The 109,488-nt window shown below is 44.0% G+C and overlaps 1 protein-coding gene across 2 annotated transcripts; it reads left to right on the top strand.

Annotated features, from left to right (window-relative positions):
* Positions 1 to 27,030: 27,030 nt before the first annotated feature.
* On the top strand, positions 27,031 to 84,103 carry HUNK (hormonally up-regulated Neu-associated kinase). Of its 2 annotated transcripts, none has more exons than XM_062622192.1 (10): positions 27,031 to 27,300; positions 45,674 to 45,966; positions 55,439 to 55,494; positions 60,946 to 61,081; positions 62,913 to 63,040; positions 68,183 to 68,318; positions 72,191 to 72,359; positions 73,419 to 73,502; positions 78,478 to 78,658; positions 80,979 to 84,103. In XM_062622192.1, exons 1-10 carry the CDS (start codon positions 27,037 to 27,039, stop codon positions 81,623 to 81,625), a joined length of 2,094 nt encoding a protein of 697 aa, XP_062478176.1. In that variant the 5' UTR covers positions 27,031 to 27,036; the 3' UTR covers positions 81,626 to 84,103. The 2 variants fall into 2 exon arrangements, with proteins under 2 accessions (XP_062478176.1, XP_062478177.1); XM_062622193.1 differs by having other exon boundaries at positions 78,595 to 78,658.
* The last annotated feature ends 25,385 nt before the right edge of the window (positions 84,104 to 109,488 follow it).

A 109,488-nucleotide genomic window follows, 5' to 3' on the forward strand; every position in this document is an offset into this window, starting at 1 on the left:
AGGCTTAAACTTGTATGCCTGGCACTGGGATTCTGTACTTGAGACTTAAACTGATGCTTCTGGATGCTGATTTTTGCTCTTGGTGTTTGCAAACTCAATTATTGCTGACAGGGAGACTGTAGTGGAACTGTGCTTTAAAAGCCTATTGGAAACTTTATGAGGCTAAGTGGTTTTGCCCGCCTGCTTAAGTAATCAGTGTGCAGAAGCTTTGGACAGAGCTAACTTTGATTTTAACTTCCACTATAAGTATGCAAGTATAGTTTAAGGTCTTGGATTCTAACCTAGAAGGCCTTGTATAGTTTAACAGCTGGTCACCATGGTGGTTGTCTCTCTTCCTTTCCACTGTTGGGTGCAAAGTGACATTTGGATATAAGTGACCAAAGTAAAACAAGATGATTCTGCAGGCAGCTTTCTGATGCAGACAGCTGGATTTGCTGTTTGCACATAGGATAGTCTAGCTGTGGATGTTTCTCTTGTGTTGTTAATGAATACCAAGATTTGAGCCTGGTATAAAATACTTCTTTCTGGCCATGGGGGTTACTTTTGAACTACTTACTAAGGGAAGTTGGAGGAATTGGAAGTAGGGAGGAATTTGTGAATTTTTGTTGTGAGCATTTCGATTTTTATGCTTTGCCATAATATTACTAAACTGCTGTTGATGAGCAGGCGGTGTGCGCTTGCAGCCCAGAAAGCCAACCGTATCCTGGGCCGCATCAAAAAGAGCGTGACCAGCAGGTCGAAGGAGGTGATCCTGCCCCTCTACTCTGCCCTCGTGAGACCTCACCTGGAGTATTGTGTGCAGTTCTGGTGTCCTCAACATAAAAAGGACATGGAACTGTTGGAACAAGTCCAGAGGAGGGCCACGAGGATGATCAGGGGACTGGAGCACCTCCCGTATGAAGACAGGCTGAGGAAGTTGGGGCTGTTCAGCCTGGAGAAGAGAAGGCTGCGTGGAGACCTCATAGCAGCCTTCCAGTATCTGAAGGGGGCCTATAGGGATGCTGGGGAGGGACTCTTCATTAGGGACTGTAGTGACAGCACAAGGGGTAACGGGTTGAAACTTAAACAGGGGAAGTTTAGATTGGATATAAGGAGGAAATTCTTTCCTGTGAGGGTGGTGAGGCACTGGAATGGGTTGCCCAGGGAGGTTGTGAATGCTCCATCCCTGGCAGTGTTCAAGGCCAAGTTGGACGAAGCCTTGGGTGAGATGGTTTAGTGTGAGGTGTCCCTGCCCATGGCAGGGGGGTTGAACTAGATGATCTTAAGGTCCTTTCCAACCCTAACTATTCTATGATTCTATGCGGTTGCATCTCTGCCATGGTATTTAAAATTAGCTGTCACTTTTAATGTGCCTGGTTTCCTTGAGTCAACACACTGGGCTCTTGCCAGAGGAGGGAACATGATCCCCTCCTCCTGCCTGTGAGGCTTTATTGTCTGAGTTACGTGTCCTCTCCAATTGGAGAACTGGTGTAGAAGGCATTCCTCTCCTTAAGATGTGTTCAGGTGAACGCTCTAGGAAAGCCTGGATATTGCCCCTGGGTACCTGAAATTTGCAAAGTATTCTCCTGTGCTAGATTTACAGAGTAATTCCCCTATTTCTTTCCCCATGAGAAGCAAGGAAAATCTGCATGAAATGTTCACTGGCATGTAGAAACATCTGTTTGGAGAAGTCCTTGTGGTTGTTGTGGTGAAGTGAGTGGCATGCTACCTGCAAGTGGTCGTCTGCCTCAGGTTTATTTGAAAGGCATGAGCATAAGATGAAACAGAGAGGAACCTTTAAAAAAAGGCTTGGAGTTGATCACAGCTATTTTTCTTTCTTTCCCCTATCCTTTCTTGTGGAAGTACTCTGGTTTGGTTGGTTTACTTGTCTTATTTTATTAAGTTTTATATCTTCATCTGTAATAGGGGCATTCTTCATTACTCCGTTTGCCTTACAAAGGCAAAATACCATGGATGTCACTGACTTCCCATAATTATAGCCGATGGCTTTATTATCCAGATTTTTCGAAAGCATGCTGGGAGAAGCATCACTGCTTCTAGCCTGAGTTATTGATACTCCAGCACATTCATTGTCAGAAATATTTTATGTCTGGGTGGGGGAAGAATTCTTGTGATAAAGACATGGCCAACTGCTAGAAGTCATGAAGACGTGTAGCAACCTAAATGATATTTCATATTATACTTAATACTTCATTTGTACAGTTTGGGGTAGGGTTTGTGTGTGTGTGTGTGTGTGTGAGTGATCTGTGGGATGTTTTTCTTGGGTAAGAACATGTATATCCAACATTAGGAAAGTGCAGCCATGTTCCTAAGTGATGAATGTTCACATATAAAGTGAACAGTGTTCTGAAGTACATTTCAGAAAGAGGGTCAGTCATCCTGTAGAAGGAGACCACTTTCATTTTACCCTTTGTCTCATGAAACTGGTCCAGGCTCTGATCCGCGCGTTGGCTCTGTGGGGTCAAGCAGGGTGGCACAGTGGAGAAATCACTAACGTGGCACTCAGAAAACCTGTGTGGCTGTTTCTCTCAGCTTTGTTAGTGGTCTTCTGGATGTCGTTTCAATCCCTCAGACCCATGTTTCACGTCAAGCATGTGGGAGTACCAGTGCTGGCCACCTCTATAAGGAGTCTGTATGCTTCATCCCCAGAGAAATTTGATTCTGGTTTCCCTCGTACACTATAGCAGAGGACAGATGATGACTCATCATACAGAATCATAGAATAGTTAGGGTTGGAAAGTACTTAAGATCATCCAGTCCCAGCCCCCCCTGCCATGGGCAGGGACACCTCACACTAAACCATGTCACCCAAGGCTGTGTCCAGCCTGGCCTTGAACACTGCCAGGGATGGAGCATTCACAACTTCCCTGGGGAACCCATTCCAGTTCCTCACCACCGTCGCAGTAAAGAACTTCTTCCTTATACCCAATCTAAACTTCCCCTGTTTAAGTTTGAACCTGTTACCCCTTGTCGTATTACTACAGGAGGAAATTCTTTCCTGTTAGGGTGGTGAGGCACTGGAATGGGTTGCCCAGGGAGGTTGTGAATGCTCCATCCCTGGCAGTGTTCAAGGCCAAGTTAGACGAGGCCTTGGGTGATATGGTTTAGTGTGAGGTGTCCCTGCCCATGGCAGGGGGGTTGGAACTTGATGATCTTAAGGTCCTTTCCAACCCTAAATATTCTACGATTCTACTTGTGGCTTGTCTATCTCTGATGCTTAGTTTAACCATTTATTTTAATTTTTTTCAGACAGGAGGAAGCCTCTGCCTTTAAAAAAAATATCTTGGATAACAGTATAGATACAGGATGTCCACCTGCCTCCGCTGGATCTTGACCATTACCCCAGAGATTCCAAATCATACAGCAGGGCAGTAGTAAGGAGCTCACTTTGCAAGATCTCGCACAACTCCTTAAGTAGTGGTGGCTTTGTGCTTGAAAGCTTATGGGATAGAATATTAACTTAGTAGAAGACAAAACACCATTTAGGTTTTCTATATAATCTAGACTTGCTTTTGCTGGTAGACACATGAGAACAGACTTCCTGCTTTGCTCCTCCATAGTTGTCTCACCAACCTCTTCTGGTCTGGTGTGGAAGCTGGCAAGATTATGAGACTAGACAAGATTTTGTAGTAGGTGTAAGGTTGAAGAGCAGCGTATGTCAGAAATTACTTCCTTCTCTGGCAATACTGTGGTGCTGCTGTTTCAGCTGTCCATTAGAGGCACAGAGACTGCTGACAGCTAACAGCCATTGAATAAAGGCTAATTCTTTTGAAAAATTCCATGTTTAACTATGGCTTGAGATGATGCGAACATAAGGAATTTAGGATACAGAACAAGGGAACAGATACAGAAATACATATTATATGTGATGGTTCATAGTCTGTCTAGCACATTATGGGGTTTATAACAACTAATGCGTGTGCTCGCATTGTCACATTGAAATTAATTATTCAGTGCTTTAGAAAACCTGCACAAGGAAACAGGTTTTTGATTGGTTTGGGTTTTTTGTTTGTTTGTTTGTTTTTGGTTTTGTTTTTTTTTTTAAGTTAGGAATCACAAATGCCATTTTAGTGAATCATTTATCTGAAAAAAGAAAAAAAGCTGCAATTCTAAGGCAGCCACCATTCTGAGTCAATTCCTAAGCATGTGTGTAAGCCAATAGCAACAGTTCACCACTGTCTCTGATGACTTTGTGGTCATAGTTGTTTACCCCCTTTCTTGTTAGGTATTTCAAAACAAAGTGTTTAATTTTTGGATTTGATGAAATTTTATTTCAACAGGGTTTTTTTCCCCACCCCCTCCATAAGTGAGGTGAGAAGCAGCAAAAAACTGTTCATGTTAACTGGATAGGAATTATGTTGCCTGTTTTCTGTGTTTGCTTATTTATTTAGGAGAAAATAACTCAGATTAGACAGCAAACAGAAACAGAAAATGCTGTCCTCAGCTTACTGTTTCTTGTGAGTAAAGCCTGGGAATATTCACCTCTTCCAACACTGATATCTATTTTGCAAAATAGTTCTAAGTAGAGTCAAACCCTGATGTCCTTAAATATTTAAGTTCTCTGCTTCTGAATTTCACTGAGATAAAGGCCCCACAGGCTTCCGTGGGGTTTGGCAAGCCTCTGTTCCTTTGCTCTGTACTTTGTACTCAGTTCCTTTAGTCTGTACTTAACCTCCTACTGGCATCAGTAGGTCAGAAGCATAGGGGCCTTTGTCCTTCGTGATTATCACAAAGCCCATCAAGCTCACTTTGAGTCTCAACATCTTTCAGAGAAAGAATAAACAGCTCCCTATTGTTCCTTTTAGTCTCTCTGTTTCCCTCCCAAATTATCTAGGACAAAAGGGCTTCTGAATTTTAAAGTAATTTCTGTTTGTGTATAATCACTTTGTAGTATGTTGTATAGTCCGTGTTTACAGTAACCAGTGCTCAAATGCTTTTTCTCATATTTTCCATGTCAGGCATTCAAAAAACTTGTTCAGCCCTTTTTTCCTCCCCTGTAGTGAGTGGGACTAAAAAATCACCAAAAACAGTGATCTGTAATTATTTGCTTTCCAGCTTCTGAAAGTTGGCTTTTTTTGTTGTTTCTTCCTCACGCTGACCAGAAAGTTAGATTTATATATATATATATAAAAAACTTAATATGAGATACATATATATGTATCAAGATGTTCATGTAGTCATGATGCAGTCACTACTTAAGAAGATGGGATTTTAAGTCATCTAAGTGTCATGAGGTGCCATAAAATTCTGGGTACTAGCAGCGATACTTGATTTACTTTCGGATGTAACCACAAAGTATTTAAGAAGGCGTATGTAACTTTTAAGCCTTTTTAGTTTTGCAATATACTGGTAAAAATGTCTAGTCAGATTATATTTGAGGGAGGAGAAAGATATTTTATGCAAGCGATAACAGTTCTTAGATACTGGTTTATAAAACGTGGCAATAGGTGTCTCAGTCTTCATGGGAGATGTGTGGACAGATTGCTGCGATTCACTTTATTCACGTACACATTTTCAATAGGGTTCTGTGTTGCTGTTGTAGCCCAACAACAAAGTACAGAGATGACAATTGTCAAATTCTCTGAAATTCAACTCAAGTGTCCTATGAGGTATTTGAACACTTTTCCTTAGTATTAATGAGAAGTACCAGTGGGACAATCCTTGTTTGTGGCATCTATTCAGCTTTTCAGGTTTCAGCATGTTGATCTTGGAACACAGGATAAGTAGGACTTTCCGGGACACTGTCTGCAGCTGCTCCCAACTGAGGTGAATGACATTATTTAATGAAGATACAACTAAAAGTAGAGCTTTGTGTCTGTCGTTTCCCACTCTACCAGCATTAGAAGGATGTTCACAAATGTGACATCTCTGAACTTTAGGAAGAAGCTTTCACCTTCCAGATGATTTTTTTTCATATTAAATGTGTGGGCTACTCCTGTCTCTAGAGTAAGTAATTATTCACTGGCTTTACTCCTTCATTTTAAAAGCTTTTTTTTTTTTTTTCCCCCCAATTTCCTTACAGTCCCTGTTGTGGCCAGAAGATGGCATTTATGTACATACTAAGAAGGGGTAAATGAGGCTACTATAATTTACCTCACTTTGATCTCATAGCACATGAGGGACACGGATTCAAGTACAAAGTCCAGGAACTTGTTACTCCACGGAAAAAAAAAACTCTGTTTCCTTATTCAGTAGTAAGGATCTGATATGGTCCTGAATTCAGAAGGTAACCATCAAACAAAAATCCTGTGTGTTTGTTGGTTTTGGGTTTGGTTTTTTTTTGAGAATAATCTAAAAGCACTTTTTTTCTGTTCCAGGTAATTCTGTGCTACACGTAAAGGCCTTGTTTAAAGATGATTTTCCACTGAAATAGATTTTGCTTTTTGTACTTGTCCTTCCTCCCCCATTATGGTATTTATGTCCTTCATGGAGACAGTTCTCCAGCATAATTAACTGCCTAATGTCGTAAGCCATCCCATCATGAATGTTTTTATCCTAGTATAACTGTCAAATATCAGGGACATTGCTCTAAACTAGTCTTGTTAAAACAATACATTTCTCCTGTGTAGCCATGTTCAAAGGGATGAAGCTCTGAAGCTGCATATAAGAAATTGCAGGTGGAGGATATAAAGGGGCTGCAATTTGTCTAGGCAGTTTCCCAAGGCTGTTAGCATGGTTTTTTTTTTGCAGATCATGGGGCCCATCTAAATTGGAGCAAAAACTAAATGGGTTTGGCTGGCCTGCTGTGCATGGGGTAGTGCTTTCTAAAATCCCTGGACCCATGGCTGTGGCACTCTCATGGGGTCAGGATCAAACCTCCCTGTAGCTCTGCTTTTCAAATGAACCTTTTACGTTGACATGTCAGTTCATTGCACCAAGAGCCACAGTCAGTGATCCCTTACGACTTTCTGTCCCTTTCACTTGCCATTGCTCCCAGCCTTCTTCCCACTACCATTTTTTACCACCAATTTATTTTTCAGGATTCACTTCCAAACCTTTTGCTTTGCTCTTTATGAAAGCAGTAAGCATTGTAGTGGAGAGTGCTAGCTTGCATTCAAACTTCCTCATCCTGTGAGTCCTGTTTCAGTCAGTAAACTTGAAAACCTGTTTCATTTGTGTTTTCATCCAGTGCCTCATGGTGATAAGATCGTTAGAGATATATATATGTGTGTATATATATATATACACACACATACCCACAGGCATGCATGTTGCACCATGGCCGCTAACGACCAGATGATTTTCTACATTGCATGCAAAGGGATTCTTACAGAGGATGGTTCATCCCCTGCCTCTGGTGGTTGTTTTTGTGATTTAGGACCAAATTAAGCCATATCAAACCCCAGCTCAGTCTTTGAAGATCTGCATCCAAGTGCTAAACCCTTAAACAATCCAAAGGGCTGCTGGGGCTTATGAAGTCTCAAGACTGCAATTAACAGTCTTGGAAGGGAAAGCAGCTAGAAAATACCTCTGTTGTCGATTGTATGCAAATGTCAAATACTTGACCACTGGCAGGAGATAGAAGCCTATGAGCTGTGAAAGAAGGAAGGAAGGAAGGACTGCAAGGAGCACTAGGGGTGTGCTGGCTGACTGGCTGCATTGGAATTGACCATGGGGAGGCTGCAGTAGTCTGGAGTCCTGGCTCACTGATGGTCCAGAACAGGGTTTTAGCTGGAACGAGGCACAATTGTTATCCAGACTGCGTGCTTTCATTTATTTATTTATTTATTTGTGTGTGTGTGTAAACCAGGTCTCAGTAGTTCTTTGACTGGATGGCTGTAGGTTCTTGGCAGAGAGATGTAAGCCTTCTGCTGGTATTTTGCACTGTCTGACTGCACAGGTCATAAGCTTCGAGCAGTTCTTGGCAATGGGAGTGTACCTGCTACTAAATGCATATGTAATACTGTGCCTTCTTTGACCATGAACTGTTAGCACAGTTAAAACTCTTCATTTACAAACCAGGGATTGTTTGGGTTTTTGTTTTTGTTGCATTTTGTTTGTTTGGGGTTTTGGTTTTGTTGGATTTGTTTTGGTGGTTTGTGGGGTTTTTCGTAAAGTAGAACTACAGTAATTTCAAATATAAATAATTAGCAAATTGGACCCTGCCAAAATAAATGTTACCCGGCATTTGTGAATTTGCCACTATTTCAAGAGAGAAAACAAGATGTATGATGGGTACATTGTTTCATGTGCTTCTCCAAAATATACTCAAGTACTACAAAGAGAGAGGTTTTTTAAGTCCCTGTGTTGCATATAACATCTGGGCATAAGGTACTGTGGGAGACCTGGCTTCTTTCTGTAGCTGCCCTTACAGCATCCTTTTGGTGCTGCTTGGCCACAGCACCCCTTCTGTAAGATGTGGGTGATGGTGCCTCTCGGAAGTCACTACGCACTTTGAGTGAGTGGTGGATTGGTGTTTACGAGGCAAATTAAAGACTTGAAGTAGTCCAGTGCGAAACAAGAGGATATGGAACATCAGTGCATATCAGTTTGTATTTGACTTTGCTTAATATCTCATGAGTTATGTTTACATTTCATTGGGTAGAGAAAACCAGCTTCTGAACCCATTAACTGAAATGACGTCTATCAAAATAGCAATATACTGTTAAGGTGAAATTTTCAGCTAATTGCATAGCCTCCTACAAAACATATGTAGGTTGTTTTAACTTAAGCACACACACAAAAAAATCTCACTGTGTGCATGTGAAGTTAGTGCTCATTCATACAGGGTGCTCATCGGTGAAGTCTACAATTGGAAGCCTTGTGGTTTCTTGCAGAAAATCAGACCATTTGGTATCCGCATAAATTCCTTCTAGTGTCATGTAGCACACCTAGGTGTCCTGTCACTGTGGCTGAGGGGGGGAATTCAGCTAGTGTACTTTGCTGAGACAACCAGAAGGTTCTGGTTAGGAGGGAAGTTTGTTGGTTGCTGAAGCTCCCAAAATAGTTGAAAAGCAGTCTTGAAATTCTGTGAATGTAGAGTGTTTCTTAGGTACTTTGTGGAGGTACGATAGGCAGCCATCCCAGGCCTGAGTGGTAGTAGCACATTAAGGTCTCAAGCATGATAATGCCTGCAGGGTGCCAGAAGCTCTGGAGCCTGTCCTTCAGCTGTTCACAGGGATGGTGAGCTTCAATTTCAAGGGCACTCTCAAAGCTTTTGTCAAAAAGCAGTAGAAACTTATGCAAAAGCATTTCCCAAAGCCACAGTAGAACCCAGAAGATTGCGTCCCACAGAAGACCACAGGAATTAGATAACAACATGATGTCCAGTATCTGTGTCTAGGTCTGTGTATGGGGAGGCAAGATGGGCATCCAGGGGAGGGACCTTGTCAGATGTTCCAGTGCCACCCACCTGCTAATATCAGCCACAGCTTAATGTGCAAGTGAGAGAGTAGCTGCAGAGTCCTTCCATCGCCCTCTTAGAATCATAGAATCCTTTAGATTGGAAAAGGCCTTTAAGATCATCTGGTCCTACTGAAAACCTAGCACTGCCAAGTCCGTCACTAAGCCATGTCCCCAAGCACCTCATCTGCCTCCAGGGATGGTGGCTCAACTACTTCCCTGAGCAGCCTGTTCCAGTGCTTGACAATCCTTTCAGTGAAGAAATTTTTCCTAATACCCAGTCTAAACTTTCCCTGGCACAACTTCAGGCCGTTTCCTCTTGTCCTATTGTTTGTTACCTGGGAGAAGAGACGGACCCCCAACTCTCTCCACCCTCCTTTCAAGAAGTTGTAGAGAGTGATAAGGTCTCCCCTGAGCCTTCTCTTCTCCAGACTAAACAATCCCAGTTCCCTCAGCTGCTCCTCATCAGTCTTTGTGCTCCAGACCCTTCACCAGCTTTGTTTCCCTTTTCTGGACCCACTTCAACACCTCAGTGTCTCTCTTGCAGTGAGGGGCCCAGAACTGCACACAGGATTTGAGGTGCGGCCTCACCAGTGTGCAGTACAGAGGGACAATCACTGCCCTAGTTCTGCTGGCCACGCTATTTCTCATACAGGCCAGGATGCCTTTGGCCACCTTGGCTGCCTGGGCACAAGCTGCTCATGTTCCGCTCCATCAGTCAGCACCCTCAGGTCCTTTTCCACTGAGCAGCTTTCCAGCCACTCTTCCCCAAGCCTGGAGCATTGCATGGGGTTGTTGTGGCCCAAGTGCAGGACCTGTCATTTTGCCCTGTTGAGCCTCATACCATTGACCCTGGCCCATTGATCCAGCCTGTCCAGATCCCTCTGCAGAGCCTTCTTATCCTTTGACAGATTGTCCTGGGTTCAGCAGTAGCAGTCATGTTTTTCCTTTGTGTTAGCTGGTGCAGTGCTGTGTTTTGACTTCCAGCCTGGGAACAGTGTTGGTGAAGCCGATGTTTTCGGTTGTTGCTAAGTGATGTTTACCCTGACCAAGGACTTTGTGAGGCTCATGCTCTGCCAGGGAGGAGGGGAAGCTGTGAGGAAGCAGAGACGGGGCGCCTGACCCGGGCTAGCCAGGGAGGTATTCCATACCACAGCACGTCATGCCCGGGGTGGGGGGTGACTGGGAGTTACTCGGAAGGACAGGGGCTTCCGGGTGGAACTCGTTTTCTTGGCCGGTGGTATCGTATTCTCTTCCCTTGTTATTTTCCCTTATCATTGTTGTAGTTGATAGTAGCGGTGGTGATTTGTGTTGTACATTGGTTGCTGGACTGTTCTTGTCTCAACCCGTGGGAGTCGCACTTTTTCGATGCTCCTCCCCGTTCCTCCGGGAGTGGGGAAGGGGAGAACCCCGGTGGGGGGGGGACACGGACCTCGATTGTTGTCAGCTCGGCACCACTCACTGGGAGTGAGTGAACAAGTTACCTGACTGGGTTTAAACCACAACACAGATCAACACTCCCACCCAGATTGGTGTTGTCTGCAAACTTACTGAGGGTACATTTGATCCCCATATCCAGATTGAAAAAGATATTAAGCAGAACTGGCCTCAGTACTAAGCCCTGGGAAACACAACTTGTGACTGGCCACAAGTCTCCATTTGTGACTCCTGACTGGGTGCAGCATGACTTGTCCCATGGTTGTGGGTGTACATAGTGTTTAGACCCAAAACTTCCCACATCCTAGGGAAGCTGATAAGTCATTTTGTCTTTTCAGGATTTTAGGTTTTAATTTCCTGCTAAAAAGAGCAGTGTTTCTCTGTGTTATCCTGTTCCTCTGCAGACTCACTATGCATTTGTACTCTCTTGCCTTCTGAGAGCTTGCGGTGGCTCTCTACTCTGGCAATATTTGGATTTCTGCGCTTGCTCTGCTGTTGCTATGCGACCAACTACCGACAGTAGTTGCTTGACCCTTTCTTTGGATGATATTAATATGCAGGAGAAATCAGTGCCAGCTGTAGTTTATGTGACCCCTCGTAACCAACCTTCTCCTTGCTTACGTCTTGCCTCTGATACTGCTTGAAGTGAGTTACTGAATGTTGCTTGGCATTGGGTATCATGTAAAGTGACCATTGACAGAAACAGAATGTAAGTACCATGAGGTCATCTTCACTTGCTGAAACTATAAAAACTCTTAAGGACAGAAAATAAGAGCATGAACAGAGATTCGTGTGATGAGCCCTCATACACAACCAAAAGTTAGAAGGTCACATAAAAAAAAAGTATCTTTGGGACAGTAGACGGGCAGTTCAAACACTTGTGAAATCTAAGTGTGTTTTTATAAGGAAACCTTTCTGGGTAAATGTCTCTCTGGCCATCCTTTTAGTGGTAGCACAGTCCTTGGGGTGGCTTTTCAGAAGTAGTACTTCTGCTTCTGAAGGTAGTTGATTTCTGTTGACAGTCAATGGCAATTTAGTACCTGATGGCTGTACCTACCTTTGAGAAGTTTCTTTCATAGCACAGGCCTGAGTTTTTTGTTTCTTTGTTGTTTCTTTGTGTTTGTTTTTTTTTTTAATTCCAAACCAGAACAGCTGGAAAGCGCTGGTTGGCATTGTAGTGACAAGCACTGATGAGTGTCCCATGAGACAGCTGCCTTCCCTTTCCAGCACTTGCCACACATGTCCTTAAGCAAAGCATTTTGTCTGGCATTTCCAAACTGGCTGTGGCTTGTGGCATCTTTTTTTCAGGCCGTATTCAATATCCTTTATACTTCTAGAGGTGCCATTTGTACTCTGGAGTATGACAAGAGCATTTCTATAAAGAACATTCTTAATGTATTAGGTGAAGTGAATTATTTATTTGGGATCAGTGCATTGTTTTCTGTTGACCTACCACATAAGTGGGTATATAAATAGAAGCACAATATGTAAAACATGTCATCCTAAAGTTAAACCAGAATAAATTCATAACTTTGCCTTTTAATTTTAATATATTTGCAAATTCTTTAGTGATAAGTTAGCTGCAGCCACAGTGCCTTCATTAGCATTATCCTTGTCCTCCACACATGTATGTGTGTGTTTAATTTTCCTAATGTTTATAAGCCTGGGGATTTTTGTGTGATGAGAAACATACATTGCAAAGATGTTTTCAAATATATTCGTTACTGTGTTTTCTCTGTTTTTCAATACTTAAGCTACATCCACGATTATGAGATGTGTTAGAAAAATATAGGTAAATTTGTAGTGGATTCTAGGAAAAATATCTTGTCATAAGTACACAGGTATAGTTGGAAACATTCACGTTGAATACATGTACTTCTAAGTAAGATTTTTATTTAGATTTTTTATTCCAATGTAGTGGTTGAGATGTACTTCAGAATTAATTATTTCTGACATTTTGGAAAGATTTTTCAAACTGCTCTATGTATTTTATATTGTACTATTTGGAAATCAACCAACTGGAAATGGGATACATTTGGCGTGGACTGTGAAGATATGTGTATTATGCTTTGAATGACCCTGAAGTTTGTTAGCATTTTATTTAAAATACCAAGAAAATGAAGCTCATGCAATTACGAGGGTTTTTTACATATTTTTGCGGTTTGGGGAAACTAGACTTTTATCTGGTCAAAGGATTACCTATTTATGTATGTCATTATTGATTAATAGATTCGATTAAACCTTGGCTATTGAGAGTCCAAACCATTACCCTCCTCAAGTAGCAATTCTTATATATAAAAATCACCCTGTTATATCACTGGGGTTTCTTTTTAAACTGTTGTAAGAATGAACTAATTCTTAATATTTTGCTTTAAGTATATTTATGTATGCCTTTGCTCCACTAAAAAGTACTTATTCTATTTGTTTCAAGATAAAGATCTCTTTTTTTCATCTGTCTTATCTCTTATCCTATATTGTTGTATTTTAGGGGACAGACTAAAGGAGTACTTCTAACTGTAAGTGATTCAGAATGCTGCAGTGCACTTAATAACAAAGTATTTCATTATAATCTTCTTGCTACATAACCTTTCCTGTCTGTCAGTCAGTTGATTGGTTTTCATAACCCACTTTGACTGTCTGGCACAGTAAAACACTTTGCTATTTATGTGAGTGGCTTGCAGGGTTATTGGTGTCAGAAGCAAGCTGAAGATGAGAACTGTGACCAGACACTCATCACACTTGCTTTTCCTGCTCCATCTCTGGTCCTTCAGGGGTCAGCAAAGCAGCTGGAAGAGCCCTGGGTCCTGCAATTGAACATTCCTGAAAAATCAGGCTTGTTAGCAGTTGCTTGTACCAGAGCAGCAGTTTAAAGCTGTGGTAGTCTCTGTTCTGAAGGGGTTAGGAATTTCATGCAATATAATGTGGGTATGGGAAAGGTCTGCCTCAGAAGAATAGTATGTGCCTCATGTTTTATGGGAGCCATCCATAGTTTTCTCTTTGTGAATCATTTATCTCTTTGATGCCCACTCAGCTAACACTTTCCATGCTCTGATGGTTTGTTTTACAGGAGTCAGTGCATCTAAGGATTTGTGAAATTTCAATTACTTGACTGAGAGGGTGAGCAGCTGATTTGCCAAGCCCCTCCCAATGCCATACAAAATAGATGTAAGTAAAAAGAAGAAGGCATAAGATCATCAGAGGTTAGTTCTCTTATTTTCCATAAATGAGGTAGATCTCCCTAATTGAAAGGCAGATTAAGCTATTGAGCCATTGCCACTTTTCTAATGCTTTATACCAAGTTCCACACACACTCAGGAGCTCAGCACCTTTGTAATGAGTAAACCAAGAATTTCTGCACTTTGACTGTGTGTGTAATCACTAGGTTTTTAAATATATCCCTGGATTCATCATGTAAACATAACATTGTCCCATTTGTCCTTCACCTTTCCATGTTTTGGAGCTTCATCTCATCTTCATTCTAAGTCTGCTTCTCTCTCCCTTTGCATTTCTAATAACAAGCTTGTGACTAGTCCTTCAATCATCTTCCATGATAAGTGAAGCTGGGTTGTCAGGAGATAAAATATTTTATTAGATGAATGCATATAGCTGGAAAAAAAAACTCTAGGCAAGCTAGTGAAAGCTGAGCAAACTGTATCAGTGATTGAATAAAAAATAATGTCTTTCCCTATGAACGATACTTTGCTTCACCTTTCCACTCTCCCTGTCCAACACTGTAACCTCCAATGCCAGTGACAAAACTGTGTCTCAGTTCTCCAGGGTATGGGGTTCATTACAAAAGAATAATTTTAGTTTATGGTTTGTAATGCCAGGTGAGCTACCACAATGCTCTACTCCACCTTCCTGTTTGACACACAGCATCAGGCTTCTTCCCGTTTGAAGTACAGTGTCTTTTAGAAAAACATCTGATTTTGATTTACAGAATTCCAAAGAAGGAGACTTTGCTATAATGCCTTGCTGGGTTGCTGGGTTAATTACCCTCACTGTTAAAAATATGTGTCTTATTTTATAGCTTGAATTTGTCTAGATTCAGCTCCCAACCACTGGATCTCATTATAACTTTGTCTGTGACCCTGTGTTCATACTCAGACATGCAGACTATGAGCAATCGGCCCCTCCCTTTGCTAGGCTTAAAAGGACCAAATTCTTCCACTGTTAAGTGAATTATTTCAGTCTTTCTTCACTCTTATAGCTCTTTCCTGAACTTTCTTCAGTTTACCAACTTATTCCTCAAATTATGGAGAACAGAACCACATGCAGTTTCCCAGATGGGGTTACAGGAGTGCAGGTGATCATTTAGCAGGTTTTTAATTTACTCCTTGTTTTTCCTTTGTGTATGCATTATGTGCCACATTTTAAATGGACTAAGATCATATTTTTGATAGGCAGAAATACCCATCCAATGCCTGAGTCACATTATCTCTTTTGGACATTTAAGAGCAGTCAGGGAGTAGCAGGGTCTGAAAATGATACCAAAGCCAAAGTTTTCATGAGTAATTCCTCTTCCCTGCCAGATACTTCAAGATACTTAATGTTCATCAGCCAGATGGATAAATCAATGCTGATTCAAGGGAGAAAGTATGTGTTTGCAATACAAACAGGTGCAGAAATGAATAACCTAGTGGGTTTTGTAATAATCAACCTGTTATCCTGACATATTCAAACACAGCTTTCAGTGATTCTACAATCATGTAAATACACAAACCCAGAACTATTTTTGTTTCCTGTGTGGGTTGTTGTTTTTTTTTCTTTTTTGGTTGGTTTGGGTTTGTTTTTTTTTTGTTTTGTTTCTCTAGAAAGTTTACCAGTAAGAAAAAATGTAAAAGTTTAATTTGGACCCAGCAGGAACCAGCTTCCAGTTTTCCACTGAAGGTTTTACAAGGATGTGTTGACTGGAATCTCTCTGCAGAAAATTTATAAGCAGCACTTTTTACACCCAAAATAGATTTGGTCATTCCCTACATATTTAGGGCTTACCTTGTAAAACTTTCTCAGCAGGACTAGTCTGATTTTGTTAAACAGGAGTGTTCATTTGGGCATGGATTACCTATGTAAAGAAATGTTTTAGAAATCACATATGCTCAGAGATAGACTAAATGATCTGCACAACACTAACCTAAAAAACACCCAAAACATGAACCAGAAGGGAAACACAAAAACAGCTAAGACTTATTTTCAAGCCAACTTAATGATGTTTGGAGGTGGGATTAATGACTTTTAGATGCATAAACTAGCATTACCTGAGGGCCTCCTTAGCGCTCTGCAGGCAGGCTGTCTGAGGAGTTGGATGGGAGTGCAAAAGTCAATCTTCCTGGCAGTGCTGAGAGGTGGTGCTTCAGGATCTTCATGTGGAGACAAAGCTGGAGCCAAAAAAAAAGCCCTCTCCAAAACTGTTAACTTTAGTACACTTGATGCTCAGGAGTTTTGTCTCAGTACACCTGAGGTCCGGAAGTTCAGGATTGCAGCAGGGGTGCCCACCCTCTGTCTGGTGGTGGAGCCAGCTGCCTGTTGTTGAAGGTTTGAAAGGATGCATCTGGTGGTGATGCCAGATCCAGGGCATTTGGGGCACTTTATCTAGACCCTGTAGCTGCAGCAGGGAAGCATTGTGCAGTGCTGGCTGCTGAGCACTGTGTCCTGCTGAACTGGCTGCAGTTAGGGCTGCCAGGCAGGCCACTTGTGAAGAAATTGCTCATTTCTGCTGAGCTTGGTAGCTTGTCAGCCACTTTAACAGCCTGTGCAACTTTCCTTTTGCTAACACCACCCAACTCCTATCCTCTCTCTCCTTAAGTGAAGCAAATCCTCCCCAGCATCCCTGGGACCAGAGTCTAGTGGCCACAGCAGTAGCCAAAGTGGCATCTGGGGGCAATAAACCCATCTCTGTATGAGGACACTGGCAAGGCAATGGGGAAACAAAATCTTGTGGAAAAGATTATTTCACCAGCATATCTTTTTGTTTAGGAGGGGGAAGTTGGAGACATGGGCAAATGGTCTAAACAATCAGTAGTCCCAGAGCTCCTACTGTTTTGTGTTCTTTGTCTAAACCAACATCGTAGCGGACTTGAGCTTGTTGATAATGCTTCCAAGACTGAAAAATAAGCAAGAAATAAAAAATAACCTGGAGAAAACCAGAAAATAAATGGGAGCAAACATCCCTTTGAGTATGCAGTGAGCGCTGTTCAGATAAGCTGCTTTTGGCCAAGGTGCCTGGGAGGGAGCTGGGGGCAGCTTCTGGAGGAGGTGCTGCTTGCTGCCACAGCATGGCCGTCTCAGATGCCCAAGCCAGAAGCCAGGATTTTGAGGGTGATGTGTAGCTGTGCAGAAAGGGAACCGTGCAACACTGAGAGATTCAGTTGTGGACTAAAGCACAGGTGGAATGGAAACAAGCTTTGGAAGGAAGGCCTTGCACAGTGCATCCCCAAGGTTGGGCATGTTGGAAGGAGAAACCAAACCAAGTATGGTTCGCCACAAAAAAAAAAAAACAAACAAAAAAATCCTACTGCAGGAAACTTTCAGGTAATTTATGAAATAATTACACAAGTATATGGTGTATGAGCTACGCTATTGACAGAGAGGTTCCCTGCAAAATACACACTCCTTTTTTTCCAGGCATTGGTTCCTGCATGGATTCTGATGCTGTGAATCCGAGGCCACTGGTTTGGACTAATGAAACAGCGTAGCCTGGACTGAGGCTGCCTGAGGAATTTCTTCTCTAAGCGTTATCTTGACAGCTGAGACCAGCCAGAGAGCTTTTGCTGACACACCCTGTATCTGAACATCTGGAGAGTGTAAGCTCTGCTTTCTTTGTGAAACATCCTCAGCTCAGGAATTTGCTTCTCCCAGTGGCCTAGCAGAGCCGATGTCCACTGACCTTCAGGGCACAATGTAAGGCCCATCTGCTTTCTCAGATCTTCGCCTGAGGGTCTGGCAGGAAGGCTCATGGTTAACTTGTCCTGAGGGAGTCTGTGCGAGATGAACATTGGCCAGCCTGGTATGTGGCTTTTTAAACAATGTATATGTGTCCAGTCTTGTACAGGGAAATGAAACAAATCATTTTACCTTACAGGCATTTTACAATAAATAAACTTACTGAAATAAATAAACCCCTCAGATTTTGGTAACTGTGCTATGAGGGTTCTTCATGCTGGAGTGAGAAAGTGATCTCTCCCAGGCCAGCCGTTCTTAATCCCGCAAAGAAAGCGTGTCACAACCACCTCCATGACAACAGATTGGTACCTGTTACATGCTCGGGATTAAGCTAAGACTGAATCATTAAAATAGAAGCCCATGTGACAGAAACCCCTTATTAACACTAAAAGAATTTCAAGGTAACAAAGAGCCACATTTTTTCTCTTTAAGTACAGTCCAGTTAGTCCTTCTTTTAGGCACCCAAAACAAAAAAGCACAAGCCTGGCATCAAGCTGATACACCTGTTGATTGAAATACCTGTGGACTAAATGGAAAGTGGGAAACATACTAATTAACTCAGAGGCTTTTGATGTAGATACAAAGTATGGTGGGAACAGGGAAATGACAAAAACTTGTTAGAGAGTACCCTAGATCACAAAGGGATCATACTATGTTCCAACTGAAAAACTCTGACTCTGCATAATCATCTGTTTCCACTTGAAATGAGATGCGTTCCTCCAAGTCATCCCTCCATTCACCTATGCTCAGCATGGCTGCCTGTTTCCTCTGCGGCAGCATCACATCCTTCCTGATGTTGTTTCTGCTTCCACCACGCATCCTCCACACCTGCTTCAGCCTTTCAATGTTTGCAAAGCTCTGGAATCAAGGATCAAAAGCCAGATCTTTAACTTTTTACTGGCATGATCTGTCCTATTAAAACATGAATCTCATAAAGAAAGAAACTGGCAATTGGTCCCATACTTACTTTCATGGTGGCAGGAGACTGAGCACGCCTTTCTTTTTGTGAATATAGTCCCATCTAGATTTTTACGCTAACTGTGAATTGTTAGAGATTTCAGATACTGAGTCCCAATTAGGTAAGTTTACACAAACAGGATTCGTATCTTAGAATTAAAGTATATATCACTTTAGAAATGTTTCATGACTATGCCAGGAACTGAATGTATGCCAAAGTATTCACTTGTAAAAAACTGTGCACTTCATAATTGGATTTCCCAACTGTGAATTTTTGATGTGGTTTCAATAGTTAGGAAAGTTGCCTACAGAGACATGACTGCAGCAAGTTAACCATGATTTGCAAATGAGATTTGCAATAAACATGCAGCAAGTCTAACCATATAAAAAGGAAGACAATTGCAAAATTAATGTTGTCAGTTGCAAAGCACCAAGATGAATTTTCATACCTTAGTACAGGACTGCATTTATTTCAATATTTTTAATCTGATTAAATGAATAAGGCTTCCCAAATTCTAATTAACATTAAATATACTAACAAGATTTGTATTTGTAGCAGTTTTATGATGGGATTTGTGTGCAACAGTCATAATGATGGCTGGCTGAACTTTTTTATTGGTTTTCCTTGCCACGCTATGCAATCAGGAAGATGTAGCATTCCTTTTATAATGTGAAGTGTTCCGCACATTAATATATTATATTATGAGCCTATGTATATTATGAGCCTATGGGAACCTGTTTATTGACAGTATGGAGAGGAGTTGTGTCTGCATCTATTGAGAACTCAGGAAGCCTGGTCCAGAGCTGGGATGTACTGTACATAACATCTTGGTAACTTAAGCTAAAGCTAGTCTAAGCTAAACCAAAAGTGGGTGTTCAACACCTGGATGCTCTGACTGCTCCCCATGTTCCTGCTGTATAGCTCTGTGCAGCAGTCTTTACATACCTTAAAGGAAGGAGCACGAGTTGTCACCTAGGAGCTGGAAGGAACACAACTGACTTAGACTCCATGTACATCTGGCTGATAATGGTAGACACCTGCACAGAGGAAAAGCCTGCAGCAGGGCTAAAGCAGAGCTGGCAAAGACAGTGAGTGGTTTGACCTGAGCACTTCAGATCCTGTCCCTAAGTAGTCACCCTCCCATAGCCCCTATATATAGAGTATACATCTGCAATAGTTTTGTGAGAATGTGTACTTTTACCACTGTAAAACTCCACTTTCCAACAATTCATTCAGTCATCAAAAATTCTTTCAGGCTTAAACAAAACATAGAATTCTTAGTTCAGGAGTGAATCACTGGTTTGTTCACATTGTGGCACAGGTGTAAACAAGGTGCTTGGAACATTTCTTGCAAGAAAGCATTTAAATATCTGAGTTTCTTCAATTTAGAGATTGCAAGCACATAGCAGACACAGGCTGATGGTACTCGGCCTGCAGCAGCAGTGGGAAGACCACAGTTCTGTATTATATTCTGTAGGACTGGGGTATTTTCTGACTTGCTGCCAAGAAAAAGGAGAAGAGTAAGGAGGAACAATCTTACATCTCAAGAGCATCTTGATTCTGAATTTCCACTGTGGCAGTTTACTTGCTTGAAAGTAGTCTGGCATGACATTGGCAGGCTTGTTTGGACTAGCATCAGCCCCTACTCAAATATAAAGCATCTTCATTCTCACTATGTATTTAAGTCACTCTTAGAGCACAAAAACAGTGTGCCAGAGTGACACCATGGAGTGACTCAAGAAGTTCACTGAAGGGGCTTTGTCAGCACTCGTAATACCTCACACCTTCTTCTGCACAATACACTAATTCCAGAGATTCACAAAAATCTGATTTCATTTTTATTTACATATCATACATCACTGATATCTAAAAGCTTTTGAAAATACAAGGTATTTCACATATACATACTTATACAATATCTTGTGTTATCTCTTATCTAAACGAAACTTGAGGTCCTAAATTTTATGATACCATGCTCTCCAAGAAGGGTTTCACAGTTGCTTAATTTAAATTCAGAAACTGAGCTGCTAATTAATGAAATGTGAAAAAGAATAACAACATCACTACAGCCACAGCAACCCCCTGCTATTCACTTTGATATTAAATTCAATTTAGTTTGTGATACCACCAAGTCACTGCACGCTCTCAATTTATATATTGGCTGCAGGGAACTGTGTTACAGAAGCTGCAGGGCAGAAAGCAAACTGGAGATTTTGATGGGAGCACAGGAATAGCAAAGCTTTCAGTGCTTGGAGGCACAGTGACAGAAAATGCCATTGCCAACATATTTCTGTAAAAGTCATCAAATAGTTTCAATGCTTATGTAGGTATTTTTTCATATCTGTATCTATATATTCTGAATATTTTTGAGGACAAAATTTGTTCAGTATTTTTCAAATGCAAGTTTTAATCTTAACTGTAGACATCCTCTTACAACCGGTGAAAGGTAAAGTACATACTTTCTCTGTGATTACAAGGCTACTGTCAGCTGAATAGTATCTGCAGTACCCACATGTAGGCATGTGATAACATTATCAGTTGACACTGAATATCACTGTCACACTGAAGAGTTGTCTCCTTCCACTTTTATCCATGTGGCAGTATGGGGGAGAAAGGGCACCCTTGCTGTACAGGGTACATCATCTGTTATTGTGGAAGTGCCAGACAACTTAGGTTCTTGGCAGTGTGAACTCAGACAGGGATTTAAACTCTATAAAAACCCCATGTCTTATAAATTCTTTAAGAACAAATATATTTTCATTAAAAAAAAAAAACAAACAAAAAAACCCCAACCAACCAGCCAACAAACAAAAAAACAACTGCTTTAAATTAATACCCCTGTAATATCTGAAACCCCACCATTACAAAACTAGACAGTTGTCTAAAAAACCCAAATAATTACCTCTTTACCTGCTTTTTCATTTACCATCATTGAATCGTAGAATAGTTTGGGTTGGAGAGGACCTTCAGAGGTCATCTACTTCCAGGCCCCTGCCATGAGCAGGGACATCTTCAACTAGACCGGGTTGCCCAGAACCACATCCAGCCTGGCCTTGAATGTCTCCAAGGATGGTGCATCCACCACCTCTCTGGGCAACCTGTTCCAGCATACTGTTGAAAAGGGATGAGAATTAATTGTTCCTTCACTCAAGGAGCTCAGATCTGTTCAGGATGAGTGAGAGCAATTAAAATTAATCGCATATGCAGGTGAGACATAAGGAGAACTCGAGCATTCCATGCAACAGCTTCCGCAAGAAGTGCTTGGAAAGCTGCCATCACCAGCTGTGCCAGAAGAGGCAGCAGCACAGTAAGGCAAAACATTTCTCTAGCGGGCTCTCAGGCTCACAAATGTTTCCTTTGTAGTGCCATGCTCTGCTGCTGGACCAGTGTTTTCCAGTTCTGTCCCAAGCCACATCCTCCATGAATGTGGTACTGTAGCCTGGGAACTCAGCTGTAGTGTTTGACCCCTTGTAAGAGTCAGACCAAGTAGACCTTGGCACTGGGGATTGGACCCAGTGGCCTCAGTCTTCCTTGTGGTTGCAAAACTCACACTCTGCAAGCCGATAATACATTTGAGTACAATATTTTAAAACGTTGAAGATGGTGAAAGACAATACTGGCAGGGTAACTCTGAATTTCTTTGCTTTCATGGGTTTAAGTCAACCTCTACATTATTTTTCGTAGCTTATTACAGCTTTTGCAACCTGAAGACAGACTACTGCCTTTAATTCTTTAGTCATTTCAACAGTTAATCAGAAAATGTCATTACCTAGAAAGACTGCAGCTCAAAATAAAGCACACTGGAGTTAAATTTGCAGAAATGAATGCAGCCTTTGATCCCTCTTCGATCCAGACTGCACCCTGATGGGCACAGCTGGATAGGATAGAAATCGTGAGAGGGCAGCAGTCTTTCCTGTTTAAAAGGATACTGTCAACTCATTAAGTCCTCAAGTTGAGTCAATTAAAAAAAATATGCACTGGGTTCTCTCAGAGCTCTCCTAATGTTTGCTGCAGTGGCCATTTCTTGCCAGTTTTGTTTTTGAAAGAGGTTGATTTTCAGGTGTTTGAAAAACATACCATTAAACATCTGTTTAATCATCACAGTGGCCACAACCATGTTTCTGATAGCTGAGTGGGAGCCATGAGCCTAAGCAAAGGCACATACGTCTCTCTGTCTGCCTGTCTGAAAGCATATTCCTTTGGGCAAGGGAAGGGTCCTTTTTGTTTTGCAGTGTGTGAGGTTCCCCCCTTCCCCAGATGGCACCAGCAGGGAAGCAGATGATGAAGGCCTGATGAAGGCCTATGGTCTCAGCTCACCTCTCCTATGCCACGAAGGATTTACTGACATTAATGTGCATCCCTTTTTGGGCACCTGTACTTAGAGACACCAAGGCTGGCACGGGGTGGCTGAGGCAAGCTCTATGGGCAGGGAGCGGAGGATGCAGGCCTGTGCATGCTGAGCATCTCTTGCTGCATGGCACATATTGCCATTTAAATGATGAGCTGGTCTCCTGCTGCTAACAAATGCATTCTTTACCTTACAGCTCTTCCTGCCCGAGGGCACACTGTCGCTGTTGAAACAGGGCTATGCCTTTGCTCTCTGTGCTCCATCGCTGTGTGTATGGATTAGCCAGAAGCTGCAGCCAGGCGTGTCTTCCAGGATTTTCTTGGGCAGCCATGTTTCCTACTTCCTTGTTCCAGTTACCTGCATAGGAGACACTTGGGAATTCTCACATTATCTGTCTGAAGTATGTATTTGGTCTATTACAAGAACACCTATATAGCAAATATAGTTGCAACCCTCTTAGCATAGTCATGTCTTTAAAAAATATAGGAATATAGCCTCTCTGTAACTGGAAAGCAATACATACAAACATTTTATTCTTCTAATGTAATTGCAGTACATATTTTTATCTTTTTCCCCATACAACAATATTGTTAAAAACCTCACACGTATCAACCAGACTAGGGAAGTCTGAGACATGGACCCAAGCGCACCACTAAACTATCTCACCTTGCCCATTGTCAGTGTTCTGACCGATGCAAGGATTGGGTTGCTTTCCCTGCAAATGCAGGGATGCTCCTGGCAGCTTCACACTTCCAGCTTTGGTTTAGGAAGCTTCAATAAAGTTCTCTCCTGGACCACTCACATTTGCTGGGAGTCAGATTTACCAACCCCAGTTGATTCAGGAGGGTGAAAAAGGTCTGATAAAAAAAGGTAATTTGTCTAGGGATGACACTGGCACGGCACAGTGTGATAGAAGGTTACCTGCACTGCCTCACTGTGCACTTCCACTTCAATTTCTCTGGTGGCCAGGACAGTAGAGGAGTTGCCTTAAACTTCCTGGTGCTTTTAAACAGACTGAATCCCTTCACCAACCCTGTTTACTGCACAGCAGCACAAACACACTACCACAGCATTGCATCATGGGGGAGAGCAGGGATGGAACCAGTTTTGCTACTAGAGTTTGTCATGTCAAAGTGCCCCCCAGCTACAAGGAGCAGAATTTCAGCACAGCAGCCATCAGTTCAGGCAGTGTGTCATGGTCCTGTGTCCCTGCACCTTCTCACAGGGGACCAAAATGCTACCAGGCTAGTGGCAGGTCGGAGAATGTGCAGACTTTTGGTTTAGGTGGCTGTGTACTGTGATACTGTAAATGTACCCAGAGCATGGGATGAGTGTCTATTTTTAAACCAAAATATTATCTATTGCCTTTGGAGCATTCCTTTCTCCAATTTCTGCCTATTGGGCCCACACTGGATTTCTGTTTTGTTTGAAATTTCAGCTGAAAACATATATTTCATTGAGTGTGGTGATGCAGTCAGTTCCAGGGTTCTTAGCAATGGAACCACACTGTGTTTAGCCATTGGGAATAGATTTTTGAGGGGTCATTAAAAGTGTCAGGGAACCTGAAGTCAGTTAGTGGAAGGTGGCCAGCTGAGTTCCAGAAATCCACAGAGTGAGTCTGCTTCCCCAGTTCTCCTTCCTCATATTCTGCCTTGCAGTATGGGCCTTTGTCCCACACAGCTACCAGCCACCTCTATGCATCCCACTCCCTCCATTTCCTCTTCTCTTCCCAGCAGACTAAACGCTTTCATACCCTTGCAAAGAAAGAGAAGGGGTCTGGATAAGGACTGCTCCTAAGAAGGTGTCTGGATAAGGACTGCTTCTAAGTGTGGGAGGAGACTGGCATGCCTCCTGGCATGGCTGGGCCAAGAGAGCTGACAAAGAGCATTTGGCTTGTGTAGACAGGGCTTGTTGCCCAACCGCACTCTGACCAGCCCCAGCCTCAGGAGGTGGCAGGGCTCGCCACCTCCAACAGCAATGCTTCATCCCACACAGGTCGCCTGAAGCTCTTCACTGCCAGCCTTCCTGGGTAGCTGTCCACCTTTTGCCTAAAGCCAGACCTGGGTACGTTGTAACCTGCTTAACTATGGCTTGGGAAGTCTGGACTGACACTAGGGAGACAAGTTGTTATGCATTACAACAGGCATGGTAAAATCATGAAAACATTGCTCAGCTCTGGCTTACATTAGGAAGTTTTACTAAAGCAGGGATGTCTAGGAAGAGTGGTGCGGAAGGAGCACATGGCTCATCAACCCCTGTGCCAGCCAAAATATGACTGGTGATGCAGTTAAGACGATTCAAGCAGAAGGACCAGCGGGATATAGCTCTCCTACAGCGAAGTGACAGAAGTGGCACCAAGACAGAAGCGAAGGCTAATGGGCAGCAGCGTGGTGTAAAATTAGTCTGACGTTTTTAAAAAGAGTTTAAAGCGAGGTGGCAGCGTGAGCACGGCGAGAGCTGTGCTCGCCAGCCCTCTAGTGGGAAAACCAGCTTCACATGGGGCGGGAGCGTGCTTAACAGCAAAGCTCCAAGCCGGTTTTGATCAGGTACAACCACATCCTTCGGGGAGGTTTTGCTGACATAGCTCTCATCTGTTAGAGTACGCGTGATTTCTTCTCTTCCCCCCCCCCCCCAAACTACTACCTGATGCACCTACATGGGTAAGACTAAAACCACGCAGATTAAGCTTGAAGATGAATAGGGGTCCTTGATTACTTTCTTGCTGATGCCACGCCAAAGATAGGTTGTAGATTAAAATCCTGATGAGCCATGAGGCGTTTCAATGAATTAACTGTTCTATTAGACCTTCCAACGCACGAATTTAAGGTTGTTACCATCACTGGTCGTTGGAAACTCGAAGCAGGGTAGAGCATCCCTGACCATCGGCAGCTAGATGCGGGGTGGCCCTCCCGGCTCTGTCTCACCTCCCATCCCTGCTCTCCCTCCCTGAGCGCCTCCTTTTTGCCGGTGAAGCCTCCGGAAAGGGGGCTGGCTAGTGAAAATCGCAATCTGCTCCTTTCTTCTCCCTCTTCCCGGGGTGGGGAAGACCGATGGGGAAATGACTGTTCCTGCGGCGGATGGGCGCCCAGGTCGCCTCCCCTCTCCCGATCCACCGGGCCCCGGCCGATGCAGACTGCAGGGGGTAGGGAGGGAGAAGCTCTGCCAGGATGTCCGCACTGCAAAACAGCAGGAGGAGGACGGTGGCAGAGGAGATCAGAATGCCGGGAGGGATAAACAGGAGAAACGGGTGGCGAACCCGCGGGGGGCGAAGAGGGAGTGGATCCCGCCGGAGCAGGGGGAGAGGCAGTCACGATCTCTTCGCGATAGCACGTTTCCCGACACGGGCGTGAGAAGGAGTCAGGCGCGCTCGGGAAGGAAGGTGGGGAAAAGCAGCAGAGTAGATATTCTCTGGCAGCAATAAACAGAACCACACCGAGCAGACCGAGTCACGGCGCAGCCCGGGAGCCGGGACCCCGGTTTAATTTCAGAGACGGAAGCGTTGCCGACCCGGTTTGGGGTGCAGGGGAGAGGAGAAAGGAGGGGCCAGCCGGGTTTGAAAACACCCAGGTTGCCGGGTTTGGATCGCATCTGCTCCAGCCGCGTGAGAGCGGATTAAATTACCGCAAATTCAAACTGAATGAGCTCTTTCCCCCTCCCTCCGCCAGCCCTTCCCTCCCTTCCTCCCTCCTGCGGTCCCCTCCTCCCCGCTCGGCGCGGCAGCCTCACGCCTGCAACCGCTGCCGGCGCGGGGCAGAGCGGCGGCAGGAGGAGGAGAAGGAGGAGGGGAGGTGCTGGATCCAATGAGGGGCGGCAGCCCGGGGCACCGCGCCGCCGGCTCGCCCCAGCCCCGGCCCCCCACCAGTCCCGCTCCGCCCCCCGGCCCCTCCGCCGCCGCCGGGCCAGCGGCGCTTTCCCCAGAGCAACTTTCTTGCCCGCCTGGTGACGGCCCCGCGGGGCAGGCGGCGCGGCAGCAGCGGCAGCAGCAGCAGCGGCGGCGGCAGCACCGGGCATGCCGGCCGCGGCGGGCGACGGGCTCCTGAGCGAGCCGCCCGCGGTGGCGGGCAGCGGCGGCGGCGGCGGTGAGGCGCGGAAGGCGGCGACGGGAGCGGAGGGCAGTTTCCTGGCCGCCTGGCTGAGCGCGGCGGCGCCGCGGGAGCGGCTCCGGGACTTCCAGCATACCAAGAGGGTCGGCAACTACCTGATCGGCAGGAAGCTGGGAGAGGGCTCCTTCGCCAAGGTCCGGGAGGGGCTGCATGTGGTCACCGGAGAGAAGGTACCGTGCCCGGGGCGGGGACCCCTCGGGTGGCTGCCCGCACCCCCGGGGGGTGGTGTTGGAGGGATAGTGGTGCGAGATGGGTGTGTGGGTCTAACCGCCGGAGGAGTCGGGGCTCCCCTCAACTTCCCCGCGCACGCTGCGGGCGTGAAAACGGCGCTTCGCCTTCGGTTACTGAGATTTCCGTGGCTGTAATTCTGCTTTCCTCTTGGAGTACTTCTGCTGCCTTGACCTTCCCTGTTTTCTTTCTTTTTTTTTTTTTTTTCGTTTTCTTCCTTGTTTGTTTGTCTTTTGTTTTCGGTCAGAAGTGTTTTTTTTAACGGTGAGACTTGTTGAGAACCAGGCGCGGTGCGCAGCCCAGTCGCGATATGTCGCGTCTGTACACAGCTGTACACAGGTACTTCTCGCTCATGAGCGTGATGGGAAATGCTGCTGCATGTGTCTGCAGGAAGGGGTACAGCTCGGGCATCAGAAGTTGTTGATACCACTGCACAGCAAAATATAGGAGATGCACTATGGGTGGGTTTTTTCCCCTGTGTGCTGGGAAGAGAAGTCCGCGGAGGGTCTCTGCTTTTCGTTTGTTATCCAGAACCCTTCAGTGGAGGCTTTTACCCATCAATCAGGATATGTCACAGCCTCATAAGGAGTAGTGGGGGCTTGGCTGGGCAGTAAGCAGAGCAAGGTAAGCTGGCTAGGGTCAACCTCCCTTAAGAGTTGTGCTGCTCTTGTTTGAGCTCTCTGACTTCTGCCTCTGTTTTGTCAGATCCTTAACAGGGCACTACCTGAAGCGGGACTTCGTTGTTGTTACTGAAAGCTTCTTGGACCAGTGGGGCTAAGTACAGTGTAATTTCCTCCAGCTCCAGCAGCACTCTAAGCGTGCTGCTGTTCAGATTGCATCTTGGCAGCTTGCGTTCCCGTACTCTTGGGTATTTTTTTCTTTTTTCATTCCAGTAAATTTGTCACAGAGTGAAATTTAATACAGGGCTCTGAATTTCATCATGAGACAAGCGATAAGGTCTGTGATTATTATCATATAGGAATGCAAAAAAAATAATGCATCTTTGCTCTCTGCTGTTACCAAGCGTGTGCTTCTCCTTGGTAACAGATACATCCAATGATCCTCCAGTTGATAAAAGGCACATGCACACACACGTCCTTCCCACCTCCACGTTTTTGGATTGCTACATTTATCTCAGTCTGTTAAGAGGGGTAAAAATAAAAAGACCCACCACACGCCCCTCTGTCTCAGCTCCCAGGCCTGCTGCTTTCTTTTTTTCTCCTAGTCTCTTGAATAACACACACTGTGACAAAGTGACAAGCAGAAACTCCAGGAGAATCACACTGCCTTCCTGCTGAGTCCCTGTGCCCATCTTTGTGAACAGGCATGATGGGCTCTGAGCTCTGTCTGACCTGATCTTGTACCGGTTTGAGTTCATGTATAGGAGGCAAGGAATTACTAATCTGCTTCAGGTGAGGTCCTGTCTCAGCAAGGGTCCTCCCTCTAGCCGGAGGGGTGAATGCTTTCCATCCCACCATGACCCCACATAAACATTTCACCCCGAGCAGAGAGCTTAATGGACATTCAGCTCTTCTGGGCATCTTCCTCTGCTGAGCTTCCGCATGGCCTCCAGCCAAAGGCAGCTGAAACGTGCCCAAATTGGCTCTGCTTCACAGCTGCCGGCAGCTCTGCCTACATGGAGCCCACCATGGGTGACTGAGCTCTGCCTGCGATACGAGGAACAGAAGAAAAACATCTGCTTACCCGGATGCCTTTCCCTCAGACTGCAAGCCTCTGTCGGAGAGGAGGCTGAGGCTGGCAGGGGCGGGAATGGGATTGGGAGCAAAAGCGCGGGGTGGTGTGAGAGTGGGGACCAACTGCGGTCATTGGAGGAGGTTCTGTGGGAAGAGGACATTTTACGTTAGAAGTGGTTTGTCTCCATGGCAAAGTACTTCCACAGGAACATTGTATTACATGAAGGGCCAGGTCAGGTCCTTAAGCTACATTTGTGCCTTCTGAGGAATCTTGGTGAACAGCAGACGGCGTGCTGGAGAGTTAGGTACAGCAGTGCCAGCATCTGAGCCCAGGGGACACTGATGTTCAGCACAGACCTTCTCCTCCAGACATCAGGTGACCAAAGCCAGGAGCTGTCTGAGACGTGGCATCAATAGCTGCATGTGGCAGTCACCTGCTTCCATCTCTTGCTACCCATCTCTGTCCCTAAATTTCTCTTTTGTAAGTGACACCGTGTCTCTCCAGAGTCTCTCTGGAGGAACAACTCTCTGTAAGAGCCTAATGCTGTATCTCCTTCCATGGGGTGAGCCACAAATTGGCCATGTGTAGTCTTCCAGTCTGCTCATTTGCGGAGGAAAAGTTAATCTGCAGGAGTGTATACTTATACACTCGCTAGTGGAGTTCAGCAAAGCAAAACGTGGAAACAAAGCCATCTCCCGTGAACAACTTGCTGGATCGGTGTAGTTGCTGCATTTTTCTAAGCTGATGTTTTATGAGCCTGTTATTCCAGGATTAGCGCCTGCATGTATTTTTGAAAGCAAACAAGAAAAAAAAAAAAGAGATCTGATATTTGTCTTGTAAAGTGAGGGCAAGTTGAGCAAGGGTATCGCCTAAATTTCAATAAAATTGCCATAATAGTGTGAAGTAGAGGACTTATTACTAATGTCTGGCAGCCTGGGCCCTTACGGTCACTGAAATATCTAACTTCAGTAAGGGGGGCCCAAACAGGTTTTGATTTGCAAAGACTTTAGCAACTCCAGAGGAGTTAATGCGCATTATTGTTTCAGAAAATGGTGTGTTTAGCAATGAAATCTGTGGATTAATGAGTCCCCAGCTAGGCTTGGATCCATCACACTGACACAATGCATTGTACAGAATCAAGGCAATGCAGGGTGGGTGCCAAAAATCTGCCATTACCTCACCCTGAAATTGCTAGAAGCTATAAAGGTCTTCAAGAGAGCATGAGATGTTATATACTGTGGGCCAAACACAAGTTACTTCACCAGCTGCTTCGAGGGCAGTTTGATGGACAATGCATTTTGAGTGACCTGTGTGGGACAGGAAGCAGCAGCTCCTACGAGCACCTGAGCACGAGAGGGTGAGCTGAGGTGAGGTTTCTAAACCTTCCCAATGAATGTCCTTAGCATTGGACTTTAAATCACATCTTTTACAGTACTTCTTGTGGTTTATGTGGCCATAATGTCAGGCATGTTATTATTTTCTGGGCTTGAAAAATGCTTGGTAGTGCCTGATGCAATTATGTGTATTTTAGCTGAGCGCAGGAGAATGCTGAACAGATTATTCTTTCCATTGCTTTTGAATATAAATATCGTAGCCTATAATCTGACATTTTGGGGTAGAACGCTGATTTGTCAGATCAGCTCAGGCAGTCTGTATAGCTAATCGTAAGGAAACACAGTTCCTCTATGAAGAGCAAGCCAATTTAGCTTTAAATTGTGGCTCTGAAACCCCGCTGAGTTAGCTGTATTCAACCAACTTTGGGAGCCTGTGCACAGTGCATATACTGCAGGATTGTTTCAAGCCTTCTGCGTGAGGTTCAGAAGGGTCAATTGCCAAACAACAGGAATCGGGCAAAGGCAGATACCACAAGATAATAATTTCTTGCATTTTTAGAGAGCTGAGATTATGTTGCCATCACTGAGGTGGGGGTGGTATGAGGCTCTGTTCATAGATCAAATAGATAGTTACCCGCTACGGAACCCTATGAAATGTCCAAGTAACTCCTTGTAGCATTGCGCAATGGCAATGTATCAACAATACATTGAGCAAAGTTGTTATAAACACACTTGAACTGATACTACATTTAACTGCTTTTAGGCGTAATCTTTAGCACTGCAATAAAAGAATCAAGTTGAATCATTTGGTTTCTCATCCACCAAAAAATTTGTTTGTGGTTTTATTTAGCGCTATTGTTAAGCTTGGGAAAGGTACGTTTTTAGTTACAGTTAGTCAAGTGGCTTCTGCAACAGTGGGAAGCAGCTGCTAAAAATACAGTTTACCAGCTGCTTCTATGAAGGCAAAACAATTAATATTAAAAGTGGGCTTTTCACAGAAGAGTTCATGTTCAGAATGCATTTCTGCATAAAAGTGGTTAGAAAAAAGAAGAAAAGTGTATTTGGACATTCTGGAAGTGCTGGGGTGGGTACATGGGCAGAGCAGCCACCCTGCAGAGAGCTGGCAATGCCTCTTTCATGCCCGATGGGCCCTCCTGGAAGGAAGGAGATGTTTCCAAAGGGTGCCTGCACGGCTGTTGCCTGTGAGTGGGATATTGCTCTGTGTGCATTATGTAAAATTACACACTGGCACAGAAGGCATGTTTCTGTGTACAGACTTTGTACCTTGGCTTCACCTTCTTAAAGCACTTTTCCATGAGCTTTTACCACTGCAGACCACTCCATCCTCTATTTCTGCTAGGCTGGAGGAGGCAGCTCTCACCTCAGCTTGTCAGGACCTGTTACCCAAAGCAAAGGCTGGGGCAACTTGTTTTGCACAATTTCTGTCTTTTAGTGAGCATTTAAGAGAATACAGGCAAGTGGACCCAGAGAAATATGGACAGAAGTGCCAGTAGACAACAGCAGATGTTACAATGCCATATACACATCACATGTCCAGGTGTTAATTTTGTCTTGAGTAAATCCACTGTTTTCCTGTGTCTTCCACCACAGACTTCAGGGAATGGAGACGTGGTGGCCAAAGGCCTCTGGGTGTGTTGACAGGTGCGATCTTGCCCTGTTAATGCCCTTGGTAACCATACCTCCCCTAGTAACACCACTGCTCTTCATTTGGAAAACCAACACTGGTGAGGGCTTCCCATTGAGGACTTCTGCACTGGGACTTGCCATTGTCAACCTTATACATATCTCAAGACCTAGGATTGCTCAAGTAGTAGAACTGGCTTAAAACCTCATATTCAGATATAGTTCTTTACCTTTGTCTGATTTCTGAGTTTTGGGGGCCATGAATGTGTGTGAGGTCATTTTTGCTTTCAAACCATCTTGCCAACCAAATGGACCAGGAAGTTGTTTCACTGCAACCTAAAGTTGAGTTTCTAAGGTGGTTGCTGGTGTCTCAGTGCAACCCTTTCCTTTTTTCTCCCCCAGATCTTGGGAGATTGCAGGTAAAACTGTGAAACTTAGAATGCCTTCATTGCTTTCAGTGTCTCAGAGGGTAAAGCCACAGGATTTTAATTTGAAATTTGACCTGTTATTTTATGCTCTTTCTCCAGTAACACTTGTACATCAGTTTTCTAGATGTGTTTGTTCTTTCACTCTAGGTATTTAATTAGTAGTTCTCTTCTTACCTGTTTCTCTATGTATTTTTACATTTATTTCTAATCAGAAGAGCTTGTTTTGAAAAGTGCTTACTGCAGATCTGCACAGTGGCTTTCTCACAGGATGGTGTTCACTTTTATTAACAGCTGCCAACTGTTGCACCTGGATGACGTGCCACTCTAATTATATGCACTGAGGGAATAAAATGAGGGTATTTCTGCAGCCTGAATTTCGACATTTCCTTGCTTCTAAGTGTTTGCTTTCACAGCTTTGACACTATTCTTTTCACAGAGGCTTGTGTGCGTGTGCAGATGCATAATTCATATTGAAGCTACTAAACGCATGGTTTTGTTAACATATGATACTTCAGAAAATGATGGACAGTGGCATGGCTGCAGTACCATCAGTGAGGACCAGAAGACTGCTGTGTCAGCACAGCGTTCCTCAATACGTGTTATGGGTATGCAAGGATTTGAGCATAAGGCAGAGTAAATCCAAACTGCTGATGTACACCTACCTACTCAATTTGTTTCACCTGCTAGTAGTTTGTTTGTCTGGAGAATAACCAGTTGCATCAGGCACTTCTTATAAAGGCATGCTCTTCCCTCCAACCCTTTTCTGTGTTGCATACTTGGTGTAATAGACTTTAATAGGCAAGAGACCCTGTTCATTAGCACAGTCTGTCTTCCAGGAAGATTGCTTAAATATTTTCAGCTGTAGCTAGCAACTTGTTCTACGATGAGCTGAATTGATGCACATGTGGCAGTTCCTTATCCTCTTGAGATAATCTGCTTTCAAGTTTACATTCAGCAGTTTTAAGGACATCACTAACAGTGCATGTCAGCAATGTGCTGCTTCTCTTACAGACTGTAATCACTTTAGTGGCATATGCAAGATTGAGGGAAGCTGAGTGTTTAGGTTGAATTTACACCAGGTATAGTTCTTATGCCAGGCTCACATCTGGATTCTTGTAAGTTTTGTATTTTTAACATATTTAATGATATGTAAAGCTGTACGTGTGCTTTTGTAGGCACGTGTTACCTATAATGTCTTGGTAATTAACACACGACTTCCTTTCTACATCTTGTAGTTTGCCATGTCTCCTTTTACACCAATGAGCTGGAGAATGCTCCCGTAGCTTCATGCATTTCAGCAGATGTCTTTATCACTGCTCTCATGAGTTATTTGTTGGCCTGCAGTTGGGAAAATGGAGGTTATTAATGAGCAGCTCTTACACTTCGCAAGGATATAACCCCAGAAGGAAAGCAGTTGTGAGATGGTGTGACAAACCTTTTGGTGACTGAATTGTAACAGTCTGCCTAAAACCCAAGCTGTTGTGTTATTTGAACAACAGCATAAAAATGAGCTGAGAGTTTACATGCTGACTGCATGACTCTTCAAGGTTATGGAGAAGTATCTGAAACTGTCCAGGGCCAATGACTGGGTAGAAACCAGCCAGAGGATTGCAGTGTTGGTGCTCACGTAGCAGCATGGGATACAACTGAACCAAAACAAACTGGCTGTATTCAGACCATCCCAAGTACTCTTCTGCTTCCACTGTAGCAGCACTTTGCATTACTTCAGCTCCAGATTGGCTTAGCTATTACTTTTAGATAAGTTGAAGAGCAAAAAACCCAAGCCCCTTGATTCTTTGGCTCTGTAAAACAATTTCTGCTGTGCTTCCACAGTGGTTTGTTTGGTGGCTGATCTCCTTGAAAGTAAGAACTTCATGGTGCCAGTGTTTTTGGTGGGCTGATGGAGGTTGTGCTGATGAAGAGAACCAGGTAGGTTTTTCCAGAAGCTTTATTGGAGTAAGAAAGAAGCCACCATCACAAGCATGACTCTGGGGCCCATGCTAGAACAGAGGTACCCCATTCTAAGCTGAAACAGTGAATCACTGCAAAACCTCCATGTTGATCTACATTTAGTGTTGGTGCCAGCAGGGAAAGGGATCAAACCTCATCCTCACGGAAATGGTCTGGAAGAAGTTACCATGGTCCTGCAGTGAGACCACCTGCAAAAAATTAGCAGAAAGCTGATGCTGCCCTTACCAAAATCTCCTTTTCTGTCAATGCTTTGCTCCATTACTGGACTGCGGAGCTCTAGGTCCAGCACCTTTAACACTAAGCTCAGCAGGGCTCTTCTCATGTGCAGTGCAAGAACAGTGCTACTGGCACTATGAGAAAAATCACTGCAACAAAGAGAACTAAAAAAAGCTAAGTTATATATAATAAAGTTCCTTTGCTCTCTGCCTGTTGTGGAAGATTGTCATGGAAACATTTTTTTTGAAGAATAATTTTATTTTCTCTGAATAGTGTCCATAGAGCTAAGGGAGAGAACATATTATTTATATATATAAAACTTTATTGGAGACACCTTTTTCTTGGCTCCAAGCAGTTGTAAATGCTTTATCTGCTGTGTTTTAAATCGCTACAGAGGAGGATATTACCTGGGTCTCAAAAGCAGTGGCTCTTGGGGTTTTGTTTGTTTCGGTTTTTTTTCTTCCTTGAAGACATAAAGCTGTATTGGTGTTGAAGTGCTTTAAATCAGGGACACTTCTTCTTTAAGCTGAATTATGCATTTGATCTCTAAAACAAGACATGGGGACTGTTTAATATGGAGCACATTACAAGGCCATGATCAGGAAAATGGGAAGCGGCGTTAGCCGCCAGGTTTCTCCTGTAGGGCTCGGTGTTGGAGGAATGTCATTTGGTATCTCACTCCTCTGCTTTTGCTTCCCCACATGTAACCTGAGATCTTCATCCATCTCACTGTGACAGAAGTTTTCACCATTAGCAAGGCAAGTTCTGGTTTATCAGAAACAGCTGGATGGGATACGGTTCGCTTGCAACCAGGACATCAATCGTGCCTTGCCATGCCATGCCTTGGCTATGGTGGCTGCCTCTTGTCCTGACAAGAAGGCCCTATTAGGGCCACATCTGGGTCAAGAGGACCTCTGTCATGCTGGCCTCCTCCAGGAGAAGTTGTGAGTAGCCATCGATTTCTGTTGATGTGAAGTAAGGACCTTGCTGGTCTGAACAGGTTTTCCATCTGCTGCAGTGATTGCATGTCAGCGTCCCCATGTGCCTGTGTGACAGGCCCTGAAAAATGTCTTTCCTGTTAGCTGGTCATACCTTGAGTTCAAAGGGTTTTCACATTAAGTGCTGGGCAGTGTTTCGGCATGTCAGTCTTTACCTTATGCGTGGGGGTCAAAAAGCCCCTTTCTGAAAAACAGCTAATATTTGGAAAGTGATACTTGATGAACATTCTAAATGTCAGTGGCAGGACAAACCCATCTGTCCCAGGCATTCAGAGACACTCCTTCTCCTTGCAGGAGATGTCTTCAGCCTGGAGGCTGGTTTTGACAAGCTTGCAAGGATTTCTTTTGGAACCTCTTTAGTGCATCCTGATGTATCTCTGTGTCTGGCTTCCTGCCACCACTACTTCCATCAGTCTCTGCATAATCTCTCTTGACTTGTATAGATATCTTTAGAGGCCAGGGAAGTAACAATCTGCTTCTCTCCCTCATGGGATGCAGTTATGGCTACCCTATTAATTAGCTGACCAAGAGAGCACTGAAGGGTCACTGGAATTGATTTCTTTCCACCAAAGGCGAGACAGATCCCCTTCATGACCAGCTCAAGACAAGGCATGCATTCCTTCCCATGGATGTAGCCATGCAGGTTCCTGCTTCCCAGGCTCCCTGGCTGTGCTCTGACCCTGTGGCATCCTTCAGTTGTACAATTCCTGCTGTTTTGGACGTACAGCACTGAGGAAAAATGCAAGGGGGGGGGGGGGGGCATGTTCTTTCCAGGAAGGCTGCGTAGGGGCAGAATTGAGGCACCTCCCTTGCCTCAAAACCATCTCCTGCTGGTCACTGTGCTCTAAAGGTCTGGCCATTTCAGGGGGAAGAGGCACTAGCAGGTAAGAATATGTCTCTTAGCTGTTTGATAGGGAAATGAAGCAGAAGATGAGGGGAAGGGGGCAGCTGGCTTTATGGAAGCAGTGGAGCAGAAGTATGTCCTGGAAGGGATAACAGTAGTTGCCTGTGAAGTGTGGTATGAAGTTACTCATAAATATGATGTGAACTAAAAAGCATGTTGAAGAGGAATATGGCTGAGAAACAGCTCTCCTCCACTTGAGCTGTGCTATGGAAATGGATCACATCGGACAAGGCATTAGTCATAAATCAGCAACTATCCCCGCTCTGTTTCCCTCCTTCCTGACTGAAGTAAGAGGAAAGGAGAGGAAGAACTACGGAACTATGGGGAATACTTTACCATATGGAAGGCAGAGCGTGAGGTAGCCCTGATAGTCTTAAAACCTTCCTGTGGTCTGCCATTGCTCTTAGCATAGCGGGAGCAACCCTGTAGTATGTCCTTACAAATACCAGTGCCTCGACACATGAAAACTTGTGTTTCCCCATGGAAACACTGATTTGACTGTGCCGATACAGCTGGCAGCAGAGCTGTGGGTGAGTTGGGTTGTCTGCAGCAGCATCAATAGTTGTGTGGCTCCTTATGACACTTCATGCCTTCTGCACTGAGGAGCTCCAGCACAGATGTCAGAGAGAGCTGGCAAAATTTACATCCCTTAATGTGACTGCTGGCAACTTCCAGGGTGTCTTGCCTAGGTCAAACCCCATCTTCCTGTGTCATGCCTTGTCCCCCACCACTCTCTGCAGGGACCAGAGGCTCTTCATGTATTTACAGGCACTGAAGCCCAAAGGGATCACAGTGGTCATCCAGCCTGATTTCCTATAGAATACAAGTCCCAGTATTCTAGTCAGGAGTAGCAGGATCAATGTTTTGTTGAGCTGTTTGCATACCTTTAAAGGGGGGAGGAATTTAAGATCTGCATCATCTCTATGAGGTGTTTCTATTACTTCACGGTACCTAAAAACCCCCAGATTGTGCATATAGCCTGTATTTGCCCAATTTACCTTTCAGGAAGTTAATTTTAATTTTATTAAAGAGCTTTCTGTTATCAGAAATCTTTTCCTCGTGTAGATATTTACAGAAAATTCTCAAGTCAGTGCTTAACATTCTCCCAATTAAACATTTTGAGCTTCAGTCTGTTACTGCAAGAACAGTTCTTGGACCTCAGACTGTTTCTGAAGGTCTTTTCAGGACTGTCTCCAAATTTTTAATGTAATTTTGTAATTACTGCCACCAGAATTGGATGGAGTAATCTAATAATAGACCCCAGTGCCTTGGACAGGTGTAATTAATACCTTTTCTTACTTTAACAAATACATCCTGCTTATGCTTTTAAGGATTATGTTTAAGTTGGCTGTGGCATCAAGAGGGCTTATGTTCATTTGCTTATCTAAAGTACTCCTGCATTCTTTTCTGCATTGCTTTGGGTTGTAGGTAATGGTTATATGTTTATTTTATCCCCTGGCAGTTTGATTCATTCAAGCTACCTTGAAGCTGAAGTGTATGAGTGGGCATACTCAGAGCTACTTTCTTATTTAGAAGAGTTTATATTTCTATGGGGGCTGATTTCAAGCCTTCCTGACTGTGTCTAGTCTGCCAGCAGAGAGAGTGGCCTTCTGCCTACCAAGACATTTATCCTGGACTCATCTCTATGGCAGCTGGTTTAATGTATTGCTAAGCCCAAAACTCTTGGCTTGTACTGTCAGACACTCAAAAGGAAAGAGAATACTTTAATCGAAGTGAGTCCTCTCTACTGTTCTTTGATTCCTGATTTTATTAACATCAGAGCAAATACAAAAGCTAAATATTCAGCTGTCCTACAAAGAGTGGATACGACCAAACATCACTCACTATTCAAGTGTGAAGCAAAGAGATGATACTGTTTGTTTAACATAAAAACTCAGTGCATCTCTAATTGTATAGCTGGTGAACAGCCTTTTCACAGCGCATGTGTGTGCACATGCATGCACACATTTAACTCAACCTCTGTCCCCCCATTCCCTTTGTAGCAAGTATACAAGACAAATACAGAAGGTATCAGATTGGCCATCACTAAATGGTTGTCCTTTTCTCTCCGTGATAGACAGGACTGACTTTATAGACAGTCCAAACGGGAGAGATGTGATTTCTCTCTGTCCTGAGGGGAACATGTATGGTCCTTTCTCAAGGTGCACAGTTAATTGATTCCTGGCATGCATTTGTTTGGATGATCCTTTTCTTCAGTGCTTTGTTTCTTAAGATATTGGAACCTGCCATAATCAAAAAAATATTCCTTTGTTGTACTCTAAAATTTGGTAAGCTGCAGCAGCTGAAGGAAAGAATAAACACCGCCCAGTGAATGAAGTTGGCATTTTCTAGTCCTTGGATTTAGACGTGAAAAGCAGTTTGTTATATGCCTGGCTGGTTAGTTGCCCAAACCCTTGGAGGGATTGCTTTCAGGACTGTTCTGACAATTGTGCAGACTTCAAAGTTAGGTCTGTTTAATATAATTTGAATTGGCCACCCAAAATTACCAGTTGGTTTTGAAAACTAAGCTCAGATTCTTGTGGTGAGAAGAGTGGTAAATGCAAAGCAAGTGATGCCAGACAGCTATCACTGAATGGAAGGAAGAAAAGAAAATTAGTTCATTGCATGAGCTGCCTTGGGCATAATAAAAATGCCGGAGATGGGCTTGCACTAATGATGGCTGTAAAATATCTACGTCATTTGGCTCTTCGTCTCATTCTCCTGGCTAAGCTTAAACTAGATAGCAGAAAGGTTTGTGGGTTTACCGCAGAAGTCCAAGTCTCAGGCCTTCCCACTGGTTCTCCCCCAGCTGCACCGTGTAGCCTGTGACTCTGAACTTACAATCTGAATGGTCAGGGTGTACCAGGCATCCGTGGCCTGTGGCCCAGGACAGTGCTGGGAGTCAGCGCTGCTGCCTGGCTTGGCATCAGTGCCAGCAGGTCTGCCAGAAGTGGACTCTGGTCAAAAAAAAAAAAAAAAAGGAAAAAAAAAAGAACAACAACAACAAAAAGGCAGAAAAATAAAAGAGGGGAGGAGGGAGGTGTTTGTCCCTCCAATAGTTGAAAAGTGTTTCTTATTGTTGAAGTTGCTTCCCTTTTGCTATGTTGGTCTCCTGGCCACATCACACAGTGGTTGCTGGATTCTTACTCAAACCAGTTTCCTCTCAATTCAGCTGAAGCTCTTTTTGGCAGAGGTCTGCAGGAGCTGCCTTCCTCTTATTTAAACTTGGGAGAGATTTTGCAGAGGGAAACAATTCAAGTGGTTGGGTAAGTGAGGAGAACTCCTTAAAAGTCCTCAAAATATCATATACTGGTTTTGCAAGACCACATGCCATCTTCTGTTCTCTGTAAAGTTAAACATGTTATAGCATTATTTGCTAAGCTGGGGCTATTACTGTGAAACTATTCTAGTTGCAAGCATTTAACGTAAGTGTTGTTCAAGACCTCTTGACTTTGACATGGCAAACAGACCATTGAGAAAACCCATTTTCTGTCAAATAGGAAGGCTTGCTGCCAGAGGTGCATCCTTCTGCCAGGAGGCAGCCTGTGTAAAGACAACCAATCTGGCAAGTAAGAAACCTGAGGCTGACCTGGGACCTGGGTTCCCCAAGTGCTAATGTACTGTGTGACTGAACTCACTGCTGGTCAAACAGTTGTTACTTCCTTTTTATTCAAGTGAATCATGATGTGCCTTAACTGGTCAAAGCTTGAGATTCGTCAGCAGAAGTTAAGTAGAGGGATAGATGCTTTTACTGCAAAACCATGGCTTGAATGCTTGGGGAGGATTGGTCCAAAGAAAAAACATAATCTCTCAGTAAGACTGAGCATGTCTGCTGGGTAAGCAAACATCTTCGCTTCACTAACAAAAGCACTGCTACTTCTTGAGCAGTGGTTTTTCCAAGTGTGACTGGCAGGGTTATAAATAGCCAGCAGAATGAGATGGGGAGAAGATGACTGACTTGTGGCCACTATGCAGAACCACCTGGAGGTTCCTCCTGCCTGTGCAGCAGAGCTGTTGCCAGCTCCAGGGGCTCAGCATTTTGTTAGGGTACAAATCTGGGGAGCTGCCTCACTTGAAATGTGCCTATTGCATGGACATACGGGCACTATGCTGAGGCATGCTCAGGTTTTGTGTGAGCGATCTTCCATGCTTTGCTGCAGTTTCCCATGTCAAGGCCTGACTGCTCACAAAGAGGATGCAGAATGTGTTTTCTCTGGATGTAGCAGTGATCTAGCAACCGAAACCCTGCCTCTCAGCTTTCTCCAGGCAATAGCTGGCCCTTTAAACTGTCTCTTCTTGCTTTTTCTCAGGGCCTCACTGTGATGTTTTTGTGCAGTTTGGTGCCAGTCAGCTCCACCCCCCCGCCTTCTCTTGCAGATTCACAAACCCTCCTAAAACACTAGCTGGCAAAAATCCCCCGCCTGTGTGTGTCAAACACGTGCCTTTGTTTGGGTGATGACACGTGCCTGTATTTGCTGATGATGTTTTAGCTGGGAGCAGTGTCACCATCTCCTCTTATGTGGAGAAGACTCCCGCCTCACCTCCGCTTCAGTACACTTTAGCCCAACCTGAACTATTTTAGTGTGACAATCAAGGGAAGCAGCAATTGCTCATATGATGTGTCACACCATAAACTTCAGGAAAGTAATTCATTCCAACTGTGTAATTCTAGGACTTGGAAACCAAAAATATGGCCTATTACTCATCTTTTTATCTTGTAACACAGAACAACCCAAACGTTTATTTCTTGACACACAAAGGTTTAGCCAGTGTTGAATGTCAAGTGCCACTGTCGCTACATATTCAGAGTAATTACTTGCTTTAGCATTTACCTTTTATTTCTACACCAATATTGACCCAAGATTCAGATGAGGAGATAGGCATGAAGTCCCTTCTTGGAACTTCGGAGAGCAAAACTGAATAATTAGTGTGTCTTGAGTAGGCTATGAAAGCTCAAATGTGTTTATTTTATGGTTATCTAACATCTACACTATTTTCTCTACTGAATGCTTCTTTCCTTTAGCATGAGTGAAATTTCCAGGTGTATGCACACACATCTACACCATACAGGAGGTTGTGTATATTAAATGCGTTTGGGCACATTCAGTCCTCACTTAGCTTGGTCTAACTCTGGATAAACTCAAAATCAAGGATATTTAGGTAAGTCAGCCCTGGAGTAATTGAGTACAGCTTGATCCCTAGATTTCTTCTATGCCTCAGTAAACTGTAAATTAGAGGAAGACCCAAGAAACCCAAACTAGCAGTGAGAAAACCCCACAGGAGCTCTGCCTGAGAGTGCTCACCCCTTTGCCATGGCCCTTGTACCATGGGATGCATTTCATTTAGGAAAGCAAAGTGGTTCCGCAGGAGCAAGAAGAACTGTGGTTCAAAGGAAAGGGCATTGACTAGGCAGACAGGAGAAGTAAGTGAAAGAAGTAGTAAGGAAGAACACCTGGGAGGCACAGAGAGGAACAAAAGCTAGAAGGTATTATGGAGAACATCCATATAAAAGTTAATAGACTGCTTCTGTGTTTGGGTCAACTACAGTGTTTTATCTTTAGATACAGAGAGGTCTTTTAAAGACAGTGGCTTTTGGAGTAGTCCCTGAGATGGGGATGGAAGGCCATCTGTCTTGAGATATTTCCTAGGTGCCCTGTGCTACAGCACAGACCTAGGAGAGGACGCAGGGTCCCATGCACGTCTGTCCCAGGAGCGAGAATTATCACACCACAGTTTCCTGCCCTGTGTGGGAGATGAAAATCTGCCAAAGTTTTACTCTTCTCTTTCCTGTGTGAAAAACTGTTGCTGAAACAAGACTGCTGTTTCTACCTTTGTCAGCTCTGTCGGCTTTGGTGGATCTTTTGGACCTGACGCAAATGGTCTTGAAGGGGAAAAGGTACCTCGGAGTGAAGGGTGGGTCTGAAAGCAGCCTTGCTGTCAGGTGGCATAGGTAGGGTGCCTGATCAAGTATCTGTCAAAATCAAAGAGAAAAGTTGTTCTTAAGGCATAGAAAACTAATTCTTCATGATAGTGAAAAAGTCATCAAGTAGTCACATAGCTCGGTCTTGTCTCCTCTGTTCAGGTGGCTGCCTCCATCTTCACAGCTGTGCTCAGCCTAGGCAGCAGATGTGGACACATGTATTAGTATGCTTTTTTTCAGTCAATGAATTGGGGAGGATAACTTACCGATACGGATAACACATTACTGCTCCGTACTGTTAATAACCCATGTTTTGTATCCTGCAGCTGTGGAAAATATCAGTGTTTTTATGTATATATTTATATGTATATAATCTTTATTTAGTTCTTGCAGAGACAGTGTTGTGCTGCCAGCAAACAATCTGGCATCTCATGTTTCTGTAACCCATGAATTTGTTTGACATCACCAGAATAACTTCTGTGATTTGCAGTCAAAATAGTCCATGCACGCCTTTGTTTCTCAGTTCCATCTCATTAGATGGAAGAACATACTAATTTAAGACTGTTTCCTTGGTGAATCACCTGAGGCTTTCAAAAATGGTGAAGTTAAGCTCTGATTTACTTGTTGTCTTATCTTACAACTGAATAATCTTTCTTTAATATGACTAGTCAGGAATGCAGCTTCCAGGTGTTTATGGTCCTGATGCTGCTCTGGGCTTCACCCAGGCAGCTGTCTCCTGTGTGGTGTTCAGCCGTGTTTCTTTATCAAGGGTATTTCATCAGAATGATCTGTTAGCAGCAGGAATTTGTCCAGCTAATAACGTGCTCAGCGATACTGACTTCTGGCTCTTGGGAGAGACTGTGAAGCCCAACTCCTCTAGTTTTGTTCTTCAATTCCACTGCTGATAAAACTTGACTTTGATTCAAGGCGTTTGTGTCAGAGGGTATGGATCTATTTTTGTTGCCGTATTTCCAGACCATATTTTTTGTGGCTTTTGTTCTCCAAAGGAAAACCAAAATGCTCACTAATTTAACCTTTCCTTGCATAAAAAAATAAAGGTAAGGCTACTTGGACTGGCAGCTGTCATGTGTTTCATGTGTGCTTGGCACTTTCTCAAGCTAGGAAGGTGTCCAGATATGTACAAGAGAGACATGGAGCTCCGGGAGCAAGTCCAGCGAAGGGCTACTAGAATGATTAAGGGTCTGAAGCATCTCTGCTGTGAGGAAAGGCTGATGGAGCTGGGTCTGTTCAGCCTAGAGAAGAGAAGGCTCAGGGGATCTGATCAATGTTTATAAGTATCCAAAGGGAGGGTGTGAAGAGGATGGGACCAGACTCTTTTCACTGGTGCCAGGTAGTAGGAGGAGAGGCAGTGGGCATAAACTAAAACATGGGCAGTTCCACCTGAATGTGAGGAAGAACTTCTTTACTGTGAGTGGGAAGGAGCATTGGAATAGGTTGCCCAGAAAGGTTGTGGGGTCTCCTTCCTGGGAGATATTCAAGAGCCATCTGGACACAATCCTGAGTAATGTGCTTTAGGTGACCCTGCTTAAGCAGGGAGGTTGGACTAAATGTCCTCCTGTCGTGCCTTCCAGCCTCACCCATTCTATGATTCCACGAGTAAGTTTGTCTTCTTGTTGCCAAAGCTCACCAGCCCCAGTGCTATGGACTGTCGTGATGTAGTTTGCTGTGAGTATTACTTCATCAGCAGTGAGGAGGGATGTTGTACAAGCTGGAGATGGAGGAAAGCTTCTTGTGTTGCCTGGGTGTTAAGACTAGCATAAATAAAACTCTTGAGGTTTTCCCCACATTTGTTATTCCTTCTCACTGTAGTAGTAAGGTAATGTGGGGTATCCTCCAAGGCCAAATCAAGACAGATAGCAAAGATGCGGATACAGCATCTTTGTGCCTCAGTCTGGGGGCAGATACAGCATTTTCTGTGTGTTTTGTTGGACCTGTTCCCATGCAAACAAGATCGTTCCACATCATGTAAAATTCAGTGTCATGCAGGAATACCAAGCACCGTGTTTCCCCCCTCATCCTGACAAGCAAGCAGCTGTCGCTTGGGTAATGATGGGTGAGCTGCAGGGTCTGAGTGCATGCAGTGAAGGACTTCCTTTGTTGTAGAGCTCTGAGGAAATGAGGAGCCTGGGAAGAGGATTTCATGATGCCTTTTGTTGCTCATCTTGGCACAAGCTGTTAAGTCTTTGTCTGGTGCAGATGACCTGGAAGTCTGCAGCACCCAATCTAAATAAGAGATCCCAATAAATAAATAAATAAATAAATGTCTATAAATTTGAGGCAGAAAAAGGAAGATAGATACTTTTATTGTGGCTATTTAGTGAATCCTTTAAAACAATGAAAGGAACCAGATCCTTTAGGCATAGAACAGAGCAATATCCTAGCCAGTCCCAACCTTTTGTTCTCATGTGGCGCTCTGCACCAGCAATGAGAAGGAAAACACTTGGATAGGCAGTAGCATGTGCTGTGTTGTGGACTGTGGTACAGAGCCTCCGTAGTTGTATTGTATACTTTGGTGATAGGCTTCAGTTGACTTGTAGAGCTGTGAGCAGGTGTGCCACTGAGAACTTGCATTAGAAAAACAGAGTTTTAGCAGAGATGCTTAGCTCTAGAAGCCACAAGGGGATCATCTTTCACATACATTTTAAAGGGGGGGGGGTGGGCGGGAGGGTGATGTGCCAAGAGAGTGGTACCAAAATTATTTTGCCTTTTGCAGTATGTTTTTATTCTGTTTAATCATGCAAAACTAACACTTGGCTATAGTTTTAAGAAACTTGCCATGGAAGTGTATCATCTGAAGTCATATATCCAAACTCGGGAAATGCCAAAAATGACACTTAAAACTTGTAAACACCAGCCTGAAGACTTTCTGGGAAAACAGATTAAATAAATGCCCAGCATTAAGTGTGCTAAGAGTTTGGGTACGGATAATGAAATTGTTTCCTCTTCTTTGTTACCTATTTCCTTGCAATAACTTTTGTCTGTCATTGTACAAAGGAAGAAAGAAAGAAACTGTCAGTGGGGTTGGAAAAACAGCTACTTCTCTCTGTGATGTGGGCAGTTGTGCCTGAAATCATGGTGTATCAGTTGAGACTGACATCCTTTTGACTTTTTTTAAATACGAGGTTAATGCAATAAATCATCTGCATGACTGCTAAGAACCCCCTCTCCTCTATTTTTACGTTAGGTGGCAGTGAAAGTAATTGACAAGAAGAGAGCCAAAAAAGACACCTATGTCACCAAGAATCTGCGACGGGAAGGGCAGATCCAGCAAATGATCCGCCACCCCAATATTGCTCAGCTGCTGGATATACTGGAAACTGAAAACAGCTACTACCTTGTCATGGAGCTGTGTCCTGGTGGCAACCTGATGCACAAGATCTACGAGAAAAAGAGACTTGAGGAGCACGAAGCACGCAAATATATCCGGCAGCTTATCCTGGCAGTTGAACATCTGCACCGGGCAGGAGTAGTTCACAGGTAACTTTAAAAACTGTCTCTGGTAAATCTCGGAGCCTCCAAGTGGTATTTTGGCATTTATTTTATGGTAAGGAGGGTTCCTTATAAAAACATATTCCTGACAGCTTTTTTGGTAAATCTTCATGATATTGTTTAGATGCCCATAATTTAGATGTTAGAAAGTATCTGCAGAAGGCACTTCAGTAAGTGTGTAGCTTCAGGCAAGCACATGGTAGGCCATGCTGACTCCATGTCCTTAAAAATAAGCCTGTACTTTACTAAAGTAGAGGTCTCTCCTGTAAGCACTATTTTGCCGCTTCAAGGCTTTGTACCAACATTAACTGATGAATCATTTCACTATTTCTTTGAGGAGGTGGTTGTGTCTGTTGTTTTAGTGGTTGAATACAGCGGTGTAGAGAGGTGAACTGATTTGCCTAAAGCCTTGTAGTGACACAGCTGGGATGAGGCCTGAATGGGACCGTGGAAGTCCCTTGCTTCTGCTTCTCTTTCCATTTGTTATATTGCCTGACAGGACCTTGCAAGCTTGAAGACTGTGAAGTACAAAGCAGACTGTGCAACCATTCAGTTCACCTCAAAGGTTAAGGCATCACATGTGATTTCCTGTCCTTGTACCTTTCTTCTCTTAGGAGCTCTTGGCTGCTGTGAAGACAGGAGGATGGTGGGCTGGGTGGACCATTGGTCCCAGTATGTCTCCTCTTCTCTTCTTAGGGTATTGTCCAAGAAAGAGGCTCTGCTTTCTAAATTTGGGCCAACTGGCGTTAAGTCTGGAGTTCCACATACTTCCCATCCGATGCCAAGCAATTTGTGTACGGCCCATCCTCTTAGGTTATGTAGGCATGTCATAGGAGTTAAGACACGTGAATAGTTTGAGAGTCTGGGTCTTAATTTTCTTGGCTCCACTGACTCTGTGGAAGATATATATCTGTTGTATATACCCTTCCACAGGGCTGCTGTGCAGGCGGCTGGCAAACTGCCTGAAGGCAGCCCACAGCCAGCTCCTCCAGCTGTGCCCAGCTGTGTGCTAAGCTACCTACCACTGTGCAATGCTGTTGGATGTATCTGGCTTGGTGGAAGTCCATGTGTTCTGAAAACTGCTTTTTTTGTCTTAAATCTGTCTGCGTCTTCCCTGTGATCCATTAGGGATAGGTATACAGCATCAGGTGTACCAAGGCCTTATATCAAGCTAAATTTCTGGTACCACTGTAACAAATGTTTGAGCAGCCAGGTCTATTCTGCAGGTTTGCTTTTAACAACTGACCTGCTGACCTCTTTAAATTATTAACCCCACAGTTCGGAGCATGGAAAAGGAAGAAGCCTACTTACTGCTTTAAGGGATCAATTGATATCCGGTATGTACAGAGAGAGAGGAAGGAAAAGGGTCAAAGTTTCTGAGATGGGCAGAGAAAAACCCGGCAGGAACAGATGAACATGTTTAGCTTTTAACAGCAATATTGAGTTCAGCAGCAGCAGTTCCTCTCCCTGAAAAATTTACCTTCTGCATAGTGGCTGCAGTGCTTATGGGGGGCTGTAGGCTTGGCTTTGATTCCCTTCTTTTTCAGAGAAGATTCAAACCCACCTTTTGTACAAAACCAGCTTGTTCACTAGGTACAAGATAGAATCAACAGATCACTTTGATGGGAAGAAGGCAGGGCTTTGGGATCCACAGAGAACGTGAGGCCAAGGAACTTGAGTTTCCATACAGATGCTGCAAGCTCACAGCCATTTTGGCCCTCACCCTTCTTTCTCTCTGCTGTCCCTGTGAACAGCATAGCTCGCAGAGACTGAAGCGTGAGGGAAGAAGCAGCCCTGGAAATACTGACATGCTCTGCTGCATCTGGCAGCTGAAATCTGTCTGTCCAGCCCCATGGCAGTGGATTAACCCTTACCCCAAAGGCAGAGTACTCCATCTACTCTATTTCTCAAATCACAGCGCGGCACAGAGCTTCTTTTTGTGAGTCTTCTGTCTGGATAATGAGTAGGTCCAATTCTGCTCAAACTGATAAAATTTGACAAGCTCACAGGCAGTATATCTGCAAGTATTTTCTCTGGTTTAACTCTTGAATGTCTTGACTTACTCTGCAAACAAAGTATGTAGAGCAGTGTAGAGATGCAGGAAGATTACTGGTGATGTGGTCCAGATTTATTCTCCTAGCTCTCTGTGCGCAAAAGAGGGAGAGAGAATAATAGTTACCCCAGGAGTTATCCTTCAGCATCCTAGGCTTTTGACTGTGGCAACTCTAAAAACAGACTGAAAGGGAGAAAAAATAGTGCATAAGTCTGATTCATTCTCACCCTGGATGAAATGGCAATGTTCTGTTGTCATTTATGTTGTTATTTTTAAAGCAGGTAAAAATAACAGCACTTTCATCTATGTGGTGATCTGTGGGTGTTTGCATTCAGTGAGTGTGAAACAAAACATGGCATCCTAGGCCAGAAAGTGTTCTGCTGTTTGTCTCTCTCCAGATGCTTTCATCATTCACATCGAATGAGGCAGAACATTGAAAAGTGTTCACTGACTATTTTATTACAAAAAATTACTTGCTTTGTCTGCATTATTCAGGGAATAATATAGATGACTTAACCCTGTTCTATAACTCAGGTTAAAAAAAAGCCAGATGAAGTAAGTTGCATGAAATTTGCTTACGTTATTTGATGAACATAACTTGGTGAGCTTCATGATGTACTGTTAAGACTTGGCATGGTAGAATACTGATACTTGGAGAAGAGCTGGGACACAGAACTCAGTGGAAATGCTTCTGTTAAGAAAAACTCGTGTTAACAGCCTAAAATAAAAAAATACCCAAACAACAAACCAAACCTTCAAGAAACCTCATTTTATTTAGAGAGGTTAAAAAAACCCAACTGGTGTTTGACTGTATAGATGTATTTTAAATTGTAAATATTTTATCTGCTACGATGGATGAACCACTGCAAGTTCCCAAGTGCAGGAGCTACATCTTCAGTGAGGGGTCTCCAGGCTTCAGAGCTCCTTGCCTGCTCACTGTAAAAAGAAAAAGTAACTATTCTATATATGATTTCATGTATTCATTTGTGTTTCATTCCTTCTATCAGGAAAGCTGCTTGGTTGCTAAAAATATACTTGCAACAAGCTCAGCTGTGAATCAGGTAGGAATATTTATCTTTCCCTCTGACAGAGGAAAACAAACCCAAATGGCAGTATCTGGTGAAGCTTTCTCTTTTCAGAGAGTGTTTACATAGGCCTGCATAGGCCTTCATGCTGTCAAAAAGCAGGATGAACAATAAGCCCCTTGGGAGTGTAAGGACAACAGAGAAAATTAAGTGAAAGCCTTGGTGCTTGCCACTGCATCCCACAGGAAATTTTCAACAACCCTTTTAAAGTAATTTTAACAAAATTCAATCCCATTCAGTGCAATTACTGTCAGGATGTCAAAGAAAAGAATTTAATAATGTATTGGTAGCAAAGATAGCTTTCTATATTCCCCCTTTTTCTGCCTTCATGGCAGCATATTTGTACCTTCCACTGCCATTTTGTAATTAAAAGCAGATCAGCTCTTTTGAAAGACACAAAAAACCCCACAGATTTTGAGCAGAGTTAATGTATTTCCCCATGATCTCTTTCCCAAACAGAGATAGGTGCTGCCGTACGATCCAGTTGCTCGGGGTCCTACAGGGTTCCTGCTTTGGTACCCACTACTTTGTCATGTGGGCTTTGATCACTTCCATCCTATGAATTTTAAGTGCCAGTAGTCTGCCTGCTGATGCCATATTTATAACAGATCCTGCCCTACAGAATAAAGTCTCTTTTTTGAAGTGCAGAGCTGGTTTGCTTTCTATTTTATGTTAGATTTCAAAATTACCTTTGGGCATTCTCTTGGCATACTCTGCTGTAAACAAACTAAACATCATTTTAGTGAAGACAATAGACTGAATTGTTCTTTTACAGAGGCAATCGCATTGAATTCAGTGACATTGTGACTGATAGAAGAATCAGGCTCCATAACTAATATTTTGATAACAAAGCCTTTGAAGTGTATATTGACATGATGATGAACCCAAATCTCTGCAACCATACCAACTCACCCCCGGCTTTTGCATGGAGCTGGAAAGTGCCTTGCAGGTTGGGTAGCTAAGGAGTGATTTAGTGATTTTTTTTTTTTTTTTTTTTTTTGTGGTGCTGTTCTGATTAAAAATAATATGCAGGAGACAGCAGCTGACAACGGCTGCTTTGCAGCTGCTTGCTGGTAAAACCTTCCTGCTCATCCCTCCTCCCCCAGGCAAGAAATGAAGTGCAAAATGCAAAAACTTCGATTTTGCGGTCTGATGGCTGCAATGGCACCCCATAAGCTGCTTTCAAAAGCACACTGAGCCTGAAGCTGAAGCCTGGGGTAGCTTGCTCGGTGGAGCAGGCTTATGTTGCTTGGTGGAGGCACTGGCTGGACTTGGGGTTTCCAAAGTGGTCTGTGAATCTCCAAGCAAAGCCAGAGACAGATCAGCTCCATCGACAGCAGAACAAACTCCCAAACAAACCATCTGATGAAAAAGGCTTATTTTCAAGTAGGCTGTATGCTGCTACTTTCACAAGCTGACAAGGCATAAATATATGCTGATCCTCCACATTGTGGTCATGCAGCTTGGTCTTTCTTGAGTGATTTCATTATTCACAGATTTGCCTAACTTGTACCATAGCTAGACACTCTCAGCATCATGAAACTGACTCCTCAAGAAAAGGTAAAATTTGTGCTCCTGTACTATTTAATTACTGAGGCTATTTTGAAGTTTTTCAGCAGTGAATGCCAAAAATTTGCTTAAAGGGAAAGAAAAACCCGTTTAGGCCAAGTTTTTGAGGAGCTGCGACAGTAAGGAAAAAGATCAGATTTACTTCAAGGAGGGAAACTGAAGGTCTCCAGCAACTGTGTTTCTGCAGCTGATAACTCTTCCTTGCAGTAATTCTTCCTTGGTAATTCTTCCCTGCAGTATACAGCTATTAAAAATGTTCAAAAAACTCCACTGACTAAAATACATAAGATTTGCTTTTATTTGTTAAAGAATTTATAATATAGTACATGAAATTCAGGGTTCCCTAGCACTTTAAGGTTCAATGCACTACTTTTTCCATTGCAATGAATTAATGTAAATATTCAAACAGCAGCAGCTGAGATAAGCCTCTTTGTAAAAACAACATTTGAATTGGACAAAATTGACAAAGTATTTCGGAAGTTTAGGGAAATCAGTCCTGTCTGCAGGGTAAGCCTAAAGCAGGTATAATTGGATTGTACTGCTGCACTTTGTGTCAAAAAGAAATAGTGGGTAATCTGGTGCATCATTAAAGTCGCCTAGAGTATTCACTGAATAACCCTTCTGTCCTGAGGCCACCGATCTTGTCCAGACACACAGGCTCTATTTGCACTTCTGCCGTCCTGCCACTTCTGCTTGCTGCAGGGGTTTGGGCTGCCTGGGTGTCCTGTCCAGTGCCTGTCTACACGTCCACATCTGCACAGCAGCAGTGCACCAACTATAGCTTAGTCTGGGGATTTTTGGTTTGGTTTCTCATGCTTTCGCTTTAGATTTCTAAAGCTGGTTCAAATGAAATCTTCTGGTTAGTTTGTATCAAGGAGTAAAACCTGTTGTCTTGCTCCAGTGTCACACTCGAGAGGGCTTTCACATTTACATGGTTTGACAAAATATGATGCGTATGGACTATTAGATCAGTTACCACTTCCCAGCAAATCTCATGAGACCAGACATATGGGTAAACATCTTTAATTAACCAGGTCTGATTGTACTCGGTACTGGTTCTACATTTAAATTTTTAGTTTTTCCCTCCGATAGCTTTAAAATGCCCTGTAATATTTACCTTTAGCTTTAGGGTTTGGTAACCTTGAATCCTTTTAAATGTCTTCTGTTGATGTTTAGCCCTTGTCACTCATTTATTATTCTAGTTGCCTGCAGGTCTTTTATCCTCAGCTTACAGTTATCATCTTTTCCTTCCCTTGCCTTTATTTCTAAAGTCTTACCTCTTAGCTAATGTTTACTCTGAGCTTCCAAATGGTCCTTCTCCTTACTTAGAGACGTTGTATTGAGTTTTGCAGTGTATGACCTGAACCAGAGCTCCATGTGCTTTCTGTTGTTTTCAGTTTAGTTTTGTTTTTTATGTTTGGGTTTTTTTGTTGGTTGGTTTGGGTTTTTTCCTTCTTCCCTATACTGTTTGTTTTGGCCGTCTCTCCTGTTAAATTCCCGGCCCCGATATCTTTCTAGAGGCTGATTGCATGGTCTGTGAAAACCTCCACCTGCAAGCAATAAAGACGTGAGATGTGAAGAAATAAGCCCTTTTTTGGCAGTAGAGGGAAGCAGAAGTGGATTGGTCTGGATCCATCTGGCAGGACATGGCCTCCTTGTGTGAAGCCATTTCTCAGCAGCAGTGGTTGCCTTACAAGGGAAGCTCCTTTTGGAGGATGCAGGGCTCATGGAGTCTCCTGTGGATGAGGAGAGGGACACCGTGGATCCCAACGGGGCTCATGGGATGCACAGCCCTGAGCTGGTGCTCACCATTGCTGTGGGAGCAGGGCTGGAGAGTGGGCTGTTTGTCAGCTGTGTGTTTGTAAAAACATGGCCACCTGGGTCAGAGCAATCCCAGGCACAGCTACAGGTTGGGCAAAGAAGAGATTCAGAGCAGCCCTGCAGAGAAGGACTTGAGGGTGTTGGTCGATGAGAAAATGAACGTGAGCCAGCTTCGGTGTCCCCTTGCAGCCCAGAAAGCCAGCCGTATCCTGGGCTGCATCAAAATGAGCATGACCAGCAGGTCGAAGGAGGTGATCCTGCCCCTCTACTCTGCCCTCGTGAGACCTCACCTGGAGTATTGTGTGCAGTTCTGGTGTCCTCAACATAAAAAGGACATGGAACTGTTGGAACAAGTCCAGAGGAGGGCCACGAGGATGATCAGGGGACTGGAGCACCTCCCGTATGAAGACAGGCTGAGGAAGTTGGGGCTGTTCAGCCTGGAGAAGAGAAGGCTGCGTGGAGACCTCATAGCAGCCTTCCAGTATCTGAAGGGGGCCTATAGGGATGCTGGGGAGGGACTCTTCATTAGGGACTGTAGTGACAGCACAAGGGGTAAGGGGTTGAAACTTAAACAGGGGAAGTTTAGATTGGATATAAGGAGGAAATTCTTTCCTGTTAGGGTGGTGAGGCACTGGAATGGGTTGCCCAGGGAGATTGTGAATGCTCCATCCCTGACAGTATTCAAGGCCAAGTTGGACGAAGCCTTGGGTGAGATGGTTTAGTGTGAGGTGTCCCTGCCCATGGCAGGGGGGTTGGAACTAGATGATCTTAAGGTCCTTTCCAACCCTAACTATTCTATGATTCTATGTGGTTGCATCTCTCCCATGGTATTTAAAATTAGCTGTCACTTTTAATGTGCCTGGTTTCCTTGGGTCAACACACTGGGTTCTTGCCAGAGGAGGGAACATGATCCCCTCCTTCTGCCTGTGAGGCTTTATTGTCTGAGTTACGTGTCCTCTCCAATTGGAGAACTGGTGTAGAAGGCATTCCTCTCCTTAAGATGTGTTCAGGTGAACGCTCTAGGAAAGCCTGGATATTGCCCCTGGGTACCTGAAATTTGCAAAGTATTCTCCTGTGCTAGATTTACAGAGTAATTCCCCTATTTCTTTCCCCATGAGAAGCAAGGAAAATCTGCCTGAAATGTTCACTGGCATGTAGAAACATCTGTTTGGAGAAGTCCTTGTGGTTGTTGTGGTGAAGTGAGTGGCATCCTACCTGCAAGTGGTCGTCTGCCTCAGGTTTATTTGAAAGGCATGAGCATAAGATGAAACAGAGAGGAACCTTTAAAAAAAGGCTTGGAGTTGATCACAGCTATTTTTCTTTCTTTCCCCTATCTTTTCTTGTGGAAGTACTCTGGTTTGGTTGGTTTACTTGTCTTATTTTATTAAGTTTTATATCTTCATCTGTAATAGGGGCATTCTTCATTACTCCGTTTGCCTTACAAAGGCAAAATACCATGGATGTCACTGACTTCCCATAATTACAGCCGATGGCTTTATTATCCAGATTTTTCGAAAGCATGCTGGGAGAAGCATCACTGCTTCTAGCCTGAGTTATTGATACTCCAGCACATTCATTGTCAGAAATATTTTATGTCTGGGTGGGGGAAGAATTCTTGTGATAAAGACATGGCCAACTGCTAGAAGTCATGAAGACGTGTAGCAACCTAAATGATATTTCATATTATACTTAATACTTCATTCGTACAGTTTGGGGTAGGGTTTGTGTGTGTGTGTGTGTGTGTGTGTGTGTGAGTGATCTGTGGGATGTTTTTCTTGGGTAAGAACATGTATATCCAACATTAGGAAAGTGCAGCCATGTTCCTAAGTGACGAATGTTCACATATAAAGTGAACAGTGTTCTGAAGTACATTTCAGAAAGAGGGTCAGTCATCCTGTAGAAGGAGACCACTTTCATTTTACCCTTTGTCTCATGAAACTGGTCCAGGCTCTGATCCGCGCAGTGGCTCTGTGGGGTCAAGCAGGGTGGCACAGTGGAGAAATCACTAACGTGGCACTCAGAAAACCTGTGTGGCTGTTTCTCTCAGCTTTGTTAGTGGTCTTCTGGATGTCGTTTCAATCCCTCAGACCCATTTTTCACGTCAAGCATGTGGGAGTACCAGTGCTGGCCACCTCTATAAGGAGTCTGTATGCTTCATCCCCAGAGAAATTTGATTCTGGTTTCCCTCGTACACTATAGCAGAGGACAGATGATGACTCATCATATAGAACCATAGAACAGTTAGGGTTGGAAAGGACCTTAAGATCATCCAGTCCCAGCCCCCCTGCCATGAACAGGGACACCTCACACTAAACCATGTCACCCAAGGCTGTGTCCAGCCTGGCCTTGAACACTGCCAGGGATGGAGCATTCACAACTTCCCTGGGGAACCCATTCCAGTTCCTCACCACCCTCGCAGTAAAGAACTTCTTCCTTATATCCAATCTAAACTTCCCCTGTTTAAGTTTGAACCCATTACCCCTTGTCCTATTACTACAGCCCCTAATGAATATCTCTTTGGAAGAAGGTTTATTCTTCAGCTGTGACCAGTGAAGAGTCTTTGGTTGTGAAGAGTAGTGCGAAAGTGACCTCCAATTCCAAAAACACGTATTTGAGATGTTTCCGGTGTGTTAAGATTTCTGCAAAATTTTAAGTATGTGAGAAATTTGAAGAACCGGGTTAATTACAGGATATACTGACAAATGTTTATAAAGTAATTTTGTGCCTGAAGAATAGGTCTGAAACTATGAAAGCACTGATAATTCTGGAGAGGAGACAATGCATGGGGCTTTCTGCTCTGAATTGGGGAACTGTATGTGCTGCTTTCATTATACACACAATTATGTATGAATCCTGTAAATACACTGATAACGGTGATGAGAAGCTGCTTCATGATTTTGGAGACTCACTCAAAATATTTTATTTCTTTCAGAGACTTGAAGATAGAAAATCTGTTGCTCGATGAAGACAACAATATCAAGCTTATTGGTATGAAACCAGTTTTATTTTCTTTAAATTGGTAGTTTTATAAGGAGAGGTTTTTTAATCCTCTATGTGACAACTGCTAATGTTGCTGCAGAGAGGAGCTGAGAGAGTATAGATAGCAATCAAGCTGTTCCTGACAGCATCTTGTGAAAAAAACGTTCCAAATAATTCAGCTTTAAATAATGGGTATGGGGAATAATCCTACATTTTTTAATGAACAGCTTTCGTATTCAAGTCATGAATTTTGTAAAGAATTAAAGAATTGACACCACAGAACTAATTTATTTTATTATCTTGATAATAATTTCATATTTACTAAGGGTTGAATTCTGCCCCCGTATGCATATGCTTCCTCCGAAGTCAGTGGGAGTTGCACACATTTTTAGCAGCTGGCAAAATTTGGTCCTATATTTATATTCGTTAAATTTGCTTCCAGCACCCACTATGAAATTAGTTTAGAGGGCTGTTAAAAAATAAAAAAGATCAACGATGGAGTCTTGATTGTGTTTGGGTATCAGTTGTACGCAGCACACGATTCATTCAAGCTGTGCAGACATTTGAATTAGTCATCGGTGGGTACAGTCTCACTGCCTTTGCGTAACACCCATCAATGTTAATATGGGCATTGCAAAGAAAATATTCCCTTCATAAAATAAACCCCAAACATCTGTTTATATTTATCTCCATGCCTACACTTCTGCCAATAGCAGGATCCGTGGTTGCAGACTTAAAAACTTGACTTGACTTTCTTTCTTCAAAAGGTTTCATGATCTGAAAGGTGATGAAAACCACTGCACATTCAGGTCACATGGATGCTCACTCTAATGTATCAACCACATGCATCTCCAAAGAAACAAGAAGAGGATGGTTAATGAAATCTGAAATAGTCAAAATGAACTTAGGGATTTCAGTCTTTGGAAATATTGCCCCAACTTTTAGTCATTAGTCTGTAGCGAATCAACTGACTCTGGGAAAATAATAGCAAAAGAGAACTCTGCATTACCTCAGCTATGGGTCAAGAGGATACTGATATGTTACCATGAATCATTCATCAGTAATGATGAATACCACCCATTATCTTGATTTAGCATATAAGTGAGACCAGATGGTTTGCAACAGAGCTGTATGAACATCTGATAGGTTTAAAGAATTTCTGTAACTTTCCTGTTATTGGGTGTTTGATTACAGAACAGTATGTGAACTTGACATCCAGACCTAATCAGATGATACATGTACAATTAAAACTCACGTGCCAAAAAATTACTTCAGAACTGTTCCTGCAGTTGCTTCAGTTGCACAGAAAGGTCTCCTCACAGTGGGTGGTGTGAGAAGAATAGAGAAAAGAGACAGTTTGATCTTCCATAGCCTTGCTAAGGTTGAAATAAGTTGTCCTCAGGTCTGCAACCTGATGTTTTGAGCAAAGCAGATTGCACACAGTATGTATTTTAAAGCAAAGTAATGAAATCCCACCATCCAACTGGGTATGTTATAGAAATATAAAGGTTGCTTTATTAGTAATAATTTTTCTGTAAATCAAAACAGATGTAGTATCACGGTCAGCTCATGCCATATCTTGCTAGCAACGCTGGTGATCTCTGGTTGTCCGTACTGAAGAAGCAGTCCCTCTGTTCTTTATGCTCCATCTGCTGCGCTTGTGGGGAAAGCTGTGGCAGGGGCTGTGGAAACCAGCCTCAGGTCCTTGGGCAACCTCTCCTCGCTAACACCTGGTTTACAGGTGGTAGCAGTAGTGGTTGAGCTGCCGCACAGCTTTCCTTTGCCACCAGGGTTTCCCAGGACAAGGAAAATTTTCCAGCACCAGTCTGTTGCTGGCGAAATAGACCAGATAATTTACTCCTCTTCCACCTCCCTGCCTGTCCCCATACTCAGTTCATTCAGCACTTAGTACATATTAGGTAGTCTGTCTTCCTAGAAATGTGCTGGATCGGTTGTGTCATCACATATCCTATGCAGGAAGGTTCTTCAGGAGCGAAGAACGTGTTTTTAGGAATTATGTGCTGCTTTCTTTGCCGAGAGTAGACACTTTCATCTACAAACCCAGCTTACATTAACTGCTTTAGGGTGGGAGCTTGGTCTCTGTGTCTTGTGCAGCAGCAAACACACTAGTAGTACCTTATATAATGTTGCTTTTGTAATGACTGTGGAATGAAGAAAACCCACCATAAAGGAAAAAGAAAAGGTGAAATGAAGATTACAACTGTATGAGGAAGTAACACTGAAAGTCCCTACTTGTTTGTGCATTTCGATGAGAACTGAATGACTTGAGTCCCTTTCTTCACTTAATGGCACTTTGTTTTTGTTACTCTTTTTAGCTACATGACAAGGTGTTTTATAGTATGTTCTTAGATAGCATTATTAGAAAAATTCCTTTTGCTGTGTTAAGTGGACTTACTCTTAGCTGTCAAGTCTCAAATCTAAGAACATCAGGATTGGAAACTGGAAATAATTCACTTCTCTTCATCTTACCAGCCCACGGTGGTCTGATAAAAGATGCTGTGCAAAGTCACTCGTGGGCCGTGCAGAGTTCTTGGTGTCCTGCTCAAGGACCTATGGCACCAAAAGGACGCTGCCAATACCTAGCTCTGCTGAGCTCTGTGGAGCTCTTCTGGTTGGACTCATCCACAAGCTTGGTGCTATAAGGCTTCTGTTGTTAATAGCTCCTTCCCTATTCCAAGTCTCACAGCTTCTGAGATAAGTGTATATCCATAGTTTAATGTTGATCTCCCGGAGGCGTTAAAGAGGAGTAGTGTACTGCGATACTTCGATAGCACGAACAGTGGGGGTGGTGGAGTTTCCATGTCATAATATTTACTTTGGAAAACCAAGTGTGGCCTTTGATCTGGGTTCTGTAATTAGCTCAGCTTATTGAAAGGAAGCCTCAGACAGAGGCAGGAATGGCAGTGAAATTATCAGTGCTGGTGGTAATACCATCCTTATCAAGATCATTAGTGCATCCTTAATAAACATCACACTGCGATCGCGATGTGCTGCCACAGTGTTAATAGCAGTATTGCCATTTCTTTTGCGATAAAATCCCTGTCCCCAATATGCATGTCTGTGTGCATTCTGCATTTCAACAGGCACTAGGAAAAAGAAAAAAAAGAGTATACCAGCGTAGATTAAATGAATGAGCTGAAAAAAGTAAGAGAATGAAAACCTCCACTGGAGTATACCTCTAATGATAATGATGAAGGGGTGCTGATTTACACCCTCACAGAATATAGCCCTTATATACTTTAGTTATAAAATGTTATATTACAGTTAAGTAATTTTGAAGTGGTCTGACACAGTAGGGTAAAGGCCATGAATAGTACTGTGTGGAGATACTGTTTCGAGGAGCTTTAAAAATAATTTTACAGTTGACATAACTCATCTCAGTCCATAGCTAATAAATAAGTTAAGTTAATTACATAAATGGATCCTCGGGTATTTGTATAAGACCCGGGGATAATACGTATCTAGCAGAGATGATTAAGCAGCGTCCAGGCACAGTTGTTTTCTAACAGAGACAAGGAAATTGTCTTGATCCTCCCTTGTTTTAACAGTGTTCTCCAGCAAAACCTCTTTGAGCCTCTTTCGATGTTAAATGTGGTGATTCTTGTCTCTTGTGATTGTCTCGCTCTCGGAGATACAGCCAGTCGAGTGGAAAGCACTGTGCAGTCACTTGGGCACTCCGGCTCACATAGGTATCTTTATAATTGCATTTTTTTTGTAGGCATTATAATTTTTTTTGCCTAGTTTTGTAAAGGAGCAAGGCTAATGGGGGTGCCCTGACAGTGCGCTTCCAATGCCTTGCGGAACTCCTGTCTGATTTCAGCCTAATTTAACATGGGGTAAAAGCTAAAGGACAGGCCATTACTTTAAGTCTTCTGCCAATAAGTAGGCAGGTAAGGGAGAGAGCCCCAAATTCATGACTCTGTGGAGAGTTAGTATTGCATGAGCTACATTCAGCCTGCAAACTGTGATGCTTTTATCCCAGCCAGGCAGGTGGGTAGTACACCCAGAAAGCTGCTGTTTTACAAGACACGTGGATGCAAGACACAAGCCTGTAGGAAGAGGATTCAGCAGTCTGCTTCTTCTGACTGCCTCATCTATGTATAAGACAGTTTTAATTTTAAACACACATGCATTCTGGGAATTCTTAAGATTAAAAAAAAAGAGAAACAAAACAGATATCAGTGTTCTTAAGAGGCGTATTTCTGTTATTGCAGCTGTCATCGATAACAAGCTATTAATAAATGCAAACATCTTAGATTGTGACCTCCCTAGATCTGCTACTGCTGGATATGTTGCCCTGCAGCAAAGGCCGTTCTCCCAGCCTGTCAGCTTTGCCCATGTCATCTTTCTTCACATGAGCTCGTCTTGCTTCTTCCCCTTATCACGTCAGATTGCTTGATTCCACTTTCAAGACCCTTTGCAACCTCTCCTTGCCTTACATGTCAGCTGTGGTTCCATAATTGCTTTCTCCCAAGCCAAGCTACCACTAGACAGGGTGGGCTTGCAGTCCCCTGGCTGCACATTGCCTGCCTTTCTTTCTTTGACTAGTTGTTTAATATTTAAGACCCTTCCCTAAACCCAGCTCAGCCTGCAGCCATACCAGCACTGGAGCAGACGGGAGATTTTGGGAACACCCTTCTTGGCGCCAGCCTGGTCTTGGATTGACTGAGAGCGCTTGGGAAACTGCAGCCTCCTTTGGTGCAGAGAGGCTCCCGCCTGTCTCCAGCAGCACATGGTGCCAGCCTTTGCCAGTCCCTTTTTATTAGTACCAGCTAAAGAGTGACAGATACACCCAGGGGCCAGAAATACAGTAATGCAAGGCAGAAGTCAGGCAGGGAGAAGCCAAACGAAGATATTCCCATTCGTGCTCCAAGACTTCCCTGTGCTATTTCAGAGCTGAAATGCTGACTTTCCAACCTTGTTAATTTGTGCATTGCCACAGTAGTCCCAGAAACACCCCCCCACCACCACCACCTTGCATCTCATGATTCATTTGCACAATTTAGAGGAAAATCTTGAAGAAGTCCCACTTAAACTCAGCCTCTACATAACGTAACTCAACACAACACAGCAGTATGGAATCTAAGACAGCCCAAGGTGGCTTTCTGTCCCATGCATGTCACGTAGTGCCTGGGACAGTCTTAACTCTGGTTGTTGCCATCCATGTTCCCAGTGAAATGCAGTTGCTTTGTATATGAAATTGATAACGGTGCATATTCTAAGACTTTTTTTTTTTTATTGTTTGTGGAATCTCTGATTATTTAGTACCTCAGCGAAACAAATTATATAACGTTTTTGCATGTGGCTGATACTTTTTCCTTAGGCAGTTCATTGCTTAGCTTTTGGAAAAAAAATGTGCTTCTTTTTCCCTTGTGTTCTAGAGTGGTTTTACTGTATCTGTCTCTTTCATAACTAACTCTACCTCTGTGCCTTTCACAGACTTTGGATTGAGCAACTGTGCAGGCATCTTGGGTTATTCTGATCCATTCAGCACCCAGTGTGGGAGCCCAGCATATGCAGCCCCTGAACTTCTGGCAAGGAAAAAGTATGGGCCCAAAATAGACGTTTGGTCCATGTGAGTTACTTCTCTAGTTTGCAATTTTTATTACTGTTACCATTACCAAATAAAACCGTTATTCGTGTATTTGGCTACTCTGAGCAAGAAAATCTGTTTAATCAGCATGACCATCTGAACTAAATTTCACAGTTACTTTGTTCTGAAATACGTCTTTTATGTACCTGTATGTAGATTGCTGGAACATAAGGCATAGAGAGACTGCAGTCAAGTACAGCTGCTGATCAGTGATGTTCAGACACAGTAGAAGACATGGCTCTGGCACGAGGGGGCCAACAGCTTCTTTTGTTTTCCCCAGAGGATCCTCAAGCATTCATGTGGGCTCTGTGTACTATCCACAGTCAAGCCTGACAGGAAATGTGATAATCAAGTCAAGTCATCACTTTGAAAACACAGTTGTTAAAGGGGAAGTAGAAGTTGCCAGAAAACTTGTGAGCCTTTGTGAGCTTATTAGTGTTGAGGCAAAAGAGCAGACAGAAGTCTCCAGTGCCACAAGTAGAAGAAACTACAAAGATGTTTTGCAATCAATGAATTTGATGCAGTACTGTTACAGACTGTGCAATTCCTACTACCTTCCTGTTCGCCATGGACATGATGTTGGCTATCCTTGTCAGTCCTGGCGAAGAGTTAGCTGAAATCAGCCGAGTTAGCTTTTGCTTTAGTAGCAGTAGACTTTCCCTCGCCAAGTGGGGTTAATAACATTTGTCTAACTTTCAGTGAAATAACAGAATTATGGAAATTCCCAAGTTGAAGTATTTGGAATGCTTGGGGAATGTGAAGCACTGTATAAGTGCTACTACTGCTAAGAGAGGTTGGTAGAGAGAGTTTATAAATTAGAGCAGACCCTGGGTTAAATTAATCTCCCCATTTGACCCAGTGGGTTCCCTATTGCACTCCAAGGCTCTTTAGAACTTCCCCTGCTGAAGCCTAATTTGCGGTCTGTCCTATGAGATCCACAGCTAAATCATTGTATGGCTACTGAATTTCTCACTCCAACAGCGGGCCATCCATCCACATAAAGGGTGACAGTACCAGCCCTGAGGAATGCAGGCAAACAGAGCAGTCATTCTTGTAAACCATTTACATTTCTCCAGCAATAATGTTCTGCTTTTTTAACTAAAAAAAAAAGAAAATGTGGTTAACTCCTATCCTTCTCCATAGTTGAGCAAATGGTGCCTGTGATCACAGTTCATGATAGCACACCGGCTTAGTTTCTCTCTGTTCGCATATGTGTATTTAGCAGACAAATTCACAAAATGGAGGAATTCCACTCAAACTGACTTTTATGCCCTTTTAAGAGGAAGAAGACCAAGAATGCCCAACCCACTTTTCAACCCTGACCTTGCTAGGCATAAACAAGCAGTAAGTTCTCTGCTCTGAAAAGTGTAATTGTTCACACCTCATCTTTGGGCTGCGTCAGAGGCCACAGAGGTAATTTTTGGGCGCTGAAGCAGGACCTGCAATATCTCCCTTGGTGTAGGCAATCATTCCTCAGCCAGGCCAGCATCAGGACAAGGCCTCCAATAGCAGCATGTTTATGCAGCCTGAGAAGAGACTTAATTGCGGTGTGGCATTTAGCTGAGGAGTTGCCTAAGAGCTGGGCTCAGTTCTGTGGCTCCCAGCTTACGTCCTACACATTGTGTGACCTCCATGAGCAAACTGCTGGGAATTCTTCCCCAAATTGTTGTGTGCAACAGAAGAGAGTGCGCTTTCTTGATCTTTTTTAATAGATGTCAGACATTAAAGGTGAAGTACAGTCACTAAAACCGAAGCTGAAGTTTTAACTTGTTCCTGTTTATTTTGGTTTCTTTTTCTCTGTGTTCTCTTTTAGTGGGGTGAACATGTATGCAATGTTGACTGGAACATTACCTTTTACTGTTGAGCCATTCAGCTTGAGAGCTTTATACCAGAAAATGGTGGACAAAGAAATGAACCCTTTTCCCACCCAGCTCTCTTCAGGTAATCAGGGGGGTGTGCTGGTTCCTGTTCAGATCCAGTTGACCAGAACTATTGTGTTGAATTCTGGATTGTGAGTCATGCTGCCAACATGGCATGCTAATTGTGAAGAATACTCTTTTTTTTCCTGTTAGCCTTCGAAAAATCTGTGGGAGTCGCTGTACTGTAAATCCTTTCGCTTTGACTTCTGTACATAAACTGGAAAAGTGCTGAGTTATGCTGAATATGAGAGAAGAACAAACCTGTGAAATTCTATGAAATTGCATTTCTAGAGTAGTTGGTCAGTTTTGCATGTTCAGATGATTTTAGGGTAGGGTATGGGTGCATGAACACGTTATTTTGGAATAACAGATTCCTGGACTTTATTGTGACTAGGATTAAGTGGTAAGCTACCTCAAATGACCTCACATTTATTATGGAATGGTGACATTCACACAGAAAGTTGTTTTGTGGCTGGTGGCCGGTGGTAACCTCTGTGTGTTCACAAAATGCAAAATTGTTGATATATTAACATTAGAAATATTAATTCCTGCTTCAAAGCCGTGTCACTAAGCAACAGAATCATTTTTCAGCTTATAGCAAGACCGTTGTCAGTATTTGGAACAAACTCTGTTTTGTAGTTGGGTTTTATTTTTGTACGCTAAATTTCTTGTTCATGGAGAGCTTCTGTTCTCCTTATCTGGCAGCCTGTCTACAGGGAACATTCAATAAAATTAAAGATTGCAAATAGAAAAAGGGTAATGAAGCATACATTTTTACTCACTACATTAAGGATGACAACTGTCATTATGAGATATAAGCAAAAGCCCTTAAAAGTTGTCTCACAAGATGAATTCTCCAGGTGGAGATTTACCTACCTATGGAAGAAGGAGGTCATTAAGGATTTTCTCACACAGGTTATTCATGAATCAAGCAGATCCAGTTGTTCCTTGTTCACTCAGCATCTGTATGAAGTACAGTTTTCCTGCTAGCAGTTCATATTGCTGGCATGTTGTAAAGTGGTAGGTTTACAAGTGAGCTGGGATGCCACAAGGCTTGCCGTCTATTTGGTGCAATTAGAGTTTTGGTATTTCCATTCTGGAGACTTCCCGTTAGGATACAGTTGCACAAAATGGCTATTTTAATGTTCTAGCACATGCTCTAAAGGCCCAGTGAGTAAATTAAAAGGAAGATTATACTGACAGCTTCATGCTGTACTGATCTAGATGCCAAATCCAGCATCAGTTCCAAAGTTATTCTTGACTGAGAGCCTTGCATGTCATAGTAAACATTTTCCAAGTTTGGCAAAAATTCACTGAACTTACCTCCCAGGGTGAGGCTTTTAGCAGTAAAGAGCAGTTATATGATGGCTGTGTAGTGTCTTTGAACCAATGAACTATTTCCACAGTCATTGTTTTCTTTCAGTTGTCTTTAAGTGGGAGATTTCACTGACTTCACTGGGACAACTCATGTGTTAAAGGCTGAATCACCCATGAAAGGTCTGCAGAAAACCAGACGGAGGGTAGCAAAAAAAACCCATTATTTTTAACAGGTTTCATTTGCATATTTTATTCATCCTACTGTTTTCTAATGGAGATAAATTTTTTTTCACAAACACCTCTCTGTAGCATTTGTAGCTCACTGACACTATGGTCTTCAGTGAAAACAGTATTTTGTTTACCCTGTGAGAACTACAGCAGCTTGAACTTTCAGAGGTGATATCCAATTAATGGAATAGATTTAAACGTGTTAACCTTTACTCACCGTGAGCAAAGGTATGCATCAGTTCTTGATCTAAGTCAGTGGCCTTCTGCATTCACAGACATGGCAGACTGATTTAAGATGACATTTGTTCTTGCCACGGTTAGGCTATGGGTCAGTAGGTAGAAACTCTGCTCTTCTGCTTTGCAAATTGTTGTGTTTGTTGACTTCTTAGACTTATGGATCTTTTTCTTGAATTGGATTTTCTTTTTCTATAAATTCACATACAGAGATTTTTTGCAGGATTCTGTTTTGCTTGTTCACTGCATTGTCTTTAATACTTAATTTGACAATTACTGAACACACAGACCGATCATAAACGTAGGCAGTCTTATCACTAAGCAAGAGTGTATTTGATTTGTGTTAGTTAAAATGTCGGGTAACCATGAGCACCCAAAGCAACTGTGTAGCAACAGGGAAAGTTTGGAGTTAGTGTTTGATTTTCCCATTTAGGAAACCATTTTTCATTAAGCTTTTTAAACAACTATCTATCTGATTATTGATTTTAGGTGAGCAGAGTTCAGTTACTCAGGAAGTTGGTATTCACCTTGCACACATCCATTTTTTGCCTCAGTTTACAGCTTCTGTGTGCTCATGGTCTTCCTTCTGGACCAGGGAAATAAAGCGAAGACAAGGAGAAGAGCTATAGTCTATCCATCCCTGTAATTTGAAGGAAGGACTTTATTAAGTGGAGCTCACTCATGGCTTGTGAAATAACCTCACTGCATTTTCTCCAGCCAGTTTTGTAAGCAACACCTGTATACCTGATTATAACCAGGCACGCCCTCGCAGAGTGAACAAGACACTAAGTTGGTGTCAGTCATGAGAAGGAAAATGAAAATGGCAGAGGTCTTGTAATCCCCACCTGAAGTGTGCTCTGTTTCTGGCCATCACTGAGCTCAGTACTCTCAAGGAAATAAAGAGAGAAATGTAGTATCCCATGATGATGGTCTCTCATTTGTCAAAAGGGCAAAGTTTGCTCAAAGTTACACCATGGGAACAGAACTCCACTGAGTGCAGGTCACCAGCTAATCAGATTAGTGCTGTCCTCAAGCTTGTCATAAAGGAGGCCTCACATAATGAGGGCCTGGTGGGGCAGTTCGCAGCGCCCTTTGTTCACCAGCCTACTTGAGGCAGCAGAAAAAAATGGCTTCAGACACAGTGGATCCAAAAATTGATTGGGCAGCTTCATGTTTGCTCCTTAGGAAGCTAATTTTGCTGTCCCGCAGTCACACAGCTAACTGGAAAAGGCTTCTCTTCTCCTCTTGCCATCTAACAGCTCAAATCAGCCAAGGTGCTGTTACTTGTCTCCTCCACGTTTCCTGGGTCTGGCCAGCCAGGGAGCCTCCTGGGGGGACTTTTCTCTCCAGGATTAGTTTCTCTCAGTCTGGATCTGTTGATCTCCATGGTACCGCACACGCTTCACTTAATCATCCTGCCTTTCACCAAGAGGGAAAAAGGAATTAAGATTTTTAAGGATACATTAGCTGATTTGAGGACCAAGGGTGGTGGTGGTGGAGAGGTAAGGTGTGGGTCTGGGGAGGGGTTATTTATTTTCCTCTGAACCTGTGGGTTGCACATGGTTTCTAACACAGAGATGGGGAAAATGCTGGAGAGAGAGGAGATGAAATGGAAGAACAAGGGGTTTGTTGTTTGCCATAATGGGGGTTCCATACCCAAGAGTTGTACTTGGAGCATGCAGAAAGCAGCTGTAGCATCAGCTTCCAGGTTTATGAGCTTAGATACAGGCTTTTCCTGCTGCTTCCACAATTTTGCTGTTGTAGGAAAATAACATTTTTTTGAAAGATTTAAGTAAAATATCTCACATAAATCAGTGATTTATGAAGAGAGGGCTTGGAAAAAAAATCCAGCTGATGCCTAGCTGAACTGGTAAATACATAATTGTATGTATTGCTGCATTGACTGCCCTGCCCTGGCGCATCAGCCCAGCTGTCCTGTCTTGTACTGCGAGAGGGAGGTGATGTGGGTGGGCTTGAGGAGATAAAAATGCTCAGGAGGACAACCAGGCAAACACAGAGGAGGGCAGCAGTCTTTCAGAGAGAACCTGTGAAGGGCAGCGGTGCTGTGCCTAGGTTAATGTTTATGCTCTTTCCAGGTGAGGACATTGTGGCCTCACCAGCAGGCATATTATTGTCCTTAAATTGCACATAGGGACAGGAATTCAGAAGAGTTTTGCTGTATTGCTGGTGGAGAAGACACGTTGTGGCTGCACTGCTTCGGAGTAGGGGATGGTGTGGTGCTGTGTGAGCGTGCTGTGGCAATGAGACCAAACACCTGTAAAGCTAAATGGGAAGGCCGGCTCATAATACTGCAATTTTCTAGCACTGAGGCATTGGCACATCCAGTTCTATCTGTAACACAAGCCTTTAAGGGGTTTGGTTTGCCTGCACTGATCTGAAGTAGTTGTATTGGCTGTACTGCACTCAGAAGACACATCCCAGAGGACACTGTCCCGTGCCACAGTGGTCCTGGGCCGCCACTGCCCAGGGTACCTGCACGAGTAAGGAGATAAGTAGACATGACGTGCTCAGGAGAGCGTAGGAGGGAAACTGCAACTCTGCTGCGGGAGAGGGTGGAAAAAAGCTGATAAAGTGAATCTAGCTTTGATAATTTGAGAAATAAAAACCAGTCCTAGTTAAAAGAGAGTTTATTTTCAGCTCACATAGGCACTTCATGTGAGTCTTTAAGCAGATCACTTGATTTCATTGCTTTTAATCATATAAGAAGCACATGACTAAAAAGTATCAGAAAAGTGCTTTGGAGAGCTTTTGCAAGAAACTCCTGGGGGATGGTTGAATGTCACTGAAAGTTAAAAGTTCAGTATCTGAAAACAGAATGAAGCCCATTAATTTTACTGTACTCTTTTAATTTAGCTGAAACCTCCTGCAAGTGATTGTAAGTTGGATGGAAGCTGGGAGAGAATTTGTCCTTATAATGTCAAAGGGAGCCCAAACCTCCATTGTCTTCCCTCCCAGCTCTGTATCCCTCCTCTCCCCTCCACTCACCCCAAATCCATCTCCTTCTACTTTAAGCACAGATTGAGCAGTTTGCCTCTGACCTGACATCACCCTCTTGAACTCATACAAAAATTTAAGTTTTGGCTAACCTGCTCATAAACTTCAGACATGCTCTGAAACAAAAGGTGCTTTTTCTCCTCTCCTTTATGACTCTATAAATCATTGTGATTATAAATAATTGTTTATTTTACTCATTAATCCCGTGCCAATTTTTTCCTTTTTTCACAAGAACATTAGCACATACTTTAAGGAAAATGTTCCTTTTCAGTATACTCTTGGTCAGGCTACATACCTGTAGTAACCTAGTGATTGTGTTAAGTCATAAAGCAGATGACATATTGGGGTGCTTTTCTTGATTTCTTTACAGCGGCCATAAACTTTCTACGATCTCTGCTAGAACCAGATCCTGCAAAGAGACCAAACATCCAGCAGGCACTTGCAAATCGATGGCTTAATGAGAATTACCCTGGAAGAGCACCACCTAATGTCACATATCCAAACAGGTACCATGTCAAAGACTGGAGAAAGCCTGCCAGGTGTATGTACATTATATATATTAAAACACGGACAACTCCGTTGTTTCAGTTCCATTAGTGTGACAGCATCTGAGTGCATTTTCTGGGATTGCTTTTGTGACTCCATCCTAGAAGTTGCTAGGATTGGCCATTGAATATGCTTTGCTTGAAACGGTCAAAACCAAGATCTTAAATTAGAAGCTGGCATACGATACATTATTTGCAGCGTGGTATGGGGTGTAGATCATATGATTAATTGGATCCAGAACTTGGAATGGGAGCAGGTAGTGTGACAGGTAGTTTTGATCTTCTCCTTGTTTGTTGGTAAAAGCCAAGCTCCTTTTCCAGTAGAAGCTATGCCTGTTTGTGATAAACGTGTGAGGTTGCAAACCACAGTGAGAAAGATCAGAGTTAAGTGATCTTGCTCTCTTGGTTGTTGATCTTGAATACCTGTACAGTGCTGAATGCATGATGAAATGCAAACAGACAACAAATCTCACAGCCAGTCAAACAGCCGTTTAGGCCAAAAGAAAAAGAAAGGTACTTGTGGTCCGTTTTGGTTAGAAGTAATCTTGCTTGACTTTCAATAACTGCAGTGTAGAGTTGACACATGAGACAGCCAGCCTGGAGATAAATAAGGGCACTTTTTTAATAATGGTTAATGTGACTTATTTTTGATTCTGCAATAAAATGACTTTGTGCCCAGGAAATCCGAGTTCCTTTCCAGTGACTGTAAATGGAGCCTCAAGCAACTCACTTAGAAATATGTGTATATATTTGATCAGATAAAATCTTCTTCTTGTATCAAAGCCCATCAGCTATGTCTCATACACAATCTAGTACCTGTAGAAGTTTCACTGTAGAAGTTACTGGCTTGCAGGCCAAGATCCTGAGTAACACTGAGGACGTGTTGGTCACAGCCTGCATGGTCCAGGCTCCCACCTGAACTCCCTTCCCTCTGCATGGACGGGAAAGGGAGGTGCCCTAATTTAGCAGCAAGCATTTCCTTTCCGGAGGTAGTGTCTTAACTTTCAAGTACAGCATTGTGGAGAATCACTGTGACTGTGCCATTTTTTGACCTGAGAAGAATAACAAGTCTTCTGCTTTCAAAATAATGGTTGGATAGATGCTGAGCAGCTTGGATGCCTGAAGCACTTTATCCATGCACTGAAATGGGGAGGGCAAATGTGAAGCCAGCTGCCTGCAATCCCAGACCTGTGTGAACAGAATATAAATATGGTGCTTACGATCAATTGTTTCATAAGAAGTAATAGTGAGAACAGGCAGACCCATTATCTTGACATTACTTCCCCAAATTTAAGAGTAGTTGAGTTAATTTATGTAGTATGCTGTCCAACAAAGGGAAATCTGAGTTTCTATGGTTCATTGGACTGTACTGAAATATGGTGCATGTGAACATTGTATGGTAAAGAGAGAGAAAACAAATGTAAACTGAACAAGTCGTTAAGCTAATGAAATCACTGTCATAATGAGTCTAATCAATCTACCAAATGTGGCATCTGTTAAGTGAAAGTGTAACTGAGAGCTGTATGGGTAATTTGATCCACCTGCTGTGTGCACCTTGTCTGCAGAAAAGAGGAAAGAAGACAGAAATAGGGCTTGAATGTACTTTCACAATTCTTTTGCATTTGTGGGTACATTTTCATGACTCTATGCTGTCATTCCTAGCTTGCAGTTGTCATGCTTTAGTCAGGTTGTGGTGGAAGTGTCCCTTCTAGAGTTTGCTCATTGGTGCAGTTAGATAGGTGACTTACAGAAGAGGCTGGCCTCTATTAGAGCAGCTGTGCAATGCTCTTTATTTATGGAGTGCCCATTAATCATTTCCTTCTAAAGACAAGCAAATAAAATGGAAGATCAGAAGAAAATGTGTTGCTGAACTATAGAGAGAGCGTGTTTGCTCATGCATATATGTGTATATGGTGATGATGATAGTCCTTTCCTATTATAAGCACTTTAAAGGGAACATCAGTGTGGAATGCTATGCTTTGCTATTGAAAAAAACCCAACCCACAACAGTTTCATTTCTTTCTCATAGCACTATTTCTCTCATAATTTGGTGAAATCGAAAGAAAGATGCTCCTTCTGTCTGAACCCAGATTTTATGTGGAGCCGTAAAGGATAAAAGCCATACAGATTCTTTCTTTTAAGTTCATTTTTTGGGGAAAATATTGTTTTAGTTTAATTAATTGATACCCCAAACATGACCTACATAGACTTTTTAGTACTGGAGTCTTACAGGGAAAATATCCTATGAAGCCTGAAATATTTGAAGACATGGCTCAACTCCTTTGGAGCTTGCCTCAGAAAGTACTGCCAGAGTCAGCTTCAACAGAGTTTCACCAAGTTTTTGTTAGTGTGCAGGTATAATTAAGATGTGTTGAAATAGGTCTGAAAAGTCCACTCCTGAATTTGCAAAGAATCACTTCCTTTCTTAATCGACACAAGCAAGAGGCTGTGTTATGTACTTGTAGTGCTCTTCCACTATTCTGGGGGTAATACCTGTTGTTCCCAAGACAGAAACATGGTAGGAAAGGGGAGAGCATGGAGATAGGGTGGAAGAATGGCAGAAACTCCATTTTCAGGAGAATATTCTCTCAGGCTTTTTATAAGCTTGCTTTTATTAAATAAATTCCCTGAAGGCAAGCAAAAAATTCCCATTTTGCTGAGCACTTGAAGTAGAAATTGCTTGAATTTCTTTTGCTGTCCAGATGCTTTAATGTGCAACAGCCAAGATAAGTTTTGCTTTTGAACTTAAAAACCCCGAACCCCAAGCATTCCTTAGCTGCAGAACGAATGTTAATAAACATGCTGAATAAAGGAAAAGAGTTATTTGAGCTTTTCCAGACTGTGATTCACATCTTGTGTAAGCCTTCTGCATCCGACCTAGGCTGCTGTCAGTGCTGTTGCATCACAGGTGCACAGGACAGGGGGATAGCAGGGCAGGAGTGGGAAGGGTGGAGAATGGTCATTTTGAAGGGGGAAGGCAGGTTATAAAAAAGCCCACACCATAAGCTCCCCGAAGTTGCCTTAGCCAGACATTAAGCTTGATGTTAGGAACAAAGAATATCCTTTAGAAACCAAATGAAACTCAGCACTTCTTTGGAGATGGATGGGAGTTGGCGGGTACATCTGGGAAGCTGGCCAGCACATTTAGAGGTCTAAATAGGAGCAGAGTTCTTTGGAAAATCTGTTTTTAACTTAGGTTGAGAAGAGACTTTGCCATCTCCACAATGCTGCTGTAGTCCATTTCTTGCCTTGGCTGACTCTGTTATAGACTTTATAGAAGAGCACATACATAAACACATCCTGTGCTTTTAACCGAGGTGAGTATAGCAGCAGTTTTACCATTTTGAGAGGTGCTGCAATAACCCTCCCTGTATGTCCCTTTTCTCTGGCATGAATATTGTAAACATGTAAGGGTGAAGCTGAATGCAGTGGTGTTTGATTACAAAGAAAGGGTCATTTCAGAAAGCCAGTAGTAGATACTTGAATAGGAATTTACCCTTTTCCTTCAAAACCAGATGGATGATCTTAATAGTCTTTACTGGTCAAATGTAGGATAACTAACAGGGCATCCCAAGCATCATGGTGCCATTTTGCATCAGGGTAGGAAATGATGGAGAGAGTGCTGTTAGTTCAGCTGTCACAGCTTCCCATGGTGTCCATGGTTCCTGAATAGTCTACCCTTTTCATGCCTATCATGGGAGGAGAGAGCTAATCACTCCCAAGTTAGCCTTTCAGGCCTCTTCTCCACACTCTGCCATGTCCCCCATGGCTGGCAAGGCTCTGTCGCTGGGAGGACGGTACGAATGGCATGCTCTGCCTCTCCCTCTGTGCAGGATTCACCTTGAGGACCTCAGCCAAAGTGTGCTGCTCCATATGACTGAGAAGCTCGGCTACAAGAACAGCGATGTCATCAACACTGTGCTCTCAAACAGGGCAAGTCACACGCTTGCCATCTACTTTCTACTTAATAAGAAGCTGGAGCGCTACTTGGCAAGCCTTAGGGTAAGTCCTGCTTCCTGCTGATTCTTTGGACAAGTGGATGAGGAGGGTACAAAAAGTGCTAAAAGTTTCCCTGCTTGCTGGCATTAGATCTCAAGGCTTTACCCAAGTTGTTTTGGTTTTGGTTTAGCCTTGTTTTGTTTTTTTTTTCCCCTAATTTTGTAGTATTAACCGTGAAGGGGAAGTATTCCTTAAAACCTAATAACATTATTTCAGATAAGAATCCCCCAGGTTACAGAGATAATTGCTGTTAGGCTTTATGTCTCGCAAGTGCCTGTTTCCACAGGAGTTCCCCTCTGGCTAGGCAATTGCCCTATAGAAAGCAAATTTTGCCATGCAGAGCTTTACTTATGACTTCTGGTGTAATGTGTCCCTACACTGAGACAATTCTGCCACTTGAAACACCAATAACACAATGTAATTTGATTCAGGAAATCAAGAGGCAGCTTAAGAGCTATTAAGATTTTATTTAGTTTTTAAGTGAAAACTTAGCTGAAGTTTTACATGAGAAATAACATGAATATAAAGTCTCATCATCTTCTGCTGACTTTCCTGGCTTGAGGCTTAGAAACACTGCTGATGGGTTTGTGCAGCAGCTTTCTCTAGGGCAGGACTCTGCTGCCACATGTCATCCTTCCTTGTACATCACAGGGAGCTGAGCACACAAAGACAAGCTGCAGGCTATCTTCCCTTGGCCTCTCCACAGCTGCCTGTGCTCTGGCAAGGAGTATTAACTAATTGAGGGTCTGTAGTCTCCTGTGTGACTGCATGGCCAGGAGAGTGGATTGTATGGACTTTTGTTCTTAATGGGCTGGCTTCTCAGAGAAATAACCCCCAATGGCCTTCCCATCTGACAACAGCTTCTTAGTTTTTTTCTTTCATCAGCTCTTTTAGCAAGCTTGTTTTAACGTTGATGCCATCAATGATATTTAAAATGCAATGGAGCAAACTCACCATCTTTGTGTGTTGAATGCCAAGAGTGGATATGGCCCATTAAGCTGTAATCGAATGTTAGTTGTCTCTAATTATCTTGCATGCTTTTCCATGCTTCTCTCTCCACAGAAGTCTGAAGGCCAGGACAGTATTTGTCACAGGAACCAACTGTACCAGATAGAAAAATACAAGGCAAATAAAGACTCCTATGAGGTAAAGCTTGTTAATGCTTGTTAAGGTACTTTGAAAACAGACTGAGTTCGAGGATCCATGTCGATTGTAAATACGGCAATGGGTTTCTTGACCTGTGGAGAAAAAGAAAAGGCCTCTGGCCTTGCCTGTGCACGACAAATCATTCCCCAATTTCTTTTTAAAGGAACAAATATCAGCTCCCTAGAATGGAAGTGTAAAGGTGACTTTCAGATTTTCAACTTTTATGAGGAAAATAAAAATTTAAAATGCCCTATTTAGCAAAGAAATAATGCAGACTTCTTCAGGGGCTCTGTAGTTTCACTTCAAGTACAAGTTGCTGGTGTTGTAAGAAGACCATAACTGTGTTGCATTGAATCTCAAGACCTTGGTAGCATAGGGCAGAGAGCTGAGAGACAGACGTAGTGGTCCTCCCAGGTCACCTGGCTTTCCCAATGTCCTGGGACAACCCTGGTTGGACTACCAGAAATGATCAAACTATTAGAACAAAACTGTCCAGGTTAATATTTTTTGCTAGCCCACCACATCGTGAGGGACTTCCCTTGGCCAGAGAAAAGATGTAACCAGGTTACCTTTTGCTCTGTTGGTCTCCAGTCTTTTTATCTGCGAATAGAGAAGGTAGTTTGCATGAAAAGAATACATATCAGGTAATAGGAGTCTTCTCATGGCTGAATTTTTCTTCCCTGGCTGATTGTTTGCCAAGCACTAAAATTACAAGGGTAGTATGAGCTGTGCAAGTCTTACCTACCAACACAAAGAGCAGTACTCTTGAGGAGCCTACCTTTTCCAAAAGCTACTCTTCCATGCTGGACTGATGAGCTAATTGCAGGGGCAGATTTGTCTCATGGCTGGGTTTGTTTATTTTAAAGGCTGCTTGTGAGACAAGTTGAACTGCAAGCCAGATGGCAATATCAGGGCAAAATCCTTCTTTTCCTACATAAATCAAAAACTATCTTACTTAACTGTATCAGCAGTGGGTAGACTCAATGAATATAATATCTCAAAACACTCTTTGACAGCTTACTTCCAGCTGTTGCAGGGAAACCTTCCCCTGGAAACACAGGCGAGTATCTGAAGGCAAGCACTGCAGATGATGCATGGGCTCTCTGGGCCAGCTTCCTCAAGCTGCTGGTGTCACTGCTCTGTGCAGCAATGGAGAGCCATGGATGAGTCTGCCTGCCATCGAGGCATTACCTTACAGCTTCTGTGTACCTGCTTCACTCAGAGTTAGTCCCAGTGTAGCTATTTAGAGGATGAGGGGGTGTTATTTCTTTCTTGAAATAGTTACCTTGGTGCAATCACAGTGCAGACACTGTGATAATAATACAGTATATCCTCTTTGCATGGACATAGCTGAGTATAAAGCATGTTTTATATTGTTTTAGGTGTATTCACACAAGGAGGTTATGTTACACTTACTGCACCAGGACAGTTGAAGCAGCACATATGAATACACATCCTGGATGTTACTGCCATTTGTAACTATGGTAGGCATCTCTCCTAAAATGCCTTCCTGAGGATGGGAGCACATCCTGGTAGTGTCTAGCTCATGCCACTGGCTTCAGTGGGTGCCATCAGGACTCAGGGGCAGAGATTTTGTAAGCTCAGACAGATTCATGTTCTGGAGCTCAGAGTCCCCTTATTACCCCTCATTTCCAGCAGGGAACTGGTCCCTAGGCAGACGCTGCACAGAGTGTAGCTGTGCGTTGCCATGGGAATAGCAGGGAGCTTGCCGGTCAGCTGCAGCTTTGGCAGCTGACTGAATTTCTTCCACCTCACTCCAGAGATGTGAAATAAGGACTTTGCCTTGGGCAAGGGCTGCCTCTGCCTGCCAGCAGCACCACCTCCTGCAGGAGCAGGCAGCGGACACATGGGCAATGGGCATGCCCAGCCCCTCTTCTCCATTAGGTTTCCTAACCTGGGGTGGTGTGATCAGCATGCCAAGGCTGAGGGTGCTGGGAACTGCTGCTGGTGCTAAGGAGCCAGGCTGTGTTGCAGGCTGGTTTCATTTTAGTGCTCAGAGTGGATGGGCAGCACAGGGAGGTGGAAGGAAGGCAGCAGTCTGTCTCTCTCTCTCCCTATCTCTTTGTTTTTGCTGGAGATGCTTTAGGTGATCAGTGGCCAGCTCCCCACACTAAATCTAGGGGACCAGCACTGGGGGTACCTGCTTCCCACAGGGTAGCTAGTGGGCAATTTTTGAGAACTTGTGTCATTGTCCTATCACCATTTCATACATGGCCAAGGCAAATACCCTTTATCCTCCTTTCAAATCCGTTGCTGGGACTAAGAGTAGGTTTTAGGGTCGAGGTCAGGACAGGAAATAGCAGAGGATGATGTAATGCCAAACCTATTCAAGTATAACATACCGGTACAACTCCTGCATTGTGTGACAGCGTGCCATTACATGGCTGTGCATGGTACAGTGAAGAGCGAACTTCTACAACTCCCCTGAAGGAAAACTTCCTTTCCTTTTAAAATATAATAGTATGTGGCATGTTGAGAGTTTGGGATTTTGGTCATTTCCCCTCTCACGACCATCGTCTAATAGAAACCATGTTGGTAAGTTTTAAAACGACTTATAAGACTATTTGCAACATTCATCCAGGGTAAACTAATTAATCGCCTACACTAGATACGTGAATTTTCTCTTTTCATGGGTGCTTTAATTGTATGGAGTGACTGCTGCTTAGAGAACATAACAGCAGTGTGAAGGCAAAGCCAGGGGCACTGGGCAGGTGAGGAGCTGCAGCTTCGCTCTTGCACCATTAGGCTAAAAATATTGCAGCACTGAATTGTCCTGCATTCTGACAGATGCTGCAGCAGCCAACATGCAAATTCTTTCCTCACCTATCCAAAATAGCAGAAAGCCGCTAACAATCTTGATCAGCTCCTTTAGGCTTAATATAGTCACCACTTGATCTCATCCTCACAAGTACCTTTAAAAAAAGATACTTGGTAGAGCCCAGTCTCTGCTGAACTTGGCAGCGGAGTTTCAGAGCCTTGAGAGGAAAAATAGTGTGGTGAGCTCAAAGTTAACTATACAGCTCCCACTGACTATTGTTGCAGCTTGTTATTCACACAGATTTTTTATTATTATTGCTGCTGTTGTTATTACTTCATCATCATCAGTATGTGACTGTTCTTGCCAAGACAGTGCCTGGGACTGATTAGATGTTGTGTCGTTCCAAGCACAGCATGGGCAGGAAGGAAGAAATGCTCGGTGCCAGAGGTGTTTACAGCCTCTAAAGGCAAGGGGAAGAGCACTAGGTGGAAGAAGAGGTATCACATAAGCAAAGTGATGATGGCCCCGTAATGTGTTGGTTTGTTCCCATGAAAGGGTTAGTCAGCTTTAGCTAGCTAAAGGGAAAGAAACTGGAGGAGATCGGGGCACATGGAGAGAAGGCTGGGGACAAAAAATGCATGCACAAAGGTAGACTGAGGTGAAGACCTCACAAAAGGTCCCTGGTTCTTGCTCTTCCAAGTCACCTAACCACTTCTGTAATAAAACTAAAAACTCCAGTTTGTGATTCACTGAAACTCTTCCTCCTGACTCTGTGACTTCTGAAAAATCAAAGATTAATGAGCCCAGCGGTGCCCAGACACCATCTGTGCAGGAAGCTGAAATTGTGTCTGAGCCGGGAACGATCATAACAAGTGCAGTCCAGTTATTTTCCTTTTAGGTGCCTTAATATGTTTCCAGAGCTGTTTAGTGTTCCAAGAGAACCCAAGCTGTCTTCTGCTTCTTTCTTTCTTTTCCTTGTCTCATATATATGCACATTACTTTGCATCTGAGGGTTTTCGTAGACTTCATGTCAATGAACTTTCAAAAGAAAATCATCAGGAGAGCCAGCCCTTCGGCAGTGCATAATTATCAGACAAAATACAGGCACAAAACTGGTTGAAGGAGCTTTCCTGCGAGTTTAAAAAAAGACTTGTACTTACACTGACTTTTTAATAAGACACAGAAAAACATGTTGCTGAAGTGAGAATCACAACCACAGAAACAACCCCGAAGTAACTGGACCAGAAGCCCCACTTCTTTGAGGTTGGCATCTCAAACCAGATCATGCAGCTTTGTTACAGAAAGGCAGGAGATCCTTGAGGCCTTTGAGATGTAGCACAACTAACCCACAAATTTGATGCCAGATTCTTTTTCGTGGAACAAAACTTTTGGCTCCCCCTGAAATCAGTGGCAGGTAAAGAGTGTTATACAGCTTGTAGAATCTATTGATTCATGCTGAAAGAAGGTACAATGAATTTTCACTGTAAAACAGTGCTTTGAAAACTCCGTTTCTCTTCAGAGTCCCACTCCCAGGTTTTGTCTGAACTCTGTCATTGCTGGAGATCAAACCTATCTTTCAGGATGTAGGTGCTTGCAATCCCCCTTCAGTTGCCTTACCTGTCACAAGGAGTTAGAGCTCAGTGAAGGGTCGTGTCAGCAGTTTTCTTCCCCTGCATGTCTTCTGCAGTTGCAGAGATGCTGTAGAAGTAAGGGCTTTTTCCTCCCGATCTTGTTTGGACAGAAGATAAATGACTCAACTTCTTAAAAGCTTTGCAGCTCACCTTTTCAAATGCCACAGGAAGTGCAATAAAGAGAAATCAAAGACCTATTTTCAGTGCTTAAATAGGGACACATATTTCAGGTATGGAGGAGCACAAACCTGTATCTGCTTAAGCCAGTGAGGTCTTCTAGGACTAATGGCCTCTGAAGAGAAAGCTTTCTTTTTCCTTTAGTTTTCCAAAGCCAACTTTCACACTGCATGAATGTCAGAGCAGATGGGAGCCACGAAATCGTGTCAAACAGATCAGAGGAAAACGGGACATGGAAGATTGAGGTTTTTTGAGTAGCCAGGATAAGTTCCTTGTAAATGTACTGTTTTTAATTCGGCTTTGGTAAGTGGTGTGCTTAGAAGTCTGGGGGTCATTTAAGCTTCCCTTAAGTAAACCAAATTGTTCTTGTTTGTTTTACAACTTAAAGGACAAAAAACTCAAAGAACAAGAAAAGAAAGGGGAGATTCTTCACCGTCAGCTCCCAAAGAAAACTGAGAAAAGTCCAGTTTCATATAGACAGCCTTCTTCCTGTCTTATCTCACAGATACAGAACACCAAGGCTCTGCTGAAGGACCGGAAAGTCACCAAGGCTGGAGGTCCGGAGAAAGGTCAGTGGGAGAAATACCAGTGGTGTGTTCTTGTGCGCATGTGCATGTGTGGGCATGTGCAGTATTAATGAGAGTGTCTTGTGTGTTGTTTTTGTTAGTAAATAGTCGTGGGCTTGCATTAGCTGTCTGCTTTGGAGGTGATATGTGAAGGAGGACTGGATAATACAGTCAGACATCCTAAGGAAACCATGACAATGTTCAGCAGTCATGAATCCTCGCTTTTACTTCTCTTTTTATTTGATAGAATTCCCACAGTGTTTTAAAAAAGCTTTCTTTTCCTATTTATACGTATTTATATAAAGTCATCTGCAGTTCACACTAGTGCCTTGAAAGCATCAACACCCACCCCAGATCACTGACAAACCAAAGCTGGTAGACAAGCTTCTTCCTACTGGAGAATGTGTTTTACAAAGAGGGAACTAAGGGGCATCAGGGGCAGAAGTCCCTGCCTCTGAGGAAAGTGCCGGTAACTGTGGCATCCCTGGGAGAAGCAGTAGGCAGCAGCTGATGGTGGAGAAAGGGTAAAAAGGCAGCTGAAAGGAAATGCAGGTGGGACTGCCAGCCCAGCAAATTTCAGGCAGCAAAAGGAAAGGGGAAAGCATTAGCAGGGAAAGGAGAAGATGAGGCAGCCAGAGGAGAGCAGAGCATTAATTACGCAGGGTAGGAGGCAGCCTGGGAGGTATGGGTGAGAACTGCTCACAAAAGGAGGTGGAAGAGAGGAGTGGAGGAAAAGGGGAGTCAGGAGGGAAAATGGAGTGTCGGTGGTACACACTGGGGAGCGGGAACGTGGTGAAGCCAGCTGTTAAATGAAAGAACTAAATGAGGGAAGATCACTACAGAGCAGCACGGGGAAAAGCAGAGAACAAAACATTTACTGCGGTGTCAGTGAGTTATTAAGAGTGGTGGGTTATTGTAGTTTCATGCTTCTTCTCATGACTTCGTAATTTATCATTTGATGCTTTCTACCTGCAAAAATGTCAAAATGGTGTTTGGCTGGGAGTACGGGCACCTCTACTGCATGGTCGCAGTAGTTTGAGAGCTGGTCAGAAATGGGACATGCTTTTTTGTGAGAACTATTAAAAAAACATTTTAAAAGTGCTCATTTTGTTGAGATTGTTGTTCCTTTTGGGAGGAAGGTCCAGGGGGAGGTAAACCGAGTTAGGTGTCTCCCTGCTTTTTTGAACTGAAACCTGAACATGATTCAAATTTCAGCTAAAGCATTTCTCTGCTTATGGAGACTGTGTTTTGATACTTCTTAACTTGAATGGTCAAATAATTTTGACCAGTTTTAGAAAGAAAATAGTCAGATTAAACGTGGTCTGCTTTTCCCAGACAACTCTCAATGCGAGTGATTTCTTCCCATGCATTCATTCAGGTCTCAATCCCTGCTGAGACCATCCCTTTCAAAAGAGATACATGTGAGATTTGTGGCTGTGACCTGAGGGCTGGCAGACCTAAACTATTTTATATCTCTTTTAGATGGTTTGAGACCGAGGGAACTTGTGGACAGTGATTAACTGCCAGTCCACTATTCTTCCAATTAGGGGGAACCTAGCAAAGCAGGCTCCTTGGAGAGCTTTCGATAAAAGCATCAAAATGTGTTTTCTTGAGATTAGCTTGGCATAAGCAAGTGCCAGCATCCTGTAGAAATGGAGCAGATCTTCTCCACGTGCTGTTTGGTTTTACTGGGCCGAATCCTGCAAAGATTGTTCCGTTTATATTTGGTCCTTGTTGGAGGAAGATACTTGCTAAAGTCGATGCAGCAAATCTGTTCCAACTGTAACAGCCTGAATTTGGCCAGTGCAGCTACTCCATATTTACATGTGTGAAACCAAGAACAGATTTTGTTCCAAAATGGAAGGAGAGACATTGGGGATTAACTCAGTGTTGTCCCCTGTGTCTCTAGGTATGTCAGTGAATACAGTGTGCAGGCCCAGTAAAAACCATGCAGACTTGTGCTAAGAAAGGAGAAATGTGAGATTTCTCAGACATGTCCTTAGAGGGTATAACTAATACAAACAGCTGAAGACGTCTGTGGTTTTCCATTTCATGTCCTTGTCTTACTTAGTTTAAGCACTGTGCCTGCTTTTGAGGAAAGTGACAAATAAATTATCCATGAAACAACAACGTAAGTATCAAATGAGAATCAGGGAACTGGGTTCTGAGTATATCCCTAAGACCATTTGTTTCAGCTAGTGCATTTGTCACACTCTTCTCAAATTTGTTAAAGGTGGTGTTGGACGCTGTCTGCCGTAAGGCAGAGAAGGCAGTGCTGTTAAATGTAATCTGCTCTTTGGTTCCTTTTCTGATTGCTTTGCAGACTCCAGCGGTGGTTTAAGCCCTTTCCATGAACCCCTGGCAGCCAAGACGGGCTGTGTCACTTCCAGCTCCCTGGAGTACCTCGAAGTCCAGCAGCCACCCCCCAGAACTCCTCGGCTCCTCAAGAGGCAGGAGTCTCCACAGCAGGAGCCATGCCGAATCGGGGGCCGGACAAAGGACTCCCCTCTCATCCTCAATATTGTGCACTCCTTCGAGTCGGTTGACAGAGAGGACCAAACAGACCAGGTTTCCCCCTCTCATCAGTACAGGATTTTAGGCTCGCCAATGAATTTCCCTTATAAAAGCTCAAGTGAAAGGACACTGTCCCCACTTTTTCAGCCAGGGAGTACATCCCCTGTCCACCCCACCCAGGTCTCTTTCACATATGAAGAAAAAGCGTATCCAGCGAAGGAAGAAGCAGTGTCCCCTACTCAGCTGGTTTCCAACAACCCCTTGGGCAGCCCTAACTGTGTCAAAAGCAGAGGCAGGTTCCCCATGATGGGGATCGGACAAATGCTGCGGAAAAGGAACCAGACGATGCAGTCGGCAAGCGACAAGCCACTGGAAGCGAGGATGCCTCAGCTGCAGCAGATGAGCCCGACACAGATTTCCTTCAATGCGGCAGATGCTATCAGTGGCCAGTGTTAGTCTGACGTACTGGGATTTGCACTGCTGTTCTCTGGGACCTAACCTTTTTTACCTTTAACAAGAAGGGAAAGCCACAGGCATGTTACTGTCACTATGTAATACACCACAGTGGTTCAGAGTGGAAAATCAGAGTTCTGCTTGTAAGGAAGGCATTGTCCTACATATTAAACCTGAAAGAAAAGGGCTCTGCTTGTGCTGGTAAGAAATATTAGCATTTGGCATCTGACTCTACAGTAAAACATGTCTTGAAAGAGCTATGCAGCTGGTGTTGCAGTAAGGTTGATTGGAAGAACAGCGAGCATTAACAGTTTGATTCATGAAGGTTATCTGCGTGGTGCCATGAATGCCAGTCCCATCCAGGGTCTGTGGTAAGACTGTCCATGTTCCATTTGCCTGTGCTACACAGTATGGGGTACAACTATAGGCATTGTTCACGTGGCTAGACGAGTGGAAAAACTCAAGGTACTATGTCCAAAGTCAACTTGCTAACAAGCCCTGCCAAGAAGACAGAATTAGTAAAGCTTGAGTAAAGACACGAGTGATCTAAACATTCAGAAAAATGGTATTATTGGAAGCCAAAGCAGAATTTATTGTTAATTACCTAAAGTAGCTAATAGTGGAATCATTTTTATCCTGAAGAAAATGATGATTTAATGATGTCACTCAGAAGAAACATGATTACTTAAAACCAAGTTGCATCATGTGGAAACTCACCGCACTAGAGGCCTTTCACACAATGGGTCTGCAAGCAGATGCTTCAAACACTAATCCAGATCACAACACGCTGTGTCTAAACAATCCAGTCACCTCCAATTTTTGCATCTGTACTAGTTCCTTGGTGCACCTATGCCTGCATTAGCCCCTGTTAGAACAGGGCAGCATTGGACACACTTGAAAGCTTTTCTGAGAGACTGCAGTGAACTAAAAAGACTGATAAAGCACACATGAACCTGTACCGATACCATTTTATACTGCAATGTTGGTAATGCAGTGGTTACCAAAGTATTGTTATGAGCAGTGAAGATTAACTTTCTAAGAGACACCATCTTTGCATACTGGTCTTGTTTTTCTAAGTAAATGATACATCTGAGAGGTTGGCAACAGTTTTTTTGTTCTGCTTTTGTCTTAAAAGCATTTCCTATAAATTAGAATGTTTAGCCAAAGACTGTTCTTTTGTTTCGTCTGTGCCGTGCTTGTGTGTGTGTTTGTGTACACAGAACATCTCAACAAAGCTTGTTCCAATCTGGTTCCCAAGCAGGCAGCTCTGGCCTGCTTATGCCCCACTGCTGCCCACTCACTTAACATCATTTCGAAACCCACGCCGCAGAGGTGTTTTTCTTTTTGGAGTTGGAAGGTAGGGATTTTGAGTTGAGACCATTGGTAGGAATCCAAATCCTATTTTCATCAATATTTTTGCAAACAATTTTGTGGCCCCATTGGTTTGGTGTCTGTGCATATGTGAGAGTTACCCCTGTTTGAGAAGCTTTCCTTCCAGTTTAATGAGAAATATACATAGAGACTGGGGGAGGAGGGCCAGCAGCGGCAGGGAGAAGGTCCCCAGCAGAGCCCATACTTGAGTGTGTGTTCCCGATTCTCAGCATAGCACAGGCCTTACACTAAAACCTGCAATAAAGAAATTGGACACGTATCCAAATAGTGACGGAACAGATAACTGGTATGTTCAGTATATTGAGTGCTTGCTGGCAAAACCAGCAGAGCAGAATGCCCAGAGAGCCCTTCTCTGGGCTCTCTGCAGGTGGGCACTTCACCTCAGCACTGAAGCCCACCCATCAGTTCAGTACAGGGAAGCCCATATGCATCTTGTACTCTTCATTGTAGTGAGGAAACCCACCTCTGGGGTACTTAAGCTAGTAAAACAATATATATAAAAATCCCAATATGATTAGACAGCCCTGAAATAATTTTACTAATTTTCAGATTGAAAAATGCAATCTTTTCTTTGTCCACAGTACTGTGCATCCCAAGGGTCCATTTTAGCTCTTCCTTTTGTTTAAAAACATCAAAGCATTTTCTTTTTTTTTCATGCTAAGAACATGTTTGTGCTGCAAAGCTAGCAAGCAGGGACCACTGGAATCCCGTCTTTCGTGTGCGTCAGACTTGTGTACCTGAACAGATGGCAGATACTGACTTGAATTACAAACTCAGGTTTATTTGGAACCCAATGAAAGGTTGGGGCAGGCAGAAAAGAGACATGTATTTTTTGTGAAAACCCAGTAAATATGTGTAAGAATCAGACTGAAAACAGAAATGTTGAATCTTTTTATTATATTTATAGAGAATATATGAGTACTACACTGCTAAAACATAACCGTGTATCCAGCTTAGACAGTAGCTATGTACAGTCAAAGTGCAGTGACCATAGAAGGGATTTACTGAAATACAGTAGTGGAAATTCCAGGGGAAAAAAAACTGTATTTGTTATTATTATTATTAAATATATGTACTTTTTGAACAAGATTGCCATGGACTGCTGACTTTTTTTGCCAGGTCACTGTGTAGCAAGGATAATCTAAGTACAAAAACAGTGAGATGGTGAGGTAAGAAGAGGATTACCAGCACTTTTACCATCACCCATCAAAGACCATCCCTTTAAATCTGGCTGCTGACTTGCCTATAAATCCTGGGTGAGCTAAAAGGCTCAAGGGTAGGATTTCCCTTGCTTAGCATTAGCCCTCTGCAAGTTGTACATCTAGTCTCTGGTCATTATCTGTGATATCTCGCACCAGTGGAGGCTGATAGGTGTCTCCAGTTCTTTGCACCTTAAAACAGAGGTCCTAAATGATGGGAATGAATTGGTCCTCAGCAGCGCATAGCTGTATCCAGGTACGAGGGAGGGACCAGGGTCAGCCAGTTCAGATGAGACCCCAGCTTTTAGGCAGTCATAGGAAGTCATTCCAATATAAACAAAAGCATCTGCTGATCAGCTTTCAGCACCTCAGGATTTAATGTCTTCAAGTCATGGGGACTTGTCCTACCTTTGCTAAGCTTAGCACAACCATGCAAACTGGTGGTAGCCTTGCAGCGTCAGTTGGAGTATTTCTGTTGTTGATTCCACAATTCTTTGAAGTACAATTTCTTCAAAGTACAATTTCTTCCTCCTCCTACCTTTGTACAAATCTGTTTCCTAGAAGAACTGATCCAAAGACTTCCAAAGTCAGCTGAGTTCATCTTCTGGTGTTTGCAGTAGGCTTGGCACTAAGCCTGTAATGAACCTGTTTGATAGATCTGAAAATATGCCTTATGCTTCAGGTTGTGCGTTGGGGAAAAGAGCACTGCTGAGCTTTGGATGCAAGATGGAAGCACTGTGGTTTTATGGGGTCTTTTTGAGGTGGTGTTTACATGCAGAACCCAATGGAGTCAATGGAGCAGCTGTGAAGGACTGAAAGAGGGTTTTGCAAGCTAATCACTGCACAGCAATTCAGGTTCCATAGTGATAGGAGCAATTTTGTTCAGCCTCTTCTGCCTGGAAAAACAGGTGTGAAATTTATTCAGCGAGACAACACAATCAGCATCTGTTGCTAAAGGTGTTGGTCTTTGTGCTTCTCCTGTAAATGGGCTGATAAATATTAAAATCCCCAAGTATTGAGGTGTGCAAATCATAAAAGTAAGTAACAGCTACTTTCATACTTTTGTGCTTGACATCTCTTGATCTTTGTAACAAAATCCATTAGCACAGAGGTGCAAAAAGGCTGGGATTGCCGGAGACCCTTAAGTCTCTGGGGTACCAGTAAGATGGTTTGTCAGCGACTCCCCAGAGCCAGCCCCCACAAATCTGCCCAGGCCAGCAATGTGGCTAAAGTATGTAAGGAGGGAATGGAGGGGGAAGAAAGACTTGGTGGTCACAACAGCTTTGCTGTACTTCTGCTGGGCACACTGTGTCAATGGCAGGGCGGGAGGCTGGTGGGTAAGCTCTTGGAGTGTTGTTTAGGTCTAGGGCTACTGCTTGTGGTGAGGGAGTTTTAGGGTGGCACAGATACACCCTGTCCACAGTTTGTGGGAGGAAAATCTCCAGTCCAAGACTGTCCCTTTATCTGATCATTTGTAATAAGGCTTTAAACATTAGTGTTTGAAACACCCCAAAGTGTGCGAGGGCCTTGCATATCGAGAATTAAGCAGAAGTGTCGGACACTATGTCTGCATGCAATAGTTTGTATTTTGCCTGCTTCTTCCCTGCTTTTTTAATACTCAGTGGTCACAAATGGTTGATTTGCTCTTTTGTTTTCCCTTCAACATAGCTTCCCTGGAGCATAACAAAGCTGAGGGGTACATCGCTAGGGCCTGTTTTTCCTGTTAAAAAGTTACAGCTCTCTGGACTGAGAGCTACAAATCACTCACATGCAGAAATCTAGCCGTGTGGCCAATTCATTAATAGGTGTGACTCCTATGGCCTTTCTGCAAGCTCCCTGTGTCCTGGTTGTGTGACTTACTTGCATCACAGGCAGTCTCAAGTAGGAATACCATGGGGAAATACTGGGAGAGGGTTCAACTTCATGTCATCGCTTCTGAGTGAAAGAAACGTGCTCCCTCAGAAGTGAGTGTCTTACTTGTAGGAGGTTTTCCATCAAGAGAGCTGCTTAAGCATTGATTCCTAAGCTGTGTATGTTGGCTTGTGTTTCCTGGGGCATGTTTGCATTGCCTGTAATTGTCATTCACAAAGATGGCTTGCAGATGTAGCCGGGGGAGGAAAGGCAAAATCAGTCTGAGTCTTTTCAGTGTTTAGTATCAAAAGAAGACTGTAATACAATGCTTTCTGTTGTTGAGGTACAGGCAATTAGCTGTTGTTAGAAACAAAGAGCATCAGGATAGAGCCTGGAGTCAGATTTGGTATTCACCTGAGCATCTCTGCTGTTGGCCCGCTTATGCCAGGGCACTGAAAAACCCGAGAAAGAAGTAAGAAGAGGTATTGATTAAGGGTGAGGTGCTAAACTTGTTTTAAAATTTTGGCTAATATCTAAAAACAGGACTACTGCATTTTTGAGATACAGATCATAAATGTATTCATGAATGTTTGTATGAATAGCACTCATACAAACGTAAAAATCCCCAAATTGCTTGTCTCTCTTAAAACCAGAAAAGACAGACTCTATCTGAAACAAAGAAAAAAAAAAGGCCACCATAGGCTTTATTTCAAAATAGCTTCCCTCTTTTTGTTTCACAGAAGGAAACAGAAATACCGTCCTGTACTTACAGCATAGGGATGGCTGTTAGATAAGATGGGTTTTTTTCCTTCCATCTCTACTTGCCCCCAGGCAATTTGTTTCTGACTTGCCCGTATGTGGAGTTGGACTCATGTTTTCTGTGCACTCCATTGAGCTGATGTTTCCTCTACCGGGTCACCAATCCTCATCAAAATGTGTGGTTAAGATTTCTGAGACCTGTTTTGGTTGAAGGCATCCAGGAGGGTTCAAGCATTGTTCAGGAGGTGGATGGATGGATGGATGGATGGATGGATGGATGGATGGATGGATGGATGGATGGATGGATGGACAGATCTGGGATCCATGACAGAAATACCTTTTTCACCCCATGTCACACTGAGTATTATTGCAGGGGCTATCCAATATATACCAGTATGTGTGGGGCGTTTACCTCAAAATTACTTGGGCACTTGTGCAGCAAAGCTCTTGTCCATGTGCCGGGCTATTAAGCAGGCCTGAAACTGAGATGGCTCAGTCTACTATGCTGGCACATTAGCCACTGGAAATTACAGGGGGTTGATGTCTGTTTCCAGTTCTCACTATTAAAACAGTGTCTGAGTGCAGCTAAAATGTTTCTGTCACCTCTGAGCGCAGGGCTTGAGGGGGGGAATACAGATTTGCAGTTTCCAGGTTCACAAGTTCTTGCTGCTTCTGTCTTTGAGCGGCTCTCTGAGTACAAACTCTTCCCCAGAAAGCCTTCAAAGGGTCTGCGGGTGGCCTTTGTGCCAGGAAGTGGTCCGTCCATCCCCATGAGAGCCACCCACATTGGACCAGACCACAGGTCTTTGGAAAACGACAGTGGACAGATTTTTGAGAGGAGGCTGGGTTACTTCAGCAGCTCGATTCCCCAGTGACCTGGCCCCAAAGACCCTGGCACCGCAGGAGCAAGGGATTTTGGGGGCAGCTCGCAAAGCCTCCCCCCTTCAGTGGTTAAGTGAGAGCTGAAAGTGGGGTATGAAACTGTTGAAGGTTTTGAAGAATGAGACAAGTTTCTGATGTGATCTTGCTGTGTGGGATCACCACCCAGTGGCATTGGTGGGAAACCCTCCCAAGCAGCATCCACAGGCCTTGGAGCACATGGTACAGAAGGCCACCATCGCACTTTGGGAGTGGGGAAATGGGAAGCCACTCTCAAGGGTGATGTGAGCAGAAGCCACCACAGAGATGACGTCTGTAAAACTGGGAGGATATTCTGCCCTAACATTTTAATTGGGGCACTTGCTGTAACTCCCCAGCAAAAGCTTCTCTCTCACGTTTATTCACTATCATTTTCCAAAGAGTAATTAAGTAAGATGGCAGTGCAACACAATTTTAGAGGGGTGAAAAAGTCCCATTTTCACAGCATGGCTTCTGAATGGAGAAGTTTGCTATCTCAACAGAAAAAGTCTTAAATCAGTGCTTAACTTTCCAGTCCCTGCAGAGGCTGCCAATTTGTCACAGTTTAGGGATTAATTAGATTTTACTTTGAACTCCAAGGCTATAGATAAAAATTTCAGGCTTTTTACTTAGGCGTTTAAGACCTGCCTTCTTAACAATACAAACCACCTTGTTTAGTTGCTTAGACACATGGCAAAATTGCAATCTACAAAACTGGCCTTTATTTATGAAAACAATGGTGTAACAGGTATTGCAGCCAACATTTTAGTGCACACAGCTGTTTCGTCAAGCACCTCTGAAGAGGAGGGATGGGAAAGAGAACAAGCATCCACCCTGCCACACATCAGGCAGTCGCTGCAGGAGGACATGGCTTCTGCTTATGGTTATGTGCAGCAACAGCATGGCAGAAACCATCTCAGCAAAGACGGACATGTTTTGCTTTCTGTGAGAGTCAACACACTAATTATTAACTCAGACAAATGAAAGCAGAGGGCAGGCTGAGGGAAGACAAGGAGCAGATGAGGAGCAGCTCTCCCACAGCTGGAACTTCATAAAACCAAGGCTGCTGCTGAACCATCCATCCCTTTCTTCTCAAGCACACCACCCTCCTCCAGCTCTGCTGACCTGTTTCTGTCCTCTCCCACCCTGGGGCTGGTTTTCCAGCTCTTCACAAAGACTGACTTCAGGAGCTGACCCAGCTGAAAAATAATTAACTTATTTGCTGGGTGGTTTTCAGCTCCCCTGAGCCCACGCTCTCTTGCATTGGAGAGGGGACAGGAGCACAGAGGTAGGGCGGGGGTGCCTGGCACCCCACCAGTCAGGGCAGCTCCTGTGACTGGTCCAGGGTCCTGCAGAACTGCAGCCTCAGGTGCCCTGCTCGTGGGCTCATAAACAGGAATCAAGGCTTGTTTCTTCATTCAAACGTGAAGGCAAATTTCAGATGTGAAAGAGCCCCCATCTGCACATGCTGGCTTCAGCAATGGGTCTGCCTCGGGCTTTGTAGCAAAATCTACTCACTTTTTCACCTCTATAGCCTCAGAGGCAGAAGAGTCTCTGTTTCTCCTGAAGGGGAGAAGAAGGACATGGCAAGCTTGTGCAAAAGTGTCATTGCAATTGCCAGGGATGGAGCCATGTTCCATCAGCCTGTGGTGAGAACTGTGACAGGTCACTGACACTTATGGCCTGAACCACTCACAAGCAAATCTGAATGGTTTTAATCTGCTATTAAACTTTTTGCAGCCTCCAGACTCTGCCAGAAGCAACGCTACAGCTAGGCTAGGTGGCTGGGAGCAAAGCCCCAGGTGAAAAGACATTGATGCTTGGGCAGTGAAAGTGTTTAGGAATATAAATCTGCCGAAACAACGTGTCCTGAGTGATGCTCTGTAGCTAGAAGAATTTCATGTTCAGAAGTAGGGCTACTTATGGTCTTAACTATTTTTTCCTCATAATGAAGCAGTTCAACCTCAAAAAAGTGTTTTAAACATTCGTAGAAAGTGCAGAGAAATAGAGAAAACCACAGAGGGTTCGCTGACTGCAGCATTGAAGAAAGACAATTCGTGTCTCACCAGTGGCTCTTACTGTCACAGACCTCTGTTAGACCGGTTTTGATGAGTGCATAACTTCATTTTCATGGGACATTTAACAAGGCAAGCCCCATGGTCTTCTGGGACTACTACAACACCAGTGATATATGGCCCAAGTCTGAGAACAAGGATTCAGACAAAATGAGAATGCATCTGGTGCTTTTCCCAAACCTGAAACTAGTTCTGACCTTTCCACATCCTGAGCCTGGAAAATAGCTGGAACTGATGCTTTTAAATGCATGCCATACCCTTTTCAGCAGCTGTGTTTGGGGTTTCTCTGCTAAAGCAGGATACCTTTCAGTACTAGCTCCATAACACCCAGTTCAGCTGGGTATCTCCACTGCAGTTTTGGGGGCTGGTGCAACATCTGAAGAACAGCCAGATAGCGGAAACGGAGGGTGCCTTCCAGGTAGGGCTGCCTGCAGACTGGCTCAGGCCTAGCTCAGGCAGAGTAATGCAGAACCGCTTTAAGTCTCATGTAGACACATCTGTCCCTAAGGGCTTAGGTGCCTCTGGATGCAAGCAGGAGAAGGTGGGCTTCACAGCATCTCCTTTGGGAGGTATTCAGTACACCCTGTAGCCAAAACTATGCTGGGGCACTGTGGACAGGTATTTCAGTGCCCTACCAAGAAACCACTGGCAAAGGGAAAGGGGGCAATTATTCAGAGTGTACATCATCTGGTTTTACTGTACATCTACAGTCACGGAACTGGAGCGAAGCAGAGCTCCAGAATAGTGCCCGTTGTCTTGTGCAGCGAGAGGACAATATATTGCCACATCCCAAGAGCCCCTTTCACAGCATTTAATTTAAATGTTTCATCCACAGATACATCTGGATGTGGCCCCTCTGTCTTTCCCTGAGACTGGGTGAGGATATGAGCCTTCAGCTGCACTGGGAGTTTCATGTGGAGCTGCGCTGATGGTTTTGCATCAGCAGCACCTTGTTAAAAAATGCTTGCCTTGCTATCCTGGGGTGTCTCCGGTTGCAGTTATTCATCACTGCTGTTTCACAGAGTGCCTGTCAGGTTGTAGATTCAGCTCCTCCAAGGCTGCTGAAATGCTCAGTGCATTTGATGAATAAATCCATGCAGTTGTTACCCATGGTTGTCATTCCCCATCTTCTGCAGGTCCAGTGTCACACAGACTTGCTGAGAGGGCAGTGATGGGACAGGGCTGCCTGTGTGAATTCAGCAAGGAGCTGCCGGCACTTTAGTGCAGTTTCTCTTTGATCTGGCAAATCCCATGGATGCTCTGAATTTTCTTTTTCTCAGAGCTGTGCTCTCTTTTCCAAATGAAAAGGGTGACATATTTAGGTCTGCTCTCCAGAAGGAGGCTTTAAACTACCTACAGCTGCAGTCACCTAGTTTGTGCCTAGGCACCAAAGAAGGACTCACATGTCTAAGGTATGAGATACGAGCCTCAGCTTCAAGACATGTTTCTGCAGGGCTTGACAGAGTGGCATCTGGCCACTGCACTGCTCCTGCACCCAGCAAGAGGTAGAGTGATGACAGAAGCTTCTGCTCCAGTTTCTGAGTGCAGAGCTGGGCTGGCAGATGCTATGGGGCTATGATTAGAGCATTTAACACACTTACTGTGCCTCTAAATGACAGCAAAATGCTGTGTTCTCCATCCCCACCCCAGGTTTTCACTTGGTTGTGGTCCTGCATTTCAGATTGTGTGGCAGGACCAGGGAAGACATGCTGCTTCCCAGGGGCTGCGCACCCAGACATGCCCTAGCTTCTGAAAGGCACAGTTTCACTTACCAGGTTTTGTGTGCCTGGGCTGTTATGTGTGTCTGACCTCTGGTTCAGGCACAACTGGGAGCCCTGACATGGAAATCTGAGGTCTGCCTGCACACAGCCCCATAGACCTGTGCTGGGACCCTGCTTACCTGCAGCTCCCACCTATTTATCTGCTTTTGAGACGACTCCCTGAGTGAGCCATTGCAAGGCTCACATATGCAGTGCAGAGTTTTCCATGAGGTTAAAACCCTCCACTAGCATGAAAAGGGAGCATGGGAGACCCTTCAAATGAATCAGAATCTGAATCTAACCATTCCTCTGATGAATGAGCCCCCATGCCCACCACCTCCACCAGTGACAGCGGCCTGACCCGTGTCATGGATTCTTCTGCTTCAGGAAATGCCACCTAAGGACTTGGCCTGCACACTTACCTGTTAGCTGGGATAGAAACACCTCTCTTTACCTTCAGGCACTGCACACCAGCATGGAAAAAACAAAGTTCTTTCCCCAAAGCCACCCAGCACCTGCTGGTTACTGCTCAGCTGAAACGCTAAGCCCAAACTGGTGAGAGTGCAACTGTCTCCATAGTGATTAATTGTACCTTCACAGACAGGGCATCGTGACTTGGCAGGGGAAATCGGATGCTGAAGCAGAAAGCCTCCTTGCTTGTAATAAACTGGGGAGAGACACATTTGATTCAGCTGACCTGCTGCTCTGTGTTACTGCTGTTGCTCCTGAGCCTCTCCAGGTCTGTGGAAGGTGCTGAGGCAGCAGCATGGGGCTTAGGCAGAGATGGAGAATTCTCCCTGTAACCCAAATGAGTGATTTCATGGAAGATGAGACTTCCCTGCCTACCACACCTGTTTCAAATGCATAAGTGATGAGATGGCGCAGGATGACAGCTCTAGAGGATGAAAATCCTCTCGGTGCTCACTGATGCATGTGCTGAATGATCCATCCAGGAAATGGGGATGTGGCATCCACCTGAGCCCACTCACTGCCTGTTCTGTAGGATATTTGGTGAACTTATAAGAATGATTTAAGGATGGTCAAACATTATGGGGGAGAATGGATGTCATAAAACAAATATCCTCCACTTTCTCTGTCTTTGCAGATGTATTCTGGGAGAGCCTCGCATCTGTGTGTTCTGTGAACTCATCTGCTTTCCAGCCCATCCTTTTCTTTGAATATTTTCTGCTTCTCAAATTGTGGTTGCCAAAAGAGCAGCTTGCATGGGCAGTGTCCTCTTCAGGGAGTTCTGTCTCATCTTTATTCAGTTACCTGCAATCCTCTTTGAATGAAGAACACCAAACCCCTAGCACACAGCCAGATTACAAAACTGATTAGTTACCTGTGCATCCCATGTTAGAAGGATAGGATTATACAGCAATTACAGAAGATCAGACTCAGCCTATTTAAAGAGATGCTGGTATCTTGGAAACAATTTTTACAAGTATTTTACACTGAGCATCCTTACCTCAAATCCTTTCAGGCATGTGAAATGAAAACTTAAAAATCAGTTTCTTAAAACCATTGTGGTTTGTATTTTGTGCTTAGGTGATTATGGACAAGAAAGGCAAATTGCTGGCAATTACTCTTGTCATTCTCAGTCTCAAGTGCCAGGCAGCACCATGGTGACAGCACTGCTTAGCCCAGGTACTGACCTGGAAACATGATACAGCTGTGTGCAGCTTTTTTCACCTTTGAAAGAAAAATAGTTGATGCATTGGAGCGACTGCTGTCCTTCAGAGTTTTATAGAGCTACTGACTACGCAGTATTTTAAAAGAACTAGTAATATAAACTGAGGGTTACAGTCATGCATTTTTACTATACATGAATATTATTGTACATGAATATATAACTCTCATGTGGGTGTCTATTACTTGATTTACATGCAAGTAAGTGGGATCAGGCAGGCTTGCAATGATATTAGTTGTTTTCTTTTCCCTCCGTGCGTATGTCTGTCTTCTCTGGTCATTTCTGCATTATTGGCCAAGCTCAGCTGCAGTTCACAGCGACGCAGCAGTTGCATAAATCACATCGTTCCTTGAAGCTTCATGGAAATACACAGCGAAGTAGAAGAGGGAGCCATTGCTTGTCTCCCCAGAGAGGATGGGCTGCAGGTAGCACTCAGCAAACACGGAAGCCAGAGTACTTGTTCAGGATGTAGTTGCTGAGACCACTACAGTCATGGAAAGCTTCAGTCAAAGCCTCTACGGACTCCACAGACCCCAGCCATGGGACTGATTTCCAGTGGGAGGCTTGGCTTAATTAATCCCTCTGCTCATACAACTACTCTTTTTGTCCTGCAGTGATGCCTGCCTCCCTCCCTCTTTAAAACACAAGCAGCTACTTTCATCTGGCTATTAGCTTTGTCATCTCAATCCTTCTCAAATCACAAGCAACCACCAAGGCTTTTTCTTTTCTTTTTTTTTAAATTCAGCTTCTAAAAGTCCTGCACCCAACTTCTCCACATTTCTCCCTAGTCTGCGTTTATTGTACAAGGTATTCCTTGGACCAAGTAGCTGTGAGGCTATAAATGTGTGCTAGGGAGGTGTTTTTTTCCAGTGAGGGAAAGCCATGCTTCTGACAGCCATGGTAAGGGAGCTAAGGTCAAATCTAGCTAATGCCTTCTTTGTTGCTCGTCGGACCAGTAGCCCAGATGCACGCACTGATGTTGCCCAGCACAGTCTGCAGGAGGCATTCCCAACTCCTGGACTGAGGCACTCCTGCACTGCACTGAGCTCATTAAATTAGGCAGGGAAGCTTCCTTCCCAGTCAATGGAGAGAGGCAGGCTGCTGCTCTGAGTCAGCGGCGGAGGAGCATGACTGAATGATCTGCGATCGCCCTGGGAAGGAGCCAGGCTGTCTCTGCTGACTGAGGAAGGCGGCTGAGTACCTCCGTGTGTATCACACTTCTGGTAAAATCTGCTTCTTTACCAATGTCGTGTCAAGTGCGCTCAGTCTCCCATTCAACAGGCTGGTCTCCTGCAGCTTTATTCCTCGATGTGCTGCTGCATAAGCAGTACAAAAATAGCCCATCTTCCAGCAAGGAGGCTTTTCAAAACGGCTGTTCTCAAACAGAGGGCAATGGGAAGGGGCAGAGGGAATAAGGTTTTGTGTATTCCACATTTATTTGTCTCTGGTGTTTTCTTGTTGGTTTGGGTTTAGGGTTTTTTTTTCTCACTTCTTTGGGAACAGAGAAAGGGGAGAAGACTGCCAGGTCTCAGAAGAGCTGCTATGAGCAGCATGTATAGAGAAGCTGAGGTTGGGGAGATGGATCCTGACAACCAACATAATTTCTTTTCACACATGAGACCAAAGTACCTTTAAGAAAGAAATCCCCACAAAGGAAAAACAAAACAAAACAAAACAAAACAACAACAACAACAAAAAAACCTAACAAACTAATTCAAAAGAACAAATGCTATGGAAAAAGCAATGGTCCTAATGGAGTTTTCTCTAAAAGGAAGCATAAGGATGATGGATGCATCAGCTCCATAAGCAAACATCTGTGCTCCTCCTGATAGGCATCTTCTGAGGCAGCAAGGGTGGGTTTCTCCCACAGCACTGGCGCCCAGAAACATCTGAAATCCAGACTCCCTCCTGTCCCTTCCCTTAGAAAGGAGCTGCATATGCATTGAATGCCAGCAACCACTCTGCCTTACAGCAACGACCAAAGGGAACACAGCATGGGGTTTACTGGGCAATAAACATCCCGCTGGTACATTATCCTCCTGTGAAGTGTCAGACTGATGACCTGGGGACAGTGCTGCTTTATAGCAGTCATTCCCAAGGAGAGAAGCCAAATCTACCAGCTATCTCACCCCCAAAGGGCAGTGGGATACCAGCCTTTGAAGTATCTTGTAGTACAAGCAGAGCTGGTGCACCTTCAAGTCTTAAGTGACAGAATCATCCTCCCTCAAATCATAGAGATGGGCACTTTAAAAAAAAGAGAGAGAAAGTAGAAAAATAACTAAAAGTGGTTTTAGCCCAAATCCCCAGCTGGAGGAAATCAGTGATGCTTCACTGACCTCAGTGGAGGTAAGGTAACTTATGGCTCACCACAGTCATGAATGGAGAGATGTGATCTTGGATTCAGGCTCTGATCAGACTCAGGCACTGGAGATTTTGGTTGTGTTTGTTTTGTGATTTTTTTTAACTGCTTCCCTTAAGTAATGATATAAAAACTGGCTTACACAGATAATAAGTATTAGGAACATCTATTTTTAGATAAGGAAGTACAATGCTTTTTCTGTCCTTGTCTTTCCCTTTGATGCTCTCTCCAATTTGTTGCTGATGCTAATGATTTTGGTGGTTTAGGTTAGTCTGTGTATCACCTAAGGGTGGAAGAACTGCTCCTATCACATGTCTAAAGGCATCATAGGACTTGGCAGGACTCCTGATCTTCAGTGGCTGGTGTTATTTATGTAGGAGTGTCTTTTTCTTGATGTTTGGAATGTCTGTGAAAATGGTGGCTTCCGCAAAATGTTAGAAAGTTTCCTGATTTCCATTTTTCCCCCTGTAAGTTTTGCAAATCTGATGAATAACTGTATTTTAAAGGTTACATAAGGTCTGTGCTTCACTTTTAAAGTTCAAGACTTCTGCTGGTGTGCCTTAGCTAAAATAAGGAAACACTGCTTGTTGTGTCAGCTGATGGTGACACTCTCTCAGCACTTACATGTATGGTAGGGTGCGGGAAGAGGTAAAAGGGAGAATGAAAGTGGACGGGGGGAGCTTGGGACCCAGCATCTGTGCTTGTCTTTAGCAGGCAGCATGAAGGGAAGAAGAGCAGTAACAGGCTGTAAAGTGTCTCCAAATGAAAGTGGACCACTAGAGAACCAAAATTCAATAAAAATACATGGGCAACCAGAGCAGGGAGAGTTGCTGCTCTGTTGCTAGGTGATAGATCTGTTATCATGCTAATGACAATGAAGGATGATACTGGTACCAATAAAACATCTTTCATCTCAGAATTACCAAGGGTTCTCCAGACAGCAAGGCTGTATTATTCCCATTTACCAGAGGCACAAAGATGAATTGATTTTCCAAAGGTCACCCAAAGCAGCACTGACAGATTTCAGAATAAGAAATTGTCCCGTTTTAGTTCTATTAGGCCAAGAACTGCCATAAAACCTTTCTTCACAATCAACGCCTGCTCCCTCCCTTCATCAATCATCCCAGTGCCCCTCTATCCTGAGGGGGCATCCGCCTGTCTTGTTTGTATTTCTCATCCTGTTTAGATTACAAGATTTTCTGTCCTCAGAGCACAGTTTACCAGGGATTGTGAAGGGCAGAGCAAATGCATGGGCCAGGCTATGCTGTTCTGGGGTTGCATGAGCAAGAAGAAAGTATGAAACTCAGGTTCAGCATGGCAGGTATGCAGTATAGAATGGGACTGCACTATGAGCATCAAGGTGGCCCTGCATGAGCTGTAATCTTGGACTGCAGCTCCTTTCTCAGAAGCCTGGGGCACAGGCTCCCTGAGCAGCTAGTCTGGTACGATCTCTCCTTGCAATGTGTTGGTATCTGCTGATGGCAGGTCTGGTATCTGCCAAGCTCTTGAGCTGCCCCAAGAGCAGGATTGCTTTCGCTTGGGATAGCGTGAGGAGTCCTACACTCCTGGTACTTTCCTGTCCTCTTGGGAACAGAAACATGATAGGCCTGAAAGCTTCATGCAAGTCCATAGAACCACGGAATGGTTTGGGTTGGAAGGGATCTTAAAGCTCATCCAGTTCCGCCCCCCCTGCCATGGGCAGGCACACTTCCCACACTGGGCTTTGACCAGGTTGCTCAAAGCCCCGTCCAACCTGGCCTTGAACGCCACCAGGGATGAGGCAGCTGCAACTTCTCTGGGCATCCTTTTCCAGTGCCTCACAACCCTCAGAGTAAAGTTCTTCCTTATAGCTAATCTAATTTTACCCTCTTTCAGTTTAAAGCCATTACCCCTTGTTCTATCAGTACTCGCTCTTATAAAAGATAGAACTAGCTTACTGGTCCTTGCTTGCTAACTTATGACAACGAATTGTACTAATTTTGGTACTCTGACTAGGAAAAATCCAAGGTGCTCCTCACTGACAGCAGCTGTGTGGCTTCATGGCAAAGGGCTTCTAGATTGCCCCCCATGACTTCATGTTAGATACTTACTTGCGCCACAGCCCATGAAATGCCAAGAGGCAGTGTGAAGAGAAATGCAGATGCTCCTCAACCCACTGAATAACAGCTCTCCCCGACAATCTGCGTGGCTCTTCCCAATACAGGGGCTCCTCAGGCATGAATCAGTAGAGGCATGAGTCAGGCATAATTTTTCCTGTCATTGTTTCCCACTAGAGATCATGAGGGAAACACAAGCAATCCTAAATTCTAGTGCCTGTAGGAAAATAGCATTTCTGATTTCCACTTGAAAAACAGTTTCCCTGATGAGGAGGAGCAGCCTGCAATTTCTTGATGAGCTGATGTAGTCTAGTGAAGACAGCAGGCTGGGAACACAGCGGGGAATGCCTACATGAGTCATCATTCCCCCTGGGGGTCTGGGCTGGATGTATATCCCACTAGGTGTTTCCTATGGTGCTTCCAAAGACACAAACCTGGCAGCTCCCACTATCTCTAAGAGGAGTACTGGGCCCCTCATAGGCTTGAAAACTGGGCTTTTACAGTTTTGATTTCCTTTTCTTTAGTGTAAAATGGGGACGCATCTCATTTATATCTGGCTGTCGTGAAAATTTAGCTAGTCTTTCTACAATGCAACAGAGACACAAATTGCATGTGCAGTAGGTTTTAAGAGAGTTTTAAGGACTCTTCTCTCCTGTTTTTCCTACTTCTCAGAGTCTTGGCAGGTTTCCTCAGCCTCACGTATTTCAGCCCAGGAGGACACAGCCCTGAAACTGCTGAAATACAGGAGCCATACAGCAGCTTTGTGGTTTTTATTCAAATCATGTAAAAACCCAAGGCAACCTAGAACAGGCCATGCTTGTAAAATAGATCCTACTGGACTGCTACATCCTCCTAACTGATGTAAGGCTGCCACTGACTAGCTAAGAAGTCTGCATTAGCTGCAGTCCAGCAAAACATGTTATAGACATGAACTTAAGGTTAGCATGTGCTTTATTGGATTGGGATTGTTTCCCCTTTCTATGAGGGAAAAAACCCAAAACCAAGAATGCAAAAATGTGAACTGGCACTTTTTAAGGTAAAATTTAGGTAAAATTTAAGGATATCAGGAGCAGTGGAGTGAGGTGAAGCCAGCTAAAGGAAACCATGCTGGCAGCCTTACGGCATTTTACAGTGTAAGAACTGCTCTTAGACTTCATGTTATGCTTGAGCCTGGCTTGCAGGGAAGCCTGGAAGCTCTACACATGAATAGCTCTTTCCAAAAGGTGGAGATGCCAGATGGATGGGTAAAAACAGCACTTGGAAACATCCCCTGTGCTGCTCCTCTACAAGTGATAGCCAAGTTCTACAGAGAGCAGCTGCAAACAGATGTGGTGTCCTTGGGGAGCTGCATCCTATCTTTCTTCCCTGAGTTTCAGAGACTTGTCCCCATGGAGAGGATGCTAGCAGCAAGGCTTAAGTAGGTAGCATTCTAATAAATGAATTTGGTGAGCCACTTCTCCCAGCAGCTATCCTGACTCGAGCTTCCAGTTTTGTTGCACACCAGCGCACTCCATGTGGCCTGGGAAGTGTGACAGGGAAGAGGCCATCTCTCAAGCTGAAGCTGGGAGAATACCTTCTTGCAAGGTTCCCTGAGCATCCAGGCTTGTTCTCAGCAGCAATGCTATGCTGGGAGCCTATGACCATGTCCCACAGGCCAGGCCTGAACTCTCCTGTGAGCTGTCAGAGGGGACAGGGACAAATAGCCCCGCAAAGGGGCTAGATGCAGGGATGGCCTGTAGCAGGAGGGAGGCAGAACGAGCTGATCTTAGATAGAATTGCTTAGAACTTGGCAGCTGGGGCAATCTGTGATAATAAAACTCCTACAACTTTACTCTCGAATCATGACCTAGAGAAACAATACTTATATTCAAACCAGCCCTGCAATCCAGACAAGGGCTCTGTGCAACACACAGGAACAAATTTATATTTGGGACACCTGGAGAAAGTCAAACAGGAAAAAATATCCTGAAGCTTACACTACCCTTTTCTGTTATTTTCTGCATATGAGCAAAAATTGATTGAACCAAAGTGGGTCAGAATTACTCCAGGTTTGCACAAGCTGCTCAGTGTGGGGTCTGGACCATGCTGCAGGCAAGTAAGGAGCACCTGAACAGGAGGATCTGAACTATTTGCCTTTGACTTGCACCCAAGACTTTCCTCAGGTGGCCCTTTTCCAAAAGCAGCACCACGATTTCTCTCAGCTACAGCCCTGGTGCGAGGCAGATTGCTAGATAAGGTCCCGCAGATACATCCAAAAAAAAACTGTTTCACAGCCAAGCTTTGCCCTCAGCCCACCCTTACCTTTCGCAGTCCCCTTTAAGTCTTTCTCCAACAGCAACTCCAGGCTCACTGAATCCTAAGCCAAATCTTAACCTCACCTAAAGAGTAATGGATAACTGACCTTTGGAGAGGGTAACCAGGCAATCTGTATCTTGCTTTCAAGCTCTCTCAGCAACCCACACTTTCCTTTCCATCCTGATGTCAAATGTACCTCCATGATTTCTCCCTCTCTCAGCCCTAACCCTAATGCTAACTGATGACTTATGGACAAGGAGCCCCAGGCATTGCCCCTAAAATCTACCTTGCACCGAAGCTATCTTGTCAGCCCACACTTCCCTTTAACAGATGCCTTCTCTACCCCAAGACAACAATAACTCAGCTATCTCCCTTTCTTAACACAAACCTAACACTAACTGGTGATCAACATTTGGACAAGATGCCGTAGACATTGCCCAAAATGAAAAATAACTCACAGCCAAGTTCTCTTAGTACCACACTTCCTCTGAGCAGTCCCTTTCCATCCCCAGGTCAACTGCAACTCCAGGCTGCCTTCCTTCCTCAACCCTAGCCCTACCCCTAATCTTACTTGAGGGACAGCCTCTGAACATGGCCCTCCAGATATCCCATACAAAAAGCATCTCATAGCCAAGCTTTCTCACAGACACCTTTCTTGTAACGCTCAATGATTGTATTTCCATGCTACCTCCATCACTCAACCTTAGCCCTAACTGTAACCCTCCATGAAGGCTGACCTTTAGACAGGTCACCCAGACATAGTCCAAGCAAAAAGTCTTGAAACCAAACTTTCTTGGTAGCCATCTGTTCCCTTGGGCAGCACTTCTCCATTCACATGAAAGCTGAATGTCCAGGCCCACTCCCTCTTTCAACCACAATGTTATTGGCCAACCTAATGGTAACATGACTTACCATCAGACAAGGTCATCTAGATATTGCTTTAAGGAAAAATATCTCATAATCAAGCTCTCTGACCATCCTGTAATATCCACAGCCAGCTTTTTTTCCATCCTAATTCCAACTGAAAGTCTTTGATTTCTTCTTCTCTCAAATGTAGTTCTAACTGACAATCAAATTCAAGACAGGGGCTTTTCCCAAGTTGAAAAATACCTCACAGTCAACCTCTCTTGTCAACCCATGCTTCCCTTTCCATCCATGTGCTAATTGTATCTCCCGTCTTCTTCTGTCAGCCCCTCTAAACCCAAAACCTTACCCTAACTCTAAGGCTAATTGATGGACAGGCTTTGCACAAGGCCTTCCAGACAGCCTAGATGCCACACAGCCAAACTCTCTTTTCAGCCCACAATTCATTTCCTTCCTCACCAATTGCACCTCCAGGCTTTCTTTGTCTCTCTAGCTTTACTAAACTTGCTTTTCTCCCTGTCCCCTCTTGTTTTCTCCCTGTGGCACACTGCAGTGATGGGCTTGGGACTTTCTACTCCTGATGTTCATTGTTTTTCAAAGATGCTGAGCACAGTCACACGTGAAGGTTGAGCTCTCTGCCTTTCTGAATTCTCAGGAAGGCTTTGGCTGTTCACTGAGGGTCTGGGCATCCTGGTCCAGCCTATCCCTTCCTATCCTTTGTTCCCAGTGTTTTGACTGAAATGACTATCAGTCTCCAGCTGGCTATGACGTTTTATGCTACTAATTTTTCAAGGCAAAGCTATAAATGCTATTTCAAGGTGAAACCACAGAATTGAAAGGATAGGACTAGTTTTTACTCTGTGCAGTTCTGTGTGTGCAAAACAACCCTGAAGCTGGACGTAGTCCACAAGTGTTGATTCCCTTCCAAGCTTGCTGTTTGCATCTGCTGTGAAAACAGGGATGGGCATAAATATCTGCTGGGAAAACAAAGGCAGAGGTAGGATTTTACAGAGCTCCTGAGGCACAGATGAAGCTCTGGGTGTGTGTCTTCTACATGCACCTATCTGCTCCCCAGGATCATCAGGATTTGTGAATCCTAGCACTTTTCTTTGGGAAGATCTCACAAGATGTGGGAAAGAGTTAAAGAGCCTGAAATGAAAATACTGTTTGTTTAAATATTTGGAAGGAAACAAAGAGGACAGGATTTTAGAGGAATGAACAATGTATGCCTGTCCCAGCTAAAGCCCTGTGAGAAGCCTACTTGTTGCTTGTTGCTTTAATATATTATGTGGGTAGCTGGAATGCCTGGAAGACTCCATCAAGGACCAGTGAGGAATTTATGCTAAGTACTGTGCAAATAGCCATGATGAAGATGGTTTCTCTCCCAAGGATACCGCAGCCTGCAGCAAATGGAGAAGGACAGGCTAACAAGGAGTTAATTCTGGTTACTGTGATAAACTGTCTTCTCCACATTCAGTTGTGTCTATTTTCTGCAGGCCCTGCAAAAAAAAAGAGCATTTATATAGTAGGAGGAAAAGCCTAAATTAGTTTTACAGATGTTTAGAGGGAATTTCCCCTCAGGTATCACTGGGAAATCAGGCAGGGCCTGTTTGTTAATACAATGCATGTAGCTTTCCCCATGGCTCCTCGGAGGCGGGAGATGACCCACCAGCAATGAAGAGAGGCAGGAGGCTGGGTAAGGGCTGCTGGGCACCTTGTGTGTGACATGTGAAGTTGGGTGGCCAGAGAGTGGGCTAGATCATACATCGGTGCCCCTCAGATCCCCACAGGGACTGTGTAATATATCAGTCTGCTTTGCATCAAACAGCTGTCTGACAACAGCCTTCCTGAAAGCAAGGGGGGAAAAAGCAGAGAGTCCTTAAAATTCAGGCACTGGTTCTTGCTTTTGTCAATTGCTCTTGTCAAATCCCATTTGTCAGAGGCTCAGCAGGCCGTCGCATCACACAGCTCAGCACCCATGGCTCCTCTTCTGTCCCACAATAACCTTCACAGCAGATGAAAGACTGAGCCATTCTTCCTCCCCATCTCCTTGGTCTTTTGCTTTATCAACCAAAGTTCATTCATTAAAAAGGAATTCAGACACTAAAAATTCCTGTGATCAGATGAATGTACTTGGCTTCCTAAATGATGATGCAGTAAGTCCAGATCCACCTTAGCATGAACGATTCCACAGCAATAATACAGCAACAAAGGATATGTTAGAAAAATCGTTTCAGTGTTTGCATGGATTATAAAATGCTGCCACTTGTTTCACTAACTTGTGTTAGCCTTGCATGGCCACAAGCACACCAGGCTGCCTTGAAAGAGAACTGAAGGGCGCTATGGTCTCAGCCTTCCCAGCAAGCCATGGCCCCCGGCAAATATCTTTGAATTCAAATGTCTTCTGCCACTGAAGCATGAAAAATCCTTCCATGGTGCATCATGTCTGTATGTGCCTCTGGCTCAGTTCTCCTATTTGTTTATTGGTTTTGTTTCATATACTCATGTTTTCCTGAGTTTGATAGGTATAACATAGACATAACAGAACCTTCTGTTAATTTTGCGGTTGACAAGAACATGTAATATTGGTCTGCGTTGGTTCCTTTTTTTTGGTTATATATGATGGTGACTTTTTCCTTGGAAGAGGAAGGATGGCAATAATTCATTGTTAGCTTTGGGCTTTTTTTTTTAATCATAAATGAAGACGGGGGTTCTAATACTGCACCATCCTATTTTTAGAGGCCGAGTTCCTACTAATTTGAGGTTTTGTCAGTGGAGCAGCTTGGTGCCAATGGCATGATAAAACTGGAAAGAGCCTTCCTAATTTGGCAATAGTGGATAAATGAGAAATCCCAATGGAGAAACCTGCAACATGCCACGTGCCATGTGCCATGATCTGGTTAAAATTACTGGGAGGCTTGTTTAAAGACTGAGGGCCAGACCTAAGACTGATATAAACCATCTCAGCCGAGTCACTGTGGTTGGCACTGAGTAGGACCATGGCCCAAATGCCAGATGGTCCTAGGGCAACCCTCAGTCTGCAAGGTGCTTGTTTACCTGTTGAGCCTATGGGGGTTCTGCTCTTCCCATTTGGTTCATGGGAGTGGGTTTCCCTAAGCAACTGTAAGGAATGAATTGCTGTGAAGGGATCCAGAAACAGAGGCATACCTGTCTGAGGTCCTGTGAGCCAGGCTGAATTAATTTACTGCTCCAGCTTGCAGCCCTTTTTGCCTACCACAGTATCACAGTATCACAGTATGCTGGAGATTGGAAGGGACCTCAAAAGATCATCTAGTCCAATCCCCCTGCCAGAGCAGGAACACCTAGATAAGGTTACACAGGAATGTGTCCAGGCGGGCTTTGAATGTCTCCAGGGAAGGAGACTCCACAACCTCCCTGGGCAGCCTGTTCCAGTGTTCCGTCACCCTCACTGAGAAGAAGTTTCTTCTCAAGTTTAAGTGGAACCTCTTGTGTTCCAGTTTGCACCCGTTACTCCTTGTCCTATCATTGTTTGCCACTGAGTAGAGCCTGGCTCCATCCTCGTGACACTCCCCCTTTATATATTTATAGACACTTATAAGGTCACCCCTCAGTCTCCTCTTCTCTAAACTATAAAGACGCAGCTCCCTCAGTCTTTCCTCATAAGGGAGATGCTCCACTCCCTTAATCATCTTGGTTGCCCTGCGCTGGACTCTCTCCAGCAGCTCCCTGTCCTTCTTGAACTGAGGGGCCCAGAACTGGACACAATATTCCAGATGGGGTCTCACCAGGGCAGAGTAGAGGGGAAGAAGGACCTCTCTCGACCTACTAACCACCGCCCTTCTAATACATCCCAGGATGCCATTGGCCTTCTTAGCCACAAGGGCACAAACCCCTCCAAGAAAAAGACAAGGGCTTGGTGGTGTGTGACTCCTTGCCCACTCCTTGCGAATTGCCATCAGACCCTATGGCACATCACCTTCTCAGTTACCCCTGCAAGGGGGCAACATTTCCCAGCAGCAGCCAGACCAAGAGCAATAAACTTTTAGATGGCCCCAGAGCAGATGACCAGAGCCTGGCTGGAGGCAGCCCTGTTTATCAATAGTTAATGCTGGTAAAGACTTACTTCCCAAAGCCTCCTTGCAGAAGAGTCTCTGTGTTGTGCAAGGCATCACCTTCCTGACAAGGAGATGTTAAACGGCTGCATGCAGAGGGAGAATGTTATTTTAGACAGGATGATATGGCCATAAAGTGGACAGGAGGCTCTTTAGCAGCTGATTTTATGGTGTTCCCCCTCTAAGCATCAGGTGCAGAAAAGCCAATCACTTCATGCTTAGCACAGGGGTTTTTATATAAAATGGATGTTCCACCATATATAGCTATGTCATGATGATTGTATGACATGTTGGTATTACACACCCCACTTGACATGCCCTATGCATTTGGACTGAGCAATTTCAGGTTGTATTTCAATAAAAGCAACTATATTTTTCCTGCAAGCACAAGTCAATTAAAAATATCCTGTGGTTACTGCTTTGAAAATGCCTTAAAACAAACTTAATCTGGTCAGAAAGACAGGCTATGGTGACAGCCACATTAAAATATTCAGCTGCAGAGCGTGCCCACAAAGAGGTCAGTCCCTGTACGTCAATGGAAGCAGACCTTGACTTAAGGAAAGGTGGGCTTCCTTTCCCTGGCCACCACAGCCAAACCACTGACCCCACAAGCTGCCCCTGCTGCTTCCCTAGCTGTTGGTGAAGAAGCAGCTGCTGAAGCCTTCGTGGCAGCAGGCTCAGTGCAATCAGAGATTAAGCAAAGACAGAAAAATCTCTGCCTTTGGACTCCTGTAGCATGTGCCTGAGCTGTGGGATGTGCTGTCCTCCTCCATCCCTACATCCAGTCTGCCTCAACCTCCCTGGGGACGCAGACCTTCTCTGGGAGGCTCCTTGCAAACATGCAGCCTGACTTCCCCGGTCACCTCCCCTTTGACTCTGCTTGCTACAAAAGTCAACTCAGCCATAATCAGGGACCTGAGTGCACAGCCCCGCATGGCTCTGAGCAGCCTCGCTCGAGACACACATGCACACACCTGCCCATGGGAGCCCCATTGCAGTCCTTGAGACCTGTCTCATGCTGCCTTGCAGGTCACCTGCTCTCCCATTCCTGACTCAGTCACTGAGCTCCCTGGATGAACAGAAAGAGAATGATTTCACATTTTATCATGGTTTGTACGATATTGAATATCTTTGTAGGATAACGAAAATCTTGTTGGGAGAGCTGGCTCTCAAATTTTCATCCCAAGCATTGCAGATACGAGCACAATTCCACAAAATCCTTGTTTCTGGGAGCCCAGCTCCCCCACAAATGTTACAGAAACTAGAGAAGACCACTCTGATTAGTTTTATAAGCACAGCAAAATTACCTTCCTTATTAAGCAGCTGAAGCAGCATTCCCATGCTGTTCCTGTCCACTGTAATCCCCCATGACTAAAAGCTACTGAAATTGCACAAGTCTTTCTAGAAACCATAAGGCAGCATCAGTCTTTCCCCAGCCTCGCTCAGGGCTGCTGGGGCTGGAGGTTGAGCTTCCTCCAGCAAGGATGGCTTTGCAGGCACTCCTGCGTGCACTGAACGGCTCCTCTGGTTCTGATAAATACTGGGGCTTCAGCCAGTGCATTTGTACTCGTGCTATGGGGGATTCTTCCTGCCAAATACTCCACACACCAACATAATTTATGTGCTGCAGTGCTAGCTGGAAGTCAGTCAAGCCCTTTGCTCGTCTTCCAAAAATGAAAAGCAACATACTGTCCACCTGGCTGCATTGTCACAGTCCTTCCACTGCAGTCATTTGCAGGGAAAAAGGCTTGCAAGGCAGCTGGACCCTTTCCAGTGCCTTTTGGCAGCATGAGATACAGCACGAGATACAGCATGAGGTACAGCACAAGATACAGCCTGGAGCCTCGCTGCATGTTGTATGGGGCTGGCCAGTTTGGCCAGGCTGCTCTCACAATGTGAAGCAGGGAAGTGAGGATGCTCTCCCAGCTTTCCTACAGCAAGACAGTAGCTGGGATATGCCCACGGCTATTGCATGACCTCAAAGAGATCATGTTGGTGTCGTCCTCAGAAAGCCCTGAAAGTACACAGGGCAAGCCTGATGAATTTGCAATGTGGCTTTATGTTCCCTTGTTTACCAAAACACACTTCAGCATTTTATACCAGGGTCCTGTCTCTAGCTCTGTAATATTCTCTTGAAAAGAGCAGGTGAATTCCCAAGTGTCTTGCTCTACTGAAGGCCAGAGGAAAGCTCCTGCTGACTTCAGCAGCCTGCCCACTGCTCTTCAGTTGCTCCATGCCCACTGCAGGGAAGGACATCAAACAAGCTTGGTGGGAAGCCACCAAAAGCAGCAGTAAGCTGAACATGGGCCTGATTAATATAGTTTTCCTTACTATGCTCATAGCCAGTCTTGGTTAAAGCTTTCATTCACTGGCTAATTTTTAATGGCTGACATTAGGGGTATCCATAAAATCGAGAATTTGGTGGTTAAACCTGAGTTTCCCAACACTGGTGACACTCTGAGGGTGTCCTTTATCTAATCAAGTAAGATCTACTGTGAAGAGAGTGTTTATTGCCATGTGAAGAAGTAGCTACTCACTCTAGAAAGGAAAACTCATGGTTCTGTTGATTTGAGTTATTAAAATTATTGATGAAGTCTTACCCTTGTAGACAATGAAGGTACAGCACATAAATTGTATTTTCCCCTAGGCAACTGCTGCACGACACACAGAGCCATGAATCTGACTGCTCAGGAAAAGTGGAGCATGTTCCTGTTATCGACACGTTCATCGTAGACTGGGATTTGGTTACTTCTAAGCGTGTTATAAATACAACCATCTGTGAGATCCAGACCCAGACCCAGCACTGCTCCATGGGGTGTGTGCATTTCCCTTCAGTTCACAGTAAGAAAGAGGGGCCAGCAGCAAGACTCAACCCTGAATTTCCCTGGTGTCTGAATGAATTTTCATCCGCAGATGCAATATGTTCTTGCCTTCGCTGTACGTAAACAAGAACTAGGCATATATTTTGAATCTGGACTTGAGCTCTCATCAGATACTCTCCTGTTCAGGCTCAGGGTATGAGCCCAGCTCCACAAAAATGCAACTTACTTCAAAACACAAGTGTCAAGGCTGTAAGCTTCTTCCTGAGGGCAGGCGCTGGATGACGTGCCAGTATAGAAGAGCAAGCAATGCAGCAGAGCTGAGCAACTGCTGGTGTTTGGCTGCATCACTGAATGTGCTGGTGTGTCTTGCAGAGATCAAGGAGTGGGATAAAGGCTCCCTACATGCAGGGGGATGTGAGGGCAGAGGAGGGAGGGAGGCATTCCTGTACCCTGCACAGAGATGACACACAGTCAGGTGGGCTGGGGTGAATTACCACTTGTGCAGCATTTTTCAGGGGTGGAAAGAAGAGTAGCCCTCCAATGGACGTTGACCCTGCTTTGCCTTGAGGAGAGAAAAGAGAAGAAACAGCAAAGCAGCAGGTATATCAAAACCACATCCCAGTTTTTCTGTCCATCAGAGAGCTGAGGTGAGGTGAGGGCTTCAGCTGAATGTAACTCTCTTTTAACTGATTCCAGTAGGAAACACATCATTGTTAATTTTGTCCCTCAGTACCAGGAGGAAGAACTGCGGAACTGCTTCTAGACACAGCTCAGGGCATATACTGTCATTGCTGTACTGAAGATTGGATTAAGACCCTGCAAGGCTCTGAAACCTAGTCACGACAAGAAGACATTTTACAGCAAAATTTGTTTTTATATGTATATATTTATTTGATACAGATACATATATACATACATAAATGTATGTACATATACATAGACATATGAAAGGGAAAAGAAAATGTGCCATGTCAGCTTCTTGCAAAAAGACGCATTAATTCACATATGAAAGTCTCCTGGCTATTTAAGCAAAGCCAAGATGCTAACTGAACATCCTACCCAAACACAGAACTTTTAGCAGCTCTTACAAAGTCACAGAAGTGGACAAAGGCACTCATCGAATCATAGAATCATAGAATAGTTAGGGTTGGAAAGGACCTTAAGATCATCTAGTTCCAACCCCCCTGCCATGGGCAGGGACACCTCACACTAAACCATGCCACCCAAGGCTTCATCCAACCTGGCCTTGAACACTGCCAGGGATGGAGCATTCACAACCTCCCTGGGCAACCCATTCCAGTGCCTCACCACCCTCACAGGAAAGAATTTCTTCCTTATATCCAATCTAAACTTCCCCTGTTTAAGTTTTAAGCCGTTACCCCTTGTTCTGTCACTACAGTCTCTAATGAAGAGTCCCTCCCCAGCATCCCTATAGGCCTCCTTCAGATACTGGAAGGCTGCTATGAGGTCTCCACGCAGCCTTCTCTTCTCCAGGCTGAACAGCCCCAACAACTTCCTCAGCCTGTCTCCAGGCACTCCAGAAAGTGCTCCAGTCCCCTGATCATCCTCGTGGCTCTTCTCTGGACTTGTTCCAACAGTTCCATGTCCTTTTTATGTTGAGGACACCAGAACTGCACACAATACTCCAGGTGAGGTCTCACGAGAGCAGAGTAGAGGGGCAGGATCACCTCCTTGGACCTGCTGGTCACGCTC

This window comes from Pezoporus occidentalis, unplaced genomic scaffold, assembly GCF_034315485.1.
Source record: "Pezoporus occidentalis ecotype Australia unplaced genomic scaffold, CSIRO_AGI_Poc_V1 ctg24, whole genome shotgun sequence".
In the NCBI taxonomy this organism is placed as follows: Eukaryota; Metazoa; Chordata; class Aves; order Psittaciformes; family Psittacidae; genus Pezoporus; species Pezoporus occidentalis.

What these genes read in the sequence shown, in the direction of transcription:
- HUNK (XM_062622192.1), top strand. Translation starts at nt 27,037, where the DNA reads ATGCCGGCCGCGGCGGGCGACGGGCTCCTGAGCGAGCCGCCCGCGGTG. An exon ending in ATGTGGTCACCGGAGAGAAG is followed by an intron (nt 27,301 to 45,673) that starts GTACCGTGCCCG and finishes TTTTTACGTTAG; the next exon opens with GTGGCAGTGAAAGTAATTGA. An exon ending in GGCTGGAGGTCCGGAGAAAG is followed by an intron (nt 78,659 to 80,978) that starts GTCAGTGGGAGA and finishes ATTGCTTTGCAG; the next exon opens with ACTCCAGCGGTGGTTTAAGC.